Consider the following 102,959-nt stretch of genomic DNA (forward strand, 5'->3'; position numbering starts at 1 on the left):
ACTGCAGGGCCTTAGTGTAACTACAGTGCCCCGTTCGGAGCCTCAGGAGACCCAACGTGGGAGGCCGGACGTGGGCAGAGGAGCCAGCCAAGGGGGCAGAGAGCAGAAGGTCAGACAACAGGTCGAGACTCCGAGAGACGGTGCCATCAGTGAAACCAGCGGGTCTGAAGGAGGAACTGGTAGCGACCTCAAACCCAGGAGGTCAGCTGAAAGGCTGCGGTTCCCGCGGGATCTGTGGGTCGGTCCGGGGCAGTGATGCCGCGAGGGCAAAGGCTTGATGACATGGCTTGGAGATGAGACACCAATATGTGTCTTCCAAGTCCGCTAGAAAGGCAGGTACGCTGGGAGGGGTGGCTTCTGGCATTTGGTACTGAGAAAACCTGGCTTCTAGCTCTGGCTCTTGCCTCGCAGCTGGAACTAACTTCCCAGCCAGGAATGGGGATAAGGGGGTGTGCTGGCCCAGACGAATCCCAGGGGACCCCAAAACTCCTGGTCCTGGGAAACACTCCCAGTCATCCTTGCCTTCTGCCTGCTTTTAAGTACAAAGCCCCTTTTCTGCTTTACCACCATTTGCTCCTATACAGAAACACACGTCCTGGAGGTGCAACGGCGCTAAGAGAAAATGCCCAGGTGCCAGGTTCTTGCTCTGAAATTCAGAGTTCTCTTAAAATCAGTGAAACAGGTGGCAATGAAGCTGTTATACCGGAGCGTGTTAGCTTTTATCAAGCGAAGGCGAGATGATTTGTTGCACGCGTTCCCCAAACGTGTCATCAGTGATTTCAGCCAGGGTCACGTGCGTGAACTCGTTCAGGAAATCAGACTGGGGGTGCCTGGCAGGCGGAGTACAGCCCGTGACTCCCGACCCCGGGGTTGGGGGTTCTAGCTTTACTACTTAAAAATAAAGTCTTTAAAAATATATATATGAAAGACAAATTTAAAAATGACACTAAAAAATTAATGGACATTTGAAAAGCATTCACCCCGATTAAAATCTGTCCGGCGGAAGGCAGCCTGCTCGGCCTGGTAGTGCCCTGCGCACGGGCTCGGCGGGGACATACGGCCGGGCCGGGCGCAGCCGAGCCGCGGTGAGCGCCGGCAGCGTGACCGTGTCGCGTGTCCCCGCACGCTTCGGGCCGCAGTGGGCCTCGCAAGCGCGCGCGGCCTGGGGCCTCCGGACGAGAAGGGACATCGGAGAAGGCGGTGCCGGCGACAGAAGGCGCAGGCTGCGTGTGGCCGCGCGGTGACCCGGCCGCCGCCCCGACCGGCCCGCGCACGACGGACCGCGAGCCCCGTCCCCGCCGCCCGCTCTCCGGGTCCTTCCAGGGCGGCCCCTGCGGCAGGAGGACATGGGGGCGCGGGAGGTCAGGTCTCCCAGACCCGCACCCCGCGCGCCCCCGAGGAAGGCCCGCGAGCGCCCCGCACCGCCGCCCCGCGCCAGCGCCCGCGCCGGAGGGCTGATCCCCGAGGGGCGTGCGGGGGCGCCGCGGGGTCGCGCGGGCCGGGAGGGTCGGACCACCGCGCCGAGCGCCCCGCGCACCCCGGCAGGAGACGCGAGCCCCGCTGTGCCGACGGAGGCCGCGGGCCAGGGGGCGCTGCGACGGCGCGGGGCGGCGACGGCGGCGGCGGGGGCGGGCGCGCGGAGGACGCGGGCGCACGCGGACGCCGGGCGGAAGGCGCGCGCGGGGCGCGGAAGGACGCGGACGCCGACGGCGGTCCCGTCAGGCCCGCCCTCGCCCGCCCCCGGCGCGGCGCCCCGCCCTTTCCCCGCCCCCCGGACGGCCGGCGCCCAATCACAGCGCCGCGCACGTGACGAGCGCTGCCTGCGATGACCTCATCCCTGGTGTGGGATGACGTCAAATTCAAGATGGATGGAATCACAGCGGCAGCGGCGGCTGCGGCGCGCGCGAGCCGAGTGTGAGCGGAAAGGGGCCCGGCGTCTGCCTCGGGGCTGGAGACCGGTGAGTAACTGTCACGCCCCTCGCCCTAGGAGAACTGCGGGGCCCCGTGGGACCCCACAGTCTCCTCGCAAAACGCGGCCTTTCCTGACGTAACTCTGAGGTGATTTCTCTCCTCTTTTTTCTCTCCACCAGCGGGTTGCGGGCTCCGAGCGCTTCTGCGCGTGCGCGGGGTCCGGGCTCTCACCGAGCATGCCCCAGGCTCCCACGTAGCCGATTGTGCCTTCACACTGCGCATGCTCCTTGCCCGCACTTGGCCTCGCCCTCGCCAGTGCGCACGCTCCGTCCCCGGCTGGTCTTCCCTCGCCCGGCCAGGTGCCCCCCTGGGCGGGACGCCGCGACCTCGGCGCGAGCGTGTGCGCCGGGCGGTTGGGTCGCCTTCCGGCCGGGGGCGCGTGCTCCGGTCCGCGGCGGGCGTGGGGCGCGCTGGCGACGGGGTGGGGCGTGCGGAAGCTGTGGGGCAGCGGGGACCCCGCACCTGCCGCTGCCTGCTCCCCGTGGTCCCTCGGTCCCGGCCCGCAGCCCAAGTTGACTTCGCGGGCCCCACCCCCGCCCGCCTCCCCGCCGGCGCCTTGCCGGACGCGTGGCCCCGCAGCGCGCCCCTTTCCCAGCGGAAGCCCCGGAGGCCCCGGCGCTCGGACTCCCTGCCGCTGGGCGCGGGCCCCGGCGCGGGGCTGTGGCCGGCTCCCCACTGGGAGTCTGCGGCCGCGGGCGCTGGGGAGGGGGTGGGTAGGGACCAGAGGTTCTGGGCACCCCCGCGCAGGGACCTCCGACGGCGGGAGCCCCGGGGGTTTTCGTGGGCCGCTGACCGCCCGGACCGCTCATTTCGAACGGCTTCATTGGCTGTGAAGGATCGCGGCCCTGGGAAGCCCCTCGGCCCCAGCGCTGCGCCCCGGTCGCGCCGCTCCGCCAGCCTGGGGCTGCGTGCTTGGAGAATGCCGCTGGAGCGGCACGTGGACGCCCGGCGTTTTCGGTGCTTTCGGAGACCGGCTGTCCCTCGCGATCGCCACAGGGCGGGCCCGGGGCGCAGAGGTCCATCCGCCCCCGCTCGATGCAGCATCCCGGGGTCCTTCCGTGCGGCGGCCGGCCGCGCTGCGCGCCGCGGGCATCAGAGGGCATCGGCGGGTCACAGTAGTCCCGCAGTGCTCACAGTGAACGCCGGGAGCCATCAGCCGGCCGCCTGCGCGCGGGGCTCGCGAGGCACAGCGGGCTCATCGACCTGGGGTCTCTCATTGACAGTCACTCATAAATCCTTTCTGCTCGTCCACCTCTAGTGTCTAATTGTCATTACTTCCAAATTTAAGTCCTCCCGGATACGTGCTAGAAAGAAGGTGGAAATTTGGGGTGTTGGTGTGCTTAGTCATTCGCTCCCGTAACACGAGTCACTGAACGTGGGGTGAGGGGATCAGCCCAGACTTCAGGGAACCTAGCAGTGTTTGGGGCAAGCGATGCTGGGTGTATAACCAGAGAGCGTTTTTGGGAGTCTCGGGGTGAGCAGGAGGTGACGGAAGGGACTTCTGGTTGTCCCCAGACCCAACACGGATGAGGGGAGCTGGTTCACGGCCGAGGTTTGCCAGGCTGTGCTGATGGGCTAGAGAGGAAAGAGGTTTCCGGTTTGGGGGAGCTGGTGGTTGGCACCACACCTAACCAAATAAGGAATGTGTGAGGACAGCAGATGTGGGTACGGGCGAGGGAAGTGGGCCCAAGTGCTGCCCTGGGCCTGTGGCATTGGCTGGGATGGAAGTGCCCAGCGGGCCCCTGCAGGCCCAGGGAGACTGGGAAGCAGAGATGCAGATGCGGGCGTTGCCGTCCAGCGGACCTGCCAGCCCCAGGAGCTCCTGCAGAAGGCAGAGCTGCCACGCTGAGCTCCCTCACAGACGCCGCTGCAGGGAAGGTGAGCAGGTGCAGGGCTTGAACCATGAGCTCCTCCTTTCTCTCCTGCCCCAGCAGATACTTGCAGGCCCGTGCCAAGCACCGGGGACACACAGGAAAGTAAGCGCGCTTCCTTTCGAGGGCTGTCACGAGGGACGTCGACGGAAAAGCAGGTCACTCAAAATAGTGCCGTTCCTGCAGACCGGTGGCTGGAGTACTGTGCTGGTTCACCTAGGACTGAGCCATTGGCTGGGGGCGCCACAGGGGGAGCTTTGCAGGGACAGAGACCTTCGAGCTGGCTCTTCCTGTAGAAGTTGGCCAGAGGAAGGTAGGAGAGGCATGTTAGGTGCTGGACGTGGTGTACAGGCTCGTGGGGGGAGACGGCAAGGAGTGTCCACAGAGGGTGGAAAGATGCGATGACCAGACTGTGAAGAGGCGGGTACGCCAGTCTGCGGAGTTTGGATTTTGTCCAGGAAGTAATAGAAAAATCAGTGTAGTGTTCGAAAAGGCAGTGATGGGGCCAGCGTTCCTTAGGAGAAGCAAATGGAAGGCCTCCTCTCCACTCCTGCATTTAGGATCATCAGACGACAGAAAAGTCAGCGAGTTTGTATCGTGCAAGATGCCGTGGGGGACGATGGGAGGAGGGTCAGGGGACGTTAAGGAGATTCTTGGTCCTCATGCAGTCGGCAGCTCCGCTGGGGGACAAACTGCAGATTCTCATGTCACGGAAGCGGGCCTGGCTGTGGCACCGGCGTTGGAAGGTGCTGGCTCATTGCTAACTGAAGGGGTCCCGCAACATCTCTTGGCTAGCCAGGGCTCCCAGAGCGGCGCCCCAGACCGGCGGGCTTACTGGAAACTTATTCACTCCCGGTTCTGGAGCCTAGACGTCCAGGGCCAGGCGTGGGCCAGGTCGGCTTCTCCTGCGGCCTGTCGCGGCTCGTAGAGGACCATCTTCCCTGTCGTCCTGTGCTTGGCCCTCTGTGTGCTGGTGTCCTCCTCTCCCGTGGTAGGGACACCAGTCAGATTCAGGCACACCCTAAAGTCCTCATTAAAAGCGATGACGCCTTTAAAGATTCTGTCTAAATAATGCTTGTTTTGTTTTTTAAGATTTTATTTGACATAGAGACAGCGCATGCCTGTGCATGAGTGGGGAGAGGGGCAGAGGGAGAGGGAGAAGCAGGCTCCCCGCTGAGCAGGGAACCCAGTGTGGGGCTCCATCCCAGGACCCCGAAATCATGACCCCAGCCAAAGGCAGACGCTTAGCCCACCAAGCCGCCCAGGCGCCCCTAAATACTAAATACTCTTGCATTCTGACATGCCAGGGAAGGGGGGTGGTTAGGGCTTCAGCCTGTGATGCGGTGTGGAGAGGGGAACACACAGTCCAGCCCATGGCAGAAGGCTTACTGGAGGGACCGGACTTGAGCTGAGCTTTGAAGGATGATCAGCCTTCAGCTGAGTGAGTGCTGGAGAGTGGTAGGTGAGGCCTCAAACATTCAAGATACGGTAGTGGGAGCAGCAGGACACTCGGGTTGTGTCTCAGACGCAGCATCTGAAGCAGGAAGTCGTCGCGAGGGGCTAAAGAAGGGAAAGAAAATTTATCGTTTGTGGGTTTTTTTTTTTTTTTAAGGTTTTATTTATTTATTTGACAGATCACAAGCAGGCAGAGAGAGGAGGAAGCAGGCTCCCTGCTGAGCAGGGAGCCCGACATGGGGCTGGATCCCAGGACCCTGGGATCATGACCTGATCAGAAGGCAGAGGCTCTAACCCACTGAGCCGCCCAGGCAGCCTGGGAAAGAAACTTTAAATAGTAGTTTGTGACCAGATTCACAGAAGTGTGGCATCTATGGTTTTAAATTTTTGCATTTTAACCTAACAGAGAACCATGTTTTCATTATTTCTTTTTGACACAGCTCTTAGGGCTCAGCTAAATTATCACTTCGAGGCATTTCCTAAGCATTCTCTCCAAACCCCTAGTTTCTAGGCAGTTACAGCCCCCTGTGTATTTTCATCATAGTATGGCCTGAAGTTACCTTTGTCATTTCTCTTGTTCATTATGTCATTTACCCCATGAGAACTGGGGGGGCCTTGTCTGTTTTGTGCGTCCCGTATTTCAGGCTTGTCCAGCCATGTCTTGCACATAATAAGAGCTCAATAAATGAGTTGAATTCATAGGTTTTCCCTAGTGTGTACATCCAGTGGGTGCTTGGAGCTTTGTTTTAGGAAGGCTTGTCCCGCAGCAGGATTGTAAAGGATGGACTCGGAGAGCGTGGCAGGAAGAATGAGCAACACTTGGAAAGGTATCGGTTAGGGTCCTCGAATAACAAGAACAGAAACAGGCTAGCTTGAACAGAGCAAGGAGTTTATGACCGAGACAGAAGGCTGCTCCTGAGGTTTAAGGAAAAGCTAGAGAATTGGGCCAGGAAGTACGGAAACCAAGGTAACTGGCAGGAGTCAGCATGGCGGGCACCGGCCGGCTGCATTCTCAGACTCGTCTTCCGGGGAGAAAGTTTGTCGTCTGTGTGCCTGCCCCTGAGCTAGGACAGCGCAGCTCATGGGACGTCCTCCCGGGACACGGGTGGATCCTCCAGAGCCAAACGAGAGAGGCGGCTCTGCGCATCCAGGAGCCTGTGGTGGGCCGGAGCTATGTCAGAGCAGAGCACACCCGAACCTGAACCCGGCCTCTCGGAGAGGCTGAACACCGTCCCGAGGCGGGACCCGAGAGGCTGACACTCCTGCCCCAGGGGGATGCGACTGAGGAAGGCTGGCTTCGAAATCCGAGAAGCGTTAGACGATGTCTGCCTTGTCCCCAAGTGAGTGATCAGACCTGACTTAGAGCAGCACTTCCTGTCTCCTTCGAATAACGAAATCGGGGGAGCGTCAGGCCTGGATCCAGATGTGAGGGTTCGGGGGATCGGTGTGCGTGTGCTCCAAAGTCCCGTGGGTGCTTTGTTTTCCGGCAAGGTGTTGGCTTTGTGACGAGCTCCCCCTTTGCGGTGTGTAACGGCTGGGGCTGTCAGCACCATCCAACATTCCCAGGGATGGCGTGTGTGGAGTTCGGTTTTAGGCTCACGTTCTGGAGGTAAGCAGACGTTTTCCTGTGGAAGTGGTGCCAAGGGTTTTCTGGGCCGGTCTTGGAGCAAGTTGGACTCGCAGTGTGCCTTAGCTCTGACACCGGCCTGTCCAAAGCTTGAAAGTCCGTAACGTTATCTTGGCCCCTTCCCATCTCCCTTCCTGGGCCTCATTTACCTCCCGGTGCCCTTTTTATCCCAGTGCTTAGCTGTGCTTGGTTTTTTCCTGCACATGACACCAGAATGCTCTGTATTCCAAAACTGTCTACCTTCCCTCCAGCCCCTAAAAAATCTTAGTTCCTTGATGTAACATTGGTGTAAAGAGGAAATTATTTGCATTCAATTAATTTCTATTAAGGTACAAATCCCTGCTTTTCTTGGCATTTAGTACCTGAGGAATTTAATATATAATAAATTGGTATAAAATAATTCTGGTATAAAATTGGTATGAAATAAATTTCTGTGGTTCAGTGGCAAAGGGCTTTGTGGCTGTGCTAGGGAGTCGGAACTGGGGGCCCGTGTAAGCATCAGTGGGATTTTCCAAGCCCTGGTGCCCTCGGCTGTGTGTTTCTGAGCGCGATCTGTGGTAGGAGTGGAAGAACGGACCTTCACTGTTGCGGGAGCCCGGGGAGCGGGGAGTCCCAAGCCTTCCCTGCTGTCCCCACCGCGCATTCCCCCACCCTCCACCCGGCCACCGTCACTGCTTCCCGACGTCCGAGTGCTGGGGGCACCGTCTGTATCCATCATCCTGTTCGGTTTTTGTGTCTCCGTCCTGCCGCGGCGCGTGTGCGGCTGGACGGCAGGCAGCCGGCCGGCTCCCTCCTGTCCTGTCTCCAGCATCCCTTACGACTGATAACATTCGGGGCCATAAACCTTCAGGAGAGCAAGGGCGGAATGTGCGCCCCCCGTGAAAGTCATGTGTGGCGAGTGGGGTTCGCCCAGGGGACAGGCTGAGGAGCTACGACTCCGAGGGGTCGAGTGATCTTACCCGGGTGCGGAGCCAGGACCGGAGACAGACACCGATTTGAAGGTCTTGTCCGTGGAGCTGTGAGGTCTGTGAGCTGCTGACCGTAACGATTCCCATTTTGAAACCTCAGGAAACCGCTCGAGATGGGAAGGGTTCAGGCCGAGCCCGGGGAGGTCTGCGTGGACGGGGACGCGGGCGGCCACACGCCGGCCCCATGTCAGTCTGGCTTTCCTGGGGGGTTTCCGCTGAGCTCTTTCTGTCCACCGCCAACGGCTCTCCGGCCCGCGTGTCACCCACTTTCCTCTTCAGCGCGCCGGGGGCTCTCACTGTGACTGCAGCGGCAGCAGGGACTCTGCCCGATGAGTCGAGTGGAGATGAGCAGTGGAAAAGGAGTGGGGGGCGGACTCGGGGGCACCACGCACCTCGGGTGAGGGCGGCGCGGCGTGCGGTGTGCAGACTCGTGCAAGTCCGAGGTCCCGGTAGTCGTCCTTAAAACAGGTGAGAATCGGGGGGTTCGTGAGCCGGTTCCCCGCAGCCGCGGCCCCTGGCCTGAATTTTGCTTCACCGCTCGCCTTCGATGGGACCTTGAACAAGTCACTTAACCCTCTGGCCCCGGGTGTCTCGTCTCTGTCGTGATCCTGGTGCGTGCCTGCGAGGGTGGCCGGAGCGCTGGGTGCGGGGCTGAGGATGGCGGCGGCGGTACCTGGTCGAGGAGGCCCCCGCACAGCCGTGGCTGCCAGGTGGCAGTTGGCGCCCGGTCGAGCGTCACGGGTGCCACTGTGGCGTCGCCCGCACCCGCGTGCCCGGAGTGTGACGGGCGTGTCCCCTCTCCAGGCGGGCCGTCTCGCTGAGGACTTCAGTGGAGGGTGAGCCGAATGAGTCGCCCTACGCAGTTTTCAGGGACAGCGATGACTTCCCATACAGCCCACCTCTGACTGACTGATTTTCCCCAATTCCCAAGTGTCTTCATTCAAAGACTATGGGAGCTTGTGGTTGAGGGACTAGAAGCGGTGATTCAGAACACAAGCAGGGGTCTCGGGAGCTTGAGGAAGGCAGGGGAGGAGCTTCTCTGAAGCGCTGTTTGGGCACACGGCAGGAGGCTGCGGGCGACACGTGCGGTCGCGTGTGCTCCGTGTCCAGGGACGCGGCGGTCCTCATGGTGGCGTCCTCACATACCCTCTTCGCCCGCGCTCGCGCCTCCAGGTGTCCTGTGTGTCTTCGCTTGGAGCCCCCCAAGAGCCGGCCCCGAGCCGCGGGTTCAGAGTCGGTGTTCATCTGCGAGATGATCCCGGGAAGCACAGGATAGGTGGCAGGGAGAGAAGTAAGAAGGGGGACCCGTCGAGAGTACGTTATCCAGGGGCGCCTGGGTGGCTCAGTGGGTTCAAGCCTCTGCCTTCGGCTCAGGTCATGATCTCAGGGTCCTGAGATCCAGCCCTGCATTGGGCTCTCTGCTCAGCGGTGAGCCTGCTTCCTCCTCTCTCTCTGCCTGCCTCTCTGCCTACTTGTGATCTCTCTCTGTCAAATAAATAAATAAAATCTTTAGGGGGGAAAAAAAAAGAGTACGTTATCGAGCAGGTGCCTGCTCACATTTAGACACCAAACCGAATTCCTGAAAGAGAGCTGAACCAGTTTTCCCCCCAAGCTTCATGTCAAGTAAGGACACCCTTCTAGCGATTCCAGTACAATTCTTAGAGGTCTCGTTAATGCCTCACCTTCTTACCCACTCAGGTCAGTCCATTAGAAATCCAGATAACTGCCTTGGCCTCCCCTGCCACCTCGGTCCAGGCACCACCGGATCATTGTGGATGACTGGATCGTTGCAGTAGACTCCTAGCTGTCTGGGCCACAGTCCTGTCTCAGCTGCTGTGTTGCTGCAGGCTCCTAGCTGGTCTCCCAGCTTCCACCGTCCCCTGCCTGCTAGGATCCATTCTCAGCATTGGAGCTAGAGTGATCTTTAGAAACATAGTTCGGGTCCTTGTCATTTTCCTGCCAGAATCTTCCAGCGACTGCCCATTTCACCTGTGGTGGAGAGCTTGGTTTTCCTGTGTTCACTCAGCCCTGCAGAGTCTTAGCGGCTCCCTGCTCCAGCCCTGCCCTGACCGGCTCTTCCCTCCGCGTGCAGTGCTTGTCCCTTGGAATTTTCGTGGCCCCCTTGCCTTCTCCAGACCTTCTTGAGTGGCATTTTGTTGAATGAGCGAATGGATGCGTGACTTGCGAAGTTCTGGTACAGTTTGTAGTGTGTCGTCAGTGTAAATCCTGTGTTCCCGTTTGCGCCTCCCCAGAGCATCCTGCGGTAGCTGCTGCTCTGCCTGTTTGCAGTGGGCGACACCGAGGTGGGCTAGCCCACAGCGCTCACGTCCCAACCCTCTTGACCCCGGCTCATGGCGGGGAGTAGGAGCACGGTGTGCGCGCTTGCGCGTGTGGACCTGAGCACGTGTGACTGGGACTGACATGTCCCACGGTCTCAGCCTCTCTATGTTTGAGGCCTTCTGACATTTTCCACTCCGTCCTAGTCAGTTTATGATTTTTTTTTTAATTTTTTTAGGATTTTTATTTATTTATTTGATAGACAGAGATCACAAGTAGGCAGAGAGGCAGGCAGAGAGAGAGGGGGAAGCAGGCTCCCTGCTAAGCAGAGAGCCCGATGTGGGGCTCGATCCCAGGACCCTGAGATCATGACCTGAGCTGAAGGCAGAGGCTTAAACCACTGAGCCACCCAGGCGCCCCTCAGTTTATGATTTTAATTGCTAGTTTCTAATCACTAAACTTTAAGAGAGCCTTTTTGAAAAATACTTGTCTGTGCTGTTAACGCTGCATCTGTGGCAGCATCTGAACTGGGTTTCTCACGGCAGTTAGCGCTCTAAACAGCATGTGGTGCGCGGCCGAGCTGAAAATGGGGCCTCACAAGTTGTTTGCTTCTCTGCTGGCCTCCGGGAAAGAAGATCGGGCGAGCATAAGTAAACGCGCGATCCTGGAGACACGTAGCAGGGTTGAGGGGAAGTTAAAATGGCTAACAGAAAAGGAAGGGCAAAGCTCTCTATCAAGCAGCGGCAAACAGAGGAATTAAAATTTGGCGCTGCTCTGAAGCCAGCTCAGGTCGGAATGAGCAGAGACTCCGTGTGCTCTGACCGAGGCATCTGCTTGGGGACATTGTCCCTGGTTATGGTTGTGTCTCGGAGCCCATTAAATTCAGTCAGTGCCATAGTGGGGAGTCAGAAGAGCAGGAGAGAAGTTCGTGCACCGTGCTTGGTCGTTACAGGCCCGTGGCCCAGCGCACGCTGCTTCGTGGGCTCTTCGGAAGAGTCCGCGTGCTGGCGGACCAGCAGAGGCTGAGCCTTTGAAACCAGAGGAGAACTTGCCAGTGTCCTGGGTGCTGAGGTTGGTACATGTACAGCCTGCCCTCTGGAGAATGAGAAAACTGCCACCAGCAGACTTAGTTACTTTGAATCCATTCAAAAATAAATGTCGTAACTATTTTATTTTATTACTTTTTTAGAGCAGGGAGAGCCAGAGGGATAGAGACGGAATCTCAGGCAGGCTCCACACCCAGTGCAGAGCGGGACCCGGGGCTCGATCCCACGACACTGAGATCGTGACCAGAGCCAAAATCAAGAATTGGACGCTCAACCGACTGAGCCCCCCAGTGCCCCTAATCGCCGTAACTGTTTTAAAGAAGACACCACAGTCAAAGCAGAGATGAGGTGTTCTAGCAACAGAAGCCTGAGTGAAGGGTCGGCTTTGGAGAGTCTGCGATTGTTTCTGTGGAAAATGGCTTTCCCTTTGTTGAGAGCCTGGGTGGCATTAATAGGGACCTTTTTCTTTGATACCGAATTAAATGTTTGCCTTGTACGAGATGCTGGCCCAGCCAGCCTTTGCACCAAGGCTAAAGGAGGGCACAGTCGCCCCACCCGTTTCATGCGAGAGGCCTGGTACGCAGCGGGGAAGGCGGCAGCCTCTCACCCCGGCGCCTCTGCCCGGGCCTGCACCGTCCACCAGGCCTTCCCATCTCACCTTTAGACTGGACGAGAATGACAGTGACATCTCATTTCAGACCCTTAATTTGCAAGGAGCAGTAATTGTGTTTAGATCGGGACACAGTTTCCTCTGTGCTGTCGCTGAAGGCGGGAACTGGTAAGAGAACAGCACTCGGGTGGCAGGGGTTGGCATGAGAAAGCAACCAGGCTCTCCGGTGTTGAACATTCTGATCTTGGCTAAACCCTGTGATGCGTGAGTGATCTGTAAGTGAAATTCTTTCTCTTTCCAGATTCTTCCGTGTTTTTAAAGGTCTGGTGAGACCCCCCCCTCCCCGCAACCCAGGGGTCACAGTTCACATGGTGGATAAGTGCCTCCCACGATAAGACTGACTTCCTTTCAGAATCCCGGCCTTAGCAGCTCTGGCTCTTCGTGCTTCCTCTCCGGAGAGAAAGGGCTAGAACCGAGCCTCGAGCGGATGGGACCCCTAACGCGCAGACCTCTCCTTGCAAACCGTGCTTCTGCCCAGCCGCCGAGGCCCGGCAGCCCCCCGCTGTTATGAGGGCACCGGAGCCGCGGTCCTCCGTCCCAGAGCCGCTCAGCCAGTGACCGGCGCGCCCTGCGAGCCTCGAGCCCCCCGCGGCCGCTCCTCGTGCTGTCGAAGTAAGCCCGTTTGCCCGCGGGAGCGCCACTGGGGTCCCGCTGGGGAGGAGCGCCCCGTCCCGCGGAGAGCCCTGGCCGCGTTTCCCCAGTAACCGTGCGCTTTGTGTTGCAGGTGGGCGCCCGCGATGGAGGGGCTGCTGCACTACATCAACCCGGCCCACGCCATCTCCCTGCTGAGCGCCCTCAACGAGGAGCGCCTCAAGGGGCAGCTGTGCGACGTGCTCCTGATCGTGGGCGACCAGAAGTTCCGAGCGCACAAAAACGTCCTGGCCGCCAGCAGCGAGTACTTCCAGACTTTATTCACCAGCAAGGACAGCGAGTCCCAGACCGTCTTCCAGCTGGACTTCTGCGAGCCGGACGCTTTCGATAACGTCCTGAACTACATTTACTCCTCGTCCCTGTTCGTCGAGAAGAGCAGTCTGGCGGCCGTGCAGGAGCTCGGCTACAGCCTCGGGATTTCCTTCCTCACCAACATCGTCTCCAGAACCCCTCAGGCCCCCTTTCCGATGTGTCCCAACAGGAAGAAAGTATTCCTCGAGGACGATGAGAGCAGTTCTCAGAAGAGAAGCGTCATCGTGTGCCAGAGTAGAAACGAAGCCCAGGGCAAAACCGGGAGTCAGAACCAGCCCGACCTAAGCCACACGGCCCGGCCCTCCCCGAGCGCCGCCGTCAAGACCGGCCCCGGTAAGCCCCACGTCCCCAAACCGGCCGAGCCGCTGGCCGAGAAGGGCTGGCCGAGAGACAGCTCTGTGGGCTTCGCGAAGGCGGCGGAGCGCGCGGGGCCTCTGGAGGACCCCGGCAGAGGCGGGCTGGGGACGCGGAGCGCGCCGCTGTCTTCCAGGCCCCCACAGGACAGGGAGGCCGCGGACGATAAACTCCCCAAAGGCAAAGCCATCGAGCTGGCTCTGAAGAGACCGCGGCCGCCGGTGTTGTCCCTCGGAAGCGCGTCGGAGACCCCCTACGTGCTGAAGGAGACGCACAAAGGAGGCGGTCCGGGCGAGGACAGGAACCTGCTGTACTACTCCAAGCTGGGGCTGGTGGTCCCGTCCGGCGGCGCAGGGCCCGGGAAGCCCAGCATCGACAGGAGCGGCCCGCTCGTCAAGAGTCTGCTCAGACGCTCGTTGTCCATGGACAGCCAGGTGCCCGTCTACTCGCCCGCCATCGAGCTCAAGTCTTCCCAGGGGCCCTCTTCGGGGGCGGGCGAGGTGTCGGGGAGTGTGTTCTGTGCCCTGTCTCAGAAGTCGTCTCTGAAGGAGTGCGGGGAGAAGGCGGCCGTCGAGGAGCGGAGCCCCGCGCCCCAGCCGCACCGCCTCAGGTCCTTCAGCGCCTCGCAGTCCACGGACAGGGAGGGCGAGCCGGCCGTGACCGAGGTCCGCATCAAGACGGAGCCCCGCAGCCCGCTGTCCGACCCCTCTGACATCATCCGCGTCACCGTGGGAGACCCGGCCGCCGCCGCCGCCGCCGCCAGGGACCTCTCCCTGAAAACCGAAGACGACCAGAAGGACATGAGCAGGCTCCCGGCAAAAAGAAGGTTCCAGGCGGACCGGAGGCTGCCGCTGAAGAAGGTGAAGGAGGACGAGCACGGGTCTCCGGCGTCCGAAGACAACTTCGAGGAGGGCTCCAGCCCTCCCCTCCCCGATGCAGAGTTTCCAGATTCTGACTTGAACAAAGATGAATTCGGTGAGTTGGAGGGAACAAGACCCAACAAAAAATTTAAGTGCAAACATTGCCTTAAGATCTTTAGATCGACGGCGGGTCTTCACCGGCACGTTAACATGTACCATAACCCAGAGAAGCCCTACGCTTGCGACATCTGTCACAAGCGGTTTCACACCAACTTCAAAGTGTGGACGCACTGTCAGACCCAGCACGGCATAGTGAAGAACCCGTCACCGGCCTCTAGTTCACATGCCGTTTTGGATGAGAAATTCCAAAGGAAGCTGATTGACATAGTGCGAGAGAGAGAGATTAAGAAGGCCCTGATCATTAAGCTGAGGCGCGGCAAGCCTGGCTTTCAGGGCCAGAGTAGCTCCCAGGCCCAGGCCATCAAGAGGAACCTGCGGTCGCGAGCCAAAGGAGCGTACGTCTGTTCGTACTGCGGAAAGGCCTACCGCTTCCTCTCGCAGTTCAAGCAGCACGTAAAAATGCACCCGGGAGAGAAGCCCGTTGGCGTCGGGAGGGCCGCCAAGCCCAGAGAGCACGTCTCTCTCGAGAGGCCGGTGGAGAACAAGGAGGTTTACCAGTGCCGCCTCTGTAATGCTAAGCTCTCTTCTCTCCTAGAGCAAGGAAGCCACGAGCGTTCGTGCAGGAACGCCGCCGTGTGCCCCTACTGCAGCCTCCGGTTCTGCTCGCCCGAGCTGAAGCGGGAGCACGAGGGCGGCTGTGAGTACAAGAGGCTGACGTGCCTCGAGTGCATGCGCACCTTCAAGTCCTCCTTCAGCATCTGGCGGCACCAGGTCGAGGTCCATAACCAGAACACCATGGCGCCGGCCGAGAACTTCTCCTTACCCGTCCTGGAGCACAACGGGGACGTGGCGGCCGCCGCCAGGCCCCCGGCGCCGCCCGAGCCCCACAGGGCCAACCACGCGGTCGCTGCCAAAGACGACAACCCCTTCAGCGACTGCTCGGAGCAGGTGAACTTCGACTCGGAGGACTCCTCCTGTCTGCCCGAAGACCTCAGCCTCTCCAAGCAGCTCAAGATCCACGTCAAGGAGGAGCCCGCCGAGGAGGCCGAGGAGGAGGCGCCCGAGGCCCGCGCCGCCGCCAAGGACGCCGGCTCCAGCCAGGACGCCGGCCTGTGGCCCTGCGAGAAGTGCGGCAAGACGTTCACGGCGCACAAGCAGCTGGAGCGGCACCAGGAGCTGCTCTGCTCCGTGAAGCCCTTCATCTGCCACGTGTGCAGCAAAGCCTTCCGCACCAACTTCCGGCTCTGGAGCCACTTCCAGTCGCACATGTCTCAGGCCACGGACGACTCGGCGCACAAGGACTCGGAGGCCTGCCCCGCGCCCACCAACTCTCCGTCCCCGCCCCCGCTGCCCCCGCCTCCGCCGCTGCCCAAGATCCAGCCCCTGGAGCCCGACAGCCCCACGGGAGTGGCCGAAAACCCCGCGCCCGCCGCGGAGAAACTGTTCGTGCCCCAGGAGTCCGACACACTCTTCTACCACGCGCCCCCCCTTTCTGCGATCACCTTTAAGAGACAGTTCATGTGTAAACTGTGCCACAGGACATTCAAGACGGCTTTCAGCCTCTGGAGCCACGAGCAAAGCCACAACTGAAAGGCCGGCCCTCCTTACCTGTCGCGGAAGGGGCGGTGGCCTCCAGAGTGCGACCTTCATTGGAAATGGGCATCAGAAGCGAGATATTTTTCAAAAGAGAAAAATAAAGCTTGGAAATTGTTACGCTTGAATAGCAGTTGGAGGTAAATTGATACTAATTAGTGACGATGTCCTCGCTCAGCCTAGAAGACTAAAGTCTGTCGTGCGTCGGGCGTTTCCGTCACGGGATGATTGGACTTCATTCCTGTTGAAACTTGACTGATTTCACTTGTTTGCATGGTTCCTCATTCCACGGTGTCAGTATGATCTTCTCCCGGAGGTGGTCTTGGTTTTTTACTGATTCACAGTCAGTGAAATACGGTTCAAGTATTTCTTTTGATTCTGTCATACGCCTAAGTTCTAGTTCAATCTCGGCCACGTTCCGAAGGCCACGGCGTGTCGGGAGCAAGTGAGTATAGTTGGCGGCCTCCAGTTAGATCTTAGGGTACTTTAGCAATAAAACAATGATAAGCCTCAACTTTATTAATAAGTTATCCTGACACTTGATAACAATAAATATTTGGTATTTTGTGGTCCTGTAAAAAATTTTTTTGTATGAAAACAGTGAGAAATTTAAATCAGCAATAGTAATATTTAGATTTTTACAAAGTAACAAAAGCTTGCTCTTGGGTCATTTACCATAACTCATGATGGAAGATTTGGGAAATGAAAACGTGAGGGTTTCTGGAAGGCCTCCAGGCCCGTTAACAAAAGCTTCCGTGGCGACAGGCGTGGTCATGGCGACCACTGTGCCGTGAGCACGGGCCTCTGGTCTCAGCTCTGACCGGCGCTGGAAGGGCTGGCGGGTTCGGTCTCCTCCGGTTCGTGCTGTCACCAGTGGGGACATCTGAGTGCGTCGGGGACAGACAACAAAGGTAGCGTGAGGCACGCACTCCTTTTGAGTTGAACTGCGTGAGCGGAATAGTGAAGGTTGGGACATAGGCTTAGGTACCTCGGTCCCACGCCCCCAGTCCGGACATCTGCTGTGAGTCCCAAGTCAGCACGGAATCCCCAAGATGGGCCCCGGGGGCAAACACCACGCAGGGTCTCCACGCGCTCTCCAGGCCAGTGTTCGTAGTGTTCCATTTCCTGCCTCCGTCTCTGTTAGGATTTGTTGGAGTTTGCTGGGGTGAGATGTCCTTAGCGCGGCCGTCCTGCTCCGAGTCACTGCTTTAGCGTTTCGTAAATCTGTGTCAAAGCACTATCGAGGGTCCAAGATGAGTTTCGCTACCTATTTCGGTCCATAGGGTGTGGGCTGCCGGTTTTTTTCTAGTTTGTATAAGTTGTAATTAAAAGGCGCTTGTAGGCGTTACCCAGAGCTCAGCGGGTATTTCTACGGGGAAGACTCTTTCCCTCGTACCGGCGAGGGGTTAGGTGTGAACAAGGGGAGACACTGTTGAAACCGCAAAATCTTCCCAAGCCAGTACTATGGATGAAGGCTCCCAAGTTTATTAAGTTCTTTTTTTTGGCAAGCTCTTCTCTCAAAAAAAAAAGAAAAAAAAAATTACTGTGACTAAGAAATAATTTGCTGAGTACTTCAGTGTGTACCGCTGTAGCAGAAAAGAGCTCTGTACTCCTCTGTCTTGTCACTCACAACCCGCACCAGCGGTAGGAAAGACATTCTCAACTTCTGATCGATACGCAAGCATTTTCATAAAATGCTGACTGGCTTTGCAGATCAGAGAAACCGCATGTGAAATGTTGCCTTTTGTTGTTTTCATGTGAAAACTATGACAAGTCACAAAATATCTGAGTGGCCCCTTCCTAATTTTGTTCTTACCTAAATTTGCTGGAGAAAGGAAAAAACGAAGCTGCAGTAACCACTTATTGCCCTCTTCATATTTTCTTGAAGAAATCTATGCATTTTAAAGATGAAACTAAAGCGTGTGATGTTTTGAGAAACATCTAGGTGGGTTATTGTTCATTGACTCAATTCCCTGCATAATGTGCTGTTTTCTTACTCTGAGCACCTTGACAGCTGTCACTTCTTCGAAAAGACAGTCTCCCTCAGAGCAGTCCTTGCTTCTGGCCGTCAGACCGTGTGCGATAATTCCACGACACACGTGATCTGGGCATTGTAAATCCAGTATCCCAGGACTTGAACCTTTATGCTACGTTTTTGAAGATTTTTTAATAATGTTAATCAGTAAAAAAAAATATTTTTGATCTAAATACAGGCTCAGCTTATCTGTTAGATTTTGAAAATTGCCAGTGTTTTGTCTCGTTCGTTTCACGTTTTTGTCTAGGCAAGGAGCGTTAAGATTTCAAATAAAATTTTGAACCAAAAACATTTATAATGCAGTTCTGGTTTTTCTATTACTTTTTATACTCTGCCTTCAAAGCGTCAGGCTGAAAGAGTTTATTTTGGTGGTCAATAAAGAAAATAGGCTTCCACTCATGTAACTATTTTAAAAGTTTGGAAGTAAAATAATGAAAGACACGCATCGCTCCGTTTAAAAATGTTGATCTCACACAGCGAGCAGCCCTCGGTGTGAGACAGGTTGGTCTTTCATTGTTAGGACTCCGGCTTGTATAAAGGTATTCTCGAAAACGTTTTTTTCTGATTAGAATTAATTTTTGAAAATGTAGAAATCCCATTATTCCTTGTAAGTATTCAGGCTGCCTTTTTTTACGCAGTTGTGGAAAAGAATGTAAGATGTTTTAATATATTCTTTGTTAATCTGAGAACTTGCTATTGAATCATTTTCTTCGTGTGGGAGAGGGGAAGAGGAAAAACCTAAAACACCTTTTTATCTAAGTCAGCAATGGAGGTTACAAATAGTGTGCATTTTTTATAATAATATTTCAACTTTAACAGATTATTCACCTTTAAAACTAGTTATGGCTAGTGTGAATTTATTGTTTTATCAAAATCTCTAAGAATTCAACCATGATGTCACTTTTGCATCTGTGGGGGGCAGGTGTGTGGTTCTCGGTTTTCCGTTCTGGAGCAGATCCGTAACAGCCTTTTAAAAAACACGCTCCAGTTCCTGTCCATCAGGAGTGGTCTTCCCCACGCACGCACCGCTGGTGCTGACGAGGGGAGAACCTGCACGACCAGAATAAGATGTGTCCTTCTGTGGAGGCAGGGGGTGTCTTCCTCTGCAGGCCAGTGGCCGGTCCAGGGGAGGGAGACAGGAGAATCCTGTGTGTGTGTGTGTGTGTGTGTGTGTCTGTGTACAACCAGAATCCAGAACCATAGGAATTAAAGGCATTTGAATTTTCTCACCACAAAAACAATTAAATGTCATGCATAGCAGGTTTCTTGATAAATTGCACTATTCATATTGGGATATTACAAGTCCATTTTGTCGATTTCTGATTCCTCATTGATGTTTTTTGTAGTAATTGTGAAAAGTTATTTAAATAATGCTAGTACATTTAATAAGTTCTTTAACACTGGCTTTTTTTCTTTTTTTTAAGTTTAAAAAAAAATAGGGTTTTCTTTTGCGGCTTTAGCACTTTAAGAAGTTTTATGTTCCCATCATGGTTAACGTGCTTGTTCAGCGCTTCTCTGCGTGTTCGCTTCCGCGTGGCGGGGGACACTGGCTGGTCGCGTTTACGTTCCGGAGGCGGGGGCGTGGGTCAGTGTCAGGGTTTTCAGGAATTCCAGAGACCGTTGTTTGGGAACCAAAGCATTTTACTGTAAATCTTGAAAATAATTGAACTGAGTGCTCTCTAGTCATTTATTAGTGCTGTGGTCAAATTTTCCACAAAGTTACACTTGGTTAATGTTAATTTTCAACTGGGGATAATTTCTTATGGACATTAATCCAATACCTTAAAACTTTTCATTGAGTAACACTTACTATTAAACAAATGTGGTTATAAACAGATTGTGTATATTTTGTTGTCAGATGCGTTAGCAGACTAAATCATTGTTTGGTTTTATTTAGGAATGAGCTTTGGGGAACTGAAAACTCCTGGTCCGATAGGATTTCTATCTAATGTTAAACCATTGCTTATTTGTATCCAATTCTGTCGTCCGTTTCCTTTGCTTACATCTTGAGTACGAATGATTGGAGTCAATAAATTTGTACTGTATTTTGTTTGGAGTCGTGGTCTCATTGCTGTGCTTCAGACGTTGGCAGCAACGGGGAGTAGCTTGTACACTTCTGAGAGTACAGAGGGAGCCGCTGGGGGGGATCTGGGGAGTAGCCCCTGAGAGCCGGGTGAGGTGCTGTGTCCCCAGAGCGTCCAGCTTGCTTGGATAACCGGGTGTGCGGTCACGGGTCGGTCGCCCGGCCGCCACAGGTAGGTGATCGCTAGAACCTCATGTAAGCGACGACCTCACCCACCCACCTCTTGCTTTACTGGTCGCATTAGTTTGAAAACAGTCGTGGGGCCACCAAACGGGCTTAATTACCCCACACTGACGCTTCAGCATAGCAGTTGATAATCTAGTTTTATTGCCTGATTTTCACGGCTTCCAGGTCACCCTGACCAGCCCCTTCCGCGATCCCGGGGCAGACGGCTTCTGTGTTGCTCGCTTTCCCCGATTCGGAGAGCCAAGCCGCAGCCTTCTCTAGTGACCACCATCCGGCTGACCACAGGCAGGGAAGGGGCTGGTCTCGGGCCCTCTTCCTCGCCTGACCCCCTAGACCCATCTTGGGGGACTCCGGCTAACGATTCTGTGATCGCACGGCACCCCAACAAAAAATACGATCTTGTTATTACCCTGATGGCCACCACACGCTGTTTTGTTGAAAACGTTCCCTGGGCCCTTTCCTTTTTAGTAATTGCAGCCTTTTCATGGGCCTGTCGCGGTCCCGTGGCGTCCTCCCAGTCTTAGGCACACACTCAGGACCATAAACGGCCACGGTGGTCAAGTCGCGTCTCCAGTACGTGATGCGTTTCCCGGCCAGAGGCTCCCTCGGCTCCACGAGCTGGGACGGTTGAGCGGCAGGAATTCCCCATCCCCGGCGCGTGTCTGGAGGGCGAGCCTCCCCGAGCTGTCCCAGGAGCGCTTTAAAACCTGGGTGCCCTGTGACGGGCCATCAGTCCCCGTCCTCCAAGGTAGGGTCCCCTGGCCAGTGCGTCGTCCCCATCCCTGCATTCTGCCCGGAGGGATGTCTTTGCTCCCATCGACGCGGGCTAGATCATTTCCAGGACACTCTTCCAACTCCTGTCCACCTGCTCCTCACCCCAGCTCTGTTCCCACAAAACCCCAAAGAGCCCTGTCAGCCCCTCGCCACCTTCTGACCTACGCAGATGTGTTCTAGGGCAGGCCTGTTCTCACCTCGGCGCTTCCAGGCCGGGCAGGGGGAAGGCGGTGCGTGTTGAGTCTCAGAAAAACCGTGACGAAATCTTGCCGGACGCAGCAGCCGGCCAGCAGCCAGCCACTCCTTGTCGGCTAACACTGGAAGAACCTTGCCGAGTCTCTCTGCGTGTACCCCCAGACCCCGATTCAGCTGCTCAGAGACTCTGAGCATATTTTAATTTTTTAAACCGTTCTCAGGAAGCCCGGGGAAGAACGGAGGCGTTCAGATGGCTCAGATGGAAGAGCCCCTCGCCTGTTGCAAATACGGCACACGCGGCTGTCATTATTCTGGGGGTGTGGCAGGCGGCGTGTGTCCCTGGCCCGGCCACAGCGCCCATTAGGTCACCCTGGGGTGGGGGATTGTCCGGATAAACTCATGCGCCAACCTCAGAGCCCCGAGGGCTGTGACCAGCGACTGCCGGTGGGTCGTGGTACTGCCGGCACGTGTCTATGCAGGTGTTGGTAAACCGGGAGCAGCCCCGTTTTCCTCTCGCGTGGTGTCACCGTCCCCCGTGCTCAGACAGCCCAGTCCTCCTGCCTCCCTCAGTTTGGAATATTTCTCGGGGTTTCTTGGACGTGCATGGCCCTGATCGTTCTTGAGGATTATGGACCAGTCGTGTTGCAGACACCCCTTAATAAGAGTTTGGTGTTTCCTCCTGACTAGACCCCAGTTACGCATTTTGCCCCAGAACGTCACGGAGGCTGTGACCGTTCCTTCCCTCTGGCCCTGCGCATGGCATGCACTGCCCGTGTGCGGTCACGGGGAGGCACTCTTTGTATCATTGCTGCGGGTTTCTCCTCCATGCCTTCTCCCCCTCTGCAGTTAATAAAGATTCAGTGGGGACATATTTTCAGGCTATGTAGAATCCCATTTTTCATCTCCATTTTCACCCACTAGTTTTAGGATCTGTTGATGGGGTTTGCCTGAATTCCTTATTTTTATGGTCATTGCCACATGGGCATTTTCTGCTACCGTCACGGCTTCTTCATGTACCCATGTGCTCTCTGCTGCAAGAAGAAACGTCTGTTATTCCCATTAACTTGTTTGTTGTTTCTGTGTTGTGGCCTCAGGAATTCCTAGTCTGTTGTAGGGGCTGTAATCAATCACCGTTGTTCTTTGTTTTTTAAGACTCAGATATCCCAGATTTAACCAACGGGAGCTTCAGCCTGGCTTCTCTAACCTGTGACACGTCCCTCTTGCTCTTGGAGTATTTTCCTGCTTTCTCATGCAACAAGGTGTTCCAGACTCACCTTGTCCTTTTCCTACCAGAGCTGCAAAATCAGGCATTTCTCTGAGGATGCTGTTTCCTTTTCATGGAGAACAGCGTTTGGAGACCAGTTTCTGGACACGAGGTGGGCTCACTGCGAGGTGGCAAGGTGCATGCACCGGGTCCTTCAGGGGAGGACTCACAGGGAAACATACACACACGTGCGTGCACTCACACGGGGACATCTGGATTTATCTCTGAATCTTCTAGACCTATCTGGATATGTGCCAATCTCTGAGTTCACACTGATAGCTTCAATTCCAACCCCATGCCAGATGGTCCATTCCATGGCTCACCCTTTCCATATTTATGCCTTCCCTCTGGTGGTGACAGACTAGCCTCCCATGGCCTCAGTCTCCCTCTGTGTAGCCACCTCCAGCCCCGTTGCACCTGCCATCCACATGCCAACTTCCTGGGGAGCTACCTAATGGCTTTTTCTTTTTAATGATTTTTTTAAAAATTTCTTTTCAGCATAACAGTATTCATTGTTTTTTGCACCATGCCCAGTGCTCCATGCAATCCATGCCCTCTATAATACCCACCACCTGGTACCCCGACCTCCCATCCCCTGCCCCTTCAAAACCCTCAGATTGTTTTTCAGAGTCCATAGTCTCTCATGGTTCACCTCCCTTCCAACTTCTCCCAACTCCCTTCTCCTCTCCATCTCCCCTTGTCCTCCATGCTATTTGTTATGCTCCACAAGTATGAAACCATATGATAATTGACTCTCTCTGCTTTGACTCTCTCTGCTTGACTTATTTCACTCAGCATAATCTCTTCCAGTCCCGTCTATGTTGCTACAAAAGTTGGGTATTTGTCCTTTCTAATGGAGGCATCATACTCCATAGTGTATATGGACCACATATTCCTTATCCATTCGTCTGTTGAAGGGCATCTTGGTTCTTTCCACAGTTTGGCGATGTGGCCATTGCTGCTATGAACATTGGGGTACAGATGGCCCTTCTTTTCACTACATCTCTATCTTTGGGGTAAATACCCAGTAGTGCAATTGCAGGGTCGTAGGGAAGCTCTATTTTTAATTTCCTGAGGAATCTATACTGCCTAGAGCAATCTATATTTTTAACGCCATTCTGATCAAAATTCCACTGGCATTTTTCAAAGATCAGGAGCAAATAATCCTAAAATTTGTATGGAATCAGAAGAGACCCCAATTCACTAAGGAAATGTTGAAAAACAAAAATAAAAATGGGGGCATCACGTTACCGGATTTCAAGCTTTACACCAAAGCTGTGATCACCAAGACAGCATGGTACTGGCATAAAAACAGACACATAGACCAGTGGAACAGAGTAGAGAGCCCAGATATGGACCCTCAACTCTTATGGTCAAATAATCTTCAACAAAACAGGAAAAAATATACAGTGGAAAAAAGACAGTCTCTTCAATCAATGGTGCTGGGAAAACTGGACAGCTATATGTACCTAATGGCTTTTTAACAAAGAGAGAAAGGAGAGAAGACAGGAAGGGAGGGAGGAAGGTCTGTCTTATTTGTCTTTTCTCCTTTTAGTTCTACAGTTTTCTTCGTGTAGTCTAAGTACTCTGATGTTAACAGCATCCATGTACAAGGTTGATTAGCCAGCCCCATATTATTTTTTAAATGAGCTTCTTTATCTACTGTGAAACCTACTTTGTTTTTATTAATATAACTACTCCAGCTCTCTCCTGACAAGTTTTAACATGGTACATTTTTTCCATTCTTTCACCTGTGTCATTACATTTAGTATGTGTCTTGCAGGCAAGCATATACTTGGGTACCGGTTTGGTCCAATCTGACATCCTCTGCCTTTTAGTCAGAGTGTTTAGACCATTTACATTTAACATCTCATCATTCATTTCCCACTTATCCTGTCCATTCTGTGATTGTGGTTTTCCTTCTTCCTTCTTTTGGATTAACTGAGTTTTGTTTTTCTTTTTTTTTTTCCCCTCTAAAGATTTATTTCTTTTAGGAAGAGAGAGCACGGGCAAGTTGAGGGAGGAGCAGAGGGAGAGAGAGTATTGTCAAGCAGTCTTCCTGCTGAGTGCAGAACCTAACATGGGGCTTGATTTCATAATCCTGAGATCATGACCTGAGCTGAAATCAAGAGTCAACCACTTAACTGACTGAGCCATCCAGGCCCCCCCTTTTTTCTTTTTTTAAGATTCCATTTCTCTCTTTTATTCTTATTATCTATAACTTTGTTTTATTATTTTAGTAATTATGTTACAGTTTATAGTATACATCTTTGCCTTATCACATTCTACCCCCCAAGGAATATCAGACCACCACCTATGTGTGATGCAAGAATGGATGGCATATGTGTCCTTTTCTCCCCTCCTAGTTTCTGCACTATGATTGTCAGACGCTCACTTCTGTGTATGGTATAAGCCCCATAATACATTGTTACTGTTTTCACTTTAAATAGTCAATTAACTGTTAAAGGAATCCAATTATTTAAAAACAAGTATTTAGATTTACCCATGTAAATTTCCATTTCCAGTGCTCTTCCTTTCATCTGCAGATCCAAGTTTCCATTTGGTATCATTGTCCTCTTAAGGACACGAACAACAGTATTTCCTGTAGTGTAGGTCTACAGGTGCTGAATTCTTTCAGCCTACGTGTGCTATAAAAGTCTTTATTTTGCCAATCCCGAAAGATAGTTTTGCTGGGTATAAAATTCTAGATGGATAGTTCTGCTTTTTTTTTTTTTCTTTAAGTACTTTAAAGATTTTGCTTCTCGTTTGTTTCTAGTTTGAATTGTTTTGGAAATCTGCAGTTCTTGTCTTTGTTCCCCTATATGGAGGGTATCATTTTTACTCTGGCTTTTTAAAATTTTTTCTCCTTATTACCAGTTTCATACAACCTATGATGTACCCTGGTGTAAATTGTGTGTGTGTGTGTGTGTGTGTCCATACCCTCTTGGGTTCATTTAATTTCCTGAATGTTCGAATTTATAGCTTTTTATCAGATTTGGAATTTTTTTAGCCATTATTTGTTCAATTTTTTTTTCTTTCCTGCCCTCTCCTCTCCTTCATGGACTCCTTTTATTTATTAGAACATTTATTAGGCCATTTGAAATTGTCCCATAAGTCACTGTTGCTCTACTGAATTTTTCCCCATCTGTGTTTCATTGTGGATATTTTCTCTTGCTATGCTTCTAATTTACTAACTTTTTTCCTGCAAAGTCTAATCTGTAATTAACGAACTGTTGTAGTTTTCATCTCTAGAAGTTTGATTTGGATCTTATTTATATCTTCTATGTCTATACTTAACATGCTCCATCTTTCCTCTAACTTCTTGAACAGATGGAATACAGTTTTTTTTTTAATGTTCTTATATACTAATTCTATCATTTGTTCTATTTCTGGGTTGGTTTCAATTTTATTTCTCTTCCTCCTGATTCTGGGTAACATTTTCTTGCTTCTCGGCATCTCTGGTGATTTTTGGATGGATGGCAGGCATTGCAAATTTTAACTTGTTGGGTGCTGGGTGTTTTTGTATTCCTATAAATGTTCTAGAGCTTTGTTTAGGGGATGTAATTAACTTACTTGGAAACAGTCCTATCCTTTTAGGGTTTCCTTTTAAACTGTGTTATGTTGGATCAGAGCAGCATTTAATATAGGGCTAACTTTGCTCCACTACTGAGGGAAACACATTCCTTCTATTCAGTGTCCCATGTCTTATTTCAGGCACATGTGAGCTGCAGGGATTATCCAGTGTAAGCCTTTCAGGTGGTCATTTTCTCAGTCTCAGAAAATTCCTTCATGTGCACGCGTTGATCAGTACTTGACGGAGAAGTCAAGAGGCCTATCTCTGTGCAGCTGTCTCCTCTCTGGTTCTCTACCTTTAGAGCCCTGGCCACTCTCTTCCCTGGACTCCAACTTCTCAGTGGGTGTGGGGATGGGGAATGGGACTGCTAGATTGCCTTATTTCTTTCTCATCTCTCAGTGGTTACTGTTCTTTGTTGTCTGACATGCAATGTTTTCAAACTCATTCTTTCATGTACTTTGTCCAGAGTTTAGTTGTTCATGTAGGGTGGTAAATCTAGCCACCCCACACCATCTTGGTCAGAAGTGGAACTGAAGTTTATTATTTTATTATCAGCAGGTTTGCAAACACGTCCTAAAGCATCTAGCACTGGACATCCACGTGCGTATGCCAAAAACTTGCCTGTGGGAAATGCTTCCAAATTCCAAGTTTGAAAGAACTCAGTAGACATTTTCTCCAACTTGACCAAAAAGATCACATACAGATCTCACTCAGTGAAAACAAAATGTATCCCCTCCTTAGTTCAGCCTTAGGTCCTAAAAGCCCACCTCAATATGAACCATCATAAAAGAAACAATGGTTGGGGGGTGATGTCAGAATGGAGAGAAAGAGATCCCTCTCTCTCATGTTCAGACGTGTGGTCACGTTTTTATTAAATTCAATACAGTAAGATGTCTCGGAATGGAAGTCACCTGTAAAGTGAGGGGCCCTGGAACCTGAGCTTTGTCAGTCTCGTGACAAATCTACCTCTGTCTGTTTCATTCACTTACAGTGACGAACCTCAGCCACAACCCATGGTGTGAACATTTTAATCTGTTCATAAGTTGCAGCCTGCTGTGAGACAACCCTTTGCTTTGTCCAGGTCTCCTGATGGCCCAGGTGACAAGGATGTACTCCTTGGGAAGATGCTGGAATGACCTCTGACTTGAGCCATCCATTTTGATTTGCAATGTTTTTGGTGGCAAACGTGATATGTAGTTAAAATGACAGATGCCAGTTGACTTTCTTTTCTCTATCATGTGCTAAAGACATTGGAAAGTCAAGAAGGAACCTTAATTTGTACCACCAGAAATAGAAATTTTGCATGTAGGGAAGCAGAGATTTGGCCTTAATGATCTCAATGATGAAAAGGAAATTTTCACAGGCATTAAAGTCGGATCTCCAATTTGAGGCGATAGAGCTTAATAAGAACCAGTTTCTGTTCATGAAAGCAAAGACCAAAGTTAGATTCTTGACGAGTGTGTAATGTTTCGTGGTTATTTTGTCTGATTTCTCAGTAAAAAGACAAAGTATAAAATAATCTACTAGCCCTTTCACTTAAAAAAAATTATATTGAGTGCTGTTGGGTCTCTAATAAGTGCTGGTCTCAGCTTCTAGCCCCCTGTCCACCCCCATAATTCTAGAAACATCCATGAACACTTCCTGATTTGTCAGTTTGAATAGTTGGAAATGACTGTAGCCTATTACTAAGGAAAGGCCTTATACAATGCAGGGACTAAAGCTCTTTCCCCGGAAACTTATTTTGATTGATCTAGAGCTCTAGCTGAAGGTTACCAGAGCTCAGAAACAGTCTTCTAATTCATTCAAGTAGGAAACCTTTTTCTTTTTGTGGTCCCTAAAAAAACATTTTTGTGGTTCCCTGAAAGTACCATAAACCCTAAACACTGTGCCTGACAGACGAGTCAGCCTGGTTGAAGGAAGGATGAGGCCAGCAAGCGTGCGGGCATGCCAAGAGAAGCAGGTCCCCAGGTAGCAAAATGGAAGCAGGGTTCCAGGGTTTCTGTGGGAACGCTATTCCGTGGATGATAACCTCCCAACATTTAGGGTTATTTTTATCCTGATGACCAAACTTTGGAATTCATATCGGAATTTTAAAAATTATTTTTTCAAATAAATACAAAGTATTTTTATTTCTGACACATGATGAATGAGGTGCTCCGAGAGGTTCCCCACTTGGGAGGATTTGGATTCTCGATAAGATACACTTTCTGACAAATTACCAGACCCACCAGAAGTAGGGGTGTTTTCCAAGTTCCCTTCCCAGCCCGCTTCTGAGAAGGAAGCAACCCTTGCGAGTGAGGTGAGAGTCGGGTTCCCTGAGGGTGGATGGTCCCGGGGTCCTCAGTGAAGATTTGGGGGAGCCTCCCTCTGCAGAGCATGGGGCTGACGGAGTGTGCGGAAAGGTAAGTGTTCTCGTAACGAGACTGCCGTCCTTAGAAAGTAGGCTGGCCCCTGGCGGGTGTCTGGGAACATGGATCAGGGAGGGTTCTCACTATTCCCCGATAAGAGTGGCTCCCCCGTGCCCAAGCGGTGCGTGCAGACAGTAAGGTATATGAGGAACACCTGCCCTCCTTCTGGGAGTCAGGATTTGGACGAGTGCCAGGCAGCAGGTGCACACAGGCCCAGCCCCTGGGTCTCTGGGGAGCTTCCCCCGGTAGACAGTGTGCATGTGTGTTTTCAGGACACCCTGTGTGACCCTGTGGGGGCACTCCTGGAGGCCTCATGTGGCCCCGTCCGGATTTCACCACATGCGCCTTTTCTCCTGACCGATGTTGCCTGGTGTCCTGCCACCCCAATGAATCACACCCATGGGTAGGACTCTGTCCCAAGTCCTGTGAGTCCCAGCAAGTCACCAAACCTGGGGTGGCCTTGGGGGCCCCAACACGTGATTTCAAGGCCACATCACCTTTGGCTCACAACAGAATCAGACAATGTCTGCGTGAAAGCACCCCACATGGAGACGCTCATGACTCCAGCAGAGCGAGCCAAGAGGTCACAGCGCACACACGGAGAGGCAGGCCGGATGCCTGAGCGTGGCGGGAACAACCAGCAGCAGAGCAAGCCCAGCGAAGGCTGCAGGGGTCACAGCCCCCGCGTGCAGGGGCGCGGCAGACGCGGATGACGCAGTGAAGGAAATAAAAAGGTGAATATGAAGATGGGGAATAACTCGACATCGTCGGGGTGCGCGGGCAGATTTCAGAAACAACTAGAACTTCTGGAAAAAGAAGCATAAATGATTAGAAATAAACTCAGTGCTGGGGGTTGGAGGTGCTCTGCAAACTGAACACGCGTGTCCCCCCCAAGTCCCCGTGTAGAGATAGAATCCCTGCCGGGATGAGTTTGGAGGTGGGGTCTTGGGAAGGTCAGTAAGGCAGGAGTGGGGGGCCCTCAGAAATGGGGTCAGGGACCTTAGGAAAGAGTCCCCAGCCGTCTGCGAGCCAGGCAGCAGGTGTCCCCAGACAGAGCTCCTGCAGACGCCGTGACCTTGGCCTCCCCGCCTCCAGAGGCAGGAAGAGCAGATGCCAGCTGTGTATGGCCCTCCCAGTTGGGGGTATTTGGTTATAGCCGCCCCGACGGACCCAGTTAGTGGGTCAAAGAACAGCGCTCACATGACTGAAGAGAACTAACGAGCTAGCAGATATGTCAGAAGGAAATCGCCCGCGTCAGCACGGAGGAACAAGGAGACTGAAAACACGAAGGGAAAATTCAAAGACACAGAGGTTTCCACTCCAGCCAAGATGGTGTCATAGGGACAGGGTTTGCCTCTTCCCCCTAAAACTCCAGACAAAACATATGAGCCAATGGTCCCCAAGACACCAGACCCCGGGCAATGAAGTGACAATTCGTAAATAATTTAATGTAATCAAAATTCTAAATGTTTAATTCTATTTAATATTAGTATCTGATAACAATGATATTTAATGGTAATGAGAAAGTTGCCCTGTGAACTAATGTCTCTTGATTAGGTGACAATTTTAGATAATTTTAATGTCATTACAATATATGATGTTGGGGCGCCTACGTGGCTCCGTCAGTTAAGAGTCTGCCTTTCGCTCAGGTTATGATCCCAGAGTCATGGGATGGAGCCCTGAGTCGGGCTCCCTGCTCAGCGGGAAGCCTGCTTCTCCCTCTGCCACTCCCCCGGCTTTGTGCTCTCGCTGTCTATCAAATAAATAAAATCTTTAAATAACTTTTTTGACGTTTAATGTTATTTAATACTAAGATATATTTAATGTTAATTTAAAATTATTTGAGATTATCCCTTGGTCAAGAGAAATGGTCAGACACAGGAGTTTTCTGATCTGAAAATAAGATAAGCAAAGAAGGAGATTGTCAAAGTACCAGTGATACATTCATTTCCAGTAAAATCAGGGAAGCAGAATTATAACAAATTCTGTTTATAGTGTTAGTGAACATTTAAATTGAAAATAATGTTTTGAGTTTTATATACTTCCTTTTCCATTCTTTAGTATTTTTCAATTAAGGTCCTGGAAAAAACCCAAAACCTTAAAGAAACACATAAGAATGTGTATATAGGGGCTCACTGTTCTTGGGGGATTTGGGGGTTTTTGTGGTTGTTCATGGCCCAGTATGGTTTACCTTACATCGGTCTTTATTTAAAACATTGATGCTTTATTTACAATTTTTAAAAAGATTTTATTGATATATTTGACAGAGAGATCACAAGTGAGCAGAGAGGCAGGCAGAGAGAGAGGAAGAAGCAGGCTCCCTGCTGAGCAGAGAGCCCAATGCAGGGCTCGATCCCAGGACCCTAAGATCATGACCTGAGCTGAAGGCAAAGGCTTTACCCTCTGAGCCACCCAGGCACCCCTATTTACGATTTTTTGCACTGATTTAGAACTTTAAAATATTGCATTAAAATTGCGTTTATCTAGGGGCACCTGGGCCCCAGGACAAAGGTGCCACAGAGTCTGCGGGTGTGACCGCGGGATTGTGTCCCGATCGTGAGTAAGCCAAGACAGGTGTGTAGTGGGATGGCAGCTCCTCACCCCCGGCTCCTTTCTGTGTCCCCCGGCCTCCTAGGAAGGGGGTACGGCTCTCTGATTGGCAAATTCGGAGGTACGGGTGGCACATTAGGAAGAAGCTGTAGGAAGCGGGGCTGCCCGTCAGCTCTGCCCGTGTTCTGAGGTCTGGGCCTATGAGATCTGGGGGCTCGTCATCAACAAACCAGCTGGGCTTGGGGCCCCCCAGCCCCCTCCGGCACTGAGCTCCCGGGGCCAAGTGTGCCCATTCTTCACCCCCAGCGTTTTCAGCCCCCCAGTGAGGAAGAGGGTGCTACGTCTGGGGTCTCCCTCGGACATCCTAACATAAGGAGATCTGCTAATGCTGATATCGATTCCTGACATTTTAGACAGGAGCATCAAACGGGGGGTTTGCAAAAACTGAGAAAACCGCAAAGACCCGAGGCCAGCCAATTCCTTAAAAACCACCGCCAATGAACATCTCTGGTTTCCGAGTCCTCGACCCATCCCCGAGGACACCTGAGAGGTGGCCTGTCCCAAACGGAACTCCTCATCTCCCCATCAGCCTCCCGCCTCCCTCCAGCCCACCACAGCCCACCTTTCCCTGCGGCATCTTACCCCCACGTACCCCCTGCTCCCCGGGGTTCGCCCTCCCAGACGGCTCGCCTCCCAGACGGCTCGCCTCCCGCCGCAGGACTGCCTGACCCCAGCACCCCCAGGCAGAAGCATTCCGGGTGGAGTGCCCTAGGACAGGACTTCTCAAGTTTTATTCAAACGCAGGTTTTGATTCCACAGATCTGGCTCGGGCTGAGAGTCTGCCTTTCTATCAAGCGATCCGGTGATGCCAAAGCCGCTGGTCCCAGACCACGCTTTGAACAGTGAGGCTCCAGGTGACATACCAACGTGATGCCCCTTCCCTGCTCAACCCTCCGACCGTTCCCCATCCCCACTGGAGAGAACTGACCGCTCCGAGCAGGTCATGCCTCCTTTCCAAGCGGGCCTCAGTCAGGTGCACCCCAACCCCGCTAACATCTGGGGGATCCCGCCAGAGCGAGGGCACAGCCAGCGCTGGTCTCCGGGCCTCTGAACTTGGGCCCCTGAACACGGGCCCACCTGCCTGAGCTCCCTCCGCGGCGCCCCTTCCCCGCTACTTCCTCTTGACCTTGTCTGTTTCCTTATACACCCAAGTCCCAGCCCAACCTGGCCCTGACCTTGGCTGCACTCTTCTCTTCCATCTGCCCATGTGGAACAGGACAGCCCCACCATCCGCTTGCCCCGCCCCACACGTCTCCTGCACTGACCACATCTCCAGCACCAACAGAACTTCAAGTCAACCACCTCTGTCCTATTCCTGCAATTTTGCATGACTTCTTAGATCCAATTTATTTTAAGACAAAATAATTTTTTTCAAGACCATTTTCTCCCCCAGCATGGCAGATAAGCACATTTGAGAGGTGGACTGCAGACAGGGAGCAAGGGCGACCAGAGTCTGCCCGCTGGGGGCCTCGGTGAGGCCTGACCTGGACCCCTCATTTCCCACTGCAGAGGAACCCTGATGTTTTGTAAAAAGCAAGCATGACTTTATCACTGGAGCAATAACGCCAGCCGGCCCTTTCCAACAGCTCGGACTAACCAGCAAGTGATTCCCAAAGGTGCGGCGGAGGGAGACGCCGCCTTAAGGGACGGGAAGACCGTGGCTCAGCGGCTCGGCTGGTTGCTCGGCGGCCACCTTTGCTTAAGGCGGCTGCTCCAGCTCCCAGGGGCATCCTGAGTAGTCAGCGTGGGACACTCCTGGTGACCCTGGCTGAACTCGGGACTTCAGGCCTCTGCAGGGGCAGCCCTCTCCGCTTGCCACCAGTGCGCTGCGAAGGGCGGAACCCAGCGGTGTGGTTGGGGGTGGGGAGCAGATTCCCTTTTCACGTTTTTAATTCCCTTTAAAGCTTCTTTGTTCTTTTTCACTTATTAGCTTGTCTAAACTCAGCTGTATTGGCTAAGACTGCTTAAAAGCAAGATTTAACTGGGTAAATTGGAAGATCCAACTGGTTTTATTCATAGGTTTTTGCACTTGGATAGCACTTCCTTCTAGCTCGGAGTTGTACACGTGAAGGGTTTTTAGAGGAAGGGCCCTGGGACAAGGAAGTCATTAGAAAAGAAAGAATTGTTTCAGGCAGGGTCACCTTCCCTTAAGGGGAGGAGCAGGGATCTTATCCCCAGATTCCCCCCTCCTCCTTGGGCAGAGGGAGAGGGCCTCTGAGACAGGTTACCTCTTTGGTTCCCATCAGAACATTCATTGCTGGGTGGTTAGGACTGTATTTGTAGGGGAGGTTGGAACCGCAGTTAGGTTAGGGATGAAGTCCCTTCATCCATCCACGGGGATTTGGCTTGTGGGCTGGGGGTTTTGTTTTCATTTTTTGTTTTTTTAAGATTTTATTTATTTGAGAGAGAGAGAGAGAGAGGCATGAGAGGAGAGGTCAGTGGGACAAGCAGACTCCTGGAAGGAACTGGATGTGGGACCTGATCCTGGGACTCCAAGATCGTGACCTGAGCCAAAGGCAGTTGCTTAACACACTGAGCCACCCAGGCGCCCGGGGGCTTTCTTTTTGACAGGATTGTAGGTGGTCTCATTTGCCGACTTCCCCAGAGATTCTGTAGCTTGGAATCTGTTCCACAAAGCAGTGAAGCCAAGGGGTGACAGCGACTGTCATTGCCCCGCAGGGGGGCTTCTGATACCCCCTTTTATATAAATGTTCACGTGGACTTTCTGAGATCATGCAGAAGCAGATGTTCTTTTAAATGAAGACCAGCTTCCTTGAGATGCTCCTGAAACATGCATTTTTTAGTCCCTTTCGAAGGGGTCTGTTCAGTGTGGGAGTTGCCTTTCCACCTGCTTGGTATTCACCTGCTGCCGTCTGCGGCTGTGAACGTCCCACACCTCCGTGACACAGACACCAAGCCTGCACTGCTCTGTCCTGCCCTAGAGCAATGGGACACGGGCACAGGGAAGTCATTCCTGTCTTCTTTTTCCCATTCCTTTGGGGAAGCCTTGCACCACCACTGTTTTAAAGCCACGCCCAGCTGTCATTGGAAAGGCTGCCGGTGTGGCTCGCGTGCCACTCCTAGACAGTTGCCAGGCTGCTCCTTCCCCCATCTTACTGGACACAGAAGCCTGAGTTAAAGCAATACGTGTATGAATCATCAGGAACACATCCAGGAAGGGTCTTTATGTATTAAACAGAAAAGGTAGGGCGGGAGCAGGACCCTTTCCTCCCCCTGGGGCCCGTCAGCCATTCCTTCCAACACTTGGGTACAGGCTGGGCTGTTTCCCTCCCGAGGGCTCTTGGCTTCATCTCTGCGGCCCTCACAACCCAGGGGACATCAGACTGCGCTGGATGGGGAGGCAGAGCTGGGAAAGGGAGGCTGGAGCCGCGGTGGCAGCCCATCCCCTCCCCCACCCTGCTCCACTGGCTTCTTCCTCCCTCCCCTGCTCAGCCAGGAACGGCAGGGGGTGGGGGTGTGTGTGCAGAAGGAGCTGGAAGCTTCTGGGAAATCATGCACCAAGAGAATGGGTGTGGTGACCCCAGGTGTGCACAGGTACAGGTACACCGCACACTGAGGAGTGTGGGGGGGTGATGACTCCATCGGAATCACTGAAAAAATGAGACATCGCAGTAAATCCGGGTGAAGACTTGCTCTCAGACTCTGCAGGCTCATGGCGCAGACTAGCCGGCGGGGAGCGGGCAGGATCACTCCGGAACACCTGCGTTCTGGGGCTGTCTCCACCCCCCCCCAGGCCACGTTGTCTCTGCTGAGTTACTTATTAGCGGAATTACTGTAAGGTGCGGGACAGACAGAAGCTAGTCCTGTTTTCCTCCCTTGAGTACTAGATCAGTGGTTCCCACACTTTACTTTCCCAGGCCAGGAAAATTGTTCACTTTGTCTCCTTGGATGGCTCCGAGCAGAAGAGACGGTGTCATCTGGAATGCGCATGTGAATGATTTCGCAGGGTCAGGGGTGCTCCTGGGCTGTTTGGAAAACCCTTCAAGGGTGGTTTCCTTGAACTCTCCAAACACGGGAGCTATCCCTCAAGATAGTTAGTGGTTCTGTCCTGATGCCATGAGAGGCTTACACACACACACACACACACACACACGAGCGCAAAGGGAAGTTCTAGGTTACATCTGAGGTGGGGAGGCTTCCTGAGTCCCCCATGAGGCGGGCCGGGCTGTGGCCTTCCCCTGGCTTGAGGGGCCTGGCGGAGCAGCCATGAGCCCTTCACTGGTGCTCTTCTTCTTCCGAAGTCAGCACCGGGAGTAGGGACGTCAGTGGGACTGCAGGGTGAATCCAGCACGTTCCAAGAAGCTAGGAGCAGCACCCTTCATGCGGCCCAGGAGGCTGAGCCCAGCTAGAAGGCCCCACGGTGGCTACTCTGAGTTGGGGCCTCTGGTGCGGGCAGGGCACCGCAACAGGGAGGGAGGGATCGGTCTCCGGTGCCTTCATCTCTCTCTCCCCAGCCTGCCCTCTTGCCGCGCCCCACGCCCACCGAGGAAGCCCTCGGAACGGGTGTCTCTAGGGCAGATCTGATGCTCCAACAGCTCGATCCCACGGATCAGCGGACAAGGGTGGCGCCCGCACCCCCGTGGGGGAGGGGGAGTGTGCATCGTAGGCAGCTGCCTCTGTGGAAGGACATTTTCAAACCCAGAAAAGAAAAAAGGGGAAGAGAAACACAAGGTCAAATATTTCATTCATCAGTTAGGTCCCAGCCTTGGGCATAAGCAAAATTGCCTTGTCACCTTGCTGTCGGGCCATCCCCGGGGAGGCTCAAGCGAGGCACCTGGCAGGGAGGGAGCCTGCCATGTGGGTAGGATCACTCCACCCGCCAGCCTGGGCACCGTCCTCCGGCTGGCCCGGGGCAGGCTCCAGAGCGGGCAGCCACCCTCCCCCCACCCCACCGCTCCCCCTCCCCCTCTCGCATGACTCAGTGGGCCCATCCTGTTGACAGTTCACTCAGGGTGGGAGGTGGACAGCCCAGAAGGTCCCGCTCGTGGCTGGGATGGCCCCTGGGACCCTCCCTGGGGGGCATCTGCGGGATGGGGTTCTGATTTCCCCAGCCACTCCAGCAGGCCCTGGGACAGGACTCTGCGTCTTCGGCTGGGACAGAGCAGAAGGTCCACAGACGTCCCTCGGATGAACCCTAAATGAACTTCCTTCCCCTCTGGGTTTGAAAGAGGCCGTGTCTCCTGGACTTCAGAACACAAAAGGCAATTCATCTTCTTCGGACAGATCTTTGCCCAAGTGCTTGAGAAATGGGACCCCTTCCTCCCCAGCTTCTAACATTTTTCTCTTTTGAGTAGAATTTGTTTGCTTTATAAAAGGTGCTGGAAACAACACGGGTTTGGGGGCCGATGCTCCCTGGGCTCAAACCCGGGCTCTGCCACTTTCTCACTTGTGTGGCCTTGGACAAGTGACTCAGCCTCTCTGAAGTCAGCTTCCTCAGTCTGAAAATGGGATGATGCCATCCTCTGCGTGTTGCCCTGAAAATGGAGTGAGGCCACCCAGCCAAGCGCCTCCTGCAGCATCCGTCTGCGGGCACACAGCCCGCCAGGTGCCCAGCCACACCCAGGCCATCATAGGGACTCACCCCACAGGGATGCGTGCCGTGAGGCCCTTCATAGAGGGCTGGCTGTGCGCTGGGGGCCATGGGGGCCTGGCTGAGGGCTCGGGCCCGTCCTGCAGGCACAGGGGGCTGACTGCAGACGGCGGTCACTCCTGCCAGGGGAGGCTGGCACGCGGTCCAGTCTGCAGACTCAGAAGCTGCTCTCCGAGTCCTTGCAAGCTGTGCTGTGAGAGTTCCTGCAGATTTGCCGGCCTGCGGCTTTCCTCCCCGCGAAGGCATCATGAACCACGTCTCAGCTTACGAACGGTCTGGTAGGTAGAATTCAAGGTCTCTAATGGGGTGGGGAGGGGGGCGGTGGCTAGCTGGTGCAGGGCCCGGCTCTGGTCCCCCGTGACCTTTGGCTGGGTGCATGGGTGCCCCACAGCCACTCCGGGCATGACAGGAAACCAGCCCGAAGCTCTCTGAGTCTCCTGATTGTGGAAATGACTAAGGCCCTGTCAATGTAGCCAAGGAGACGGTCAGATGTCCTCACAGACCCCCATTGCCGAGGGCACGGAGCCAAATCTTAAAAGCATTTTGCTGGGAGGGAATTCTCAGAATGCCTTCCCTGGAGGGCTGCTGGGGGAAGCTGCACATTTGTAGTCCCGGGTCCTCCGACCAAGTCCAGAGGCGTCCGTCCCAGCCCTCCACGCCCAGGGCTATCCGGGGCCGGAGCCCAACGTGATCATTCGAACAATAATAATAACCACACATGGTGAAAAAGGAGCTTCTCCACCAAGTCAGAGACAAACTACCAACTTTCGGAAACTCCTTTCCTCTTCTACAAACTTAAGATAATTACTTGGAAATCAGTATTGAAGTATTTGTTCTGATTTTTCGTTGTTGTTGTTGTTAACCCTTTTTAAAAATCCCTAAGAATTCCAGGCTCAACGGTAATGATCAATATCTAGTAGTAATGTGTTTGCTTATGGATAGGAAGCATACATGACACTCGACATACGTATGAATTTTTAAAAACGTGGCACCATCACAGCACACGTCCTGGTTTGAGGGCGAAAGACGTCGAGATGCTCCCATCCTGGACGCAGAGGTTGGGTGACTGGGCAGGATCCCCAGCAAGCAATGTTTGTCTGCATGAAAAGCATTTTGGGAATGATTTTTACAATAAAGAAAAAATGGAACCATGGAACCTTACTCCTGGGTCCTGTGTGCTCACACCCAGTTATTCTAGAACATTCTGAAGAAAAATTTGGGGAAACCCAGCTTTTGCTGTTTCTTCCCTGCCACCATGGGACTCACCTGGTCTAAGGTTCAGAGTGATGCCTTCCAGAGAATTCCAGGCAGTCGGCTGTCTCTGGTGGGTCTCTGGTGGGTTGATGTGAAGATGGTCTCTTGCACGGGGCAGGGTGAGAGCCCGGCTCGGGAAGAGGGGCCAGGACCCATGGATCCCACCCCTGCACTGAGACCTGAGCCCCCACTCCCCTCCCCTGCTCACAGAAGCTGAATTCAAAGCAGCGTGTTTCCCTTTTAGGAGTGGTTACAGCAGCGAGCAGCTGCCGCGAGTGTTGGAACTCATCGTGTCTTCGAAGGTTTGATGGTGAGGAGAGTCATTTCTGGGCAGCAGGGAGATGGGGTGGCGGAAGGAGCACCCTGGGAGCAGGGAGTGTCCCCAGCTGGGGCCGTGAATGACCGGGTCCTCCACGCAGGGTATGAACGGGCCTGGGCACAGGGGGCAGCGGCTGGGAGCAGAGGCAGAAGGAGCCTGGTCTTTTCCTAGATTGTAAATGTTGAAGTTTCTATCACGTATGTGTTGGCCAGCAGCATTTTCCTATAAGCCCGTGCCGTTCCTCATTGCCCCTCAATTTGCTTCCACCCAGAAGGAACGCAGAATCTCTGTGTTTACATTCCCCTTGCAGAAACTTCCAGCCGTGTGACGAATTCCAAACCAGGGCTGGTTGCTCGTTTACAGTTTGCTGCAAGCCTCCGAATGAGCCTGTGGGTCAGCGTGCCCGGAGACGCCGCGGGGGAGGGAGACGGGTTCCACCGGTCACACGGGGCGGGCTCTCCGGTAACCACCAACACGTGTCACCTTGCCTGCCCGGGGAGCCGCAGAGCCCCAGGTATCTAGTTATCCCTGTTACTCTGGCACGGGGGCCCGCAGCGCCTGAATTATTCAGCTGCATGGATTTGGCGGCAGATCAGAAAATAATGAAGTGTTTCCTGCACATGAGAAGAGATTTCTGCAAGAAGGAGAGCATGGCCCACCCCCCACCACTGAACTAGTGTCAAGTGACCAGGTAGCTCACAGGATCCCTCTGCTTCCACTTTCTGATATGGGACTTGCCCAGGAAGGGCTCGTCCCCCACCCCCACCCCTGCTCACCTGGGCACTCTCTGCCAGCTTCCTGTTCTGTTTCCCACGGGGGCTCTCAGACTAGCTGCCTCCCAGTCCCTTCCTCTTTTTCAAAGAAAGTCAGGCCCCTTGGGTGTAAACTGCTTTGTCCTGCTGCTGCTCCCTGCCCGCAACTCCAAACTCGCCTTCCTCTCTCTCTCCTGGCCTCTCACCGCTAAGCAAGAATACCGCCTTTTCCTCCCTGCCGTGCACCAGGCCTAGTTTAAACTGTTTTCCTGCACCCTCGGGATCACCTTCTAGCTGGTTTGTCCACCCCCTCCCCCCTCCTTCCAACCTGGTCTCCACCTGCTGCTGGAAGCGATATTTGTAAAATTCTTTTTTTTTTTTTTTTGTCCACTCTGTGCTTAAGAGAGCTTGTTGCTTCTCCTTTTCCATGGCACAATGGCACAATCCACTGTCCATCCTCTGGAGGCCTCAGTTGCAGCTTCTGCCGGTCCCCCGACTACCTTCAGCTCTCATACCCACTTGCCCTCTCTGCCTCAGGGCCTTTGCGCATGCGTGTGCGCATATATTTTCATATACCCTTATACTGACCTACCCCCTTCTGGGAGGTGCCTCCCTCCTGTCTTTAGCATCTGTGGTTCTCTTTGCTCTACTGTTCCCAGGGCCTTTGCATAGTAAGTGTCCAGAATGGCACCATCCTGTGAACCAGAGCTAGGTTCCTAATCTCTGATCTGCCAAAGCAGCCTGTCTCCTTAGCAAACCCCCTCTGGACCAGTTTCTAAGGTTTTTCTTCCCCAGCATAGTGGCAGGGAGGGGGCTGAGGTGGAACCGGGGAGGACCCCTCATGTGGCCACACCAAGGCCAGCATCCCCACTGATGTTATCAGGGAGGCTGGTGCCCCCGGAATGCTGGGGGAGAGAAGGCTAAGCGCTGGGGTGCAGGGAAGCCAACTCAAGGTCAAATCCGTTTCCTAACAGCTGCAGAAAATACACGAGAATCACTATTTTGTGATTTAGACCTTTCATCCGGCCTTGGAGAATCTCGGCTAGTGTTTTGTGGGATTTCCTACTAATAGGAGTTGAATCTGCAAGGTGAGGGGCGCGCAAGTCATGCCTCGCAGGCACACGCACACGTGCACACAATTCTTAACAAATAACACATCCCTGCAAAGTTGGGGCGTTTTTTCCGAAGACCCTCCTTGGACGGGAGCACGCAGCCCCCAAGGCGAGGCTCCAGGACCTCCAGACTTCAGGGTGCAAATTGTGGATTTCTAGGGACTTTCCAAGTACGTTAAAGCCAAACAGTGTCTCGTTGTTGGGCAGATGGTGATCCTAGAAATCACCCTTCCACGCGCACAGGCGCGCACACGCGCGCACTAAAGCCAAGCCAGCCGGCCCCACCGCAGGCCTGGGGTCCAGCCACCTGGAAAGCCCCGCTGACGGAAGCCGGTCTCCACGCCTCCGCCTCCGCCACGGCCGGCGACAGTCACCAGAGGGCCGAGCGGCGCGCGCACGTGGCGGGGCGGGGACCGGCAAGACGCGCGGGGCCGCGGGGCCTTTAAGGGGCCGGGGTGGGGGGGGCGGGGGGGGCGGGCCGCAGGGTGGACGCGGCCGGGAGGGCCGGGGCGCTGGGGCGGTGTTGGCCCCGCAGGCCCCGCCCCCGCCCCAGGCCCCACCCCCGCCCCGCCCCGGCCCGAGCCTCCTCCGGCCACTGCTGGGCCGCGGGCGGGACGCCCGGGGCGGCGCGCGGAGGAGGAAGCGCGCCGGCCGCGGCCCGGGACCTGCCCAGACGCGCTAGTCGGGATCGCCGAGCGCAGCGTCCCCATTTTCCAGGCGTGCGGGGCCGGGGCGCACTCCCGGGCCGCGGCCGTCCTACGCCGGCCGGCATTTCCCCTCCAGCTCGCCCCGCGCGGCCGCCCGGCCTCCGGGCCCGCGCCGCCAGCCGCCGACCCAGCTCCGCCGCGCCCCCCTCCACGCCCCCCGCGAGCCGGGCCGGTCGCGCGCTCATGTCCTGAGCTCGCGGCCCGCGGGCTCTGCGCCCCCGGCCGGGGGGCTGCCCTGGCAAGTTGGGGCGAGGCGCGCCGGGTATGCGCCATCACCATGTCCCGCCTGAGCTCGTGGCTCGGGGAGGTCCAGTGGCTGGTCTTGGTGTCGCTCTTCGTCGTGGCCCTGGGCACGGTGGGCCTGTACCTGGCACAGTGGGCGCTGGCCAGGGCGCGACCCCGGCCCCCGCGGCGGGCTGCAGAGCCTGGAGAGGGCCCGCGCCCCGAGTCCGACGCGCTGCTTGCCTGGATCCTGACGCTGAACAGCTGGAGGAGCCAGTGGCAGGCCGCCTGGGTGACCGCCCTGAATGATGAGGCCAAACGGAGAGGGGTGAGTGTCTGAGGGCGGGTCGTGGCTGCGAGGCTGATGGCCCGGTGCCGGCACTTAGGGCAGAGCTCGTCCCTGGAGCCTCGCCACGGCCCCGCACGGGTGGAAGTGAGCCTTCCCCGCGGCAGAGCGTTCTTGAAAGTTGGGTGAAGGACCCCGGGGGAGCCGAGGACCCTTGATGGGGAATCAAGACAAAGCTTAGATGGTGTTCACCGCCCATCAGGTGTGCCAGGCTGCGGTCCCCATGGCAGGGACACGTGGGACCTGGAGGGACTTGTCAGGGGGGCCCACTGCTCCTCCTGGAGTCCCAGCTGGACACTTTCTGCTCCCGCACCTGATCGACGAATAACCGTGACCCAAATGTGATTCCATCTACAGAAATGAATTTTTTCCAGAATGTTTCCAAAAGGTTTGCACCCCTTGGCTTATAGAGGTAGTGGCTTTCCTTGAGGGCCGAGCACCTGGCAGATGTCTTGGGGACTTGCGGTGCATAGATCTTCTCTTTGGACCCTCACAACTCCTGGGGCAGAGGCGTCATCCACATTTTACAGGTGGGGAGACGGAGGCCTAGACAGGTTAGCCGACCTGCCCAAGGTCCCAGGGCCTGAGGGTAGTAGAGCCTCCTGCCTCCAGGCTGGGGGGCTCACTGCCTCGCTCTGCTGCCACAGTCTCCTGAGGTGGTTTCTTCCACGGTTCGTCCCTTGGTGATTTGTTTTTACTGTTAAGACCTCTTCATTTTATGTCAAGCTCCTGGTGTCTGCAATACCCGGGCATTCCCGAGAGGGATGGAGGCCCGCCCACCCCTCCTCACCTTTGCCTTCGCCTGCCTCCACACGTCTGCGAGCCTCCGTGGGGAAGCCTGTGGCCATTCGCTTTAAAAGTATGTCTGGGGGGGCGTCTGGGGGCTCAGTGGGTAAAGCCTCTGCCTTTGGCTCAGGTCATGATCTCAGGGTCCTGGGATCGAGCTCCACATTGGGCTCTCTGCTCAGCAGGGAGCCTGCTTCTTCCTCTCTCTCTGCCTGCCCCTCTGCCTACTTGTGATCTTTGTCTGTCAAATAAATAAGTAAATAACGTATTAAAAAAAAAAAAAAGCATGTCTGGACCCCTGACCCTCAGAAATACTCCCTAGCCCGCCTGCTGCCTGGTCTTGACTCCCATGGCCGTGGACTGAAAAAAACAAAAAGTCTTTGAGTGTCAATGAGTATAAACTCATCAGCTCAAAAGACCGTGTTCTGAACTATTGAAAAAATTCACTATACCTTTTGGGTAAAAAAAGCCTTCAGGGTCAGTTGACTGCCGTCCATCTTGATGCGTAGAGTGTGTGCCCAGCTGTCCAGAGCGGAACATCTCCCATTCAGGGAAACCGCCCCATCTCTCCCCCAAACCCCTCTTTGAAGTAGGCTCCACACCCAGCCTGGGGCTCGAACTCACAACCCAGAGATCAAGCGTCGCATGCTCGACCCAGTGAGCCAGCCAGGCGCCCCGGAACCACCCCATCTCTAGGGGGAGACCTAAAGCCAGGGGACCTCACACATGTGAGCAAACACAGATTTGTTTCCCCGGGAAGCTCCCTCGCTGATCTGGTGTCACAGGCCTGGGCTCCGGGGCTGCGTTTCCCTTGGGCTGGTGCTGTGACCAGGTGGGAGCCTCGGCCCAGTTCTCCGCAGGGTTGGAGCAAGGACGGGCGGAGGGATCGGTAGGACCGTTCGCGTCCAGCCATGGGATAGTCCTGCTCCCACCGTGTTGCTTCGCGTCCCGACGTTTCTTGATCGGCTTCAGAAAACAGGATTGCCTCAGACAGGGCGCTTCCCGGTGACCCCTCCGTCTGGCGTGCTGAGGAGGAAAGGAGGGACGCTGTGCTCTGGAATTTGTCTTTGCTCGGTCGGGTAAAGCGGAGAACACCAAAAACGGGCCTGGAGCTTTTGCCCAAATCATTGGCCTCTTTGTGTGGGGGCAGGAGGGACTCTGTGTTCGGGGAGACGGAGACTGGCTTGTGTGCTCTGTCCTCTCCTGGCTGCTGACCTGCCCCGCCGTCTCCGACGTCAGCTGTCCCAGACTCCCGCCTGGAGGGCTAGTAGTAGCGGCCGCGCGTCACGCTGAACATGTGCCGAGTTTTCTCTCACGGGTTTGAGAGGACGCAGGCTGGTCGTGGTTGTGTTGCCGGGGGGGGGGGGGGGTGTGACGGGTTGTGTGTGTGTGTGTGTGTGTGTGCGTGCGGCGTCCCTCTTCCCTCCCGGATGCCTGGAAGTGTTGCTTGATTTGTAATCAAATGACAGGTTTTGCAGACAGATAGGATCTGGGTAGGTGACTCGGCATAGTCTGGCATAGTCTGTCCTGTCTCGGGCCACCTCTGTCGCCACACCGGGTGAGGTGGCGTGAGTGGGTGTCCCGGCCCCGGCCGCCAGCCCTGCGGGAGCTTCTCTTTGTCGTCCTCCAGCCTCATTCCCAATGACTCCCACTAATCCCCGATTAGGGGTGACCCTCCGAGCCTGCTCTCCTCTGGAGAGCAAAAGCTTAGTGGCGCTCGCCCGCCTGCCCCTGCCCTGCCCTGGGAGACGGGACCTCCATCCAAATGAAACCCTGCTCCGGCCTTGAATTTTAAGACTGGAAGGACCCTGAAACTACTGTACAAACCTCTGTTGTCACATTCCCCAGTGGATGGCAAGGTCAACTTTAAATGCTGCCTTCATTGAGACACAGAGGGAAGGGGCGAGAGGGGCCATTGCTGAACCTGCTGTCCTAGCAGTGGGGCTGGCCCCTCCCGGCGTCTGACAGCTGATCGATAGCGGGCGCTCTCCTTTGACCCTGGCTGACCCTTGACCCTGGCAGTGTAGGCTGCCTGGGTCAGACGGGCCGCTGGGGCTCCAGCCCTCAGCCCAGAAGCCTTTGTAAACTAGGCAGGGTGGTGATGTGGGGAGGGACGAGGGGAAACTGTCATTGCTGTGCCCGCCCGTCAGGCTGATGGCAGGTGTGCCGGGAGCCCAGGCGAGCTGCCCGCAGAGCTTCGAGAAAATCCGCACGCTCCCCCACTGCCCGTTCAGACGTGGTAGGTTGGCAGAGCGCAGGGAGCGTGCCGTGGTCTTCACACGCTCCCCGAGTAGCTTCTCACCCCTGAGAAGCCCCTAGGTGCACACCTGTCCCTCAGCCAGCCACCAGTCAAGCAGGGTCCCTCCCACCTGTGACGTCTCTGCTCTGGTGTCACGGACACTGAATTCCCGTTGACCTGGTGGCCGGTTCAGACACAGAGAACAGAGCATTCCCAGGGCTGCCCCAGTCACCAGCCTGGACGTGCCCCCTTCCTTCGGTGAACATTGGTTACCCCAGCCATGGTGCCCCCCAACACCCACCTGGAAGGCTCTGGAAGCCAGGGTGCTTGTGGACAGGCAGCCCCTCCCGGGGCTGACGCTGCTGGGCCCCCTGTGGGGAGCAGTAGCTGCAGGACGGGGGCCGTGTCCTGTGGCTGGGGCTTCGGACTGTCTAGAAAAGGCCCGCCCAGCGCTTTGGAGGGCCCCAGTTGGGAGGGTCACCAGAGCTATTTGTTGTTTTAGTCATTTGCCTGAGGATTTTTTCAGAGGAATGTTCTCAATGCAAATGACCAAGACCGTGGGACCATTTGTGGTCTTCGTAAAAAAAAAAAAAAGACGCCGTGTGAACTTAAAACGTATTATTAATAGCTCTGACTTTTATATGAGCTTTGACATTTTCAAAAGTAAACACAGCGACAAGACTTCACAGTTTTCCTATCTCACAGCGAGCTCTGAGTGACGCTCGCAAAGATCTGAGCTCCTTGAGCAGCGTTGGTGGCCACGGCACAGGAGGTCCGTCGGTAAGAGCGTGAAGGTGACATTGGGTCAGGGCTGTGGACCTGCCCACCCCTAACCGATAGCCTGTCTGCTGCTCAAACATTCAGGGCTCTCTCCCGTGTGGGCCCTGAGCCTAGGTCATTCCTTTGGTCTTGAACACTTAATTACCCTTCCTCCTGCTTTGACTTCTGTAAACCTTCTGGTCTCAGAGCAGAGGTCCCCCCGCCATCCTCCCATCGGAGAGGGTGCTGTCCCCCAGCCCCCGGCCGCCTGTCCTGGTCCCCGCACCTTGTGTCCTCCTCAGCTCCCGGGATTGGGGGCCAACCCAGAGCCCCGTCTGTCTAGGCGCAGCCTCCTTGGTGCCCAGCGCAAGGCTGGCCCAGAGCCGGCGGTGGCCAGGGGCTGAATGACAGGCCCTGGCAGGAACTTGTCACCAGACGGGGAGGAATGGTGGCGATGTGGATCACCCCGTCTGGACACAGGCCTTCCCTGCTTGAGAGCCGGCCAAGCCTGGGCATGGCGAGCTGTTTAAGGTGCTTTGTTTTTCCCAGAATCAACAGTCAAGGAGGCACTCTGATGACTTTGCAAATTGCCCATCTGAAAACCCGGGACTCGGCTCCATGCCCTCACCCATTCTCCCGAAGAGACAGGAATCGAGGGGAAGGAAGAGTGGGTGTAGTGTTAACGTCGACAAAAATGCAGCCAAAGCTAACTTCCATTCCCATCGGCCAGGTCGTGGGCTGCTGAGGAGGGAGGGGACTTCTCACACGCAGCTCGGAAGAGCAGTTTGCACCGCTGCGGCTGGAAGGCACCTCTGTGTGACCTTGGACGAGCCCTGACCTCTCTGTGCTTCATCCGCAGAAAGACTGTGCCTTGGGGATCAGTCTGGAAAACCAAATCCGCTGGGAGGGGGTTGAGGTCTGTGTGGGCGTGTTAGCAAGTAGCCGATAAAGGTGGGCTGTTTTTTTTGTAAAGTCTCCCTTAAAAAAAAAAAAAAGAAAGAAAGAAAAAGCAGCTTAAAAAAAAAAACCCAACTTTTTATTTTTTTATTACTTTTAGATACATAGAAAAGTTGCAAAAATAATTCAGAGTTGCCATACATTCCTCACCCAGCCTTACAGAACCACAGCCAAGAAATTAACATCGGCACAATGTCACCATATTTCCTAATGCAGTCATAGTAACAATGTGACAGTATAAGAAACTAACAGTCGGCACAAAGCCTGGAAACTGAAGGCCTGACTTGAAGTTCACCTGGTCTGCCAGTGTCCTTGTATCCTTCCTGGATCCCATCAGGTCCCGCAGGCACCGAGCTGTGGCTTTTCCCGGTCGTGCAAAGTCGGTCATAGTTCTCTAGTCTTTCCTTGTGTTTCACAACCTTGACACAACCTGACGTTTTGCCAAACGTCCCTCAGTTTGGTGTTTACACAGGGTTGGACTGTGGTTTTACAAACCACAGAAATGATGTGCCCCTATTAACGTCCCGTAGCATGGGCTTTGTGACGTCAGAGTAGTCACGGCAGAGGCCTTGGCCTTGATCCCCCGGTGAGGGGGGTGTCTGCTGGGCTTTCTTCCATATACCTGTGTCTCTCCTTCTGTTCTCCCCTTGGTGGTGAACGGCTCTCCTGGGGAGCTCCTTCGAGACTGTTACAAATCTGTTACTTGTCAATCTTCTGCTGATTGATTGTGGCCCCATCGTGTGTCTGGTCTGTGGACGATGGTTCTGTTTCCTTCTCTCCCACATGGATTCCTTGCAATTCTCCTTCGAGAAAGCGCTACCACTTCTCTTCCCTGCCCTTGATGACTTGTGTCCGTGTGGACTCTCAGGGATTTATTTTATTCTGCGGTTTATAATCTGATGCCACGGCCACTTGCGTGGTTGGTGGAATTGCTCTCATGTTGGCCAGTAGGGCCTTTCACGGCAGCCTCTTGTGTTCTGCCTTCAAGATGCACAAATAGACATCGACTTAGCACTTCCCTTCTTCATGATCCCACAAGATGTTTGTTCTAGATTTATCTCGTATTTTCATTCTCCGCTCTTCCTGCCCGGGTTCAGCCACTTCGTGGAGCAGCGCTGATGCCTTTTACTGGTGAAGTGTTTGGAAGCCAAGGTCTGGGCATCCGATGTGCTCATTACTGTCAGGGTCTCATGGCTTCTAGACCATTCTGGTGGACAGACAGAGGAGGTGTGGCTGTGTCTGCCAGCAGCTCACAGGCTCGTTTCTGTTGTTCTGTCCCTTTCTGTCTGGCTGGAGGCTGATGCCTCACGTTCTGGTTCAGCAGCAGAATTCCATCCACTTTCCTTTCCTCATTTGTATCCTCCCTCTCCAAGAGGCAGGCATCTGGTCCTTCCTGTCTCTGACATACTGACTGACTTGGTCAGTTCTCTTAGACACATACAGCAGTTTCTGCCTTGCTAACCTGTTCGCCTGTGAGACACAGGCTGACGGACCAGGGTGCGCGTTTATGCAGTCAGGATGTTGTCTTCCGGAGCTGCTCTGGTTAGATCTGTGTTTTCCCACCCTTCGGGGAGTGATGGCATCATGGGTAATGTGTTTAGTTTCATTTGTTTGTTTGTATATTTCTTCGGGGTTCCTCCCACATCCTGATTTTTTAATCCATTTTTAAAAATCCAATGATTTGGGATGCTGCGTTGGTCATCCACGATGTTTCTCTGTGCGGATCTGGTCCACTGGGTCGTCTGTGTGTGCATGCACCTGTTCTGCACAGGGGATGATGGAGGTTCTGCGGTCTTGGAGGGGGAGGGCTCATTCTCCTCTCCTTGTGCTTTTCTTGGTGCTTTCCCAGCGACTGTGCGCGTCAAGCCCTGCTGGGCTAAAGTGAGGTGGCATCCGCACTTGGACAGAGTGTGACAGGTGTAGCAGCACAGGCTTGCGTCCCATCTGAGTCCTGGGTGTCCTGCAACCCAAGGACCAGGCCCTTTGGAAGGGACCCAGGGAACCTCTGGGTCTTTATTTTAATTTAAAAATTCATTTCCTCTGGGCACCCACTCCTTGACGTTCAGTGTCCCAGCAGAATTTTTTCTGGGTTTTAGCTTAGAAGGTGTCAGAGGGAGGAGAGTTGAGAGTGTATCCACCCATCCCGGGGCGGGTGGGGGGGTGTGGTGGGGGGATGGTGCAGAGTGCTTCAGGCGTGCCCCACCCACAGCGGCTCCTCCAGGCAGCCCAGGCAACTGAGACCACCCCTGCCCGCCCCTGCCCACCCCTGCCCAGCCGGCCTCCCACCCTTCCCCTCCATGAGCCCGAGGCACGGCCCCGCCCCTGGCCGGCCACTCACCCGCTCCAGCTAAGGACAGTATCTGTGCAGCAGGCGGGTCGGTGACCTCATCCTTCTTGAGAAGTAGATTTAATTCCTCCCTGATGATTTTTAGGGGGGGAGATAGATGTTCAAGCTGGGCGCGGTTGGACGCGTGTTAGTGACAATATTCTGGGTCTTTTCGGTTCACTCTGGGTCATTGAGAATTCTTAAGAAATAGCCCCAGGGTAACTCCACAACTTGCCAAAAGAGCTTTGGTGCCATTTCGTACCATTTTATTCTCCTGCCCTTGATCGTGGCTTATAGTTGCCGAGTGGACCCAGGAGACCTTGGGTGGTGGGAGCCCGGCAGCCATGAAGGTCTGTGAAGCCGGGGCTCGAGAACACGCTCTGGGGGCACAGCCAGCAGCTGGTGGATCTATAGGAGAGGTGGCCGGCCCCTGGGGGGTTCCTGCCCACTTGGGTGGTAGGAGAGGAAGGGGGGTGCACCATGTGGAGCAGGGAGAGATGACCCTAAAACCAGAGAGAGAGCTGGCTTTTCGCGGAAGAAGCAGAGGGCAGAGCCCTTGACCTTGCTGGGCTTGGGCAGATGGCGTGGTGGACCCGAGGAGCCACACCAGCACCGCGGCCCTTGTAAACGTGAGCTTTCAGGACCCCCTCTGCGGTCTGTACGGACACATCTCCGGTTTAGTCGTGTGTTCCTTGCTTCCAACCCGCTCTGGTGACCGATCCCAGCCCCGGGCGTGTTATGTCGTGTGCGGGTTCTTGGGCGCGGGGACGCCCTGCTATGTGAGCGCGGCTGCTGCTGGAGGCAGAGTTAACCGAAAGGGGTCAGACTCCCGGTTCCCAGGTTTCTAGAACTTTCTCCCTGGTGTATAATCATGCTGGCGTGCCCTCACCATGCCTTTCCTTCTGTTCTAGGGCCCGCTGCTCCTGTCCTTCGAGGAGGACCCGCTCCAGCAGCCCCTGGAGCTCGTGGTGCAGGGCGTCTCCAGCCTGGCCAGGTCCGCCCAGGAGAAGGTGAGCTCAGCGCGGTCGCCCCCGGGCCCTTCCCCACCGAGGAAGTGAATTTAAAGCTGAGCTGGGGGGAGCGGGGAGGTTTTTCTGTTTTGGGATTATTGAAAATGTGGACACCTTAAAAACCTAAAAAAAACCCCAAACCGAAAAACCAAATTAGGGGTGGTCTATAGCTGGTGGATGGGTAAATAAAACGCGGTAGGTCCGCACGCTGGGACGGCATTTGGCTTTGAGAAGGAAGGAGAGGCCGGCCTGGGCCACGTGCACGGGCCTTGAAGACACAGCGCGGAGTGGGAGAGGCCAGTCATGGAAGGCACGTCTTTGAGTGGCTTCGTTTACGTGGCCTGTCCAGGGTGGCTACGTGGACAGAGACAGGAAGGAGATTTGGGGTCGCCGGGCCCTGGGGTGGGGGCGCTGCCGAGGGACTGCCCGTGGGGGGGTTGACTTTGGGAGGTGATGATAAGATTCCCAGAGTCGTGGATGATGGTTGTACAAGTCGGAAATGTGTTAACAACCATTGACTTGGGGGTGCTTGGGCGGCCCAGTCCATTAAGGGTCCAACTCTTGATTTCAGTTCAGGTCATGCTCTCAGGGTACTGGGATCAAGCCCCGCTTCGGGCTCCATGCTCAGCAGGGAGTCTGCTTGAGTTTCTCTCTCTCTCCCTCTGCTCGCTCGCTCTTTCTCTCCCACAAATAAACATATAGATCTTAAAGAAAAAAACACTGAATTATACAGTTTAAATGGGCAAATTAAATGATGCGTGAATTGTGTCCCCAGAAATGCATATATTTGTGTGTATATGTGTGTATATATATGACACTGGATTGTTTTTAAAGCTTTTATCTGAGAGAGAGAGTGAGAGAGAGAATGAGCAGTGGGGAGGGGCAGAGGGAGAGGGAGAAGCAGGTTCCCCACTAAGCTGGGAGCCCGATGCGGGGCTCAGTCCCAGGACCCTGAGATCATGACCTGAGCCCAAGGCAGAGGCTTTAAGCCACTGAGCCCCCCAGGGGCCCCTGACACCTAGATCCGAACCATCCTGATGCCATGTTGAGCTCATTTTGGAGTCTGTGGTTATTCACAGGACAGGCTGGGGTTACTTATTTGACTGGACAAATACTGTGAATAATTTATAAGATTTTTTTTAATGGAAAGTATCTGTAAAAACCCCTAAGAAACTTCCTCTGAAGTACAAGGCTTGCCCTTGTATCTGTCTCTGTTTTGCCGTCGGGTCCCTTGCTACTAAAGGGCCCTTTAGCAGATGGGGACAGGGGCGGGGAGGGAGACACCTGCGCGACCCCACTGGAGAAAGAGAGCGCTCCTGCCCCGATCCCCGCCCCACGGATTCTGCTCCCCGTCCCCACTAGTGTAGCGTTGGCCACTCTGGTTCCTTTATTTGAACTGCAGCTCAGGGCCCTGGAGGGACCAGAGCTTCTGTCTTCACCCCCCACGGATGGACAGTGGAGCTGCCCTCTCTTTCCCAGCAGAGCAGCGAGGCCGCCGTGAACTCACCTGCTTACTGTCCCCGCCTCCTGAGGCACGAGCAGGGGAGTGGATCGGGGGCAGCCGTGGGCTGCGAGGCTGCAGGTGTGCCCGCTGCAGAGTGCCCAGCTGTCCCAGTGCGCCCTGGCGGACTAGGAGGGCTCTCCTTCCCCACCCCCTTGCCAATACTGGAGGCTTGTGCTGTGTTACTCCTGTAACAAGTGTGGGGACGTCTCTAGAAGGTATTGGGGTACTAGAGACCCTAGGCTGGTGTAGCTCAGGATGCCGAGACCAGCAGGACGCATTAGGGCTGGATCCGGCTGGGCCGGCAGGTGGCCCGGGGCTTCTGCAATACTGGGGGACTGAGGGCAGTTGGCACCTCCTCCCCGGCCTGGGAAGTGCCTCTGGGTGCAGCGAGCCCCCTCTCTCTTTTTGACCGATCAGGACCGAGTCCCGCTGTGGTGGGCACTTGCTCTTTGGTGTTTCTGACTCTGCCCAGTTTCCGGGGGAGCCGATAGGTTGACGTAGGAAGGGGCCGTTTTTCAAGGTCTTGATATTTCACGCCAGAAAAGCAACTTTACGTAGGGGCTGGTGAAATCGTGTTTCCCTGAAGACAATTACAGAAGCGGCATTCGCTCATGCAAAAGTTGAACACGAGGCCGCCGTCCACCTCGGCCCCCTGCACGGAGCGTCCTTCCTGCGCTGCCCCCGGAAGGGCCCGCTGCCCGCGGCCGTGGCGGATGCTCGAGCCCCTCCTGTCCCGCAGACAAATGGTACAGCGCACGTGGGGCGTGTTTCATTTTACCAGTTTCTTCATTGTTCTTGACTTGTATGTCTCCTTGGCCAAATGGGAAATGGGGGCTTGTCAATGCCTTGTCCCGGCTGCGGGCAGTGGTGTCCCCGTCGTGTGTCAGGCCCCTGACCTCCCGCCAGGGGTGTGGGACAGCAGGTCCTGGGGGGGGGGTGCCACTGTCACTTACCAGCCCGCGGCCTCTGCACAGCCATAGCTCCTGAGAAGTTGGGTGTAGAGGACGCCCCCAAGTCCGTGGGTTCTGCCACCGCCTTCTCTAACACCGGCACTATGCTGTAAAGGGGTCAACCAGGTGAAGCAGAGTTTCTCTTGCAGTGTGTCCCCAGGTGGGGGGTGCTGGGTGTTAACGTCTGTGGGCATCAGAGGAGGGGGGCACGCGCCACGGGATCTCTCTCCTGTTGCTCTAGGACCTCGTCGTCAAGGTCCTAGACGCTGGAACCGCTGCGCTGGGCAGGACGCTTCCAGCAACTAGGTCCTCCTCCTCTTAGGATCTAACCACCGGCCCCTGTCCGGGTTTCAGGCACGTTGAACCCTCTCTCTGCTCTGTCCTGTTGTGCTCTGCAGAGTGCTGGACAGGGAAAATCTGTAATTGCACTTGGGGCCACCAGCAAAGGTTGTAAAGAAATACAGACGCGTGGTTTTGAGGACGCCCTGCTCCCTTCCTCAGTGCGCTCCGTACCATCAGCCTCTATCTTTCTCATGTCCCTGACTCAGCCCTGACAAGGGACGTGTGACTGGCACTTGAGCTAATGACAGGGACGAGCCCGACCGTGGGGCTGGAGTACACAGTCCCGTCATAGGGATCCTGGTCCCCTTTGGGCTCACCCTCCTGACGCGAGTTCAGTCTCGAGTCTCCCCGCGGGCCTGTCCTGCTCTCCGGGTGCCCTGAACTTGACCTTCTCCTGCCACCCTTGAAGACCACCGTGGGCCTAGTCATGGTCTTGGCAGACATCCGATTGCTCAGCGACCCCCACCCCCGCGTCCTGCCTGGAGAGCAAAGGTCTTCGTCACTTGGAGCAGCGTGAGGGGCAGAGCCCATGATGGGGGCCGGGTGCACGGGCTGCCCAGCCGTAGCTCGGTCGGAGCATCGTGGCCTTGGGGCACTCTGACAGCAGCGGGACGGGCTTCTCCTTCCCACCTCGCTGGACGCCCACTGGGGGTTCGCGAACTCCGATCTGTCCTGACACCGACCCCCAGAGGCAGTGCAGGCCCCGCGGGCTGAGGGCACGGCCCCACACGACCGCCCCCGCCCTTCAGATGCCAGCCCCAAGGCTGGGCCCCCTGGTCTTCAGACCCACCGGCTGTAATGTCAGGGGGTTCCCGCCCCTCCTCAGGTTTGATAATTTGCTGGGACAACTCAAGGAACTCAGGAAAACAGCTTATTTCCTATTACTGGTTTGTGATACAGGAAACAAGTCAAGAATAGGCGGGTGTGGGGGAGGGGCCCTGAGCTACGGGAGGAGGTGCCCCTCCTCCCGTAGACCTCCCAGGAGCTCTGCAAACACCATTTCTTGTTTGTTTTTTGTTTTTTTTTTTTAAGATTTTATTTATTTGTTTGACAGAGAGAAATCACAAGCAGGCAGAGAGGCAGGCAGAGAGAGAGGGGGAAGCAGGCTCCCCGCTGAGCAGAGAGCCCGATGCGGGGCTCGATCCCAGGACCCTGAGACCATGACCTGAGCCGAAGGCAGAGGCTTAACCCACGGAGCTACCCCAGTGCCCCTGATGGGGGGGGGTTTATGGAGCTTTCATGACCCAGGTTGGGTAAATCACTGGCTTTGGTGGTTGAACTCCATCTCCAGCCCCTCTCCTCTCCCTGGAGGCCAGGGGTGGGCCTGAGAGTTCCAACCGCTGCCCACCCCCGACATCATGGCTGGAGTTGGGGGCAACCAGCCCCCATCCTGAAGCACACACAGCCCCAGCCACCGGTCATCTCCCACAGAAAACCCTCTTATCCTTTGGGCGATCCGCTGGGGTTAGGAGCCGTGAACCCAGAACTGGGGACGAAGCCCCATTACTGACCCCAAGCAGGTGTTGTGGGTCGTGGATTTTCCTGCGGGGAGTCCGTGCTTGTCCCGCAGGACATCCTCTCGGGCATAGACTGGACGCATCCCTGGTCACGTGGCCTCCATGTTTGTGGGCACAGCTGGCCCAGGCGGGAGGCAGGACCCGGGAATTCCCAGCGCGACACTGCGCGCGGAAGCCGTCACCTTTACGCATCTCTCCAGGGGCTCCTCTGCCTTCTGTTCCAGTCGCAACCTGCTCTGAGTGGATTCCTTCCTCCCAGACTGTAATTATCCTCTTACACAAGAGCAACGAGTTTCTACCCACGTTCTCTTTCGGCACGTCCCGGGAGAGGCTCGCTGGGGAACGTCTGACCCAGAAAAGGCAGGCCTCGGTCTCTGGGTGGCAGTCGGCCCGAGAGCGAGCCCTTGCTCCATCGGGCGTCCCAGGAGCCCGGCCACGGCATGGCCGTGGGTTCAGAAACTGCGCACTGGGTCGCACGGAGACGGAAGGGGGCGAGGAGCACGTGGGAGCGCACCCCGTCTGAGTCAGGGCTTGGGGGTTGCGCCGGGAGCCCCGCTGAGAAGGCCGAGCATTTCCTTTAGGGAGCACGGTGTGTCCTTGGACGCGGCGTTGCTTCGGAAAGCTCGCCGCTGGGAACGCGTCCTGCCTGGCGCGCTGGAGACGGGGAGTGGTGTTGGGTTTCTCAGGGGGGAGGCCAGGTGTCTTGGGGAGAGCGGTCATTATCTCCGTCTGTAGCTCCTCCGCTAAGTAAAGAGAGGCTTCTCGTGGTGTGACGACCACCCACGGCCACCGTTTTAAACACACGCAGTAACCCACCTGCGCGGAGAAGGGCCCGGCTCGGAAGCCAGGGAGACACTGGCTGGATCTGGGCGTGTCTGGGCATTTCCCTCTCCCTCGGAGCCGGAGGCTGGTGTCTGCGCAGCGTGTGTCCCTCCCTGGCACGGTTGTGGGGAGAACGAGGGCCACCCGGGCCTCGGCTCCGGGGCTGTCGGGTGCAAGCAGCCACGGGCTCTGTCTCTTCTCGTCCGTGTTCACCACACGAGCATCATGCCCAGCGTACAGACAGAGAGACTGAGGCGAACAGAGGCTAAGTCGCTTGGCCGAGAGCTACTCAGGCCAGTCAGCCTCGGGACACACACATGCTGGAGCCTGGGACACCTCTGCCAGTGCTGTGACCTCTCTCCCTCACATCCGTGTCCTTCCGTCCCCTGTGCTCCCCACCCCACCCGACCGCGGAATAGACAGCGGAGAAGAGGGACGCGCTTGGGAGGCCTGAACCCACCTTTGCTTCTGCAGCAAACAGAACTTGGACGATGGCGTGAAATTTCCCCCAGATTCTGGTTCTGCTGTCCGTCGGGGCAGCCCACAGCTCAAGTTCTGTGTGTGACTGACCAAGGCTGGGACACGCTTGTGTGCTGAAATAGACTGTGAAAGTGGCTGGGGTCTCCCATGTCCCCCCCCCCCACCAGACCTCAGCCGGCCGCCTTGGTCTGCAAGGGTCGCCTGATTCCAGGTCGCCTGCGTTTGTCTCTCTAGTTGCAGGTGGGATGCGCGTTTGACACTTTTTTTTTTTTTTGCATGACTTGAAATTCCAGGTGTCCCATTAGCCTGGTATTTATTAAAATGCTAACAGGTTGTGAAATTGTTTTGTACCAGGGTCTTTCCAAAGGCAGTGGGCGGTTTCTCATTGGAGGCCCTGCCCTCTGAGACCCAGTGCGGATGCCGACCCGGGGCGGGAGCGATGCCTGTCTGGGTTGCTAGACTGAATTCCGGGCTGAGTCAGCCGTGGGGTGCAGCCTGACGTCGCCCGCAGAAGACAGGGTAAAGGACCCATGGACAAGCTGGAGTTCCGTTTGTGCGTCGGGCTACGAAGCAGCAGCTTTCGGGGGTGGGTGTGACGGAGTGACGGGGACCCCTTGCCGGGAGCACTAACAGGCAGCCTAGAGAGGACCCTGTTCCCTCCTACCTTCAGTTTAAAGGAAATGTCCCGTATGTGACTTTCCTACATAGGGTTGATGGAAGAGAATGCCACGTTCACAGATAGACCTTTGAGCCCCAAATGCCGGCAGTAAACCACATTCCCCAGTAGCCGTCCCCCTTGGGAGAGCAGCATTACTGGAAACACTTCCTGTTCATTTCAAGTGTCCTGACCCGAGGGGGTCGGGGAGTGTTGCCACGGAGGGATGCCGGAGCCCGGCTGGTCCATGGCGTGTCCCGCAGTACTGGAAAGCAGAGCGTCGACCCAGCATTCCGGGGTTGGGCCGCGCCGCTGTCTTTTTTCTAGTATTTTTCATCTCTCCCAGGGCCAACAGGATTAACTGCATGGATGTTCGGATCGCGCCCAGCCGCGATGCATTTTACCTTTGAAACTGAGTCTTGGGGCATCTAGTGGCTCACTCGGTGAAGCTTTGATTCTTGATTTTGGCTCAGGTCGTGATCTCAGGGTCATGAGATCGAGGCCTGCATTAGGCTCTGTGGTCATCACAGAGTCTGCTCAAGTTCTCTCTCTCTCCCACTGCCCCTCCCCCTGCCCACACTCTAAACAAACACACAATTTTTTTTTTAATTTATTTGACAGAGATCACAAGTAGGCAGAAAGGCAGGGAGAGAAGGGTGGGGGAAGCAGGCTCCCCGCTGAGCAGAGAGCCCGATGCGGGGCTCGATCCCAGGACCCCAAGACCACGACCTGAGCCGAAGGCAGAGGCGTCAACCCACTGAGCCACCCAGGCGCCCCCAAAATACTTTTTTAATTAATATACAATGTATTATTTGCTTCAGGGGTGCGGGTCTGTGAATCATCAGCCACCCTATCCTTCCCCCCAACCCCCCAGCAGCCCCCAGTTTGTTTCCTGAGGTTAAGGGTCTCTTACGGTTTGTCTCCCTCCTGATCCCATCTTGTTTCATTTATTCTTTTCCGGCCCCCCCAACACCCCACGTTGCCTCTCCACTTCCTCATATCAGGGAGATCACATGATAATTGTCTTTCTCCGATTGACTTATTTCGCTAAGCATGATACGCTCTAGTTCCATCCATGTTGTTGCAAATGGCAAGATTTCATTTCTTTTGATGGCTGCATAGTATTCCATTGTGTATATATACCACATCTTCTTGATCCATTCATCTGTTGATGGACATCTAGGTTCTTTCCATAGTTTGGCTATTGTGGACATTGCTGCTATAAACATTCAGGTGCACGTGCCCCTTAGGATCACTACATTTGTATCTTTAGGGTAAATACCCAGTAGTGTGATTGCTGGGTCATAGGGCAGTTCTATTTTCAACTTTCTGAGGACCCTCCATGCTGTTTTCCAGAGTGGCTGCACCAATTTGCCTTCCCACCACCAGTGTAGGAGGGTTCCCCTTTCTCCGCATCCTCGCCAGCATCTGTTGTTTCCTGACTTTTAGCCATTCTGACCGGTGTGAGGTGGGATCTTACTGTGGTTTTGACAAACAAATAAAATCTTTGAAAATAAGTTGCATCTCTGTTCCTGAGTAGAAAGGATCGTTTGTATCAGCTTGGTGCTGTCTTCAAGAACATTTACAGAGGTCAGTCTAGACAGCAGTGTTGGGAGCACAGATGATACCTTCCCTGTCGTTTCGGAGTTCTTCCCTCGGGCTGTTACAAAGCATGATCACGGGGAGAGAGACTCGGTGACCTCAGCCCTTTCGATGCGTTTTCATGGCTGTGTTTCTAGTTCTTTTGGGGACAGAAATAAATAAATTATTTCCAGGTCTCTAGAGGGTTCCAAGAGAAGAAGGAGCTGAGTCAGCCGTCCAAGGAGCTGACTTGAAAAGGAACACGGAAGGAGTGCGGCGAGATTGGAAGACACTCCAGGCCTTTCTCTGGCCAGCGTTAGCCAAACTCAGCACTGCCTAGGACGGAGGCTCGTTCTTTGGCCCCAGGTCTAAACAGAGGGCTGCAGTTTCAAGATCAGACCTACTTGCGAGGGTGTGTGACTGCCGGAGCTTCCATCCTGAAGCTGGAGCGAGCACAGGAACGTGAACCACGACCCCATCTGTTCTGTCTGCGCCGGTTACGATGACGGTGATGTGTGCTTGTCTTAGCATCCCCATGACCCTCCGTCCTGGCCTTCGGTCTTGATCCGCAGGAGTGGACCGGGTGTCCACCCTGGGGCCCCTCCATCCACGAAGCCCGTCCTCGGCAGATGCTCTCCTCTGTAGAGAGGAGGGCGATGTCTCTGGGATGCACAGTTCAGCTTTCTGTGGGCGCGATTTTGAAATGGTTTATGGGACTGAAGAGTTGTCTGTTCGCTTTGGAGAAAGTCTCTCCAGCGTGAAGCCAGTGGGCTCGTGGCTGGCTCTTTTCACGGGAGCTCCTTATGCTCCCAGATGTTGTCTTCCTGGAGTCCTGCTCTGGGCCCAGAGGTTCACATCTGTCTTGGAGAAGAGCTCAGTCCCACGGCAGGTACTAGATCCCGTTTCTACCTGACTTCGAAAATCTGGTACCAGTATTGGAGTCCCTCCACGGGAAGCCAGAGCACTGAGGGTCGAAAAGCCCTATTTAAACAGCTCTGTGTGATGGGGATGCTCTGGGGAGCTCCTGTGAAAACCTCAGGGGGGACCCTGAGAAACACTGGTGTGTGGGGGACGGGGTGGGGGGACTCTGGGTCACGAGCAGGGTCTGTCCCTGTTGGCTGGGTTTAGGCAGACATCAGTCCTGGACATCCTGGTCTCTTGGGAGGCCCGACCGGCTGGAGGGGTCTGTTGTGCATCGCCTCGGGGCCCCCACCTTCTGCGGCTCCAAGTGGGGTCCCCTCTGTGGTGGCAAAAGCTTGTCCCTCGTTCACCGGAGCCAAGAGAATTTAATCCCCCTTGTGGATAACACCTTAATGCAGCTAAAAGAAGATTACTTATTTTTAAAGCCTTTCCATTTTGTTCTTGTCCATTTGACAAATGAAGCATTATTATTCCCAGGATGGCAGGGCCAGCGGCCGGCCAGGACGAGGCTCGGTGCCGTCATTGTCCCTTAACGGGCTCCGAGCCACAGCGCCAGCCGCGTTTCGCTGGGCCGAGCTGCAACGCTGGGGCAGCTCAGCTGTTGTGGCCAACTCTTCCGCTGAGTGCTGCGGGGAGACCGGAGAATGGTCCGTCTGCGTGGCCGGTTCTACGGAGGGGGTCGGGACCCCGGGGGCTGGGAAGACCCTCCAGCGGCTCTCGGTGACAGGACGTTGGGACCCATAAATGCTCTGTCTTCAGTGCTCCACTTCCGTGCTTGATGGGACCTGAATAGGGGCTGCGGCCATCGGAGCCTTGCATCCTAGAAGTTTTAAAGCCTTTAAGTCTAAACCCTTGTTTATTTATTTGTACTTAATCATGGGCTCAGGCCGCTACGTATCCGGGGATGGGGTCGAGGGAAGCTTTGTGTGGAACCGGATGCAATGGAAACTACCTCCTTCTTGCTCGAGAGCACGGACGGAGCCCTGGGACTTTATACATATTGTGAAAATTCGAATCAGCTTGTAGAGACAGAAGGTTCCAGAGACCTAACAGTGACCCAGCAGTCACCCCTCTGGTGTTTTTCCCAGAGCCGTGCGAGGCCTGGGCCATCGAGATGGGGACAGTGAACGCTCTCCGTGTCATGTCTCTTGTGTTTGTAACTCATCTGGCACGAAAATGCGTTCCTCCAAGGAGGACTGTTTATAGAGCATTTATTTTTAAATGAATAGACATTTCTTGTACAAACATTTTTTTGTTCCAACCTTCTGTGAACTCGGGAGAGGCGGTAACAACGATGAGGATATGTAAACTCACGCACGTAGCTTGAGCTTCTGCACGACCTTGCCGGGCCAGGGGACACGCGTGTGGGGCGGTTTCTGCCAGGGCCGAGAGCAGGCGATGCTCTCCCTTCTCAGTCTGTGCCATCGAGAGCCTTCGACGGGGCAGGGGGGACGCTGGGCACGGACGCGGGGGGCATGCAGGGAGGGCCCAGCATCCGTCTCCTCGGGAGGGGCAGAGGGGCCGGGCGTGGGGGAGGCTCTGGACGGGGCCGTTGCGGGTGGGAAGGAAGGAGGTCGCTGGAGATGAGAAAGAAGAAGGGGGCAGATGTCCTAGCCTGAACTTGGGGAAACAGCAGGCCGGATAAAGGAACTATTTGGATAATCTTTCCACTTGGTATTTTATTTTAGATTCTGATAAATCCACCAGAGAATTAAAGAATTTTCTTTTCCCTCCCAAGTGACAGCCGGCAGCGTTCCCTTGGGAAGGTGGGGGTCCCTCCTGCCTTCTGCCTCCCTCCTGATGACTTGGCCCCGGCCTGGCACGCTGGCCACCTGCCGGGCGCCCCCCCACCGCGCCCCTCCCAGCCAGTGCGCACCTGGCACCTGGCTCCCCATCGTCTCCGGGGGCCCGCTCGCCTGCTGCGAGGGCAGGGGTGACCCGCACTCTAGAAGGTCCTCTCCTGTAGAGGGGTCCGGGGGCAGAAACTTGATATTTCTGTTTGGTAACCGCTTTCTCAGAAATGCTTTGTGATTTTTATTGGGAATGTGGCCTGCTTTATTCCTGGTGTAATTACTTCTCTTTGTCTTATAGCTCCTTATGCTATTTTTGTTAAGGCTGTATTATTTCCTCAGTGTTTAATATTTTATATGGTGTTTGAATTATCCCCACATCTTTGGAAACCACAATAGGTTGAAAATTATCTAAACAGAAACAATTTATGGTGTTCCAAGTATATTTTTAAGTTTTTTGCTTACAACATCTATCACTTGTTTTCTTTCTAAGCCTCCTTTTTAGAGAGAGGAGACGGCTAATGGCTTTTACAGCATATGAACGTGGAAATGTCTGGGGAATTTTAAGTCTGTTGGTGGGGAGAAACGGAACACACTTTATGTGGAAAGAATAGAACGACTAGATTCGGGCAACACAGAGTGTGGCTCTTGAGAAATGCATTGGGAAGAAACGATCTGGAATGTGGATTCTGGTTTTCAGACGATTCCATAACAGAAAAGGTGCGGAGGTGGGAACTTAGCGGGTTTGGAACGCTGACGTCTCGTCCTTGCTAACTTTTTAGGTCCCGATTATTTTATTCCTTGAAATCGAGGGGTGTTTGGCGCAAATTCTTTCTGTCCTGTCCCGTGCCTCCTCCAGGTCGTGTCTTGTCATGTGGTGGGCGAGGCCATTCAGTTCCTGGTCCGCGCAGGGTCCCTGTCCCCCGAAGACACGGGGCCCCCGCTCTACTGTGCACGGCTCTCTCCGTTTCATGTGCAGGTGAGTCCGGGGAGGTCGAGCGGGTCCCGGGGAGACTGTAAACCTCGTCAACCCACAGGGTAAGGCGGGTGTGGTCGTGGGGCCTCGTCTGTCTCGGAGGTGTCGGACTGTAAGCTTCTACCTTGTAAGGGTAGAAGTAAAGCATGGGTTGTGGATGCGCACGGACCGTACACACGCACGCACACCCGTGCACGCACACCCGTGGTACATACGTGTTACACACAGGTGTGTGTGGGTGGAGGTCACGAATTCCGTCTGCCACTGTCGGGAGAGAGGCTGCGTTTCGAGGCGTTTAAACAGAGCAGGGGTGTTGCCGACGGGCGGAGAGAAGGTGGGAGACATCCCAGAGGAGGACAGTGGTTCTGTCCCGAGACCCGGCGCCAGACCCCAGCCGTCCTCGGCAGCTGGGGCACCAGCCTAGGGGCTGGCCTGGGAGTTCCTCCCTTTTTTAGTTTTTGGAAAAGGCCAGCTTTAAAAGACCTCTTACTCGTCGGTGTAAGTTTGAAAGACGAGTAGGGGCCTCATTTCTCTCATCACCCACGGATTGTCCTCATCGTGGCTCGGTACAGGCTCGGCTCATTTCATTCGACTTTGAAGATGCTGCACTTTCCACCCCGGAAGGCTCGTGGGAGCCAGCGTGGGGGACGTCTGTCCGCGTGTCCTCGGCAGCCTTCGCTGGCTGGGTGTCTCTGTCGGATGTCATTTTCCCTTCCAGCGTTTGTCCCGGTGATCTGTGGTCGCACGCTCACACGGTGGTCACCATTTTTCAGCAATAATGTATGTTTTTGTTAGATGTGATGCTTTTGCACACTTCATAGACTACAGGATAGTGTAAATATAGCTTTAAAAAACCACATATTTATTTTAGAGAGAGTGCGTGCGGGAGCGCGGGGGCAGGCGCAGAAGGAGGGGGAGGGGCAGACTCCTGGCTGAGCGTGGAGCCCGACGCGGGGCTCGATCCCGCGACCCTGAGACCACACCTGAGCCGAGATCAAGAGTCAGACGCTCAGTGCACTGAGCCGCGCTGGCGCCTGAACATGACCTTTCTGTGCACTGGGAAGCCAGGACGCTCCCTTGGGTGGCTTTTTGATGCTACTTGCTTCACCATGGTTTTCTGGAAGCCGAATCGCTGCCTCTCCGAGGGGCGCTCGTCTGTGTGCTACGTTGCTAGTGACGATCTCCGCAGTCATTACACAGAGTCACGTCTCATCATCGTAATAGGCTACGAGGGGAATTCCTGGGCGCTGAACCGCCCGGCAGCTGTGTCCCTCCCATGAAGCAGGGTCCACGAGGTTCCATTAGGCAGTGAATTTCTGGGTCTGTTTTAGGAGTCACCGTGGCTTCGACCCCGTGTCTCCCCTTCCTCTGTGCCTGAGCTTGGCTGCTTGTTGGGGGCATGAGCCAAGTCTCATGGCCCCTCGACCACAGGGGAAGAGGACATCCCGGGTGCTTTTCTTACACAGGCATGGTTACGAAGAGCCGGGGCCAGCAAGGTTTTCTGGCCACCTACGTGGCTTTTCTCCATGAGCCAGCCCTGCGGACCCCCCTCACTGACCCTCCCCTCCTGAGACCCGAGGAGGGCGTCACTTCGCACACCCGTGAGATGTGCGTACCCTCCCGCTCCCCCGAACATTCTGGATGGCGTAATTGCAAAATAATTGCAGAGTCCGGGACACGCGTCGCCGACACGCGATGGCTGTTTCAGGACAGAGTGAGTCCAGCGAGACCCGCAAGCCTCCACGGAGGACACGGAGTTTCCCAGATGCTGTTTTTGTGCCGTTTCATGCAGCTCAGAGACAAGTAACATGATCGCATCTTTGATCTCTTAACACAGCTGAAAACCGCTCTGCGGATTCCCTCTCAAAGGCAGGCAGCTGCCGGAGGGTAGCCGACATCCAAGCCCCAGGCAGGAGAGTCGCTCTGTTGTCCTTCAGATAAAAGGTGCAGAAGGGCCCCTGCCCCTCCCGACCCCTCCCGACGTCTGTCTTGCTTGTCTCGCTGCCCCAGGACCTGCCTGGGCTGGTGTACCTTCTTGGGAATCAGCCAGGGTTCTAGGGCCAGGGAGGGCCTCGCTGGTCTTCCCAGCTGCTAGCCTGAGCTGACGGCCCCGAGGGGGGGCTAGTGCCATGGAAAGCTTCTCTCTCCTCCTCGGCTGAGGGTGGGGAAGAGCTGGGGTCTGTGCTCAGGAAAGAGTCTCGGGCTGCAGAACAAAGGGAGGGGTACTCGTTGGCTGCGGCTGCTGAAACGGAGCATGCAAACTTAGCTTAAAACCTAGATGAGGGGGCGCCTGGGGGACGCCGTTGGTTGAGCGTCCGACTCGCGGTTCCGGCTCAGCTCGTGATCTCAGGCTCATGAGGTCGAGACCCGTGTTGGGCTCCACGCTCAGCACAGACTCTGCTTGGGATTCTCTCTCTCTCTGCCCCCTGCACCCGGGCATGCTCTTTCTCTTCTCTAAAAAAATAAATAAATAAATAAATATATTTTTTAAAGAAAACCCAGCATAAATGGAGCCACTCTGGAGGCCTGATGTCCAGCACAGGCTCACATCGGCGGGCCGCCTTGCAGTCTCAAAGCTCTGGGAGGCTCTGCCTCCTTGCTCGTTGGGCTGTTGGCGGGATTCTGTTCCCTCCCTGCTCCGGAGGTCCTGTGCTCTTGAGGGCCGGCCGCTGAGGGCTGTTGGCAGCCTCTAGCCACCGCCTCATTCCGGAAGCTCCTGGCATCCTCCCTCCGTCTTCGCGCCCCTCGCTGGCCTGCTGGCCTGTCTACCTCTTCTCTCGGGCCTCACTAGGATGACCCAGTATTGTCTCCTCATTCACTGGTCCTTTCTGCAAAGTCCCCTTTGCTGTACCTGGTCCTGTTATCACCAGTTCTGAGAATCTGGGGGTGGTGGGGGGGCGTGACGCTGCCTCCCTGCGTGGGTCCCATCCAATGGGTTGTTGCAAGAGCCGAGAGTCCACTTGGAGGCCGTGCGTCGGCCCAGGCAAGAGAGGACGAGGACACCCGTGCTGGGGCACAACCCTCGGGGCCTGTGGGAGCGAGGGGTGGGCTACGCATCCCCCTTCCCACCTAATCCTCCCCCTCCTGCCCGCCTTGGTGTCAGCCCCGGAGAGAATGCAAAGCGCAGAGAATTACTCATGTAATTACAGAATCACGTAGCGCAGAATTTTCATGACATCTGGGCTTCCGTGGCCAACGCTGAGAACCTCCGAGGGGTGGGCTGAGGCCGCGGAAGGTGCTGGCGGGGTGGGGGTGGGGTGAAGGGGAGCCCCAGGGAGGTTAGAGCTTTCCTGACCGTTGTGAAAGGCAAGGGGAGGCCAAGCAGACGTCTCGGAAAATAAGCGAGCACCCACGCGTGCAGACACGCGCGGACGCATGAGGTTCCGCTGGCCGCGTAGCTCTCCCGTCACCCTGTGTTTCGGCAGCTGGAGCTCCACATGAGAGAGAAGAGAGAGGACATCCCGATCCGGTGGTCCTACGTCAGCACTGCGGACACGGCCGTGACGGTGCAGCCCAGGGCAGTGGCGGAGGTCAGTCTGGGCGTTTTTTTCACACCCCCTGCCCCCTCTGTTGGTGTACGTGAGAACGCATGTGCGTGGTGACCCCCTGATCTGGGGGACAGAGGCTCAGCCTGGCGCCCCTCCGATGCCGGTGGGCTTCTCCCCTCTTCCTGGATCGTGGGGCTGCGCTGACGGGGCAGGGGGGGCGGCTTTGCTGGATCTAACGCCGGCCCTCAACCCTGCCACACCTGCCATTGCTGGGGACCTTAGAAGATTCTGGGCCTGCCCCCCGCCCCCCCCACCAAACCCCAGAATTGTTTCTAGCACTGCTGTGCAGTGCAGGCTGAGAACCAGGGACGTCTGTCGCCACGGCGATCCTCAGCTGTCGTGCCTGACATCAGATCCTTTCTGCTTCCCCGAGGCACTCCCGGGGCAGCTCAGGTGTGGCTGTGGGCTGGCTCCTGGGGACAGGCGTGTCTCTCCCCGCCCCCCCCCCCACCTAAAATTCAGTGCATGTAGAATCGGAAGGCGATCTCTCTGCTTCCCACGGTCTTAGGTATTGGAAGAAATGAGTTTGGAAGCAGGGAGTGGGCGTACGATGTCACCCCGGGGTCACTTTCAGGGGCTGGAAAGATCACACGAGATCACGTAGGCCAGAGGCCCGCGGGACTGCCGGTTTCCTTGCAGGGTGGGGTTGTGATGATGGTTGTCCGCCGTCTTGGCTCTGTTTCAGACTCTCGTCCAACCACAGAGAGATTCCCCAGCAGCTAAGTATGGGACTGTAAGCCTCTGTCCGTCCATACCGTCACCTTCTGTGCCGTGACATGAAGGCATGCAGTTTGTTGTTGGACTGGAACTCCCCTAACCGGCACACATCACAACTGTCGCTTTGCCCGGCCACTGGGTCCCACCAGAGGCTCGGACTGTCCCGTCCTGTCCTGTCTTCCCTTCCCTTCCCTCCCACGTCTGCATCTCGCGGTCCCCACGGCACCGTGGTCAGGCCGGCCGAGTGCACGGAACGTTCCGTGGCCGACTGTCCCGGCACCGTGGCCAACGTGCTCCTGCCTTTGGGTCGGGCTGTGCCCCGCCGAGGCAGGCAGACCCCCGCATGTAGGATTCCTTGAGTTCATTCTTCCTCTGTGTGCTTGGGGGACCCCGGAGTGCCCCGCTGCCTGTCCGCACCCATGCTCAGGTTTTGTCCCCTGTCTTTGTACATTTACATGTATTGTTTGAAAATGTGAACTACTCACGCGGTTCAGACGTCAAAATTGCGGGAAACCTTTGACTCAGACGGGCAGTCTCTACCCTGTCCCTCCCGCCCCATCCGCCCCTGCACACGGTAACTTGGTAACTTGGTCATTCATTAGCTCGTGTTTCTCTGTTCCTGGGTTTTTTGCAAAAATGAGCTTATCCCCCCACCCCACCCCACCTCCGCCCCGTTCTCACCCAAACTGTGGCCTGTTGTGCCGCTGTTTGCAGCTTGCCCCCCCCCCCACACGTCCCGGCATCCCATGGGCTTCTCCAACTGTCGGACGCTCCTCCCGTGAATGAGAAGTGAGGCTCTAAGTGTGGCACTAAGCCAGCCCCCTGGGAGCTGGTCTGGCCCGTGGGCGCAGGACCGGAGCCTCCGGCCCCCTGAGGATGTGAAGGCCTTGGGGGGCAGGGGTGTGCCGCTCATTGGGGGAGGAGCTGGGACGTCAGAGCACCCACTGCTTATTGTCACCCTGGGTTTCCTCCTCTGTGAAGGGACGGGAAATCCTGGGGGTTAAAAACGAGTTGAGTGTGTAAATAAAATGAGGTCCGTCCACGGGAGGGAATATATTTTTTTTTTTTTAAAGATTTTATTTATTTATTTGACAGAGAGAAATCACAAGTAGGCAGAGAGGCAGGCAGAGAGAGAGAGAGAGGGAAGCAGGCTCCCTGCTGAGCAGAGAGCCCGACGTGGGACTCGATCCCAGGACCCTGAGATCATGACCTGAGCCGAAGGCAGCGGCTTAACCCACTGAGCCACCCAGGTGCCCCGGGAGGGAATATTTTTCAGCCATTTAAAAAGAAGGAGGCTCTGACACTTTCTGCAACACAAAGGAACCCCAGGAAGGTCCCTGGAGGGAGAGAAGCCCAACATGGTCTGTCTCGTTGGGGAGCTCAAGGCTTGGAGATCTCCCTGGCAGGCAGATCATTCAGGGGCTGCAGGGACTGTTGGTGGGGAGGGGCGGGGCAGGGAGGGGCAGTCAGGGAAAGGAGGGGGAGAGGGGCAGGGAGTGATTGTTGGTGGGTGAGAGATAGCAGAAGGAATGACCTCTCAATGGTGGCAGCAGAATACGGAGCCTGCTGAATCACACTGAAATGCATATTTTATTTTATTTCATTTTTAAATATACTTTTAAAAGAAATATAAATTTATTTTTAATAAATATAATTAAAATAAATTAAAGATAAATATAAATTTATTTTTAATAAATATAAATTTATAAATAAATAATACTTTTTTAATAAACATCTGTCTGAAAGGTTCGACACAGAAGTAGCGACACGTTTGTATATTTCACAAGCTCCATTGTTGTCATTTTGAAAATAAGGAGCAGGAGTTACTTCTTTTTTTTTTTTTTTTTAAAGATTTTATTTATTTGACAGAGGGAGAGAGATCACAAGTAGGCAGAGAGGCAGGCAGGGGAGGGGAGGAAGCAAGTTCCCCGCTGAGCAGAGAGCCCGATGTGGGACTCGATCCCAGGACCCTGAGATCATGACCTGAGCCGAAGGCAGAGACTTAACCCACTGAGCCACCCAGCTGCCCTTTTAAGATGGTTTTACATGAATTTAGGTGAATGTCACCTCAGTTAAAAAAAAAAGGACAGAAGAGAAAGACGGCAACATGGTGGTCTTAAGCGCAGACCCTGGAGCCCTAACGCCTGGGTCTGACTCTCGGCTCTGCCACTCGTGAGCTGTGTGACCCTCCACGAGTTAATTTACGTCTCTGTGCACTAGTTTCCTCATCGGTAAAATGGGGATAACGGTAGTAGAGGTGGTTTCGAAGATTAAATTAGTTAATACGGGTAAGCGCGTAGACTTGAGCCTGACATATCCCAGGAGCGATGGAGGATTAGCTGTTTTGATCATTATTAGAGTTTCTGGCAGAGAGTAGCTGCTCTCTGGGCTGAGTGGGATCAAGTTCGCTGTAACAGGGCCTGGCCGGCCAGCCAGCCCTCTGCAGGCCAACCTCCAAGATCCCTCCAGCCCCGCAAGGTGGGAGGTTTTCCGTAGGTCTGTGGTCCGGGTGGGGGTCCCTGCGAGCCGCTGTCCTGTCCCCCGAGCAGGCTGGGGATGTGGAAGCCTCGAGGGCATCTACACTGGACTGTGGGCCGTCCCCCCCCCTCCCCCGGCCACCCCCGTGACTGCGCCACAGTCGATGTATCTGTTTAGTTCTCGACGGATACTTAGGTGGTTTCCAGTGTGGGGCTTCATGAACGGTGGTGCTGGAACATTCTGGAACCCAGGAATGTTCGCCTTTCTGTCGGGGATTAATTATCATAGATTTACAGAGTTGACACCCGGTAATATAAACTGCCCAGCTTGGTGCCTCCACAAGCTTATCTTTCTTGTTGGGCCCTTTCATTTACTTGGATACTTTTTAATTTAAAAAAAAAAAATTACCCAATGTCATGCAAGAAAGAAGAAACATCTGTCTGAAAGGGTCGACACAGAAGCAGCGACACGTTTGTATATTTCACGAGCTCAATTGTTGTCATTTTGAAAATAAGGAGCAGGAGTTACTTCTTTTTTTTTTTTTAAGATTTTATTTATTTATTTGACAGACAGAGATCACAAGTAGGCAGAGAGGCAGGCAGGCGGGGGGGGGGGGGGGCGGGAAGCCGGCTCCCCGCTGAGCAGCAGAGGGGGGGCGGGAAGCAGGCTCCCCGCTGAGCAGCAGAGAGCCCGATGAGGGGCTCAATCCCAGGATGCTGGGATCATGACCTGAGCTGAAGGCAGAGGCTTTAACCCACTGAGCCACCCAGGTTCCCCTACTTCTGAGCTCAGTAAGGAGGACCCCGTCTCCCAGAGGAGAATGAGCAGGTCACCTGTGGGGATCTGACCTCCCAGAGCCCCGAACCCCCCTTCCCCCGCTCCGCATGCTTGGTCCCTGGGATGCAGTGAGGACGGCCAGCCTCTGCCCCCCCCGTTGCACGGTGCACGGTCAGGAGGCAATCTGAGGACGTCCCCCTCTTTTGGCAGGACCGGGAGACAGAGACCAAGGCCGTGTCTGAAACTCTCAAGGACATCTTGAAGCACCTGGTTGGGGCTGCATCTCCGTCGGTGCTTCTGAGCACCAAGGCCGTGGATGCGAGGGACGTTCAGGTGAGCCACGGAGGGTGGTGCCTCACGGCCTGTTAGGGCTCCTGGTCCCCCTCCTGCAGGGGAGTCTGCATGACCAAGGCCCCCCCCACCCCACCATGGTAGAGAGGGAATGCCTGACTGCTTGCTGGGTGACCACAGCCTGCGGATCCTGACGTGCTGCAAGTTCAGGGCAGGGGTTCCAGAACCCCGTGGGATGGGAGGAACAGGGGTCTGGGCTGCTCTGGCAGCTGTGGCATGCTCCAACCTTAATTAGCCCTGACCCCATGCCTTTCTGGAGCTGAAACTTGACTTTCCACTGTCCACTCGGGGCCTATGGCCTCAGAGCTCTACTTCCCAGGACCGAGGCATCTGGGAAACCTAGTTAGCCATGAGAATGGCGGAGAGCTGCTGTTCCGGCCTGCAGGCCAGCAGGCAGGAGAGCCACGGAGAGCTGGTGTCTCCACTCGAGTCTAAAGGCAGGGAAAAAACCGACACCCCAGCATGAAGCCAGTCAGGCTTGAGGAACCCCGTTTTTCAGGAGAGGTCAGCCTCTTTTCTAGCAGACCTTCAACTGATTGGGCGAGGCCCACCCACATTAGGGAGGGCCGTCGCTTTTACTGGGTCTTATGATTTAAATGTTAACTTCGTGCGAAAACAGCCTCACGGAAACACCCAGGACTGCTTTTGAACAGATACTGTGCATCCCGTGGCCCTGTCATGTTGAAGCATACAATTAACCACCACACAGACAACCGAAATATTTCCTCTCCTCCCCCGACACGTGAATGCTCTTACCCCAGTGCTCATGGGCTTGGATCCTAAGGATTCTGCGGTGACTTCTTGCAGCTCACAGTTGGCAAGGTCGTGGTTCACAGTAGTGGTTTCTAAATGGTGACCTTGAGATGTTGGGAAGCTTGCCCCCCAGAGAAACATCCGAGTCCGATCAGTGCCCAGGAGCCCTTCCTGGAAGGCTCTGTGTGCGTCTCTGAGAAGCCTTTCTAGGAGTCCCAGGCCTTGGTACTTAAGGGACCCCCCCCACACCCCGCTTTTTTAAAGATTTATTTTTATTTTTATTTATTTGAGAGAGAAGGCGGGGGGAGAAGGAGAGAATCTGAAGCAGACCCCCGCTGAGCACACAGCCCGACGGGGGCTCGATGCCCCAAGTGCAAGTCTAAGCCAAAACCGAGAGTCACACACTTGACAGACCGGGCCCCCCGGGTGCCCTGGGACCCCTCGTAGCGAGCGCTCGCCGCCGCGAGGGAAGGCAGGAAGCCAGTTTGGGAGACAGTTTAAAGTGAGGCCCTCTGCGTTAAAGGAGCCTTTTCTCTGTTGGAAATGCCTGGATGCCCGTCTGAGAACATGATGATGGGCGCCTCTGTCACTGCTGTAGTCCGTCACCTGGGTGACACTTAGAGACCCCCACCTGGGGTGCGGACCTGCTGGGCGGCCCTCGCCGCGTGTGTGTGTGTGTGTGTGTGTGTTTGCACGCGTGCGCGTGTGTGCGTGCGCGTGTGTGTGAGGCCGGTGTCCCGCTCGGAGCCCGTGGGCAGTGGGCCCCTGCAGCCTGGAGCGGGTGTCCCCCTCTCTCGCCAGCACCTGACCTGGGGCAGTGGACCCAAGGCGAGCTTTGCTTCCGGGCTGCACTCACAGCCAGGTTCCGGGGAGCCCTCTCTGGCTGAGTGCCCCGCCGCTTCCCACGGGTTATTTGGGTAGAAAAGGCTCCGAGGCAGGGGCAGAGGCTATGGTGGGCTGGGACCCTCCCTTCCCCTGAGAACGGAAAACTGTTGCGCAGCCCGCCGCAGGGTCAGCCCCCACCCCGGGCGGATTTTCCCCGAAGACGCTGCCCCGTGACAGGGGTCCGGTGGCGCCCCCCTTCTCCCCAGTCACCCGTCTCGATTTTCTCTCTGCAGAATCTACAGCGCATTTCATCCTCCCCTCAGGAATCCTGTCCGCCCAAGCCTCCAAGGGCTCACGAGCTCAGATTACTGGTGAAGAACATCCGGGCTTCGCTGCTAAGTGCTCCTGGGGCTTCAGGCAGGTGGCTGGGCTGGGGGAAGCTCTGGGGGGCACGGGGGGCGGGGGCTGCCTGCCGCAGAAGTGACTGTCCCACCATACAGCAGCGTGAGGGGTGACGGCGGGTTCTCAGCGGACTCTGGGTCCCCGTGGCGCCCTCCGACTGGGTCTGCCATGTGATCCCAGCCCGCGAGCCCAGAGCCTCTGAGAACCAGACGGGTACCATGAGGTGGTCCCACGCCAGTCGAGGTTGCGTGCAGGAAGAGCAAGGGAAGAAAGGAATTCGGTCACGACCTTGCCCTTTTCTTTCATCCGGAAGGCACTCGCCCGCCTTTTTAAAGTATTGAACATGTAAACCCCATGCTGGGCACCCCTGACTGGTACGCCACGAGCACCTTCTTTCCCAGAAAGCCCGGGTTCCTTGTGGGCTCTTTACCGAGCATCAGGAGGGCTTCGGGCCCATCGAGGACACTCCGGCAGTAGGAGAGGCTGTTATCTGAGTCAGGACAAATTGCAGACCCCAGATCATTCTCTTTGGGCGATCCTGAGTGACTGCGAGACCCCAGGTGCACAGCCCCCTGGGATGGGTCCCATCTTCCCACTGTGATTTGATTTTGCTGAGAACAGGAAGGAATTCTTTATTGTCTGAGAATGCTAAGGGTTACTTAATGTGTACAGAGTCTTCCTGTCCCCAAAGCACGGACTGTCCACGTTTAACAACCGAGACTCCGTGCAGGGCTGGCCGTGGGGGATGGCCTCGGGGGTCCCTGTTCCTCGCAGGCAGGTCTGCGTCTGGGTCTCTTGTCTCCCATCGGAGGTGATCTCAAAGATCAGTTAAGACCGTGGGTGTGGAATGCTTAACGCCGTGTGATGTCTGGTCCCGTGGTCACTGGTTACACAGTATATTGACAGCTCTTTGCCATGGGACAGGCATGGTCTTGCAGCGGAAAGAATTGTTGACTAGGGAAATGTCCCATTACCCAGATCCAAGATCTCCAGACAGGGCTCTGACTGAGCTGAGTCAGGGATAAAATCACATCCCTCCTAAGTAGGGATACGGGTTCTCTGGGGGGTATTCCCAGATTTAGGAATCATCCCAGAGGCCTTTCCTTGCACAAGCTGGTCATCTTGTCCAGAAGTGGGGGGCCACCTCTGCTGTCATAATGTCTCTGGGGAGTGTCCCCCATCATGGGTGAAGAGCAGGGGCTCCTGGGGCCTACCCTTCAGGCCAAGAGATACAAAGCTGGGGATTGAAAATCTTAAACCCCCAGAGAAGTGCTTTGAGAGTTGGTTCCTGACGGAAGAAAGAGCTGTCCCGGAGAGCTGGGCGAGCCGAGATGGCAGGCGTTTAATTCAGCCCGTACATGCAAAGTGGGCACGCGCGTCATGCAACTTAAAAAAATAGAAACGCCCCTTTGTTTGATTGCAGGCAACATGAACCCACAGTGTGTAGTTCGGCTGAACGAGCCCGTTCAGAAGTTCAGCGCCCTCGCGACAAACCCCGCCGACCTCAGCTGGGAAGAAGAATTCACCTTGTGCGTACAGCCTGGTTAACGGGCTTGCGCCGGCGGAGCGCCCCGCTCACGGCTGCCGGGTCCCGAGATCAGTGTGTAACACTGCTCGAACCCCAAACACAGACGTGCAGTCGCTCTCGAAAAGGTGTATTAAATATCTGAGGTAGCTTTAGGTTGAATCTGGGTTCCTTTCTGAAGGCAGCTCCGGGGCTGGATTTCCTCCTGGCCCGTGTCCTGCTGTGGCTGGAGAGCACGCTGGTCAGGCTCCCTTGACTTTGGAGATCCCCGCCATCTGGAGCGGAACAGAGGACACTTGGGGTTGATACCGGAACCTGGCTGGGAACAAAGGGAAAAGGACGGTCCATTTATAAGAAACGGTTGTAGGAATTCTAAGGAATGTATTAAGGAGCCGGGTTCAGCCCAGAAATGTCCAGACGGCTTCGGGCGAGCAAGTAACTGAATCCATTGCGATGTTAGATCAAAGGAGAAAACGTACTTATCTCCGTACATGCTGAGATGACCGTTGACTTTCCCTGCGCATTTCTGATTTAAAATCTTAACTAGTACGTGACTTATGGCCTCTTCTTTAATGAGCTGAGAGAAATCACTGTAAATGATAAAGACCAGAAGGGGTCCCAAGTGAAAGCCAAGAGGAAGATGCCGGCTGTTTTGTTCTGGAAGTATGAGTAGCGCCCCTAGAGGCGGAAGGGGGAAGTGTCTGAGTACGAAAAGGCGGGAGGCAAAACGGATTAGTACTTGGAGGTGATAGTGTTGTCTGCCTAGCCGACCCAAGAAAATCAGTTAAAACTACCAGAAATAATAGGAAACTCATGTAAATGATATTTCACTAAAGCAGCCGACTCTAAAACTAGAAATCACTTGCTTTCTGAGGCTTGAACAATGAACAGCCGGAAACAGGCCAGGCAGCAGGTGTCCCGTGTGTAATGTAAAGAGCTTTTATGAATCAGTAATGAAAATACAAGCGCTGTGCCGGAAAACCGGGAAGAATGTCTGAGCTAGAAAACAGAAAAGCCAAAACTGTAGGTAGCCCGAGACTTCTGACTTGTTCGAATCAGCAATAGTTTAAGAAACAGATGTAAACACAAGAGACCGTTTTCTCACTGTACAAGTTGGTAAGGAATAGGCGGGTGACAATGGCCAGCAGAAGTATACATTGGAATGACCATTCTGAAAGTCCTCAGTATGTCTCAAAAAAAAAAAAAGAAAAAAGTAAAGAAATCTCTTAAATGCATGTACCTTTTGTCTGGCGTTTACAGTCTTCCTAAGGAAATAATCACACGGTGCGCACAAAGCTATGTCGAAGGGTGTTTATCTCAGCTGGTTTGTAATTATGAAATGTTAGACACAACCAGGCCATTATTAAGGGTTGGCTATTAAGGATCGGATTAAAGAAAACAAGGCTGGGTAGGAGGAGCCTGGATAGCTGTTAAAAGGGGGTGTTGCTCTGTGCCGTCTGACTGGGAAGGAGGTCTGATACCTTCAGGGAGAAAAACAGGTTACAAGAGGAGCGAGATACATTGCAATCTGTGTTTTGTTTTTCGATAATTATATAGCTGTGCTTCATACAGGAACTACGAGCTACATGTGGCTTTTTAAGTTTGAATTAATTAAAATGCAACAAAATTCGGTTCAGGCCCCCAGTGGGCACAGCTCAGACACCGTCCGTGGCGAGCGACCGCCGTGTCACACAGCGCGTAGATACCCCCGCCGTCAGCCAGAAGGCGGCAGAGAATTCTCAGATAACAGCAACTGCTGGGGGATGGCGAGGGGGAAGATAATCTTCATACCGTTGGGGATGGGTTTCTTTCTAGAGTCAGAAAAAAAATACCGCTGCAAGAACTAATAAAGGATCCACAGCACTTTCTGTCCTTTCCGCAGTGAGTTGAACGCCAAGTCAAAGGAGTTGCACCTGCAGGTGTCGGCGGCTGAGCGAGCCTCAGAAGGTGGGTGTCGGGCGGGTGGAGGCAGGCCCTGGGAGGGGTCACTGACCGGAGGGGGCCGGAGGGGCCGGGAGGGGCGGACCCGCCTTGACACCTCGGGTCTTCCGAGGCCGTGTTTGCTTCCAGGTCCCCTTCAGTCATTAGCAAGGGCATGCACTCTGGGAGAATGTACTCAGCTCATTTTTGCCTTTTTTTGTTTTTAAACAAATACCTAAACTCTTTTATTCAGCAATTCTTGGCTTAGAGAAGCCCTCTCAGCCTTCTTAGCCTTAATAGATCTGTTCTGTAGTGTTCCTAATTGTGGTAAGAGCATAGAACAGAAATTCCCGTATTGACCATTTTTGAGTGTAAAATTCACGGGCGTTAAGTACATTTCCACTGGTGTGCGACCTTCAGCACCATCCACTTCCCGGATTTTTTCCTCTTGCTGGGCTGAGACCCTGTCTTCCCCATTCCCTCCTTCCCAGCCCCTGCGACACCCCTACCCCCGGCATTGTGCTTTCTGTCTCAATGGATTCCGGCTCACTTTTCCTTATAAAATAAGCCACAGCAGCTTACACTGGACACATGCTTTAGAGACAAGAAAGCAGCAGTTAAAGGTAAAATCATGAATGGGAACACAGACCTATATGTTTGCATGTGTGTAACTCAGGAGTTTGGGAATATATTACGCTTTTAAAAATGCCCATAAACATACCAAAATTAGGAGAGGGGGACCCTTCCGTGGCTTATCCTGCTAAAAGACCAAGCCATTGGGTTGTCTCCCAAAGTTACAAAGACACAGGAAAAGGCATTTCAAATTTCTGTTTATTAGCAAGAATTTTCTTTTTCAAGATTTTAAGTTTTCAAAGATTTATTTTAGAGGAAGAGGAAGAGGCAGAGGGAGAGGGAGAGAGAACTCTCAAGAAGACCCCTGCAGAGTTCAGAGGCTGACCCCAGGACCCCGAGACCATGACCTGAGCCGAAATCAAGAGTCGGCCGTTTAACAGACAGAGCAAACCCGGGCGCCTCCCCCCACCCCCCCATTAGTAAGAATTCTGAGCTAATTTCCTTGGTTCTGTTGTCTTGGGATAAGATCCGAGAAGTGCCCCTGACATTCCAGGAGAGGGCGTGGCCAGAGCAGGGTGTGTGGTTTGACCTGGGGTGGGTGGACCTTTGCTGGGAGAAGCTGACCCTCGTCCATTCCCGAGGCACCGAGGCTTTTGGCTCCTTTGGAGATCCACTGCTGTACAGCCAGATGGAATCTATGAAATTTCACATTAAAAACAAAAACCAAAAACAGAACAAAGGACTACCGCAGAACCTTTACCAGATTCCCAGAGTTCTGACATTTTGCCCCATTTGCTTTATTATCTGCACTCACACTTGGTGGTTGCCTTTGATTTTGCTTGCAGACGCCCAGACACAGGACACACATGCTGGAGGGTGAATCTGAATGTTCGAGGGTATCAGGCCCTGCACCCTCCTTTCTTGGGCATTTCCTAAGAATAAGGACATTCTGTCATATGTCTGTACTGGTTTCCTCGACCTGCTGCCCACGTTCCCCTTCATCTGCTGGGCCAGCATCCCGTAGAACAGTTACCCCCACTCCCCCGGATCAGACACTGCCTTCTGTCTGCTATCTCTTAGCCTCCTGTGGTCTGGAGCATGTCGCCTCTCTTTGTTTATGGTGTTCTAGAATGTTCTGAAATGTTCTGGAACTGGAGGATGCTGGTGTGGACTGGATGCGCACCAGGACTCTGTTCTGGTTGCGGTGGTGGCTCCCACTGACCCCTGCTCCCGTGGAACCCTGTGGAAACATACCCTTACGTGTCTCCTGTCTTTTTAGCCGTATTGGCGATGACAACCATTCCTTTGGATTTATTCAAGAAGCAGCCTTCTGGGCCCCAGAGCTTCACGCTGACCAGTGGCTCCTGCGGCGGCTCGGTGCTGGGTTCGGTCACCGCGGAGGTACGACATCATTTCCTGCCACGGCCAAGCTCCAGCTTGAGCTGCTTGAGATTAGGAATATCTTTACCTGTCGGTCCGTCGCCACGTTTTCTTCAGCGGGAAATGGGACGCTCGCTCACCTGAGAGGACCTCCTCTTCCGTCCCGTGCATTTCTAGACTCGAATGGGACACTCTGCGCCCACGATCGTGTTGAGTGTCTGCCGCATGGGGAGCTTTCCACCGGTGCCGGGTCACGCGGGCCTAATCCCAGAAAGGGCCCTTCGATTTCGCTGGGTTCTCCAGCCTCGGTGCCCATTGCCACGTGCTGCGTGACGGGGTCTGAGCCGGGGTCTTGTCACCCTCTGTCGGTTCTGGGGAAACCCAGGCTGATGGCCGGATGGCTGTGGCACGAAGCAGAGCTGACCGACGAAGCTGGGGTTACGGCCCAGGGGTCGGCGTGGGCACAGCACCAAATGCATAACCGGCTTTCTCTGCAGTTTTCTTACCTAGAACCTGGTGAAGTGAAACCCAAGACCCCGCCACCTACTCCTGCCACAAAGGTCGAAAAAGACCGCACGGTGATGCCCTGTGGGACCGTGGTCACCACTGTCACCGCCGTGAAAACCAAGCCTCGCTTTGACACGGGGCGAGCGTCCCCGCTGAGCTGCGGTGAGTGCGGCCCGGGAGCACCTCAAGGTGGTGGGAAGCGCCGGCTGCCGGGGCAGGGGTGGCTCCGACGGTCTCGTGTGCAGGGAGGAGGGTAACTGAGGAGAGCCGCTGCTTCCCGCTTCTCAGCCGCTCACCCTCCTCTGTGGTCAAACGCGTGGCTGCCCAGGCGAGTTCAGCCCAAGCGCACGCCGGAGCTCCGAACCTGGCCATGGGGGGAAGTGATCTAGTTCAGTGAACTTCCTGCTCACACTCCCACGGGGACGGCCGGCCCGCTGTCTTGACACCTTAGATGGAGGCCATCGGTGCAAGTTCGTAGGAGAATCTGTTTTCTAGAAGGGCCCAGGGTGCAGTCCCTTTCAACCCAGCCGAGTTCTGCACCTGTCTCCCCAGTCTCTGCCCCAGAGACCACCTCTGTGTGCGGGCTTACTGTTTTATTTTCATTTGTACTGTGTTTCCGCTTCCAGATAGATAATGTATCTTCCTCCCAGAGTCGGTTTCCTGGCCCCGCTGTTCTTGACTACGAAGCAAAGAGTGAAACTCTGGCTTTTGATGAAAATTTCTGATTTTAATTTTGATTTTTGATGAAAGTTTCTGAAATTTTATTTAAACCCAGGTTCCCAGCATCCTTTTGGGTACTTGCCCCTTCATACACCCCTGCACCCCACCCCAGAATGAAAGACGGTTAAAAACTTCTGAACGGCTGGGGTTCCGTGAAAGGTGTGATTTCACCTTCGTGAACTGTAGGGTCAGGTGGCTTTTGGGGCCATTGTGATCCAGATTTTCTCCTGGCAGAGTCTCCCCTGAAGACGCCTGTCCAGGTGAAGGTCATTGAGAAGGACATCTCTGTTCAAGCCATCTCCTGCCACGGGGCTCCTGTCAGTAAGACCTTCTCTTCTTCGGACACAGGTAACGGGCCATGGGCTCACCGCATCCTTCTCCCTCCTTCCAGGCTCTTCTCCTGTCCTTCTCATGTGCCCCCAGGTCAGCATTTCCTTTTTGGAGTCTGGGAGGCGCTGGTTTGAGCATTGAGAGCAGAACGGGGAGGAGGTGGGGGGAGCCAGGCAGAGACCAGGGGTGGTGGGAAGTTCTAGCATTCACAAAATAAACATAAAATCCCAGTTTATGCCTCATGTTACAAAATTTGAGCGTGATTTTCCCCTGGCTCAGTATACCAGTGCGATGACTGACATCCAAGAGGCAGGACCCAGGGGTGTAACTGTAAAGGCCGCTTTTCCTCTCCCGTTGCCCCAGAGAAGCTGCTCGTTCGGCGGCGTCTCCCCCAGAACTTGGCTCGCAAAAGCCCGTTGTTACGGTCGCGCTCGTGTCTCGGGGGAGGGGGTTCCTGCCTCCTTAGGTCAGAGCCCGATCTCAACTTGGGGATTCCGTTTGCCCCCTTTGCTGGGGGGTGACTTGCTGTCGAAGGGAGGGCGCAGGCTCCTCCTCTCCGGCTCACCGCTCCCCCTCCTCTCGGTCCTGTTTCTGGTCTTGCGAAGGTCAAGGGTGGGAGGAGGAGGAGAGGCCGGGGGCGGGGCCGGGGGCGGGGCCGGGGGCGGGAGCTCCCATCTGATGGGCGGGGTCTTAGGACGGCTTCGGATCGCTGCAGCTGGTGAAGCGGATGCTGCCTGTCCCGGGGTGGTCACGGTTCTCTGGAAACCGCAGGCTCCCCCCAGCTGCAGTCCCTAGACGCAGGCCGTGTCCCTCTGCTGGCTGGCCACCCCCAGTGCCCCTTCTGCCCCTGGCGGAGCGTCCTGCTGCTTCAGACCGCAGGGACCCCTTCCCCTGGGCAGGATCGCTTTTGAAAAGGGCTGACATTCCCACCGTGGGTTTCTCTCCCGCTCTGTGGGCAGCGGAGCCAGCCCCCAGATCAGCTCCCTGGGCTGCCTGTGGCCACTGAACCCTTCTCACGCACCCCCAGCACATGGACAGGGCTTTGAAGGACATCTCCGAGCCACCGGGCCTGGCGTGAGGTGTTGGGAACGACCGTGCCCTGCTCCCCTGGGGAGTCCTCGCCAGCCTCCTCCTCATGAGCCTCTCCCTTCGTGCTGGTGGTCAGGCAGTGTGGCCGCGTCGGCCCCGACATGGAGCACCTGTTGTCCGTAGTCCAAGCTGAGACGGGAGACGCCCCTGCTAGCGTCCAGCCCTCCGATGGCCTTGTGTTTGCCTCTGCCCGAGCAGGAGCTGCTCCAGGGAAGGGACGGGCAGGCACGAGCTGGGCATCGGGGACCTTGGCCGTGCTGCCCCCTCCCACAAGTTGCCTGACATCCCCCCATGTCTCAGGGGCACACGCCTCACAGGGTGAGGGGCTGGGGACACGTAACACCGGGCTCTGAGCCCTTCGCAAGCCCCTGCTAGGTGTCCGGCCTCCCAGAGGCGTTGGCCAGGTGTAGGGTACGGACCCCGGGAAGCCGCAGCCGTTGTGAATGGGAGGGAAGGAGAGACTGCGTTGCCTCCCGAAGTTCAGAATCTTCTGAAAGGTCGGAGGTTTTTTGTGGGTGGGTCTTCCTGCTTTCGTTGGTCTCCATCAGCTCTAAGGAGGTCTGGCTGGCAGATACCTGAGGGCAGAGATCTGAGTAAGTACACAGCAGCGAGTGCATGGAACCATCCAGAAGGAGCTGTAGGCTGAGGGGGGTTCTGTGAGCCAGACCCGGCCCTGTTCGTAAACTCCTTGGAGCCTGACCTTGTGCCATGGTGTCCACACGGGCTCAGCCTGCACAGGACCGAGGCTGCCGTGAGTGGTCCCGGCCCGGGCCGGCCCACAGAGCTGCTCCCATTTGCTCTGTGGCCCTTTGCAGAGGAGACCTGGGGGTCCCGCCTGGGGACCGTTTCCGTCAGCCCTGCAGGCCCGCAGGCTGGAGTGTAGCATGCTCAGGGCTACCTTCCCTCCCGCAGAACTGCTGGTGCTGAATGGCTCGGACCCCGTGGCTGAAGTGGCCATCCGCCAGCTCAGCGAGTCCTCGAGGCTGAAGGTCAAGTCCCCGCGGAAGAAGAGCACCATCATCATATCAGGGATCTCCAAGGTGCGGCTTGCGCCCACGTCCCTCCGTGGCCGGGCTCCCTCCATGCAGAAGGTGGCTGGAGCTCCCAGGCGGCTCCCTGCTGAGGGCCAGCACTAGGGGTCACCCGTGTTTAGGCCGCTCCCCCTGTCACGGGGAAGCTGGTGGGTTCTGGGCCCGGGGGCTCCGGTTGGTGAGTGGCCGGTGAATCGTGTGAAAAACTATTGAGAGAGAGAGACCGGCCTGCCTGAGGCCTCCATCTGGGGACAGAGCCGTGACCCTCTCGCAGGCCGACATGTCCCTAAAGCACTGAAGGTGTTGGCCGTGAGTGTGCTTTTGCACACACCTGAGTCCGAGACGGACGGTCTCAGTGTCCCCCAGCCGCTCGTGCGCTCCCGGTGCCGGGAGCAGAGTCCGTGCTGGGCCCCACGCTGGCCGGGCCGCCAGAGCAGATAGCCCTGCAGGGCCGGGGGCCACAAGGGGGTCCCGAGCACGTGATCGGCATCTCCGAATGAGCAAGGAGACTGCGGGCGAGGAAGGGGTGCTGGGAGATGTGGTCGATGTGGGGGAGGGGGAGCAGGAAGGCTCCGAACCCAGAGGACGGGGCAGGGCCTGGAGCATAGGAGATTGTGGCCATCTACCGCTCCTGCCCAGGTGGGGCACGGGAGGGGCCGGCGTGAGCTCCCGGTGCTGCCATTTTACGCAGGGTCTCTGCCTGGCACCCGAGTGCCAACTGGGACCGCTCCCCTGCTGCCCAGGCCTTCCTGGGCGCACTTCCAGCGGCAGCCGGCAGGGGGCGGCGGCATCAGGAGTCCGGAACCCCGTCCTCTCCTGTTCCTGGAGGCTGTATCTTGGACTCAATAGGAACCCGCGGCTCTTTAATGGAATGTGTCCAAGGCGGCAGTGACGAGGCTTCACGGAGGCTCAGATGGCCCCGTCCTCAGTCAGCGGGTGCTCCACAAGCCATGTGTGGCTGCCTGCGGTCAGGAAGCAGCCGGCCCCGGGGAGCCCCCGCCCCTTGCACTCACCTTCCCCCCCTCCAGCCCACCGGCCCCGAGGGTTAGGGTAGCACCTGCAACCGTCTTCGGCACCAGGAGGTCACACACAGACTTCTCAGGCCACCGTGTGCCTGCCGATGGGTTTCTGCGTGTGGGGAACAAACTCCCGTGGGAAGAAGCGTTCACAGACCAACCGAAGGGACAGCCCACTTCCTGTGCCTCCCAGTGTGCTGCGGGCCACTTGGGCGGAAGTGTCTCTCTCCCATGGGCACCCTGCCGGGGAAGGCTGTCTGCTTCCTCTGCACCCCTCACCTGTGACCACAGGCGCCCCTTGCAGACCCTCTGCAGCGAGGGGAAACCCTCAGTGGCTGCGTTTCAGTCCCTGTGAAACCCACCCTGCCTCCTGGGGGAGCTGCGGGCCAGTGTCTTCTCACACTCCGGAATCACCCGCAGGCCCTTTGCACGGAGCTTTACATCTCTTCCAAGCCCGCGGCTTCTTCCGTCTGTCCTTGCCACCACCACTCATGCTGAGTTCTTTCTTTTGTCCTGGAACAGACCTCACTCTCTCAGGACAATGCCGCCGCCCTAATGCTGGACTACTCGGCCTCCATGGACAGCGCCCGCCAGGAGGACACCCCGACCCTCGTGGGGGCGGCCGCTGCCTCCGCGCCGCTGCAGGAAGAGGCCTCCGCCCCAGCCCCGCCGGCCCCGGAGCCCCAGGAGGGCGAGCTAGACTCCTGGGACTTGGACAAGGAGTCCCAGGCCTCGGCGTGGGGCAGCCAGGCCCCGCTGGACCCCGACGGGGACGAGCTGTCGGAAAGTTCCCTGAGTGTCTCAGAGCCGGGCACTGCCAAGAAGCATAAAGGTACCCACCCCCCCACCCCCCGGCCCACCCGCTGGCTCTTCTCTCCTTCCCCTCTCCAAGCTAACCCTCAGTTCCCATCCCCGCTTCCCCTCCCTCCGCTGCCAGGCTGCCCTGCCCTCGGCACCCCGCCCCAGCAAGCAGGGGCGCCCCCGCCTGAAGCCCATGGGCAGGCGGCATGTTCAGAATCCTTCCGTCTCTGCCCGAGGGCAGCAGTTTCTGGTCATGCCTAAAGGCGCCCTTTCCTCTGTCGCACTCTGCCCTGACCCCCAAAGTAGAACCCTCTAGAACGTTTAGAGGGGGTCACCCAGCGACTCGGCACGAAGCCAGCAGACCCCGAGCTTCTGGGGCTGTGGAGACTGGCCCCTCTGCTCACCACGCCTCAGGCTCGTCCCTCCAACTAAAACCTGGCCCGACCCCGGTGCTCGGACCTGCCGGGGTCTGAGGGGAGAGACGTTCTCCGGGAAAGGAAGCGGTTAACTTGCCACGTGTGTGTAGTGACCAGTCGTCCTGTCCTGAGGATGACCCGTTGTTCTCCGTGACCACCACATCGAAGCTTTGCATTTGTAGACTTTGTCCGTGTGTGTGCTTGACTTGTGCTCTCGCACGACAGTCTCCCTCGAAGCCCCTTCGGAGGCGAGACAGTCCAGGGGCTCGGGGGCCATTCTGGGTGGGGGGGTCAGGGAGGGTCAAGCCTCCTGGGCCTCGGCTCCTCTGCGCGAGGCTGTGCCCACCTCCCAGGCAGGAACAAGGCGATCCTAGTGCAGAGACAGGACGGGGACAGACGCAGGCGCCCAGTCCCAGCTGGGCGTCATGGCTGCCGCTCAGCGCGAAGTCCTCGCCCCCGCCCTCCCGGCCCCCGAGAATGCAGACCGGAGGCGTCGTGTCACTCCCGAGGTCGGGAAGCCTGGGGATCAGCTATGCGGCTGCCTCGCTCTGCCCCCTCCTCTTGCCACCACGGACCAGGGGTTCTCAAACTGGGTGACCGTGCGCCCCCTGCCCGTCCCCCCCAGGGGACACAGCTGTGTCCTGAGGCCATTTCACCGGTCACAGCTGGGGGCTGGGGTGCTGCTATGCAGCCTGCAGGATGGCCTGGCCCATGTCGCTGGGGCTGAGGTTGAGGACTTTGCAGGGGGGTCTGCTCCACGGGGGTCCACGTGAGCCACACCCTTGCTGAAGCAGAGAGGGCACAGATGGGGACCCGCTGGAAGTTGGAAGGAAGAGGATAGGATCTCTAGGCCATGCAGCAGCGATGAGACCGTGGGCCTCTGTCCACCTGCTGGCCCAAGCCGGAGTGACCGTGCGTGGACCTTGGGCGGCTTCCTTGTCCCGGTTCAGAAGGGGCAGCCCAGGTGCTGGGAAAGGCGGTCCGGCTGCAGGTCCACAGGGCGGCACACACCCCCCCCTCCCCGGCCGGCCTGGTCTGGGGGCCAGCACCGCCCCAGGGAGCTCCTCTAGCCCAGAGGAAGCAGTGTGCGCTGGGCAGAGCGGAAGACGAGGTGCAGGGTGGGGCGCCCCTTCCTCCCCCTTCCTTCTCCCGACGGCCAACAGTCCAACAACCTCCAGCCCGCCCTCCTGCCTTCACTGAGAGGCTGCGCCTCGCTGACCCTGAGTCCATCCAGAGAGCCCTGTTCCCTCCTCCCTGGCTTCTTCCTTCTGCTCCTCCGCTTTTCCTTCCAGAGAGTTCTTTGCCGTGGGTTTCCATCCTGGCTGTGCCATGGCCATGCTTCTCCTTTCCTGTCCCGGGCCAGGGGGAGGGCACCCCTGCAAAGGGGCACTCTGGGGGGCCTGGGTGCTGACAGGTGTGCTTGATGCTTCCCTGGAGCCTGGGCCCCGGGGCCCCGCTGCATGTGGTGGCGACTGTGGTGTCGCTCACCCTGCTGGCGCTGCGGATTTGCAAAGGGACATATTGGGCAGCGTTTCCCAATTTGCTTCTATTCCAAGGTTTTCAGAGAGGCCCGGACCCTGCGTCTCTAGGAGATGTCAGAACCGTAGGCAATTACGGGTGACGGGTGCCCCCTTGTTCTTGTACCCGGGGGTTTTCACTTTCCAGCCTGGGGCCCGACGGAGCGGCTGTGGGGAGCCTTCTCTCCTTTTTAAACTGAAGCTCATTTCCTGGCCGGAGACCCACGCGTGCTGCCCTGTCCCCGCGGGCGTTCCCGCAGGTCCCCCGAATGGCCGGCGTGTGGAGAAGCCTGCGATTTCGCTGGTCGGACACACGCGTTCCCCTGAGGCCGCAGCCAGCACAGGAAGTCCAGTCCTCAGATCTGGGCTTATTTTTAGCGTCACCAAGTGCCCGTGCGGTCGCACGCAAGGGGAAGGCCCGGAACGGGACTGTGGACCTGGAGGTGGTTAGGACGGGAGAGTCCGTGTCGTGTGGACTTGACCGTAAGGAAGAGCAAAACGATGGATGAAACTTTGACAGATATTAAGGAGTGAAAAAACAAAACCAGACAAAACCCAACTCCCCAGCCCCCAAGCCCGGCCAGATGTCCTGCCCCGTCACGTCACGTGTGCACGGGCACGGCGCCCCGGGACTCCCTGCCTGTCCCCCTCGTTTGGCTCCTGCGTACTTTTAACCTCTGACCTCTTCCTTCCCGTCATCTCGTGCTCATTCCCTTTAACTTAAGAGGATCGCTATGCCAACCAGAATTAATTGCCTACACAGTAAGTTATTTTTGTCTTATTGTTATTTATTTATTTATTTTTAAATCTGACTACAGCCTTGCCGTGAGAAAAGCCTATTTTGCAAGAGCAGGAAGCAGATCCCTTCCCTTGCTTTCCTGTCCCTTTGCAGCGTGACCTGCCTGAGCTGCTAGTTTCCCCGTCTTCCTCCTCGGACAAGCCCTGGTCCCACTAGTGTAGCTCCTTCGCCTCGGGGGTCGGGGCGCTGTCTCTGGCTCGGGGGACAGCTAGCCTCACGCCCGGCCGAGTGCCCACACGCCGTTCCCTTCGCCGGGCCCGGGTTCTAACAAGCCGTCCCTTTCCTACACGGACGGTCTATGGTTTGGCCTGACTCCCGGAGCTGTTCTGCGGGCAGCAAACTACAACGTGCCCAGTGACTCTGGTCACTGTCCTCCGACCGCTCCGACGGATTCTCCGGTGACCTGTTCGCGTCCGTTAGGGTCGGTGGAGGCAAACGAGAATCAGTGTGCAGATGTGTGCTGTACTAAAGCTCCCAGCTGGAGGAATAATTTTTGAGTTTTTTCCTATTTGTTTATTCTTTAGCCCATTTGTGATTTTTTTTTAAACCTTGCTAGAACCAGGGGAAGATTTCTTTTTTTCTCCTCTGTCCCCCATTTAAGATGTTGGGGCTGTTTGTTTCCAATTCCACGTACCTCCTCTCCAGATCTTACCTGCAGGAGCCTCGAAGGCTCAGGTCTGGGCGGGCGAGGTCGGATACTCGCTTGTGCCTGCTAGAGCGGCCGAGACGGTCTGGAACTCGCTCTGTAAAACCCGGAACACTCCAGCCCCTCCTGCTCAGGCCCTGTGACCGTCCGCATTCACAAAGGTGACAGACTCTGGGGGCCCAGAGGCAAGGGTGACGTTCCAAACTGTTAGTTACCGTCTTAGCCAGAGTTCTCTAGATAGAACCACAGGTGCTATGTTTCAGGGAAGCGGCTCACGCCATCCCGGGGTCTGTCTGAAATCTGCGGGGCGGGCCGGCCGGCTGGACAGACTGCCGTCTTCTCCCCGAGGGAGCCCTGGGCGTTGGCTCTCAAGGCGCTGAGCCGATGGTATGAAGGCCAAGCACGCCATCCAGGGTGACGTGCTCTGGTCCGGGAGAGGCGGAGGCACAGTTAACCTTTCCTCTCCCGAGTGCCCTCCCGGGACAGAGGAGTGTTGGACTCAGTCACCGGGCACGCTGGACAGGCAGACGCCGGGGACAGAGCAGCACGGTCCCGGGGAGCTGAGGAAGCTCCGTTCCCTGTCCCTTCCCAGCTGACAGGGGTGTGTGCTGGCATGTCTGTCCTTGACCCCCACACCTCCACGGAGTGGCGGGGTCCGTGTCGCCTCCGTGGCCTTGTTCTTCTGGCTCTACTTCCCCCAAAGGTCACTGTGATTCGTGCCCCAGATCTAAACGATCTTAACATTTTTATCTGGAAAGGAGAAAGGCATGACTTCCATTCACGCTAGTCACTCTTCACGCTTGAGGAATTAAGCTGTGGGTCTGGGAGGGAGTTGCGTCCTGTCTTACACGCGCTACCAGCATGTCAAGACTGACAGCGTTCCAGAAAGCCCATCCACGTCGGTGCTGGAGCGCAGGGCCGTGCTCTGGGATGCTCTGAGGACTGAGACTCATCCCACTCCCAGGGAGACTCTCTGGTGACCGCCCATGCAGGTGTCCTTGACCAGACACCTGCTCGCCCCGTCCCCCGCCAGCTCAGACAGCAGGTCTCACGCACAGAGGGGAGCCATGCACGAGCACACGGGCTTTCTGCCCTGGGGCCCTTGCTAGCGGGGCCCGGCACATCACTGCCAGGAGTAAGATCTCCCTCAGACACCCCTCGGAGGCAGGCGCGGGGCTCCAGCCTACAGATCTGCAAACCTCAGCCCCTCCTTTCACACGACCCCTCCATCCGAGGCGGTGGTGGTGTCCCTGTAGAAGCCGTGACAAGTCATGTCAAGTTACAGGACATCCCCTGGCTCTTGTATGAATATGGAACAGTCAGATTTACCCAAACTGTGGACCTGCTCGGAGAGCCTGCGTGGGGACGGAAGTGTGGCAGGCAGCGCGTCACAGGCCCAGCCGTGGGCCGCGTGGGAACAGACCCTAGCTTGTGGGACAGACCGCAGCGGGCGCGAGCGTTTCTAGTCCATACGGCACACGGGTCTGCCCACTGTCCCCACTTTATTCACAGCCTAGAAGTCCCTGATAATTCATCTTAATATGGCAAGAATTTGAGTTTTAGTCATTTCAATCTTAAAGTTTTTTTTTATTATTAGAGCAAGTCATTTCTGCAAGTCTGCGGGGACCGGCAGAAGGAGACAGAATCCCGAGCAGGCTCCCCCCACTTAGCACAGAGCCCGATGCTGGGCTCGATCCCATGACCTCGAGATCATGACCTGAGCCAAAACCAGGAGTTGGATGCTTAACCAACTGAGCCATCCAGCGCCCCAAGTGCAATTTCTAAGTGACGGCTTAGAAACGTGTAGATTCCCTTTCTAGAGAGCTGTGAACACAGCCGCCTCCTGCCCCTCTCCATGCTCTGGTTTTCCTCTGAATCTGGGGTGGACCGTGCTTCCCGGCAGCCAGGTGCTGGTCTCTCCTGCTGCTCACAGCCTTGTGCTCAGAAACGGACAGTGTCCCGGCTCCAGGGGCCTCCTGCCGGCGACAACGGAGACTCTGCTCCGTGCTCTCCCCAGGTTTCTGGTGTCCACTGGCGTCCTTGCCCTCCCCTGGCTTGTGGAAGTGAGACCCCCATCCCTGCCTCCGTGGGCACTCTCCCCGTGGGCACCCCTGTGTCCACAGTTCTCTGAGTAAGGACACGTCCTGTTGGTGGAGCGCCCGCCTGGATTTACTGTTGATGAATCCCCTCTGTTGTCCCGGGGGGGTCTCAGGACCCCAAGCCATGAATTCCAGAGGGACATGATCCAGCCCAGAACAGCACCTGCGCTCACACCCAGTCCCTGGCTGCAGACCCCTGCCCAACTTTCAGGGCACGGACCCCTGGAGTGGGCTCTGGAGACGTGGTCCCCTGGTACCGCACCGTCCCTGCTGGACCTCCCTGCCTTCCTCTCCTCTGTTTTGTGGGGACCCCTTATTTATATGCCCTTCAGGGACCCCAAGCTGAGCCTAAAGTAGGTTCCTGCAGCTCAGAATCAACGTCCTGGGCCTCAGCGACCCCAGGTAACCCGGTCGGGCTAGAGCCCTTCCCAGTGCCTGGGGCATCCGACAGGCTGGGGAATAAACCAGTCCGCACGAGGGCCCCTGCCCCACCGGCTGGGCTGCAGCGTCAAATCCAGCCGGTGCTGGTGACCAGTAGCGTAATGGCCCCCAGCTGGGGACTTTTCGGGACACAGGCCACTTCTTACGGGGATGGGACCGGCTCTAGGAACAGACACTTGTGGCCCCCAGATGTAGTGCAGCAGGCCTGTGGCGAGGGGAGAGCCACGGACACGTCTGTAGTCCCCTTGGTGCTGCCTCCCCTGCCTGCTGTCCTGGAAAGCCCTGCACACGCCCCTCCCCATTAGATCCTTGTACACACGTCCTCAGGATTCTGTGTAAGAGGCTGTTTGCTTATATCCAAAGAGAAGGTGGGGGGGGGGCGGGGAGACCTTTTCAGTACCTTTGACCAGGTGACATTGGGCCTCTGCCTCCGGGGTGCGCCCAGAGCGGAAGGATGCCCGTCCTCGGTGCTAGTTCCCGCGAGCGGCCACTTGAGGTCACGGGCTGAATGCTCTGATGTGCTGACTGTTCCAAGTGCACACACGGGGCTGGGCCTGATTCCACCGCTGCCCGCTCGCATTCCACACAGAACAGCCGGCAGATGTCCCTCGGGGTCCCTCCCAAACAAACTTTCAAGTATCTGTTGGCTCGAGCGCGAGAATAACGAATTGCCAACGAGCCGTAGAGCCCCTCACCCCGACAGCCAGACGGCCTTGTCCAAAGCCACCGGCACCAACACGGGGGCGTGATGACTTCTGGTGGAAAGGTCATCTGACCCCTGCTGGGGTTTCCATAGCAGGGCTGTCTTTTCCGGGGGACCCGAGGGGGACAGCCCACCGCCATCAGTCTTGCCTAGGAGGCCATGGAGAGAAAGGTCTCCCCGGGTTGTACCTGACCAGCTCATGGCTTCTGGGCTCAGAGTCTGTCCATCCTGAAAACTCGGGGGTTTGGTCCAGGCCAGATTCCAGCAGCTTCTCCCGGGTGGCTAGAGCGACCACACGGCCAAGTCAGAAACCGCTCTGACTAGAGCCGCTCAAATGTCCTTGTTCGTTTTCATCTTGGATGAGTGGTCCCGCGTTCCCGCCACAGTCCACCTGACCGGCCCCTGTGCTTCCCCCTGCAGGAGGGCTTTTAAGGAAAGGCGCAAAGCTGTTCTTCCGCCGGCGACAGCAACAGAAAGACCCCGGCATGAGCCAGTCGCACAATGACCTCGTGTTCCTGCAGCAGCCAGAGGGGGCCCGGAGGAAGGGGGCGACACTCTCCAGGATCCTGAACAAGAAGCTGCTCTCCAGACACAGAAGCAAGAGTGCCATGAACGGGCCTCCGGCGGACCCCGCGGCCGGCCCCCTGTCTCACCAGGATGCGGGGAGATGCGGGCCCCCCTAACCACCCGCCAGGACATCTGCACACTGTCAGATGACCGCCTGCTCTGGCTGGGGTAAAGGGGAACGGAACCCCGAGTTCCCGGCCAGGAGTCTTCCCCCAGAGACACCTGACAAAGTCCGATTTGCCCCCAGATGCCCGGGGAGACCCAAAGCTCTGCTCCCACCCAAGAGCGGAAGTTAAACGCGAGAAGATTTATGTTAGGAACTGAAGAACGTCCTGTGATGGACGGAGATGGGGCAGGTGCGGGGGACTTGGTCTTACCCCCGCTGCTGCGCTTGGGCACCTTGGGTCCACACCCGGACCACATCCCAAAGAGGAGGTGTCCCCCTGTGCTGTCACTGGGAATGGAATGGACGAGTCGCCTGTCCTCGAGGGTGGCTCGGCGTCCCGGTGCAGCCGGCCCTGAGAACGGAGAGGTGGGACAGAGGCAGCATTTGGGGTCCGCAGGGAAATTAAGGTGGTAATGAGGACACTGTGACAAAGGAAGAGGACAGTTGCCTTTGGGATTAGCCATAGAACCCGAAACCATATGCAAACACTAAATTCTGCGCAACTTAGGCCGAGCACTCCTGGTGTTTACTCTGAGCCCATCTGCAAGCAGGGAGCTAGCAATCCCCGTGTGGTTTTACGTGTCCCCCTCTAGTGTCGAAAGTGCTGGCGGGGAGGGGGCTCTCCAGGGAGGCTGGGAGCAGTCAGTGACAGCCAGCTGCACGGCGACTGCACACGCACACACACGTGCACGCGTGCACACACACAGTTTCTCTTCCCTCCACGGCCAGTTTTCCAAACGCTGCCAATGGCGGAAGCACTTCTAGGACAAGAGAGGAAGCTGTCGTATGTCTCAGGAGTCCTCAGGGTAGAAGTTTCATAACAAACGTCGCGTCCCAGTCCTCTCGGGAGCTCTCCAGAATGCTACCACGAATGGCGCGCCGCACGTTCTGGTCCTTGTTTTGGTTTCCCGTGGGGGAGAGAAAAGATAAAGGCGGCCCACCCCTTGCATATCTCTGTGTACCCCTCAAGCATGGTCCTTGTCCCTCCGCCCGTCCGTATGTCTGTGCCGCCGGCCCATCCGTCCAAAGGGGCCACTTCCAGGGGACAAGCGTGTCAGGGCCGTGGTCGTTCCTGCGAAACATCTGATGGTTTAACAAGGTTCGCTTTCTTCCGGCGAGATTTCAAAGGCTGTCGTGAAGGCTGACCTCTGTCCCGGATAGGAACCTGGGGGGGCTGCTCCCCACACTCCTCCCCTCTCTCAGGGGTAACAGAGCCACTGCCAACCAAAACCTTCCTGAAAACCCAGATTACGGAACTTTTCTTCCTTTTCCTTGAGAGCGAGATTATAAAACCACATGAAGGCTGTTACTTGGAAATGCACACTCAGAAAGCCTCCGGTGTCCCAGGGGTTAACCAGGGGATCGTAAAATGAGTTTTTATAGGGGACGTTCTGGTTTTTGTCGGCATGAAATGGCACGGGGGACTCCAACATGTCTTCCTACCAAGTGAGTCCTCACAGGCCGGTGGTCACTGCTTGCCTCTCTGGAACACATCCGGTCACTCTGTTCAGTCTTACCGGGAGGATTGCCGCCTTTCCTCCCCCGGTACGACGCCCTTGGGATAGTCAAGAATCTCGGAGGACGTTATGTGTCAGACTTCCAGGCACAGGTCAGACGTTCTTAGCACAGTTTTTTGAAGTTCAGATCAGCTCAGTTGAGTCAATGTGATGGTATCGGAGGTTTATGCTGGCACTTTCTTGCACTCAAAAAAAAAAAACCGTCTCAGGCATTCCCATTCCTCACTGACCCCAGGAGCGTTTGTTCAGCGTGTCATCCTTTTGCCAAAGGCTCTTGTTTTCTCAACTTCTCGGTGACTTGAGGCCTCTTCTGGGTCCCGGGTGAGTGACAGGCGGGCTGCATCTGTTCCGCGTGTGACACGGACGGTAGCGTGTGAGGTGCAGAGCGGTAAGGAGATGCGTGTTTCCGTGTGTGTGCCAGGCACCCGTCAGGGGCCCGGTACCTCTAAGCAAGATCAGGAGCTGCTCCTCGAGACGTGCATGTTTTCTCCGGCTGAGGGCCTTTCCCGAACTCGCAGGACACTTGAGAGAGCACAGAAGGGCGCGGGAACAGAGCCCCGTGGAAAATGGGCCGTGTTGATACTGTGAATGCTGCTTTCCTGGCCGTTTAGCCCGGCCTGTGCTTTTCTGGTGTCGTATTTACGTGTAAGGAAATGGGAAGGTTACGCGTCAATTAAGGTTATATACACCAAATGCTACACGTACCGACCCGTAAGTCACCTCATTCCCTTGCCTTTCCTTATGCTTTAGCGGCGCGGGGCTCCCGATTCCATGTTTTGCTCCCGATATTTTTGCAGACTCGTGTTCCAGAGCGATTTCACACACACGCGAACAGGAACGTGTCTGTCTGGAAGCGGGTGCTCACGTTGGTCGTGAGCTGGGGCACTGCCCTGCGTTCAGGGACGTCCCTGTGTTTGCAGAGCAACGTGTGGGAGCCTGCGTGTGTGTGTCTGTGTGTGTGCGCGTGTGTGTTCCCAGTGCAGCAGTAACAAAAGCGCCGATCTCACTGTCCCGACGGAAACCGCTGTGAAGACGACCGTGTAGACAGAGCACTTTATGTAAATCCACCCCCAAGTTTAAGTTTAAAAGCAACCCTTGATGCCTCCTGAGAGCTCTGGGGCCGGTCGCCGGCCACCAGCCACACGTGAGGTGCCCGTCTCGGCGTCTGATTGGTTCTTCTGGCTGCCTCTGTGCAAGACGGTTGCGGGTTTTCTTCTCGAGCAGGAAGGGACTCGTTCACGTCTGTGGCTGGCAGCAGCCGCGGGGGTTCTCCTGGCAAGAGCCTCACAGTCCTGACACCTCAGGGCACAAGCTGGGGCCCCCGGAGGACAGGGCGTTGATGTCCGCTGGGTGGAAATCAGTCTTGCGCTGGCGTAGACCCCGGCCCCACGCCTGCTCGGGCCCCATTACCAAAGCACGTGGCACGGACACGCAGGTGCTGGTACGTTCTGCAAAGCAAACTCAGGTCCCCTCCCGGCCCCCCTCCTCGCGTTCCTGCCCACGTGACAGGAGGCCTCCGGCGGACGTCCACCTGCCTAGTTCGCCCAGCTTCCACCTGCTCAGAACCGTACCATTTACAAGTCAGCCTTGTAGACCCCCCTCCCCCAAGGTCACATCAAAGCTGCATTTTTAAAAAAGAAAACGAAAGGTCTTCCAGGTGTGTGGCAAGGTCTGGCTTGCCGCTCAGTGTGGTGACGAACGTTGCCGGACGGTGACCGTATTCCTCGGTAGCTCTGTCAACACGGGTCCCTGTCCCGCACCAAGCTGTGGGAGACGTGGCTGGGATGGAAACAGTCCTTGAAAGAAATAAACGTGCACTTGGGACACGAAACACTGCCTTGTGTTTGCTGAGCCCTGGGCTCTCCCTCAGGTCCTGCGTCTGTCCCGGGGGCCCGGATCTCCGTCCGTCTGCTCCGTGGTGCTCGGTGGTCGGCCGGTGTGTGAGCCTGCCGCAGTCAGCGGCGTGGAGGAGGAGGCGTGGCCGCTGCCACTTGCTCTGTTCTCGGCAGACGCCCTTCCTCGTGTCCTCCTGCCGTACTGGCATCGTTTTGGGCCTGGGCTACATCCATTTACTAGAAAGTCAACGTTTCCAGGGGCCCCCGGGGTCATGGTGCACGGGGGGTGCTATCAGTCAGGGTCAGCCTGGCCGGGGTCCTCCCACGGTGCAAGCTGGCGGGAGATGCCTCTGCGTGACCCCGGCGATCTTCTGAGGGGCACTATCCTCTAGGAGGCCATCTTTTTAATATGTCCCTCAGCTCCTGGTCAACGTCCGCTGCCGGGGTGGCCCGTGGAGGGTGGCGTGGAGCGGGCTCCCCCGTGGGCTCAGCTGAGCCGATCCCTGGTGTCTTGCTGGTGCAGGGCTTGTGCTGGTTCCTGGTGGGGTAGGGGGGAGGGCAGGGCACAGCCAGCCAGAGGGACAGGCTCCGCACAAAACCACAGGCATCTCGGCTCCTTCCTGGGGGTCAGCGACTCTGTTTCCCTCCCTCCTTCCTCGCTCTGCCAGGCGCTGCAGCTTTCGGAGAAGTGAGGCGCACACGTGGCCCCTTGGTGGGGTGGCCCCGCCGGGTAGGGGGTAGGAGCCGACGAGCCGTGTACCCGTGTGCGGCTCCAGCCATCCCGGGCGTGGGTCCGCAGGCTCAGCTCTGGAGGTGGCAAGCCCAGTGTCTTGTTAGCGGTGGAGGCATCCGCACCGCCGCGTCCTGCGTGACCTGGGGTCCGTTCTGGGCCGACGCTGTATCAGGAGGCCTGACAGCCCTGCCCTAACAGACCAGCTTTCCCCACTGGATCTCCTGCCGGTCACCTCGAGGCACACACTGGACTCCTACCAGAGCTGTCTACACCAGCCACGTTTTTTTTATTTTAGAGAAAGAAGAGAGAGGAGAGAAAGCACGTGAGTGGGAGGACGGGCAGAGGACAGAGAGAATCTTCAGCAAGTTCCACGTCTAGTGTGGAGCCCAACACAGGGCCTGAGCTCGTGACCTGAGCCAAAATTGAGAGTTGGGACCCTCCGCCGACTGAGCCACCCAGGTGCCCCCACCCCGACAGCCCACGTTAATCCACGCCAGCCACCCCCAGTCTGTGAATGTGCCCCCCTTGCCCCCAGCACCACCCTGCCAAACACAAGCCCCACCTTCTCCGTGAAGCAGCTTCTGCCACTGAGGACAGCCCCGAGAACGCTTCCTTCGGTCCCTGTCACTTGTCCCCGAATCGCTCCCCCTTATGCCGGCTCTAAGCGGGCAGTGGACCTGTTGGGCTTAGGGCAGTGTAGACCTAGTGAGTAACGAGAGGTATCTCCTGGCCCCCATCTATGAGCCCATCTTACCCCGGCTCACAGGAGCCCAGGCGCAGGGGACAGAGCCCGCCACGCACGGGGAGCCGAGGACAAAACTGTGCCACTGTTCACCTTGGCCGCCTCCACAAATACAGGGGGCTGCGTGTATTTGTTGATACCTCGTTTGCAGAAAAGGCAGGTTGGTCCCGCAGAGGTCTGGCCACCAGGATGGAGGACTGGCACACGGCCCTCTTCCCACAGCGCCCGAGAGACACCTACGGTCACGCTCTGCCCACCACTGTCCCCGGCTCCGCACAGCCGCTTCCACCGTGCAAACCGCCACCTGGCGTCCTGCATTCGGAACGACTGATGACCCTGATCTAAAGCCGGGTGCTCAGGAGCCCTGGGCTACTTGGTATTTTACACAAAAGCTAGATAACGATTCGCGATCGCAGCTGATAGGAATCGAGCACACACTATTGGCCAGAACTCTGTTCGGAGTTTTACATCCACGGACTCCTACACTCTTTGAAACAACCCCTCGAGTTGCGATCCATGTCCACGCCACAGACTAGGAAACTGAGGCCCAGAGAGGTTAAGTGACTTGCCCAAGATCGCACAGTGGTTAAGTGGCAGGAAGACTATAAAGCGAGAAGCACCGCTTTGCACAGTGAGGAAAGTAACTTGCTGATTAGATCCCTTGCTTTATCTGGGCAAGAAAAACCAGCCCCATCGCAAGCTGGAGGGAGTGTAGAGAAGTGGCTTAGGATATTTATTTTTTATAACGTCTGGTACGAAAGGAGTCAATTAACAAAAAACCAGGGCTGATAAGACACGGGACTTGGAGCATACACGTCCGAGGCAGCCCAAGTCCGGACCGAGAACACGGTGTCAATGAAGCCTCAACCCCAAGCTCGTCTCTGCGCGGGGAGAACCGTGCCCGAGGCAAATCCACTCAGAGATGGAAGCTCTTCTCAGATTTAAGAATTTCAGGGGTGCCTGGGGGGCTCTGTCAGTGAACCATCCACATCGGCTCAGGTCACGATCCTGGGGTCCTGGGATCAAGTCCCGCTTCGGGCTCCCTGCTCCGCGGGGAACCCGCTTCTCCCTCTGCCGCTCCCCCTGCTTGTACTTGCTAGCTCTCTCTGACAAATAAGTAAAATCTTAAAAAATAAATAAAGTAAATAAAAATGTCAAACCTACAGAATAACCCATGTAGAGATTCACCAATTTGGGTACAACCGTGCTACCTCCCCATGACCTCTCGAGCCACTGCTGCGTGGAGACATTGTGTTTTACCCGAAATGCTTCAGAACGCGTTTTCTGAGAAGATGGCATCGTCACGCCCGGTGCCCATCACGCTTGGGGAGCTGGGCACTGAGGCTGCCAGGTGTCGGCTCTGTTCAGGTCTCCCCAGCTGAACATCGTTTACAGGTGGCTTTTCTTTTGTTTTCCTGCTTGGGGTTCAGGCAAGGTTCCTACATTGTTTTTGTTACGTTAATCATAAAATTTGACGCTTTCAGAAACACAGCTTTGAAAAAAATTTGGTATTTCCGATAGATCAGAGAAAGACAATTACGTGATTTTATTCATACACAGAATTTCAGAAACAAACCCATGCACACGGGAAGGGAAGGGAAAATAAAACAAGAGGAAATCAGAGAGGGAGGCAAATCAGAAGCGATGCTAACTCCAGGAAATGGACTGAGGGTCGCTGGAGGGGAGGGAGTGGGGGGATGGGGTAAGTGGGGGATGGGCATTCAGGAGGGCACAGGATGTGATGACCACTGGGCGTTGTATGCTATTGATGAATCACTGACCTCTACCTCTGAAACTAATAAAAAATTTAATAAAATTCTGGATAGAAATCTGCCTTGAAAGGAACTGCTTCCAGCCTTCGTAGAAGGCATATACTGAACACACTGAAAATTCTCCTGAAGATTTAATGAGCGTCGCGGATATGAATCCCAGCCCTGTGCTACGTACTAACACGAGAAACGGCTTCAGGGCTTGGGTCTTCCACTTTTACAGGTTTTCACTCTTGCTGTAACCTCTCCGTTTTTTTCTGCCAACAACCTGCTCTTGCTCATGCTTGCCAGTACCTCTGGTGTGAGGAGGCCCAGAGAAGCTGCCCCCTGGGCTGTGAGGACTGGGAATGGTCACTTGAGGGGTGGGAGGTAGGCGAGGGGTGTCTGTTAGCTGTAGCGGTCAGGCTGGGGCTCCTGGGGATTGAGCAGAGACCCGAATGCTGAAAAGATGGCGGTGGAGAACCCCAGGAGAGCACTCCAAGGTAGAGGGAATCTGTGCAAAAGACCTCAAGGACGTGGCTAAGGGACAAAAGGCTGGAGGAAGGCGAGGAACCCACAGCTGGGCGGCAGGGGTGTGAGCAGGGTAAGGGCGAGTTGACCAAGAGAGGTGTGGGAGGCGGGGATGCAGACCCAGGGAGAGCAGACCCACGAGCCCCAGCAGAGCCCCAGCAGCCCGAGACACGCTGCATACCCCGCCCCACCCTCCCCCGCACCTGCTCAACCTTCCCCCCTACAGCGGGGGCCCCTCCGATGGGTCCTCACTCAATACCAGTCCACACAAGTTCGTCTGGCTGTTGAATAATCCAGCTCGCGGGGCTGCCTGGCCCGAGGCTCTATGCATTTGGAATTTCCATATTAACAAATGGCCCGATGGGGGCTATACCGAATCAGTCTCCCACCAGGAAAGGATGAGACACCTTCTTTTCTGCAGTCTCTTCAAAATGATGCTATTAAGCTTAAAAAAAAAAAAAAAAAAACTTTGGTAAAGACGCTCGCACTCAATGTTGCCTTTTCTCTCTTGACGGCACAGTGCACAGCCTTGCTGATGCCTAAGAAGCACCGAATGTCCCTGGCCAGGAAGGGTCCGTTTTCCTACACGGTGGTCTTCTTCCTGCTGATTCCTAGGAGCCCTTCCTGATGCGGGCTGCAAACCATCCCCACAGCTCATCCCCTCGGGGACTGCACTGCGGAGCTCTCCGCCGGGCAGAACGAAGAGGACGGCTCTGCGCCCTGCGGCCCGACGCTCAAGGGCCCCTCTAGTCCCTTCTATTCGCAGCATTCGGCGGCCGCAGGTACATTCCAGGCGGGGCGCCCGGAGGACCCGCAGGCCGGGGGAGCCGGGGGGACAGGCGGGGGCAGAAGCAGCCCCAGGGAGCGGCGTGGCCTTCATAGCTGCCCTGACCAGGGCGGTGCTGGTCCCGAACTTTCCACGCAGCCGCACGGCACCGGTCAGGGGTGGATTTCGGGAGCCCGCGGTGCCCAACCGTCTCCGCTGGGCTTTGGGGGCGGAGGGCGGCTCCCCTGCACGTCCCGGCGGACTGGAGGACGCCGCCCCCACCCGCCGCTTCCCGGGTCACCTGCGATGCAGCAGCAGACCGCCGATGCCCGCGGGGAGTCCGACCTCTCCCACGCCCCAAGGAAATCGACGCTCCGGCGGCCGCCACAAGAGACCTGGAGGGGCCCAGGGGCTACCGGCGCCTGTCGCTTCGAGGGTCAGAACCCGGCACTCGTCCAGAAGGGACAGCAGAACCGGCTTGCCGCCCTCCCGTCTACACCGCCCGCTTCCCCACTACTCGAGCCACACCACTCACTCTCCCACTCTCGGTCCACACCGCCCGCTCCCTGCCGCTCTGTCCACGGCGCCCTCGCCCTCGGTGCCCCCAACAGCCACGCCTGACCGCTCTCGAGTCCATGCCTCCCGCTCCCGGGTCCGCGGCACCCGCTCTCCCACTCCCGGTCCACACCGCCTGCGACCTGCCTGCTGCGGGTCCACACCGCCCGCGCCTCGCCGCTCCCGGTCCGCGCCGCCCGCTCTCCCGCTCCCCGGTCCACACTGCCTGCGACCCGCGGGCCGCCGTGGGTCTACGCCGCCCGCTCCCGGATCCGCACCCCGCGCCGTCCCACTCCCCCGCCGGCGCGGTCCGCTTTCCCACTACCCGTCCACACCGCCGGCGACCCGCTTGCTGCCGTCGGTCCACGCCGTCCGCATCCGCCGCTCCCGTCCGCGCCGCCGCTCTCCGTCGGCCCCCGTCCGCGCCGCCGGCGCCGGCGCCTCTGGCCCGCGGACTACAACTCCCACAATGCCCCGCCGCCGCCCCCCGGCTTCCGGTGCTGCGCAGTTTCCGGAGCGGATCGCAACCCGGAGTCCGGATCCGAGCCCGCTCTGCACATTCCACAGGCAGGTAAAGCCCGGGGCCCCGCGCCCGCCGCCGCCCCCGCGCGCCGCCCCGGCCCGGCCCGGCCCGCGCCCGCGCCCCGCGCCCCGCGCCCGGCCCGCCGCCCCGGCCCCGCCCGCCCGCCGCCCGCCCCGGTCCAGCCGCCATGCCGACTGTTCTTTGTTACATTCGCCGGCTGCGGGCTCCGTGGGCGATCGGAGTCAAAACCCGGCTGGATTTCGCGGAGCCGCTCCGGGATCGCCCTGCGCGCCGCCCGCCCGCCACCCCGCGGCCCGCGCGCTCCGGGCCCGCCGCCGCCCGCCGCCCGCCGCCGCCGCCGCAGCCGCCGCCGCCGCCGCCCGGCCGCCGTGGGCCGCGCTCGCCCGTGGGTGCGGCGCGGGGGCTCCTCCGCCCCCGGCCCCGGCCCGCTCTCCCCGCCCCCGGGCGCCCTCGCCGCCGACGGCCCGGCGTGATGTCACCGTCCCGCCGTCGGGCTCGGCCCCGGGGCGCCCCGTCCCGGCGGTTAGGAGCGCCGACCCGGCGGTCCGGGCGGCGGGGCTCCCGCGGCCCCCCGGGGCGCCCCGCCCCCTCTCCTGCACCCCCTGGGCGGCCGGGGAAGGGGGTGGAGCCCGTGCGCGGTGACCCGGTGGGGGGGCGCGGCTGCGCGGGGAAGGGGCTGCGGGTCGCCCAGGTGAGGCCCGGCCGGCGCGGGCGGAGGCGCTGGCCACGCGGCCTCCGCGACGGGGGCAGGTGCGCGGCGGGGGTCGGGCGTGGGGAGCCAGCGTGGACTCGCGGGGGACGCGCACCTGCCGGTCCCCCAGCCTGGGGCTCGCCTCTGCGACGCTGTTGAAGTCGCGGAGGGGCTCCTCCCCGCAAAGGCGCGGAAATTGCCCCAACCGCCCCCCCCACGTTAAAATGGTAGAAACAAGCGTGACATCAGAGACGCTGACCGCGGCGCCCGCACAGAACCACCTTTGCTTAAGCCACTTGCACGAAGTCCGGACGCACCAGGTCCATCGGGGGCCCCGCGTGGCGCCCCAGCATGTTTGGGGATGAAAGTAGGGAAGCACCTGGTTTCCCGATAACCCTTAACAGGCCTGGCGGGGGAGAACTGCCCCAGAGGTGCCAGGAGGCAGCGGCTGCGGTGACAAGTGCCCCAGCCCCGGGACAGCACCGGGATGCTTTGTTTCCCAGCCGCGGTGACAAGTGTCCCGGTCCCGGGACAGCACCCGGGATACTTGGTTTCCCAGCCGCACCTTCTCCCGTGGTCCGCGGCTTCCCCGTCCACGCAGCTTCTCCGAGTTTCCTTGACCTCTTGGCTTTGTGGTGAATGGCCGAGGCGGAGAGCTGGGGTGTGGGTGTGGAAAGGGAGAACCCGCAAAATGCCTCCTTTATGGAGCTCTCGCTGTTGACTTCTCTGATTCATGTTTCCGGCAGAAAAAGTTCCCAACAGAGGGTTTAATGGTATATTCTATTTTGGAAGCAGAAAGGACGGTTATTCTTTCCCAGGAGACAAATAAATAAATTTTAAAAATCAACCCCAATTCCAAGGCTAATACCTTTCCTCGGAGTAATTATAGTTGAGAAAGAACTCTGTTTGCCTCAGATCAACCTCTCATTATCATTCTTTTGATATCGTTATCCGGGGAGAACGCCAGGAAGCGAACACTCCTCCCATTTTGCAGACTTAAGGGAGATTTAAGGTACTTTTCTGATAACGTGTGATTTCAGAGGGCAGGTTGGTTCAGCAACGACTTCCGTGCTTTCCCAATCTCCTTGTCGGGTTTGGAATGGGAGGCTTGCACCGGCCCCCGCCCACCTCCAGCAGCTCACAGTGGGCATTTTCGTCCCTTTGGCCATTCGTTCCACAAATATTTGTTTGGTGTGGGCCTGTCATGTGCTGGGCACTGCAGAGAACAGGGGAGAAGGCCCTGTCTCTTGGGTCTGATATTCTGGTGGGAGGGCAGCATTGACCGAAACAGTCGAATCTGAACTTGGTCAGGTGGACCACAGTTAGAGCACACAGGGGACAGGAGGCAGAGGGACGCTGGGTGGGGGTGGGGGTGGCCACACATGCCGTCCGAGCAGGGGACACCGGGGCCGAGATCAGTGCCGTGAGGCCCTCCTAGAGGTCTGGGGTGGGAGTGTTGCAGGCAGGGGAGTGGCAGGTGCAGAGGCCTGGGGGGGAAGGAGCTTTGTGTGCCCAAGGGTGAGCCGGGCAGTGTGACCGAGGGGAGAAAGTACAGGAGGGCCACACGGGCTATCCGCCGTTCAGCGCGTATCCCCAGTGCCCAGCGGATGCCCCCGACGGTCTTTGGGCAGGAGTGGGACAGGATCTGTGTTTTTTTCTCGATGACCCCGTCCTTGCCCCATGGGGAATCCGGGCCTGACAATTACAAACAGGGTGGAAGCAGGAGGCCAAGGAGGAACCAGGACAGAGTTACTTCCAGAGCCAGGAGGCCGTGCTGTGGGTTTGGTTGGGAAATGTGGTGGGTGACTGGAGGGGCCGTTGGGGAGCTGCAGGCGGCAGGTGGGTGAGACTGGGGAGGATGGGGTGCTGATGGGGGGAATCGGCCCCGCAGACAGCGGCATCTTCTAACCACCCCTCTGGGGTGAGAGAGACCCTTGCTCAGGGCCTACAGTCTGGGTCCTCACCTCCCCGACGCACTCTGATCCCGAGGAAGGACCTTCCACTCAGAGTCCGGCAGACTCCGAGACAGGCAACCCCATCTCCGCTCTTGGGCTGGGCCGCGGCCCCAGGTGCAGAATCCTCAGGAAACAACGGATGTGTGGGTGTGGGGGCCGTGGCTTCACTGTGGCTGAGAGACCTCAGGCTTTCCGCAGATGTGGAGCTGGTGGGGACCCGTGGAGGGTCCCAGCGGTCGTTGACGAGCGGCTGCGGGAGACGCTGCGGTGACAGCCGTTACCTCCCTCCTGGCCACTCGTCTGCGGAACGAGCTCCCGGCGCTCACGTGGACAGCAGCGGAGAGTGCGAACCGCTGTGAGCGCGTGTCCGAGACCGTGAGCCGCTGGGGAAGGGCCCGCGTGTCTGTGACCGTGAGCCGCTGGGGAAGGGCCCTCGTGTCCGTGACCGTGAGCCGCTGGGGAAGGGCCCAGCGTCGTCAAGGCCGTTAGAGGACAGCTGATGGAACGTGTGCTGTCATTGCTCGGCCCGCGGGGTTCCAACTCCACCTGGAGGGAAGGATCCCACGCTCTGGTCCTGAGGATCAACGCCGATTTGATTTATGTGCATAAACTGATTCGCATACCGGCAGGGTGGGCTTCGGCAGGAAGATGGAGAGATGGAGCAGGGGTTTGGCGTCCGCAGGGAGTGGAGATCCCAGACGAGGGAGGGCCGTGAACTTCCCGACTGCGGAGGGAGAGCTCGCGCCCCTGCTTGGAAACAGATGGCTGTGCGTGTCACACTGTGGCGCTCGATTCCCATACACGTGTTTAGAAGAGTGACCTAACGGTTTTATTTTAAGAAGCCAATATTTATAATATGCTGGAAATTATGTCCCTTGCAGCTGTTAAAACTAGGGGCGAGCCGTCAGCTCCCGTGTAGGGCGTGTCAGCAGAGAGGTGGGCGGTGCCTGGATCCAGGCATCCGGTGGGGTCCGGGGCCGAGGGTGGACCGAGTCTGGACTGGGGACACGGGCCTGGGAGGCGGTGTGGGGTAGGTGCTGGGTCTGGAGAGGGGACTCGGGGGTAGCCTGGGTTACCCCCCACCCCCACCACCACCGGGGGGTGGATTTAGACAGGAGACAGGAAGGGAGGGGAGCTCAGGAACGTGCCCCCAGAGAAACTAAGGGAGACTTGGCGTTTCCAGAGGGAGGGCTCGAGAGCCAGGGGGAGCTGACATAAGGAAAACATTTTTGAGTGAGCTCTGGTTGAGGCTGGTGCCCTAACTGGCTGCGGAGAGAGCTGTGTGCTGAGGAGGGCGCAGGTGGCCTTGGGTCTCCCAGGGGAAAGGGGGCGTGGCCGGCCTGTGGTGGGGGGCAGGAGGGGTGTGGCCAGGAGGCCGCTCCCAAGGGGGGGCCCTTTGGATGACGTCCTCCAGATCAGGTAGGCTTTGACAGAAGGACGGAGAGAGTTTCTGGAACAGCAAGGAAGGGTCGCAGAGGCTGCAAGCTGGCTGTGGAGAATTTGGGGTGTTGAGCCCTTGGAGTGGCGTAGGGGGGCAGCTCCGGGTCACAGTTGGGGGCCCAGCTGAGGCCTCTCATCCTCCTAAAATCCACAGAATCCCAACCCTGGGCCCTCCCCCAAGCCTTCTGGGGCCCACGGGGTCGCAGCTCCACAAACTCCCATCGATGAAACTTGGATTTCTCCGAGATGATGCCTTTCTTTGCTTGGTCTGTGGCGGGGGTCACCGGCTTGTTTGGTTGATTTTTGGTGTTTCACGTGATCGGCGTCCCCAGCTCACAGCCGTGAGCCTTGATGGGTCACTTTGCGTCCGCGGAACTCCACTGTCCGATGGCCGTCTGCCCTTGATGCGGTGGGAGGCACCGTCCCCGTGAGTCAGGTCCTCCTGTTGTCTGCGCGGGGCTGGTGCTCGGGATGACGGAGCAGGACCGTACTGTCCACTCACGCTCTGGGGACAGGACAACAAGGAGTCCCCTCGGGACTGTCCCTGCAGGACAAGAACTCTTAGAGGAGGAGCAGGCCACGTGTGTTGCCTTGCATAAGGCTGGAGCATGCAGAGTACTCAGAGTACATTTGCATCTCCTTGTGACCCAAAACACAGGAGTGACTTCAGCACCATGTCAGTCCCGAGGCTGGCAGAGGCCTGGTTCTGAGCCGGCCGCGTCCGTCCCGGTCATTGATTCTGTGTTCTCAGTCTCCGTGCGTCCCGGGGGCCCCTCTCCCTGGCACGCCTGACTTCCCGGACCCGCACTGTGGCCCTGGAGCTCCCCCACCTCCTGCTGAGAATGCCTGAGGGTCTTTTCATCACCAGAACTCCCAAGGGAGCCCAGCTGGAAAGCGTCAGCCGCCCGCATAGAAACGTGCGTGTGCAGAAAGACCGCTGTCGGGGGGCTCTGATCGGAACAA

General features: G+C 56.5%; 2 protein-coding genes across 5 annotated transcripts; both read left to right on the forward strand.

Annotated features, from left to right (window-relative positions):
- The first annotated feature begins 1,866 nt into the window (after nucleotides 1–1,866).
- On the forward strand, nucleotides 1,867–19,866 carry ZBTB21 (zinc finger and BTB domain containing 21). 4 transcript variants are annotated; one of them, XM_044250891.1, is made up of 4 exons: nucleotides 11,438–11,993; nucleotides 12,127–12,497; nucleotides 12,610–14,177; nucleotides 14,778–19,866. In XM_044250891.1, exons 3-4 carry the CDS (start codon nucleotides 12,623–12,625, stop codon nucleotides 15,770–15,772), a joined length of 2,550 nt encoding a protein of 849 aa, XP_044106826.1. In that variant the 5' UTR covers nucleotides 11,438–11,993; nucleotides 12,127–12,497; nucleotides 12,610–12,622; the 3' UTR covers nucleotides 15,773–19,866. The 4 variants fall into 4 exon arrangements, with proteins under 4 accessions (XP_044106823.1, XP_044106825.1, XP_044106826.1 ...); XM_044250888.1 differs by lacking the exon at nucleotides 11,438–11,993 and adding an exon at nucleotides 1,867–1,958 and having other exon boundaries at nucleotides 12,610–19,866; XM_044250890.1 differs by lacking the exon at nucleotides 11,438–11,993 and adding an exon at nucleotides 3,076–3,849 and having other exon boundaries at nucleotides 12,610–19,866.
- Nucleotides 19,867–28,262: 8,396 nt separating this feature from the next.
- C2CD2 (C2 calcium dependent domain containing 2) lies at nucleotides 28,263–92,287 on the forward strand. Its single transcript, XM_044252542.1, has 16 exons — nucleotides 28,263–28,288; nucleotides 38,014–38,071; nucleotides 40,535–41,209; nucleotides 49,206–49,304; nucleotides 60,726–60,845; nucleotides 64,268–64,372; nucleotides 68,573–68,695; nucleotides 70,585–70,708; nucleotides 72,117–72,222; nucleotides 74,101–74,165; nucleotides 75,991–76,112; nucleotides 76,589–76,760; nucleotides 77,553–77,666; nucleotides 79,650–79,777; nucleotides 81,307–81,616; nucleotides 88,627–92,287. The coding sequence occupies exons 1-16, from the start codon at nucleotides 28,263–28,265 to the stop codon at nucleotides 88,887–88,889; spliced, it is 2,610 nt and encodes an 869-aa protein (XP_044108477.1). The 3' UTR covers nucleotides 88,890–92,287.
- The last annotated feature ends 10,672 nt before the right edge of the window (nucleotides 92,288–102,959 follow it).

Source organism: Neovison vison, chromosome 6, assembly GCF_020171115.1.
Source record: "Neovison vison isolate M4711 chromosome 6, ASM_NN_V1, whole genome shotgun sequence".
Classification (NCBI taxonomy): Eukaryota; Metazoa; Chordata; class Mammalia; order Carnivora; family Mustelidae; genus Neogale; species Neogale vison.

What these genes read in the sequence shown, in the direction of transcription:
- ZBTB21 (XM_044250888.1), top strand. Translation starts at nt 12,623, where the DNA reads ATGGAGGGGCTGCTGCACTACATCAACCCGGCCCACGCCATCTCCCTG.
- C2CD2 (XM_044252542.1), top strand. Translation starts at nt 28,263, where the DNA reads ATGGGGCTGACGGAGTGTGCGGAAAG. An exon ending in TCATATCAGGGATCTCCAAG is followed by an intron (nt 79,778 to 81,306) that starts GTGCGGCTTGCG and finishes GTCCTGGAACAG; the next exon opens with ACCTCACTCTCTCAGGACAA. An exon ending in CACTGCCAAGAAGCATAAAG is followed by an intron (nt 81,617 to 88,626) that starts GTACCCACCCCC and finishes TTCCCCCTGCAG; the next exon opens with GAGGGCTTTTAAGGAAAGGC.